The 112,314-nt window shown below is 39.0% G+C and overlaps 4 protein-coding genes and 1 long non-coding RNA gene across 5 annotated transcripts; 3 read left to right on the top strand and 2 right to left on the bottom strand.

The window, feature by feature from the left end:
* The first annotated feature begins 1,823 nt into the window (after nt 1-1,823).
* Nucleotides 1,824-22,596, top strand: slc30a2 (solute carrier family 30 member 2). The gene is made up of 8 exons (XM_040017697.1): nt 1,824-2,275; nt 10,721-10,932; nt 11,788-11,934; nt 13,420-13,573; nt 13,789-14,008; nt 14,312-14,417; nt 17,210-17,344; nt 17,581-22,596. Exons 1-8 carry the CDS (start codon nt 2,193-2,195, stop codon nt 17,724-17,726), a joined length of 1,203 nt encoding a protein of 400 aa, XP_039873631.1. The 5' UTR covers nt 1,824-2,192; the 3' UTR covers nt 17,727-22,596.
* A 2,160-nt stretch (nt 22,597-24,756) lies between these two features.
* Nucleotides 24,757-48,423, bottom strand: gtf3c2 (general transcription factor IIIC, polypeptide 2, beta). The gene is made up of 20 exons (XM_040017696.1): nt 48,126-48,423; nt 47,405-47,514; nt 46,487-47,054; nt 45,986-46,092; nt 44,605-44,801; nt 44,129-44,214; nt 43,711-43,788; nt 42,281-42,382; nt 41,777-42,004; nt 41,415-41,526; nt 41,198-41,315; nt 33,063-33,094; nt 32,800-32,929; nt 32,471-32,615; nt 29,129-29,290; nt 27,641-27,719; nt 26,579-26,707; nt 26,103-26,360; nt 25,804-25,911; nt 24,757-24,987 (listed from the first exon to the last, which is right to left on the bottom strand). Exons 2-20 carry the CDS (start codon nt 47,427-47,429, stop codon nt 24,805-24,807), a joined length of 2,847 nt encoding a protein of 948 aa, XP_039873630.1. The 5' UTR covers nt 47,430-47,514; nt 48,126-48,423; the 3' UTR covers nt 24,757-24,804.
* Nucleotides 48,424-57,083: 8,660 nt separating this feature from the next.
* LOC120725057 lies at nt 57,084-61,106 on the top strand. Its single transcript, XM_040017699.1, has 8 exons — nt 57,084-57,265; nt 57,508-57,835; nt 58,227-58,292; nt 58,497-58,643; nt 59,044-59,130; nt 59,243-59,271; nt 59,684-59,752; nt 59,860-61,106. The coding sequence occupies exons 2-8, from the start codon at nt 57,811-57,813 to the stop codon at nt 59,977-59,979; spliced, it is 543 nt and encodes a 180-aa protein (XP_039873633.1). The 5' UTR covers nt 57,084-57,265; nt 57,508-57,810; the 3' UTR covers nt 59,980-61,106.
* Nucleotides 61,107-64,284: 3,178 nt separating this feature from the next.
* LOC120725058 lies at nt 64,285-65,299 on the top strand. Its single transcript, XR_005694042.1, has 3 exons — nt 64,285-64,411; nt 64,719-64,814; nt 64,902-65,299. It is a non-coding gene; the product is annotated as an uncharacterized LOC120725058 (long non-coding RNA).
* A 1,323-nt stretch (nt 65,300-66,622) lies between these two features.
* znf512 (zinc finger protein 512) lies at nt 66,623-86,078 on the bottom strand. Its single transcript, XM_040017905.1, has 16 exons — nt 85,800-86,078; nt 80,970-81,102; nt 80,793-80,851; nt 80,539-80,597; nt 76,841-77,415; nt 76,537-76,626; nt 75,716-75,820; nt 75,194-75,318; nt 74,697-74,783; nt 74,488-74,586; nt 74,214-74,381; nt 73,822-74,019; nt 73,644-73,745; nt 72,936-72,998; nt 72,439-72,537; nt 66,623-72,119 (listed from the first exon to the last, which is right to left on the bottom strand). The coding sequence occupies exons 2-16, from the start codon at nt 81,067-81,069 to the stop codon at nt 71,352-71,354; spliced, it is 2,697 nt and encodes an 898-aa protein (XP_039873839.1). The 5' UTR covers nt 81,070-81,102; nt 85,800-86,078; the 3' UTR covers nt 66,623-71,351.
* Nucleotides 86,079-112,314: the final 26,236 nt, after the last annotated feature.

The following is a 112,314-nucleotide window of genomic DNA, read 5'->3' on the forward strand; positions in this document are numbered from 1 at the left end:
CTCCTGCTTCTTGAAGCTTTGCTGTTATAGCTGTCTCCATGTCATTTGGAGATGCATTCTATCTTTCTTCTGCTCACTTTTCATTCCTCTTCTCTCCAGACCCCTGGTCCCTGATCTCACTACAGATCACAATGTTGTCTGCAAACAGTCCACAGAGACTCCTGCCTGACCTCATCTGCCACTTATCGCACACCTCTATACTGTCTTGCTGTCTTCATAGTTTCATAAACTTTTTCCTCTGTAGTTACAACAGCTCCGCACATCATTCCTGTTCTTGATATAATTAATTTTAAAATAACTTTAGATAATTTTTTGGTTACCTTGTTCTTTTGTCTTAGTTCTAATGGTGAATTTTGTGATTAATTTAATTCGCTGGTTTGCCACTATGACAAAATAATGAATTGATTTGTGCTATTATTACAGTAAATTAAACATTAACTATTTTGTTTAGCTAACAGATTCTATCGTTAATGCTTACATAGTAAATAATCTTTTACGTGGTAAAAATACAGGTTTAGAACAAGAAATAATTGCTTATACAAAGATTTAAATCAATTGTTAAGTTCAAATAAAGTCTTGTCATTGTTTTGCCAAGGACTGTCATTGTAAACTGGCAGTTTAAGGCACGCTTGGAAGTCTTTGTTTTACGCTTGGAAAAAGATGCACACATGCCACTGACTGATTACAGGTAGTTTAAATTTACTTTAAAAGCATTTTGGGTGAATTTCTGTGTTTATATATGGAAAAGTTCTTGGGAAAACAAGGGTAAGGCTAGATATAAATATTTTAATAATTAGTGAAAGTTACAATATGAAAAAGAAAATCCCACTTGCACTGCCAAATAGTAGTAAAAATTAGTTTTTGTTCCAGGTGGTGATTACAAAAATACAGGTTTCTGCAGATCCAGCAAATTTACGTTTGTCCCATTGGAGCCTGAACGCAGCACTGGAGCGCTGCAGTGCTGAATTTGAGACGAATTACAAGAAAAGTCTCACAACTTAAAATAATTAGCGTATCATGCTGTGTAATGAATAAAACGCATTTCAAAAATAGAGGATTTTGCATGTTCATTAATTCAGATTCTTCTTTAGTTAGAGCCGCATTAACCTGCAGGTACGGAGAAGTATTATTTTAGAATTTTAGAAGCAAACAAATATTTTGCGAAAATGTTAATATGAAATCCTCCTGAGAACAGAGGGGGAAAGGATCTTTCAGTTTAACTTTTTAGGATTTGCGAGTTCACTACAGAGGACATGAATGAAAAGACTGGGGTGCCAGGATTGACACTAGGGTGTTAATTTGCGAGGGCTTTGTAAGACTAACTGAGATTTTATGTACAGGATATTAGTATATATGACTGTGTTTTTGTATTACTTTAGTCGTATGTTTTACTTATTTGTTTATCTATTTATTTATTTGTTCATCCATAGCTACATAATGATAATTTAGGTATAAGAGCTATTTTATTAATTGTTACCCATCTGTTTAGAGTTACGCCTAAAAATGTTCTGTTTCCTTTTGTCTAACAACAAACACAGAAATTGCACAGAAATGTCCTTTGGCTTTCATATGTATAAATAAAGCTGTAGTGAATGTAAAATGTGACGGTGGATCTGAAATACTTGGAATATATATATATATATATATATATATATATATATATATATATATATATATATATATATATATATATATATATATATATATTTGCGTGGGGGTTGCGTGGGGTGTTTTTTTAAGCTGACGTTTTCTGCTAATTGACTTTCTTTCACGCTCGTCCCATTAGCATTCACCAATGATGTGCACAGGGTGATCAGTCAGGCTCTGCGCTGCAGGTATCTCTGCTGTCCAGTCACAGCAGCTGCAGTGATCAGCGCGCTGTGTGCCTCGTAACTGCCGCTGCAGCTCCACGTTCGAACCTGCAACTCGGACCAAATTAAAACCTCCCTCAGAAAAAGCCGCATGTGGTTTCCTCCTCCTGCCTCTCAGCACTGCAATGAAGGAATTTCCTCGTTTGTACTGAAGTCTCTGCGCTCACAGAAATGAGGTCTCGGCCTGAGTTTTCCCCGCGCTAACTACACAACAGGAAGACCGGAGCGGTCGATTCTCACCTGCATCATCTTTACCTTAGAAAAAAAAAGTCGTACTTTTTTGCCTCTCGGACAGGACACCAACTGACTGCTGGCTGCAAAATGGATAATAATGCTGGAAATTCGGAAAAATCTCACCTCATAGACGAGAAGAATGCCAAGACATATTCACTAAAACTGCAAAGGTGGGGAAATGCTTTGCTTCAAATCACTGCAGCTGCATGAAGAATAATACCACATGTAGGACGAAGTTATGTGAACACATTTAGTCATTTTGGGGCATAAACTGTGTATAAAATGTGTGTGTGTGTGGGGGGGGGCGAGAACAATTCTTTGTTGGCTGACACTTAAAGAAAAATGCAAGTAAGCAGATTTTGTGAAGGACATCGACATTTTTAATAGAAAACTCAAAATATTATTTTTTTAAATTATAATTTTAAGATAGATGCAGGAAGAATCCACTATTGTCGCACATTATCTTATAAACGTGCGTAATGAAGGCGCACTGAGAGTGGTTGTTATAGTGCACGTTGAGCAGGCTGTGGCTCTCACGGGTTGTTTTATGTGAATGAACAAATTCATTTCCATGCTTGGCTTGTTTCTGGACAGCCTGTGACAAATGGCCCCGGGGCCAGTTCACTGAGCAATGCTAAAAACTCATCATCTGTCATTAGCAGAGGCTCCAGCCTGCAATCACAGAGGGTACACACACACACACACACACACACACACACACACACACACACACACACACACACACACACACACACACACACACACACACACAATCCATAGGTGCTTAAACCTGCTGATACAAAAAATACACAGCAGAGAATATTACTAAAAAGCATACACAAAGCTGGTTCGAATTTTTAATTCTAGGATAGGATAATAAAAATATGAAAACATAGTTGGAATGCGCCCCTTTTCTGGCGTATTTAACAAATAGCTCCCACGTTATAGAAATAAGTTGTATAGGATTTTCAAGAGGCCCACGTGTAAAAACACCACTTTTAATAATTTAATTAAAAAAACCACCGAGTTTAAAATATAGATGGCGGAGCAAATGAAAGAAAAAAAAAGACGATTTTATGCGCACAGTCAAAGCTGATGCAAACATGTGCATCAGCTTTGTTTTCTCAACATCCAGCCGGCTGCTGCAGAAACACACCTGGTGATTTTTCAACGCGCTGCAGAAAAAAACAGGTGGAGACGCTCTCTCGCTTTAATATGAAATACGTGAGGAAAATCAAATGCAATCGCCCACTCAGCCATTAATCATAATCCTGCAGAATTATCTGTTATTTTCAGCCTTCAGAGGCCCTCATGATGCACGTTTCCACCTCTTTGATCAACTGTTTTTAAGTCAGTGAAGCTGGTAGTTGGAAGTGAATCGATGCCTTTGATTTCACGCTTTAAAACTGGCTGTTTTATTTATTTATTTTTTAAAAGATAATTTCCAGATACAACACGATTAAAAAGAGATAAGGTGGCAGAAATTTTACGCGTTATAAAGCAGGAGAAGAAAAAGGGAAGCTCCACCGGGTGGGAAACACGTGTTTTACAGGGTTACTTACTTCCAAATATTAGTGCGAACTTGCAGGGCCTTTGTATTGTATTTATTTATGTATTTTGAATCAATCAAATAAAAAAGCATATTGATCTAACATGATTTTGTAGAAATAAGTGAAATAGGCCTACTGATCATTTGGGATTCAAAGAAGTGTTCAGAAACACAGACAGATGTGCATATGGCGCTACATTTGGGATTTCATGCACCATTTGCGCCGTTCTTGTGCAAGTGCACGCATGTGTTTACAGTGTCACCTTTAGCATTTTCCTCCCCAGCTGGCAGTAAAGTGACCTTTATTGTTCACAAATGTTTCTACAGTATTTTTTGATGTATTTTAGAATCAGCAGAACTCGTAATCAAAAACACAGGAACAGATGTAAACATTAGCATTAATGTTAATAAAATAAATACGAGCATCCAAGGATTCCAAAGTCAGACTTACTCATTCTATCACTTAGAATTCATTTAATTTCCACCGCCAAATATCACCGGAGGGCTCAACCCGAAGTTCTGTTTTGTCAGCTTGAATCTGCTGTTTTGTTTTTCAATTAGTAAAAACGAAAATGATAAGAAAAAGAGCTTGCATAAGTTTGGAACAATGATTGCTAATCCATTTATAAAATGTCAGAAAATAGAGTAAAAGATCATTACAAATCAATTTAACATGGATGAGTAACAAATACAAAAGTGATTGGATGATTAATTAGTAAGTTGAGATAAAAAAAAAAAATCTCAAAGTATTTGTTTGTAAGTGCCTGACTGTTTGAGGAGGAAAGAAGGGATGCGCCAACTGATCCTTACCCAGGTACCTCTAATGAGGTTAATCCATCCATGTAATTCACTTTTAAAGTGTTTGTAACATCTAACTGATGGCTATGCTGATGATGTTTAAACTTTGCTTTGTGGACCACTTACAAGCTTTAGCCATGAGTCTGAGGTTACCAGGGTTAAAAAGAAATAAAAAAAAATCTTTCACTACGTTTAGTGATCAGTTACTACTCTGATGACCAATTGATGGTGCTGTGGATTCAGTAAGGCTGTTTCCATCTTCCTGAAGATTTGTTAAATGTTTGTCATTAATCAGAGTAAATGTGCAAAATAAATTCTGACCATTAAAATACATTTTTAGTCAAAGCCAAAATCAGGAGATTAAAACCTTTGATATTAAAGGCACAACAGTTCTTACATTTTTCAGTCAAATGTCAGTAAGTCATTCAGCACCAAGCAGGAGTAGTTATGTATAGCTAAAAGGCATCTACAGTACTGCTTTAAATGTGCTGTATTCATTGGAGGCAGGCCTGTGATTCTTTGGTTTCCACTTACGAAACATAAGCAATAGGTGTATGTGTATTCTTTTTTAAATTAGGCATCTCTGGATACACCGAGTTCAGCTATTATGTCAAAATATGAGGTTGATTATCTCAAAGTTTGAACTAATTCAAATTTCTGAGAAAATCACTCAAAACTTAAAATTAAGTAAGTATTTATTTATTTATTTATGTGGCAGGAACAAGCTGTCATACATATCTCAACAATTTTTCAATCTCCCAGAACTCAAAAGTCGCATTTTTGAAGAGTGAACCATTGACCACTAGAGGGAAATGCATTGAAACTGGGGTATTTAAGTATTTAATGCACACTAGTGGTTACTTAATGTTTTCTGGCATGCCCAGAAAACAAAAAAGAAGGCAAAAGGTCCACACCCCAGAAAACTTGAATTTGAAAAAAATAAATAATAGTCAGCACATTTAATATCAGAAAAACCAGATCTATTTAACTTTAGTCCACTGCATATTTTCCTTGATTGGTCACACTCCACCTGTATCAGCTCCCACAGTTTAAAAACCACTGATGTAAGCAAATAATTCCTATTCCTGGTATTTCAGTGGGAGGTCCCAAGGCTGAGGCACATCAAGTGGTTGTCATTTTAATGGATGCGACCATATTGGATTTTATTGAGAGTTTGAAAACAAATTCTGTTAATATACATTTTAATATACAACATAATAGGCGTGTCACTAGGGATTTAATCTAATCCATGAGAATAAATATTACAGATTGAAGACCAGTGATGAAAAGGAAATGTGACTTCGGTCTGCAATGTGATGTGAAATCATCGTAAACTGTAAACATGACTTATGGTGCACTGATGTGGACCTTTCTTCTCTCTGGGGAAAAACAAAGGCAAATCTCATGGGTCATTCACAAACATTTAAAAATAAATGTTTTTGTTTACATAAAAAAGCCGGATCATCTGGATAAAACCAGGGGCCTTTTATTAAGGTTAAAAACATGGACTGTTGACCAAGATCTCACCAAGTGTAAAGCTTTCAAAACCTCTAATTAAAATATTAGAAACAAATGTAGCATCTGTATAAAACACAAATTTACAACACTGTAATGTGTGTGTGTGTGTGTGTGTACACACACACACACACACACACACACACACACACACACACACACACACACACACACACACACACACACACACACACACACAAACATATATATAGACACTGCCTATTTACTAAAGCCTGCACATTACAAGTGATAAAACAAAAAGATGAGGATATAATAAGATGATAATCACTTTCATTCTGTACTCCACTGATTTGTCTGCTGAAACATTAATATGCATATCTGTAAAAATAAAACACTGCTCAGTAGTTTCTCACTGCAGAGATTCTTCTGTCTGTTAACAAAAGTGCTGCGGGATGTTCTGATACAGCAGATTGCAGTTGTAATTAAATGCTTATGATTTTGTTTTTTTCCCCCGCTGGACTTCCAAGATCTCATTTCATTTCACAGATCACTGACTTTTCCCCGAGGAGTCTCTCTCTCTGTTTGTGCTGCCGATGCTGGGCAACAATAAACGCTGCTTACCTGCCCTGTGGGGTATTGACAAAGACATGAAATCTACTTTGAAAAGAAAATCTAATGTTAATAATCTTAAGGAGACTCATTGGGTCTGCCATATCGTCAATTTGTAAGGGTGGCAGTGAAAAAAGTACTTGAGGATGACTGCCAGAGGAATATGAGCCATGTATCATTAATAATTACTAGTTGTTTTTTTTTATTATATTTGGAGTGCAGAAGCAGGTTTTTTGGCAGTTTATAGTACCATCTCATTCTTGTGCTTATGTTAGTTGTATTTAAATGAAAAATAATCATTGATGCCAGACACCAAAAGTGAGGCGGGGTCAGCAGAGGGCTGTAAATCCCTAAATACAGACCACTGAGTGAATTATCCCACTCAGGGAACGTCTCAGTGACGACACTTTTGATTGTTCCATTGAATATTTTGGTCATTGTGTTATTTTCCCCCCCTGCAGAGTCAACACGAGGAGCAATCTCTCCTACTAAAAACGCTCAGACACAGTTATGTTTGACCTGCGATCGTCTGACTTAAACCAAAGGACTTAAAAACATTAAGACTATTAGCACTAAACGCTGAAAGCAAAAACTAAAATGCACCAATATATTTTTTTGTTGTTTGTACAACTTTTGTTCTTTTTAAGGTCTGTAGTGTTACACATAAAATGCATGATCAGGAAAATACACATTACAAACAAACATAAAAGCTTTTTCTTAAAATTTGTTTTTATTTCTTAAAAGAATTGAAGCCCAGTCACCACCAGGGTCAAAACATCGTCACCACTTTGAAATAAATAGACTGCAAAAAACACATAATTGTAAAAACTTTGCAATATATTGGATTTTAAATAACTTAAACTTGTATTTGCATTTCAAATATCATTTTAAACACACTTTTTTCAATTCTCTGGGGGTGTTTTTTGCAGGTAATATTACAGTCACAATATGTCCACCTAATTAATGGATTTGACTATTTGACTTGACAAATTAGTGCTGAATGCTACTGAGCCAGTTTAAGGCACAGCTGCGGTATTACTGCGGTTGGCTGGGAGTGTTTTCAGTGTTTAAAGCCAAAGAGCCACTTGATTAAGGAGTGCTGACCAACAACCATAGTTTCCTAAAGAAAAGTGCAATTTACTACCGAGATCAAATAAAACAAGCAGTAACTTCATGAGGTATTCATTTGCACCAGGATTTTTGGATGAGAAAGTAAGAAAGTGCAAACAAAAACATTTCACCCTTAATAAATGTAAAACCACCATTAAGTCCACCTTTAGTCAAATCAGCTTTATTTGTATAGCATGTTTAAAAGACATCAGGTGTTGAACAAGTGCTGAACATAAGGATAATGTAGGCAAAATAAACAGAACAGATTAAAATAAATGGAGTAATAAGATGACAAGAAATCCATATATATGCGCACACACCTATATATAAATGCATATACTAGCATATATGTACACATGTATACACCAACATTCACTGTTGTTCAGTTTACCTTCAGAAAGAGATTTAAAAAAATCTTGTTATGTTTGAATTTGGCAGAAGGGTTACAGATGTTAATGGCACAGATGTTTGCTTAACAGGCGGCCCTCCCCCCCTGACAATGTTGCGCTGCAGGCCACACAGTGTGTTTAATGTCTGAGGATATTTTGCATGAATCTTTTGAACAGGATTTTTTTTTTCTGCACACTCTGGAATTTATCATCACCCCAAGGTTTCATTGTGTGCGTGTGTGTGTGTGTGTGTGTGTGTGTGTTTGTGGTTTTCTCTCGTGTCCCGGTGGTATAATTGAACAGAATCTGTTTTCCGCCTGGCTGCTTCTTTTGAGGTTGGACATCTTCGAAGACGAGAGTGTGTGTGTGATAATCGTACAGCGCTCGCAATCTCCTGTGTGAAGAGTGTGACATTAAAGTGTGTGTCTGGTTATCTCAAGTGAGGCCAAATTAGCTTTTTTCCACCTCATTAGTCACATCATCGAATCCTCCCCCACGCATGATAAGAACAGCAACCTGTGTGTGTGTTTGTGTGTGTGTGTAAGAGAGAGAGACAAAGATAGAAAATAAATGGAAAGGTCAGCATTTTCTTTTATTCTCAGCAGTAATCCAGTCGGGTCTGCATCTTGCCAGGGTTCAAGTATACATAGATGTGTAATGTCCAGGTTGAACACTGAAAATTTTCACTTTCAAATGAAAAGCATCTTATTGTAGATAGGCAAGATGGTGTTAAATGAAAAGATTCTGTATTTATGTGCAAAATGAACAGAATGGCAACTATTAACTGACTACAGTATTATTTATTTTACCACTGCTACTGTTTTAATTTACTAAATTACCAAATAAACAGGCCAGATTATTAGGTATTAGGTCAACTCAGCAACCTTTAGACCCAGAACCTTGTTCCATCTGTGCTATAAGAATTAAGGCAGTTCTGAAGACAAAAGATTGTCCAACCCAGTACTAGTGAGGTGTAACTAATAAAATGGCTACTGAGTGTACACATATTTTTGTATTCTAATCAACTTCCTTCAGATTCCTTTGGAATTACCTGGTACTGGGTTTGAATGGTTGTCTGTTGTCTCTGTGAATCTCTGTGGTTGATGGGTGACCAGTACTGGGTACATCCTTCTTCTTGCCAAACAACAGGTATAGTCTCCAAACCTTGGCAGTCCTAATAGGATTAATGGTAAATAAAATGGATGGATGGAGTATTAAAAAAACATTTATCTATTTGTTGTTATATGTTTGATGTTTGGGCAGTGTCTGGCTTCAAGTTTACAGTCTGATTTATTATACACAAGAAGGACTAATTTTATAATTTGCTTGTCAAAGGATTGTTACACTTTCTTAAGGTTTTTTTTTTTTTTTTTGTTGTTTGCTGTTTGTTTATTCGTTGTTGTTGTTGTTTGCTTGTTTTACAACATTTTGGATAGATATGACTTTCATTCACAAATTTGTTCTCAAATAAAACACTGCTGTAACCTGGATGAATAGAAAACAACACAACGCACAAGACCTAAGATGGGGCGCTTATGAGTTATTAAAACTCAGGAGCAGTCGTGACGTGAAGTTCTGGACTGTAAAACAGGGCAGTCTGTTCACCCTCCTTCACTGTCAACATGAATCGATTTTAATGGGTTCTTCATCGAACGAAACAGCGCACCATTCTTTCACTTAAGTGAACACTGACTGCGATGCACTTTGTCAGGTTTCCACTTTGTAAACCATTGGGACTCTATCAAAAGATGATCTGCTGCGCTGTAACATCAGCTAAAAAAAACCCCACCTCAGCTGTGCTGCTGTTACAAGGATGGACAAAAAGCCGGCCTCCATGAGATCGGACAGGGGGTTTTACTAAGGCTGAAATTACATTGTTTTAACAGACATGTCGGTCAGAAGATACAAAAATAATTTTTTTCTTAATAAGTAGATTTATCTTTAAATGCACCCATCACACTGCAGACTAGCTCACATCTTCAAATATAATGCTTTCTGTCTGAACAGCCAAGCGTGATTTATAATATTTATACTGTATATAGTGCTTTTCTATTTTCACTGACCTCATTTAACAATGCATTAAAACTGAGCTTTGGAGCATATGTTATCTACCTCTCATTTATGATCAGTGTAGAATTACCAGTTAACCCAGCATGCTTGTCAGTTAGGGTTTGAACTGGGAACTGTCTCTTTGACAACACTCATATTTATTATTTTATATTTATTATTTATTTAATAGTCCAAGTAACTCACATCATTATGCAGAAAAAGGTGAGATGTAAACATGCCAAAATTACTAATTTCCTTCTTTCCCAGGGAAGGTCACATAGAAGCTTTACAATAAACAAATGCGTAAAAATATGTAACAAATGAAACATCAAAAACCACAGCGAACAACACTCTGTTCATTCATTGCCTGAAAAAAATCAAACATTACAGCTGATACAGGTGATGTAACCAAGTATGTTTAACTGTGGTACTGAAAGCTAGAGCAACAGCACAATACTGCAGGTGTAAGATTATAACGGCAGCCCTGTGCATCATAGGTAGGTTCTTCAGGAGGAACAGCTTGAGGGTCACATTGTTTGATCAGCAGCAGCTAAGTGATAATAGCATCCTTCATGGCAAGCTCACTCATTCAAGCTGTGAAAATATACTACTGTTTATTTTCTGCCCCCCTGCAGCTCCTTTCCAGACTCCAAAGAACATTATTCAGACTTCCCTTTAAAGAATGGAGGCATGTCGGGCGCCATCGAGCTGAAACGACCCGTCGGCACTCACTGCCACGGCCCCAAAGCGTCGGCATGCGAGGAGAGCGTGGACAAGCTGCTGGCCAAGAAGAAACTCTACATCGCTTCAGCAGTCTGCCTCGTCTTCATGATTGGCGAGGTCATAGGTGAGAAGCACCAAGAAAAGAAATGAATGAGAAAAGAAAGCAGCTTGAATGGTGACCTAATTTGTTATGTGCCTTCTCAACCATTTGGACATAAATAAACTTCCCTACTGGATATTCACACACCAGAAAGTGTGGAGATTTGTGTGGGACACAATACTTATGACAAGAAGATGGTTAAAAGCACTTATAAAGCATAGGAAGCTATTACATTTGACCAAATGATCACTTTTGACAGGAGCAAAAAAATCATGCAGACAAGTGTTCATGCAGACGTTAGTATCATTATAAGCAACATAGCAAGAAATGCTTCAGTGGTGAACTATTGAGGAACTCCTTTATTTCCCTGTAAAAGTGTAGGTTCATTTTTCTTTTTATAGTGTAACTTTTTTACTGTTAAGAGAATAAAATGGTGGCTGACATTCACTGGCTGGTTGCACGGATATTTAAAATGATCTAAAAGAATAAAATCGCTCTTTTACCTGAGGCAGCTGAGGCTTTAAATCACATGTTTAATATACCTCTGAGTGTCTAAGATGGGTGTATTTAAAAGCTATTAAAAGAGATGTTATTACCCAGCAGGTACTTTCACAGTTGGCGAGCTACGACACACTTTTTAATAAAAATCTTTTTTATTAGCTAAATGTGAATGAAAATAAACACAGCTTCACACTTTCTGTTTGCTCTGTTCTGTTTGGATATCGTATTCAACATTTATGTACATACCACAAAAAAAAAAGTGACATGAGTTGGATTATGTGTCTTTCCTTATCTTTAAGCAGACTATTATAAACGCAGTCTCGTGGCTCATATACATTATCATTTGTGCCCAGTGTCATTTTTCCTCCTGATTTACAGGAGGCTACCTGGCCCACAGCCTGGCCATCATGACTGATGCGGCCCACCTTCTGACAGACTTTGGCAGCATGATGGTGAGCCTGTTCTCCCTGTGGATCTCCTCCAGACCGCCCACCAAAACCATGAACTTTGGTTGGCACAGATCAGGTGAGAATAATAAGAATTCAGATTCAGCTTCATGTCAACTGGATGCTGGAGACAAACATTTCGTATATGCATTATATTGCTGGTCATTTGTAGGAGTTCCTGGGCCTGAGTAATTTTGTGTAGATTTTCCTTTATTTTGTCCATGTAAACTGCACATGGGCAAAATAAACTCTACATGCCCTCAACTTGCTTGAGTCACTAGATGTATTGTGGCTATCCTGATTGCACACCCTGGTGTATCCCTGTGTAAAGGTTGGGGCAGGTAATGTCAGCCTGGATTGATGGTCTCACTTTTTAAGAAAAGGAACTAGAGGCTGTTTTCTATCTTCAAGTGATCGCTCTCATCAGCCTGCCTGAAAACATCTACACCAAGATACAGGAGAGAATAATCTAAACAGTATAAACTTTGGATTCAGGAGGAATGATGTGGCCTTCCTTCAGTTTTGATGTGTTTTGTGAAGAAGGCATTTAAACATGTCCCTCTGGTTCTCCAAGAGTCCAGTGGTGCTGCAGTTTGGTAAAGGGTTGCTCTTTGTTACCAACTTTGTTCATAATTCTTATCAACAGGATTTCTAGTTGCAGTCAGTCTGCTGCTTCTCCTCCTTGAAAGGAGACAATTAAGGTGGTTTGGCTATCTGAGTAACACACCTACCACCTCCTAGCTGAAATGTTTCTGGCATAGTATGGGATGAGGACCTGGAGTAGACCCAGGATACGCTGCAGAAATTATGTCTCTCGGCTGGCTTGGGAACACTTTAGTGTCACAAGAGCTGGAAGCTGTGGTTGTAGAGAGGGAGGCCTGGTCATTTCTGTAAAGACTGCTAGTATCATGACACAGTCCTATGCAGGTGGCAGAAAATGGATAGATCGATCTTCTGCTAACCTTCTCCTGGGAGCATTTTTATACTGAGAAAAAATCCTGTCTTCATCCTTTTTTTAATTTAAATGATTTGTCCTATATATCAGGTATATGATGTTCACGTGGTGGCTTACACAAGGAGAAATTATATAGACAGATTCCAGATACAGATTATAGAGAGCGCAGTGTTTAGCCTCAACCCTTGGAAAAACAAACACCTATTAAGACAGACTTGGCATCTATGAAATCATCCATTAGTTATGAATTCCTGTTTTAAAGCCTTGATCTGAACTCTTTTTGCTATTTTGAGACCACTTGTTTTGAGCAAGTAATGACTCTGACTGAAGTACAGCGGGAGGCTCATATGGTGTAGAGTTTAAGTGTAGCCTGCTATATTGACCATCATTTACAAGATGAACATTAACTTGCACTGACTAAGACAGGGAACTGGTGATTGAGGCCATCAATGTATTAGTAAAGTCAGTTTAGTTTAAGCTCAGAAGAAGCAGTTTAATTTTAAAAGTATATGGTCAGCAGCACACAGTAGATGTGCCTCCTTATTATCTGTGATGAACCGCATGACTACAATAAAGTAATAAAGGTTCATGATTTTCTTCTCCTTCCAGAGATCCTCGGGGCATTCATCTCAGTCATGTCCATCTGGATCGTCACTGGAGCTCTGGTCTACTTGGCCATTGAGAGGATCGTACGTAACGACTATGAGATTGATGGACACGTCATGCTGGTCACCTCTGGCTGTGCTGTCATCGTCAATATTGTGTGAGTGCTTCACACCTTTAAAAGTATATTAACGCTTGTAAAAACTTTGCTCTCAATGTATGCTGCTGCTATTGATACCATTACATAATATTACCATTACTTTACTTTATTCGGTATTCCATCATATCTTAGAAGAGCACATCTGTTTCCTGAGTGCCATGAAGCAAGGCATGCGAATACAACTGATGACCCTTTGTCTCGTTTCCTTTCTCTAGCATGGCGTACATCCTCCACCATTCGACCACCTTCCACGCTCACGGCAGCGGTTACCACCAGATCGACGAGGATGGTCAGAGCCCCGTGGTTCATGGCCACTCGCACGCCCTCCTCGGCAGTCATGGTAACACGAGCGTCCGTGCTGCCTTCATCCACGTGGTGGGAGACCTGCTGCAGAGTGTCGGCGTCATGGTGGCGGCGACCATCATCTACTTCCGGGTCAGATAAACAGATATATTACATGATATAAAACAGAGTCATGTTAAAAGCACAAAGACATGCTTACAGGTACAAGCATATTTGTATTCTGAGCATTAGAGAATTATATTTGAATGTGTACAAAGAAACCATGTATGGTTTCTTATGTATTATGGATGAAAGATTCAAGCATTTCTGTTGTGTTGCAAGATGTTCCTGTTTTTGTGCCTGGAGCACTTTAGTGCCTCATGACTGTGGAAATCACCATCTGACGCCCTTTTCCTTGCTCTTTAAAGTGTCCTTAACCTCTTTTCTCTCTTTCAGCCCGAGTATAAAGTCGCAGACCCCATCTGCACGTTCCTATTTTCTGTCTTTGTTCTCTGCACCACTGTCACCATCCTCAGAGACGTCTTTAGGATACTCATGGAAGGTATTAAACAATCAACAGCTTCTTATGTTCGAAATACTTTTTCATATTTTAATAGTGGAATCATATACTGTACCTGATAGTTCCCATGAAGTATAAAGTATTTTTGTTATTATGCAAAAGGGGTACTTCACACCAGATTTACATATGTGTTTTTCCTCTTGCTTGTTGTGCCACTGATCTATCTACATACTGGGTTCTCCAGATCAGCTGTAGAAATGCCTGTCTTTGAGTGCAGGAGGGAACTGACTTTGTGGGCTCAAAATGGAAAAACATGTATTTGAAAAACTCACAAACTCTTGTCAGAAATTATAATGCAGTTACTCAAAAAAAAAAAAAAAACCCATGTAATGATAACAAACCCTGTTGTAAGTCAATAAATTTGATATTTATTTATTTATTATAATTTAATTAAACACACTGAAGTTCAAAAAATTTGATTCAAAGTATAAAATGTACAATTGCAACATAATATCTCCAGAAGTTCTTAAAATGGAATTATAACAAATTCAATCCAATAAGTCCAGTATGAAGTCAGGCCAGTTTTTGTGTCCTAAGGTTGGTGTCCTGAAAAAAAAACCTGCATCACACTGAAACTTCTTAAAAAGATCGTCCAGAAAAATACATTTTTCAATACTGTGATAAATGTTTAATGTGAAGATGCTTTAGATACAACGGGTTCATCTGTAGCTGGATTTGACATGAATGATTATTATTTCTTTTTCTTCTTTTATTGTGTTAAATCTGAGGTTTAAAATCTAGTTCACATTTTTCCTTACATGATTGTGGCATCAAGGGCAGATGTTATATAAGCTGTAGCTTCTGTCACACCCTTTCAGTTTGAAATCTAAATAAAGATAAAATAAGATGAAATAAAATATAACTGTTATAGCGTCTCCTCCTCTAGGCTTGGCTTAGAGTGACTTAAATTTCTTCTTCATATGATGAAGTTGAGGGTCTGTGCAGATGTTTGCATGCCTGCTTCATTTTTCTGCGAGTGAAGACTCAGCTGCAGAGACTTTGCATTACAATGCACCAAACATGGATGCAACCCAGGTGGTAGACTTTAAAGACGTATAGCAGAAATGACTGCTCAGCCGTGGTTTCTCCAGCTGTTTGTGTTTGCAGCAGAGTATAATCGAGGCCTTACTGTGCAGAAGAAACTGTGCAACTGCCCGTAACAAGAAGCTCAGGCTAACAGCAGAATGTAATGATTAATGGCAGCTCCCTTGCTGTAATTTCAATTACATGCTTCTTTTGGTTAGCAATAGTTTAGTATGAAAAAAAAAACACAGTTCCCGGTGAAACTGCTTAAAACTAAATTGGTGGATTTGATTTAATTTATACATTTTTTTTTTGGTAAATCTATCACAGTTGGTGGAAAAATACATTGTGCAGTTTTTCTAATTATATTTTTGTTGCCTTAAACACCACAAACTACCTTTGCTATATTCATGGGTACCCAGGTGCCCGATATCGCGAAAAGTAGATAAACAGGAATACGAGCCAAAGAAAAAAACACAAAAAAATCCAACAAACATAAATCTGATTTTTATTTCCTGACTCTTCAAGCTATAAATTCAGTGTCTCAGCTTGATATGAGATTGGAAAAGGGAGAAACCGCCAGCCTACCAATACCTATAAAGTTCAGTAACACTGTTGTTAAAGCCAGCAGCTTGTTTTAGGTCAACGCTCAGAAACAAGCATGCAGCTACCTGCATCAGTTTATGCTGTTTATTAGAAAAAAGTCTTTTGAGAAAGGTTGAATATTGCTTTAAATTAAGCTTATGTGATATTTCTGACCATGATGCCTGCAGCTAGGATCCAGCTGTCAGGCTTTGACCTGGTATGAAAAAGGTTAACATCACATGTTGCAAAGGACAGTTATGTCACATAGAAGTGCAAAAAACAACATATTTGGAGCCTAACTGAAGTATTCATGGCTTCAGATATGTATGTCCCCAAGCTCCACATGGCATGTTTGTGTAAAACAGCAGAGAAACGCGTCTGTGGTTTTCCTGGCACAGAACAAAGAGGACAGATGGTCACATCCTGGGGATGCCCTGAGATGTTAGATCACCCAAGTCTCTGCACGTCACTGAACTTTCACACGATGACCCAAAGTAGCTTTTGGGCATCTTTGAAAAGAAGCTCACAGTTTGGTGTCAATGAGCAAAATGATAACGTGCATGAGAGCCATGTATCTGATGTAATACTGTATACATACATCAGAGTTTTAATACTTGTATTTATGATTAGTTTGCATTTATATATTTTTTTGGGTTGAATTTACTTTTTTGTTTCCCTTTTAGGTTTGTCTGTTTATATAGTTTGAAATGTCCAATTTTAGCCTATTTTTATTACTTTCACTGTTAGTTTTAGTGTTTTTATAATCTTAAAGTAGAAATATTTCCCAGATTTAAGATCTTCAGAATAGATATTGTAGTACACAAAACAAATTTTGAAGGCAGTCATGCAACTACCTTAGTCTCATGTTCAGGAATGCCTCCTGCACATTGTCTCTATAGTTTTAGTGACTAGTTTTAATTAACTACTGTATAACTAGTCATGATTTTAGTCAAATTTGACTTCTTTTCCACCTGTAGATCAGTAAAATAAAATATATCACTGTGTGCTTATCAAGGGATAATATTGCTCTGTATACCAGGCCAAAATCAGCTCTACAAAGTCTCTGTGTAAACCATCTGAAGCAGACTGTTTGCATGTGAGCCACACATTCACAGACGTACTGTTAACTTGGTGTGTCTTAATTTTGATGGCCCGTTGTTTTTCAGGGTCCCCTAAAGGAATCGAGTTTAACTCGGTGAAGGAGGTGCTGCTGTCTGTGAAAGCTGTGAAGTCCATGCACTGCCTGCACCTCTGGGCTCTGACTCTGGGCCAGGCGCTGGTTTCTGTTCACCTGGCCGTAGGTAAAGTAACACACTGATGTACAGTGCATAGTACAGTGAGAGGCACAGGGAATTAAGGCTACTTTAACCAGACATTAAAAGCTCCACATGGCTGATGAGCATTAGCCGGCATATTCCGATATGGGAAGAGAAAACTGTGATACGAAATGTGGATTTCTGAGTTACACCCCTAACAGACCACAGTAGAGTAAACCACACTCACTCTGTTCATTTTTACCTTCTTGTTTCACCACCAGAGGAGGGCACTGACCAGCAGTCTGTGCTGCAGGAGGCCACTGACCTACTCCACACCAAGTTTGGTTTCTACAGCATCACCATCCAGGTAGAGCTCTACTCTGAAGACATGAGCTACTGCTCCCACTGCCAGGACCCCAGTGACTGATAAACAACCAGAGTGGACTGGACCCAGCAGGACATGGATGACTAAGACAGATTGTCATTCTCTCCTGGTGGTCTGGAGTCATGAGGGATGTATTCACAGAGCAGCTTCCCTTCAAGGAAAGAATTTTTGGGTTGTTTTTGCCATTAAGTTTTAAAAGATTTGACAGTGAAATCATCCTTGTGCTGATAGTAGAGTCCTGATACCAAAGCTCCATGCTAACATGGAATATGCCAGTTAATTCAAAGTCCTTCAAAAAGGGGTGGCATGCTTTATTTCCATCACAAACTGAGACAATTTCACAAGAATCACCAGGGTGAAGCTGTCCTTGGGGTTGCTGGTGCTAGCTTGTAAGGAAGTTTTCAAGAATAAAGGAAAGTAGGGCCCTGAAAAAAAAAAAACACATTTTACCAAAAATCTGACCTCTTCTAATTAATTTCCTCAACAAAACAAAGATCACATCACAATACTATTTATTTAAGGACCACTAATATCTTATTTCCAGTAATATGGTGCCAGTTCTGCTCTGTTCTACCTTGGTGCCTTTTAAGAATCAGCCCACTGGTTATCTGTAAAGTTACTGGCAGAAACTCGAGTACTTATCATGGAAATAACTTTATGTGGTAGCTCCTTCATAATGACAGATGTCCATCTTTGGGGTGAGACATTTCGTGGTGTAGAGATGGTGCCCACTTTTGGTCACAAGTACCACTTTTTTGGTGGAAATGCCTGTGCACAAGCTCATTAGGTTGAAAATAGATATAAGTGATCCATAGAAATGATCAATAATAGTAATTGTACTCCATCAGACACCCTATTTTAAATTAAGAACAGTCATACCAGCTAAAATTCAGAAGTTATGAGTTATACTTTACCATACATTCTGTATTAAAACACCTTAAAGACACAGTGACATTATTTATTGATGTCACTGTGTATTAAGTTTTTATTTGTTTCTTTTTAAAAAAAATAACAGTTCTGTTTTACTTGCGCCTCAGCATGTTTCATTTCAGGCTTAATGTAAGTAAACAGAAAACACTGCCAAATAAATGAGCACATACAGTGATTAGGCTTATAGCTATTCCTACGGTAAGGTAAATCCTTCCTTTGTGAATCTAATAATTAGCACAGTTTACAAAGTTAATATTATGTTGCATTACATAAGAAGTGTTACTCGATAATGAGACAATAGACGTTCAAAGAAAGTGTTTATTGAGGTCCTGAATTAAGAGAGGTGACGCTTCTTTGTTCCACTGAGTTCTGTACAACCAGAAGCCTCATTGAAACTCAAGGAGTCGCCCTCTGCTGGTCAGAAGGAAGGATGCCCATGTCAGACATTTGAACAACAAAGAAATAAATAAATCTGAGGAATTTTCTGAAAATATTTTTTTTCAGCCACTTCTTGATTAATGCAACTTTCTTACTCATTTTAAATGATAAGATGACTTTAAAAAATTAAGCCATTGTGAAGGGTGATGAATTGCACGTTTTTAATTTTGCAAGTATTTTTTTTTTATAGTTGTCTTCTACAATTGAAAGGCAGTAATTGTAGTAAAATCCCTTCTTCTTTCAAAAAGATGCTGAATCACTCAAACACTTTAATTCAATCAACTGTGAAATTAGTGTAAGTTAAGTTCCACAAAACAGGAACAGTCTCCTCAAAGTCTTCTTCAAATTGCTAAAAAAATAATTAAAAACACTTTTAAAGCACCACAGGAGATTTTGCTGACGTGATTAAAGGCATCTGTGCAGATGTTTGTCCAAAGTAATTTTCAGTTTATCTTCTGGGCTATTTGTGAACATCAGCTTTACTCTGTAACAAGAACATAAGGTAATAAATAAGAGGCATAAGCTGTATCATCTGCTGCAGATGTTAATATGGAGCACCTGATGAAACTCTACTACAGACACATTTGTTGTATCAGCTCTACCAGACCCACTATAGTGTAGTCATCTCTATGCAAGGCTTGCAAGCATAACATATTTTTAGTGCTAAAGTGTTAAAAAGCTCACTGATGATTGATTTCTGACATTTCTTTGTGCACGTTTCAAGTACTTGTAACATGCTGTCTTATGAGTAAGAATAAGTATGACTCTTTAAAAATCTTTTAATTTTGTCTGTATTCTTGGTCACCAAAGACCACATTGTGCTGTTACTAAAGACCACAGGGACGTCATGAGACACAAACAGGAAAGGACATGACAATTAAATTGTTAAAGAACAATGTTCATCCTTAAAAGGAAAGGTTGGAGGCATGTGGCACTAAATGTGTCACATGCAAAATGTGTGCAACTCTTCAGTAATAAACTCACATATAAGTTCACATTTTTGTTTTCACTTTAGAAAATACATAAAGACGTATTCATGTTTCCACCAAACAAAGGGAAACGTGTTCCTTCTCATGATTGATAAGCACTTTGACAACAAAGAGTTTCAGAATCACGATTAGCTTTCCAAAGCGACCTTTAAAAACAGACACGATCAAATCTGTGTTGCATGTGTAGCTCAGAGCTGTTTATATAATGGTGGGCAGAGTATCGATATGGATTGAGCAGAAGGAAAATGAACGGGAAGTGTCAGACTGAAAAAGCATTCACCTACCTCCACTGTCAGATCTGAGTGGACATTTGGGTCTGAGGGCAAAAATGATTTAGTTCTGGAGCCGGACGATTAGTTTCAGCTGCTGTCATCTATCTCATCTCTCTCTCATTCTTCCTGCAGACATCCATCTACTGTATGTTTCTCCATTTCCTGGGCTTTCATCAATCCATCTGCTCTCCATCCATTCATGTTTTGCAAGTCATGAAGCATCAGCTTCCTCTTACCTTTTTATTGACTGGGCTATGACTTTATGCATATCTGACACAAATCTGTTATATTTTTGTTTTGCTTTGTTTTTGACCACAGAAGAAGGCAATGCTTATTTTTTGTACTGGGATCCAACCAATCCCGAAGAGCTAGGAGAAATTCAAAAGGCATTCCAAATAAGAGACTGGGCCTAGAGACCTAAACATTTTGTTAACTTTCACCAGAATTGTGGACAGATTACTGAACATAGACCAAGAAGCCCAAGAGATTAGTCCAGGGTCCAGTTTGTTTAAAGTGACTGTCAGTCAGTCTACTACAGAGAAACACAGAAATATGAAGACAAGAAAAACTATATGAACAAAAGTAATGGGACACCTACACACCACACCTACAGGAGCTGCGCCACTTGCAGCTGATCATATAATTTCTAGGAGGGAGAAATTTCATGAAATACCTTGTTGCTGTGGATCCTATCACTGTACTGTGTTCAGATTCATTGGGCTCTTTAAAGTGACCCATTCTTTTACAAATGTTTACAAAGGCAGACCGCATGGTTTAGATGCTTGATGTGATAAGCTTGTGGCAATAGGACTGAAAACACCTCTATTTAAAGATTAAGAGGTGTGGTCCAGTACATTTGCTCATATAGTGTAGTGTTCATATACTGTACTTTAACTAAAAACAATCACAGAATGAATGCAGAGGACCCCCCCTCCACCCCACCCCCACTAAATTTACATCAATCTGGCCAACAGTTTGTTTTGTTTGTGTTCAAAATCATGATGTAGCTGTTGGGGTGCTTAGAGGACAAGAACAAGCTAGCAAGCAGAAAGTTTGGGCTGATGATAGTTTTAAGAATGGGCTGTAATCACATTGTCCACTGGGAACCATGAATATCCACAGGAAGTTTCACACCAATCTTTTCAAAAGTTATAATTTGGCCTAAAGGGTCACAAAAAGACAAACTGGATAATTTATAAAGAAAAATGTAAAGATACCTCCTCTGGTGAGCAGGAATGGGGACATTTTCATAGCAAGCTCTCCATTAAATTGGTTTGTACTAGTTCATTTTGCACAATGCAGAAAATCTGAGCTGGTGATGGCACTGGGAGAAGGGGTAATGCAATCATCACAATCAAAGTTTAACTGAGACATCCTCTGGGGACCATGAATATCCACAGCACGCTTCACAGCGAGGTCATTAGTTACACTGAAGATGGCACTTAGAACCGAGCACTTAGACTTACAATTACATATATTTACATAAAAAATACACAGCATTTTAATGGAAAATGTCCACTATTTTAATGTATCCATTGCTTTTGGTGTGATTTACATGTAAATTCACCATAATTTTTCTTTTTTTCCATTAGATCTAATCCTCTGGGGACAATGAATATGTAAATTACGTCTTAGAGCAACATTATTATGGTGATTATCAATTAAGTGCCTCCCTCCTTTGGCATGAGAGGTTAAGCTATTTTATGACCAAACCGGAAATTTTAGAGGGCATCACCTTGGGACTTGCTCTCTGGTTGTTTCATTCTAAAACATTTTGAGGTGATGGTGGAGCTGGGTATCTTCAACATTATAAAAATTCTCTGTCTTAGATCCGCAAACACCCACAGCATGTTTTATGGAGATTTCAGATTTAGTTTGTATTTTCTTTCAGGTTGAGAAAATATAATAATAATAATAAAAAAGCTATTTTACACCCATAAAAAAGCCAATGAGTCCGCCAACATGCCTGTAATGCTTCCCAGCTGCTATCAAGTGTTGATGTTGACTGTTGCTTTAAATGAAAGGACAATTATGCATTGAAATTGCCGAATTCACGTCCATTCTGATCCAAGAGCTTGCATGGTTGTTAGCTGTTATTCAATATCATGTACAGTAAGAAGTTTCTTGTTCAACTGCCAGTCAGACTATGTAGACGCACCATGTGGAGGTTCAATCAAAGAATAAAATCTTCTTTAAAATTCTATATTTTCACCAATTTTTAGAGATCCTATATATTTTTTTCCTTTTAGAAATTATAAAATGAGAATATATAAAGGACCCAACACCTACAGATTTTAGGTTAAAACAAAGTAAATATAATAAAGACCAATGCATTTTACTGCACTGGTTTTGATATACATGCAGTTCTCCTATACGGGCTCTACTGTTACAATTGAAGCTTTATAAAGTTTATTTCATTCCAAGAAAAAATAAAATAAAGGAAAAACATTTCCTGTTTGTTCACTCTGAACATCTAATGTCTGAGAATGCTCTGTTATTGTGCCGTTGCCATTTGTGACAATTAGAATTTGTGTAACTGTTGTAAATATGTCAAATAATGTGATTTTGTGTGTACATGTGTAAATACATCTATCTTCCTTGTACAAAAAGTGGTTCCCAAAAAGTCCCATTTGTCTGTGTTGTGATGTCACATACGATCCACTTGTCACATGTGTGATGTTTGATATTTCATTTTTATGTGTGGCAACAGTTTTTGTAAAGTGAAATAAAAGACTGCTGATGATGGAAAGAAGCTGGATTATTTTAGTTTAAAAGTTTAACAGGAAATAAAGACTGGAGCCACGGTCTTGCTTTATTATAAAATTTATTATATGTAACATTTCAAAAATAGCAAAAGCGAGCAGGGAGAAGAACATTTCGATGCTTTTATGAATAAGTTAAAGATAATTTTGTCAGTAATGAAATATGGCCACGGCTGACAACACTATAATGAAATATTATTGTGAAACTGTCACTAAAATTTATAATTAATCAAAAAATGAAGCACACTTTAAAACCCCTAATTTAACTCAGAGGGAAATGTGTCTTTAAAAAAAAGTGATGCCAGTAATTAATTACACCTCACTATTATTTTCTTGTAGACAGTTAAAAATAAATAAAGTTGGAGAAAAACAACAACGGGAAAATGTACACCAGGTAAGAAAAAGGTTTAACATTTCTAAGTGTTATATCCTGTAGATACAAAAAATTCAAGTATTTTCCCTAATTAGAGCCTGAGTTGTTTGAACAAACAAACGCAGCCAAAATTAGCTCCCAGCCTGCTACCGATAACATGAGAGGCTGATAACAAAATGAGGGAATGCACAAATAAAAAAACCCTCTCTAAAAACAAAGTCACAAATTAAACAACGCGTGAGAAAGTCTGGAAATATTACAAACACCAGTGGGTTTAACTAATGAAATTACTTATGAAGTTCCAGAACACTCTTGCTAGTAAGCTTAAGAAATATTGGCATGACGCACCAATTCTTTGGAAAACAACGCCATCCTCACTTTAACAAAAATAACGTTTTAAACGTCTTTCAGCTCTCCGTCGCACTGAGAACATGTGCCTTCAAAGAAAAGGTTGCGCTTTCCTGCTGTAACTAACAGGTTGTAAAAAGTCCAACTTTTACTTTGAAGGTGAGCATTCTCCACGTGTCGCGCTTTTCAGTTTCAATGTTGCTTGGAGAACATTTTGCAAGTGTTTGCAGACAATCTGGCGTCTTCCATGTAAACTATGGGCAACTGTTGTAATGTAATCAAAACGACCAAATCAATCACCAGAAGGTTTTTGTTGCAGCACCGTGTTCCTCTTTGCAACCAAATTCATGTGCAAACAACCACTCTCCAACCAGGTGGTGGACACATTTCATCACTGAAATGGTCTCTAGGCCTGTGTGAGTGAGGGTTACGAAAGGCACTTAACTGTCAACTGCTGCAGTTTTTCTGATGTAGAGAATAGAACTGTCATTATTAGGACTTTTATTATAATTTGATAAGAAGAAAATGGAAAACATGGAAACATTTAATTGCCAGGAAAAATTAAATGGCTTTGAATTCAACAGATTCTGGTTGGGTTTGGTTTACAGAGAGAAAGTCTTGCTTCAGTTTATCAGGGTGAACGATGAACAGAGATCAAAAGAAAAGCCCCTAAACTGGTCATGAGAGAGTTTTACTTTTTTTAGCTTGCATACTGTAATTATGTCAATTTAAAGTTGAACTTCATTATATACGGAGTGACATTCAGACAATTTGGATATATCTAGCCATGTCTAGATGCTTCAAAACCTGGACCAATTAAACCTGTAGTACCTTCATGGCTTGATGTCATTAGTTTTCGTTGACTGATTTTCAACATATACAAATGTATAAGAATAAAAACGTAATATTCATACATATTTTCATTATTCACAGCTGCGTGTTTCAGAGGTCACTTTTTTGACTGTCTCTTGAGGGAGTACAACCCACCGTAGCAAAGTTAAACTCCTGCTATAGCTGCTCTGTCACCGCTTGGCCCGGCGAGTACAGAGCGTTGAACTGGGCCTGACTCTCACCAATCATCTTCTTCAGATGAGAGTTCATCAGAGCCCTTACACAGTTAAATCTAACCAGTCCAGTCTGACCCCCGGATGCAACCCAGTCGTGGCAGCTCATGTTTGGGTTGAAACGAACCTGAAGAAATGAGAAAAGACAGCTGAGAATATTTCTCGTCTGTGCTCTTAAACCAGCAACTGAACATCAGAGGTCAATTTACAGAAGAGCAGATACTGGCATTATTTACAGGCAGAAAAGCAGAGGACCAAGTGTGGATCCCTGAGGGACTCCACATTTAATACAAACAGCTTTCTTTGTGTTCTACTAAGGCGACAGTGGTTTTTATTTATAGGCTAATTTCTTATTTTCTCTGTCCACAGTGAATGACGCAGCTGTAGCTCTGAGTCAATATCATCACTTCCCCCTGATTTCTTTACAGACGCTTATCCACCCCACTCATCACTATAAATCCTCCTGGTGCACGCCTCCCTATATTTTTTCACTTCTCCTTCCCAAGTTGCCATCCTCCTCTTTCTAATCCATTTATCCCTCTCAGACAAAGAGCCAGTCAAAAACCTTTCCTGCTGTTTTGTTTTGGAGCCTGTCCCAAGAAGTCTCCGTCCATCATTTCATCCCAGAGGGCACAGCGACACCCTCCACTCTGCCTCTCTTAAAATTAAACACATCAAATCCTCAAATGGCTGCTTTCCATCTCCCCCTCCCTCCTTCCACTGAGGGTGACATTTTTCTCATTTAACACATCATTACATTCAGCCCCTTTATAGCTGCCCATCAGAGGAGGAGGCAGAAGAGGGAGGAGGAAGAGGCTATTCTTACAGATCTCACCTCCATTTCCTCTCATTGTACTGTTTATCTTTTCCTGCTTTTTCTCTTTGTGTTACACTACAGCCGGAGTCTGATGATACCCGCCCTGTGTGTGTGTGTTTCAGATACCTTATATAGAGCAGACAAAGGCATGTCATCCAGGATGATCTTTGCCTTCACTTCTGTGTCTTTCATGCGTTTCCACACAGCTCGCCTCTCGCTTCCTGCAGTGGTCCGCTGAAAGTCAGAGTGAATGATTATTACAGTGTCAGTGTGGTCTTCCTCTTATTTCGTTCTCTATTCTACTATAGCCTTTTTCTCCAGTTTGTCTTTGGCCTACATATATTACTTGAACATTCCTTACTTTTTTAATAAATATCTGTTTAATAAAAAACAATGAAAGCAAATGAAGATAAAAATTAACCCACAAAATCAAAATCTGTATAGTGGAGGCAGTATTTCTTTGTAGCCTCTTTGTAGGTCTGGAATTTCAGCGGAGGACATTTTCGTCCAACTCTTCCTCCTTCACTGTCGTTCTCATTTCCTGCTTCCTGTGTAGCATCTGGTTCTTCTGTCTCTTCTCCCTGCTGCTCTTCAACTGCGTTTCCTTCCTCTTCCTCTCCTCCCATTTCTTGTTTTTCTCTCTCCGTTGCATCATAAGGCACCATAGATGTGAAGTAGATGGGCTGAAGGGAACAGGTTAATAAAATGGATCGTTAGCTTGTCTCTAAATCTGAGCAATTCTTTCACTGCAACTGGCCACATGTTCAATTCATGTTCTTTGTCTTATTTTCTATGAACACTACCAATTTTATATGACATCTGATATAATGTAAAATGATATTTTTGAAGTAAACATAGGGAAAAATAAAAAGCGATAAAAGTAAAGGAAAAGTAAACTTACAAATCGTCTCTCTATTGTGCGTTTGATGTAAGGAGCAACGTAGCTGATCTGAGGTAACAGAGAGAAAATCACCTCTCCGAAGCTGTCTGCGGTCACCAGACTGTTAATCCACTCGGTGTATGACAGAGACTGCAGGGACGCATAGAAAATGAAATATTAAATCACACAGCACTGCTGAGGAAAAAAAGTTTCTCTCAGTAACTTAGAGCAAATTTCAGACACTCAGGGATAGTTTGAGTAATGAGACTAATTACAGAAGCACAACTAGCCTCAAATGTATCAGTTCCAGTAGTTTTTTTCCCACTCCCACACAATTAAACCCAAAACACTGCAGCAAAAGGAGGTTTTCAATGATTAGAAAGGGTAAAAGAAGGTAGCAGTCTTTATTTTCCTCATCATCAACAAAATGATAAAATACTGTTTTGAATCCATAACTGACACATCCTATACCTATCCTATTGCTCAATGCCACCTCGCTCTACGCCTGGCCTAAACTATTTAACACCACACTGTTGTGATGGGGGACGTGTTCATTAATCACAATAAAACACGGACTGTAGTTTATTTTAAATCAATTTAATACTAGAGGGCAACTCTTCTCCCATAAATACTCACTTAAGAAAAAAACGTGGACTAATCCACTGTTGGAGACGGTTCCAAACAAAGGCAAAATGTCCTGACGCTTGGAAAAAACAACAACTCTGAAACCTACCAGAAAAACTTCTAAAGATTCACATCCTCAGGAGGAAAAAACTGGCTGCAGTGTAATAAAGACGAGTGAAATGCAAGACTTGGATTTGACCTTTGAGAGGAATTTCTGACAGTAACAAAACTATGGAATACCTTTATACTCCTGAAGTCTGTGTTGGCCTTAACTACCTTTTATCCATATATATCGAATAATATTAACATCCTCAAACTTTCTTCATCGTCTCGAAAATGACCGTCGTGCCCCTGATTTAAAGGTTTCCTGAAGTTCAAAGCTATTTTATTTTGTGCTCTGTGACTGAATTATGGGCTGCTGATGACTGAAGAATGGAAGATTACAACAGCTACACTCACCCACACAGTGCCGGACCGGGGAAGTGCAAAGAGCGAGCGCATGTGATGGTCGATGTAATGGACTCCTTGTGAACCTTTCCTAAATTAAAAAAAGAGAGAAAGAACGAGTCACAATGACTTTTTTTTATTCTTACTTCAAGACTGCATATGTTGACAGATCGCAGAGGAGAAGTGGGGATGTGGAGTTTGTTAGCCATTTGGCAGGGAGGAAGGTCACACTATGGCTAGTGTAAGCTCCACTACCTTTGGAGTTTGAATCACTCTGAAAAGTAAGGATGAACTACGATATTACCTTTGATGCTGAATTTTTGTTTTCAATGCTAAATGCAGCCACTCTGTTCATCTTCCAGACTGTTTCTACTACAGAATTTACAAAGCTGTAACCTGAAGTTCATAATCTTTGGAAGGTGCTGGCCGTTTTCCACACTTTAACTTTTTGGGAAACAAAAATCACAAGTGAGTATGCCCAATGAAACTCAGTTAGGACACTGATACAGTGGAAAGACTTCTGTAAATAGGAGTTTCATGTGGTGACTTTTAGGTTAGGGCTGACACAGTTAGTCCCATGAGCTAAAAGAGCGTACATGAACCCAGCACCAAACCAGCTCCCACACTCTCGCCTCTGTCAGTGCACCACAGGGCAGCTGTGGCTACAATGTAGCTTGCCATCACTGGTGTGTGAATGTGTGTGTGAATGTGTGTGTGAATGGGTGGATGACTGAATGTAGTGTAAAGCGCTTTGGGGTCCTTAGGGACTAAGTAAAGCGCTATACAAATACAGGCCATTTACCATTTGCTGACCAGGTGAAACTCTCAGGAGAGGCTGAGTACCTGAGGGATGTGCCAGCAGCTGTGGATCCTACTCTTCAGATTCCTTCTGAATTTGAAGAAGCGATTGTGAAGAAGCTCAAGGGAAAAAATGAACTCTGATATTTTCATTCAAGAGAAAGAATTGCTATTAATTTAATTATCAGTGATTGTTTTGGTTCTTATTGTGACAATTTTTGTTTCCATTAGCTGTCAAAGAATTCCTTTCCCAGTACTTTTGTAGTCTTTTTATTTTAAAGTGCACCTTAGGAATCTAGAACCCAAGTGAACAGTGATTGAGACAAATTTTGATTTGATTTCTCAAATCCTTTCCCAAAGAGCTCTGGGGTCTGATCGTGGATGTTCTCTAGTGTAAATGCTAATGTGTCCCTAACAAAGACAGAGGTCAGGGATTTGGCTTTGGTTCACCCTGGAGTCCACTGCTTCAACATACTGTCTCTTTTCTGAGCATGATTAAATACATATAGCACTGTATTGATAGACTTGTGGCTAGACTGCCTCCATGCTTTAATGTTGGACTCACTAACTCTCTAGTATTTGTTCATTTTGGTTTACAACTGTCCAACATATCTTTCAAACCTTAGAGGCAAATACCAGAGATATAATGTAAGTGAGTCAGATGCAAAGTTGTAACAAAGAAACAGAGACAAGCTTTCTTACACCACGGTGCCGTTGTCCTGGGCCATCAAAACCCCCGGTGCATTCAGTGGCCAGTTGATTTCATTGGCCAGACAGCGTTTCTGAACCGTGATGGGATCGTAGAGCCTCCTCAGATCCCATGTCTTCACGAAGCGGTCGTCACCTGTCGTCACCAACAGGTATCTAGAAGACAAAAAACAAATGAAAAGTTAAAGACATGTTGACGATGGGAAAACAGACCAGGATGTTCTGTTGGTGGAAAATATAAATAGGCTGAACACAGGGATTTAAATGTGATGCAGTGCTTGAAGTGAAAGTCATTATTCTCTTTACATTGATCAAATCTGACAGCGGCGTCTGCCATAAAACAAATGAAGGCAGAACAATCGATACAGTCGGATTTCTTTTGTAAGACAAAAAATGCTTTATGAATGCGATGACAAAGGAGAAAAAAGACTTTGCAGTGAGAGAAAAAGAAAATACAAAGGTGTTAAAAAACAGAGCAAAGACAAAGAGAGGGGAGATTTGATCTTTTTCAGCATGACTGTGTAATTAAAAAGCAGTGATCCAGACAAGATACGCGTCCTCAGAGTCTCTCTGCTGCCAGCCAGGAGCTTTTTCTCTCTCTGTGGGATTAATCTTGATCATTTATCCACCTTTAATCCAACTTTAGTTTTCTCTATAGAGAAAACTAAAGTCTGTGGTTCAGAAATGAAGAAAATAGTTTAAAAAGTGGAGGAAAACTGGCTGCTATCAAATTAGGTTCACATCTGCTCAAATGAAGGCTGCAGTTGTAGTTTTAATGGAAATACTAATTACCTCAATCATTACATCTGACTACTTGTATTTGCCAGCTGTTTTAAAGCAGTGTTGACTAAAATGGGTCATTAGTTTGTTTTAAGAGGTCACAGCCCCACAAAATGGGCTTTAGCAGGACCGTGTGTTTGAAACCATTGTTACCATTATCTTAAATTCTGATCTGAGGTTAAATACACATTTACAAAATGTTCTTCAGCAGTTCTTCAAAAAAGCAAAATTCATGACAAGGCAGAAAATCCTCTGTGAAAGCTTTTACATCACGCCACAATATAAGCCATATTAATCATGCTTTAGGTGAGTCGGCAGGGCTGGATGGGTTTAGAAGGAGATGACGCTGATGACCTCACACTGACCTGTTAGTGGGGAAAAAATGACATTCTGGACAGTTTTTAATGAAAAACCAATTCTGCTTCATCCCCGATACCGACTTGCAGTGTATATCTGTGAATACTCGTATTAGACACAGGTGATTTCAATAACCTCTCCAGCTCACTCCTATCTGCACATACATCAGCTGACTAACAGAGCACAGAAAAAGGATTTCAGGAGACACAGTCCGTAATGGGGTTAAAGTCAAATCCTTAGCTATGACATTTTATTATTTTTTAAATTGGCCATCCCGTTTTCACTTCTGTATCGAGCATTTAAAGTTTACTCACATCAAGAAAGTTGTGAGCAGTTCATCTGAATTATTTCCACCTGTGCTTTAGTTAATTTGGTTAAGTGATTATGTTGGTATACATACTGTAAGAAGATCCAGCTTACACAGTGCAGTCCCTCAGATATCACGGGTCTGAGTTAACATGTTAAAGATAAATAAAAGTCAGAAACTAAGAAATCAAACAAAACTAATTCTTAAAATCCACATGAACGATTCTCACATAAGCCCATTATCATCTAGAACCTGTAAACATTCAAGCGTCAGGTTTATGTAACTTTACATACCTTTCAGAGAGCCAGTTGCATACCTGCAGCTTGCCTATTTCTGGGTGTTTATTTGTAATAAGATATGAAGAATAAATATTGGTGACATGAAAAAACAGCACAAAATGTCCTCCATAAACACTTGAAGTTTTTGAGTCAGTTAACTATTCCAAGCAGGGAGAGTGAACTTTAGATATGAATGGAAAATCACACCAGGCAGTGAGACCTCAGCAAGGCTGCAGCCTGAAGGTCAGCGCATGTTGACTTGCATAGAGCTAAGTCAGGTTGCCTTGTCTGAGTGGTGATAAGGACGTGGCTGCTTGCCCGGCCTTGTACCCTACATTCTGAATTAGTGCCTGAATACAATAGAGGGAGGGCTCTACTGCAACTCTGTGCGTTCAAAATTTATCGTCTCGCCTTTAGCTCCGAGTACCAGAGGCGCCAACAAATCGCCTTTTTAATTGGCTGCGAATAACAACTACCAGAGTAAAGTAGATGAAGGAAAAACTGATGAAATAAAGACACAAAGATGGGATCACTGGGTGACTGCAGTATTTTCTTTAAGTTTTACTGAGCTTTGAAATTCTATTGTACTGTTACACAAGCAGTGACCTTTAAAGCTGAAAATAAGGCCAATGTAAAGGTGCTAAAACACTGCAGTCCCTTGCCATGTGACACTGCCTCAAAAAGTGAGTCAGTTCCCACAGACTCCCGTTAACAGCATTCAAATTTACAGCCCAGTCTGAAATAATGCATTTATTTCCTTCAGAGATAATTTCTCCTTTTACAGTAAAAGTACAGCTTTTCTGAATAACTTGTCTAACTGGATACAGGCAAGACTTAAAGTTAGACGTGTGTTTACTTCGACTGACAGCTGTAGCTGGCATCTTGACATCTACTGGATTTGTCTACCATGTTTGTGCTGCTGGAGCCTTTGCATTATGCAATATGTATATTTGGTGTGGAAGCTGGTCACCTCATAGCATGAAGGTCCTAGGTTCAAATCCAGTGGCCAGCTGGACCCTTTCTGTGTGGAGTCTGCATGTGTGCACACCTGTGTGGATCAGCACACTAGTATTCAAAAGGTTTCTCCATGTAACGATCTGCTAGGGAGTGTGGAGAGTCATAGCTCCGCCCCCCAGGGCATGAAGCAGGTATGGCGGAGATCCAGGCCCCAGACATCCAGAGGCCCCAGAGTACGAGGACCCAAGGAGGACCACTACAGGGGCAACCGTGCCACCCTCATGGGAAGAGCTGAGGAGAGCCCCAAACAAGAGGTCACCCAGCAGCCATGGAGCAGAGGCCAGAGGGGGTTGCAGTGATGTGCCCGCGGGTCTGCCGGCAGCCAGCTGTGCCAGAGAGGACCGGGCCTGAGGCCCAGAGGCCTGAGGGCACCACACCCCCCGGAAGGGGCCCAGCTGTGCGCCTGGCCCCGCCAATCAGCCACCAGGAGTGAGTCGGTACATACATGGTGATTGTAAATTTACTGTAGGTGTGAACTGTTCAGCTATCAAAATTCAATAAAATGCATACGGCACAGAGGCATGACAGATTAAAATCTTGATTTTGAAGTCACAGGGTTTTATTTTGATCCAGAGAGAGTTTTGATATTATGCTCACCTGGAGGCAGGACAGAAGGCCAGGGACCGGACTCCATTGTTGTGAGCAAGGATGCATCTGTAGGGCAGCAGACTCAGCGACCTGTCTGACTCTCGCACACGCAACAGCGCAGACTTCGCTGTCAGATCCCAAAGACCTACTACACCTGGAGAGAGAGTTGAGGAGAGAACAAGAACAAGCGGAAAAGTGAAACTACTGGCATAAAACAGTTCTTTAATCCATAATCTTGACTCATAGTTGAATCAGATCAGCTCAGGACTGCTCCTTTGTTTATTCTCTCAAACAGACAACTAGTTAATCAAGAACATCTGCAAGAAATCAATTCATACCATCATAGAATCCAATAGCCATTATATTGTGTGGTTTGTCAGGAAGCCAATCCATAGACAGGACGAGCCCGCTCATTTCATGGTGAGGGGCTTTGAAGGCACCCAGCTTCAATGTCACCACTCCTTTAACCTGCAGAAAACAAAGGTCATTTTCATTTATGTCCTGTCTCAACCTAATGGTAGATACACAACATCGACAGGGCTGTGACATTATGAGCATCAATGAAAAAAGACAGTGTAAATGTATTTTAACAGGTTCCTACCTTGTATACTTGAGGTGTTTCAATGCCTTTACCTGTGAAAACACATAAAAATCCATTTCTTTAATACCCAGAGATTTTTTTTGGTAACTGTTTTTAAAAAGTTTCATTACGTTATGTGAAATCATTTTTTTTAAACAAATGATTCACTTTGATGCACAGGTAGCATGTACCTTTACTGTACATGGACCCATCATATTTCTGTCATGTAACCCAACTCAAAGTTCCACTCTGCTATCTGAAATGAACCCTGACAGCTACAGTAATGGTTTACTGATGACAATAACATGAAAACTACAGAAATTCACACAGTGAGCATGAATGCAGGCAACAAAAATCCTGAATGTAGTGCTGGATGTCCCTTGAAGATTTTTCTGTAAGCAGTGAGAATAACAGGCTCAGCTAAACATCGACGGCCCTGACTCGGCTGTCTTCAATCTGAGACGCGTTCACTTAGTGTCAGATGTAATTAAAGCTCAGCTGCAGAGCTGTGATGTTACATGTCAAGAAGCCCATTTCTAACGTGTTAATATTCTGACATTTTGGGACAGATTTTCTAACAAGCTATGCCAGAATAAAACCCTCTTTAGGTATTAAAAACGTCTCTGTCAGGATTTACCAAAGAGTCGTAGTATTAACTGTGCGACTGAAAGGTGTAGGCGTGGTTACTGCCGTTTGGCTCTCATTATTGCACTGTGCATTTGCAGGACTTTCCCTTTCAGAGGGTTAAAAATATTTAAATTAATTGTAAGCTTTTTCTTTCCTTTTTTTTTATTTTGTGCACAATGCTGCTGTTACAGTTGCTGCTAGGAGCTTTAATTTATTTGGACTGACTGAGAGAGATGTTAACAGACTGAGTGCATTACTAGTGGAAGCCCACTCTTGGCAGATTGTGTTGGCCATTATTGAAATGATGCGTTTCAGTTTATAAATTAGCACATTGACGGTACATCACCTGCAGAACTTTCCCATCACTGCATGTTGCAATTTTTTCCCACATAGTAAATATGGCCCTTTGAATGCAAATCTCACCATTATCATAGAGCAATGCCAAATGATATTTTACATGCATAAAAGGCTACAGGCTATATACAGTATGAGCAAAAGGAATTGACTCTGTTATAAAGAGTTCACTGAGAGGTGTAGCAGGAGTACAAAAGCAGCAAATTTTTACCCTCACCATGTTTTTGCTATACTACGTGCCAGCATATTTAGTGTTGGTAATGTACCTTTAGCTTGTTAGCTAGCTTTTCATACAGATTAACAGGAATCCTGACATAACTAGAAGTACAGACAGAAGGTCTTGTATTCAATTCAAGGATGTAAGAGGGCTGATGAAGCCTTTCACTGCTATCATAGGGCGAGAGGCAAGGTAGGCTCAGTCACAGGACTAATACAGAAAGATGCTACGGCCATCACCTATTAACACCACATAGGTGTTTTTTTTAACTATGGTAGAACATACAAACTTCAGCCACAGACTCAACTCGAACCCAGGACCTACTAGACTATACTGCTAACCATCACACCACCCTTAAATAACCTTAAAGGTGGAAAAAATATATTTTAGAGTCAAGAGGATTTGCACATTTATAAGACCCAAACAGATAACGGATAAACTTTACGAAATGACTGGATATTTAGTTTGGCAGAAACTCTCCTATCTGTGTTTAGGCAGTCGCTGTGTTTAAAAGCGAAAAACAGAAACACACTGTCAGACTTTTCCAGATCATTAATTTTCTCTCCTCCTCCAGTTTAGATTACTGAGAGTTTAGATTAATAGTGTCTTCTTCGCTGTTCCACTCCCTCCATCACCTCACCTCTGCCTCAGAAAAATACACAATAATATTTTATATAAACCTTGTTGTAAATCAACTCTTGTTCTTTTGGCCCTCCAGATCATCAGTGAGTGGTTATTCAATATGATGTCATATGTCTGACTAGGGTGTAGCAGAAGTTTGAGAAGGCTGGTCTGAAAACGTGAGGGTGATAAGTTTTAACCTTCTGGGACATAATTTGCTCTCTATAATTGTGAAAATCACATCAGTCACATTAAAACAACCTCACATTGTGCAGCCTTCTACCAGCTCGGCATGCAGCAGTGTTTACTCACTTTTCTTGTGAACAGTTTTAATGTTGTGAATAATTCATTCCTTCATTTTCTGCAGTTTAAAGTCTGGATCGCAGGAGTAGCTGTACCACCAGAAATGTCCTGACCTCCCTCTAACTAACTAACTATAGATTTTCCTTCTATAATTCCAAGGCTACCGTGACCTGGGGGTACCTCCGGGGTGTCCTTTTTGTTAAACATGCCCAAAACACCAAAGCAGGTATCCTAGTCAGCTGCTCAGACTGACCAGCAGCCCCTTACTTTATCTCTAAGGCTCAGATCTTTTGAATCCCAGTCAGTTCTACACAGTTAAATAGCTGCCGTCATTTGTTTTAACACAAACTTCAGAGTTACTAATGTTGCAAAAAGAGAAAGTATTATAATGAGCTGTGACGACAGATATTCCCATATGGTGGATGATTAGACTGTATCAGTTTTTTCCCTTTTCTTAATCAACATTTTCACATACTTAGCTTTATAATTATCACATAATTTCCTCCTCAAGATCCACTGCACAAAGCACTTAAGAGTTTGACTAACTCTGGTTTTGACTATGGTGCAATTAATAATGATTATCTTAAAAATTTTTCACCTGATAAACAAAGAGATAAAGGCTGACTGAGTGACTGTGTCTAACCGGTCAGCTGTGTTAGCTGAGCAGAAACAGGAGCAGCCACAGACAGAGCTTAAAGACAGTAAAATATGCCGCTGAGGATAAATGGTGGTTAGTCTGTTGTAAGGAGATAAACAGTGTCGATGCTGACGAGAGTCAACTGAAAGGGGAAAAAGAAATGTGTGGTGGTGTCCATGTTTTCTGACATTGCCAACTCAGTGAATCTTATTTATATGAAATGTTCCAACTTGCTTTATATTAATTAAAGAACAATATTAAGACTGGACTCTTTAAACATTTCTAACCTAGTTTTAGAAGCATTCATCTTTAATTTAAAAAATTACAGTATTTTGCAATTTTGCACACTTTAACTTGGCCTCTGTGTGACCTCCTCCATCTTCTTCCCTGTCCAGTCTCAAGTAAGTCCTTGATGACTGACAGAGTAAGGATACAAGAAGTGTCATCTAGTAGGCCTAAAATTCATAGCTTCCAACACTAACAACTGGCTCGGTGATGCATCTTCTTTGTCATTTCAATTATAGATCCTTGTCTGATGGAGAATGGTGCTGTAAATTATGTGCGTACACTCCTTCAAAACCTCCAGCCACCCCCCGCCCTCCAATTCTGGAGCTTTAACGGCCTCCTCCTCTCATTCACGCGCTCATTCATTCTGATGACTGGATACACAAAAGCCATTTATAATTATCTGTTGCAAACAGCACTAAGGGGTCAGGATGAACACACACACACACACGCACACAGTTTTAACCCTGTCCAAGGCAATTTCACCTTCAACCCTTGCAGCCGATATAGAAAGATTATATTATATTATATCCACTTTTGGTCACGTAAGCTAGGATAACTAATCTGCATTCAGTCGGTGCTCGACATGTCAGCCTCAAAGAAGCTATTAAGAAATTCTCTGGTATTTTTTCACTTGGTTAAATGTACCTCTCCATGTCGTCCCCGCCTCACTGCAGGCAGAGCAGCATAAAAGTGACACTTTGCCTTTGAAAAACAGTCGCGCTGATGTTAGCCATTTTTCTACTTAAAATAAATTTAATGTCAGGGAAAAAAACGACCACATGTGACAGCAAAATTATTAGTGAAAAACCTGCAAGAAATGTTAGACTGCTGCTTACAATCACACGATTAAATGAATAATTGTCAATGCTTCAGGACTGTGGTGCTGCAGTTGCTGTTAGCAAAGGTGATGGTCACTGAGAAAAAACTGAACAGAGATAATATGACCAAATTATGCTTTTTATCTTTATGAAGGAAGTGCAGTATCAGAGAAAAACAGTATGTGCTTTTACGGCTTGAACAGGAGTTTACTTGTGAGACATATGGTGTGTGGTTTTAATATTGACTCATCTTAGTCTGTTTAGCATTTAAGTTGGGGCAGATTTTGCAGCTTACAAAATAGCGCTATTATAACCTTGTGAGTGCTGTTAAGAAAAGAAAAATGAAGGTACTGTCCCACTTGAATGTCTATTCTTTGTATTCTCAAGACCGAGGTAACATCACTTTCATCTAAACATTCAGTTTGTTCTTTTGAAAATGTTGGCGCCAAATGACAGGAACAAACAGTCTTTAAGCTGTCATATTCTACATGCACATCTCTGAACCTCACTTATGTCCAGTTCCACAAATCTATGACACTATGAGCATAGTGCATGTAACAGTCCAGAGTATTCACAGCATGCCACCCAATGGCATGGTAAGGCCCAACTTTCCACAGAAATTAGTTCCAATTCCCTCTTCTGCATTTATGCTTCTTCCAGATAAGAGAACACACTGAGGTTGTGTTATATCGCTCAAATAAGATATGCAGCCAGGTTGTGCTAGAGGCCTCCACAGATGCCACACAAAGTTCAATATTACATTGGCTTTACTAAACCAAATAGGTCACATGTCTACAGTTATCAGCTCTGTGAACTCAGATTTTTCCAATCTAACTAGAAGTATGCTAAAATAAAAAGGTTGATCTTGGCACTAGGTAGCCAATTGCAAACAAGTACAGATTACGTGTAGCATATTCCTCCTCAGGTCATCAAGCTTCAGCAAAGCTATACAGGATTATAAAGATTCTGTTCATCTCCTAGTCTTCCTTAATAGGGTTTGTGGCAACATTAAGACATTCATTACATTAAGAAATATTGAAGGAAAACAAATGTTACGATTGCTGTATTTATGAAAATTTCTCAGTGTAAGCTAAACAAGCTTTTGCAGTAGTAGTTTGTGTGTGCAGCCATCTTCAAATGTGGGTACTCAGTAACCTTTCAATCCAATAACTATAACCTCTGGTTGCAAGCAGGGGGGTGATGGAGTAGCCCTCTGGAAACTGAGCCCAATGATCCATGGCTACAAAACAGAATGGAAACTCGAGTCCACGAGGGAATGAGAAAAAATTAAGACCAGAAATGTCGGGTCTCATTTATCTTTTTATGTCCAAACTGAGGCATTTGAAATACTTCTTAATTTCAAAACCAAACCATGTGTAATACAGTGCACATAATGTTATAATGATCAGAGTACAGGCAGTTGTACGGTCACCTATGCAAGCCATTACCTAGTGAGATGGAAAACTGAATCATAAAAAGGCCCAATTTCAGGAACCCTTTTGAAGAATTCTCAAACTGTGGCCATGATGTAGGCTTCATACTTTTACCCAGTCATGGCTTCCAAGTCCAAAAATATGATGCAAAATTATTTTATTTAGTCCTTTTAATTAATGTTAATGTAGAAGAATTTAATGTGCATGTCTTTCAGTGGAGAGATCAGGTGATTTAAAGGGGACCTAATGTGCTTTATTTCATATATGGTGTTAATGTGGTGGATATTCATATCAAACATGGCAACATTTTCAGATAACAAAGTGAAAGTATCAAAGTAGCTGTCCCTATGAGCCCAAAGCTTCTGTTACACTGTGGAACTGGGAAGCCATGCCCTACAAGATAAGCTTTAATGGGATCTAAAAAGGTTGCGTCCACTGAGATATAACACAAAAATGTGAATATTTATTTGTAAGGTGTATGCTATACTCATGATCTCACAATGGTGTTTTGTTCAATCAGATTAGCCTGAACCGCTTTGAGGATACTGACTGATAAACACACTCACATGCAGACATAACTGGGTTTCTCTCTATGATGGATGTGGCAGATAAGTTCGTCATTAATCTCGTTTGTATTGTCTTCTATCAGCAGAGCCCCAGAGGCGACTGACAGCGCAGTGATCTGAATAGACTGGACCACAGGCTCCTCCATCCATAATGTCATCATGTACTTACACTGTTGGACAGTGTTCTGTGTGTGTTCTGTGGCCATTGTGAAAGCTGCATGAGGCTGGTTTCTTGTGGATACTGTTGCTTTGTCAAACACAAGCTCTACCACGTTTAATGAGGGTCACGTCTGATATGATGGATAAGGTGCTATTTGATTGATTACATACTCGTGCTTGAGTTCATCAGGCTGTGTTTAAATGTGTGTAACGGACTACAGCTGCAAGTTCTCATTAGCTATTTGTTCAATAGAAAATTAATTGGCACCTACTTTGATCCTTTTTTGGCAAGCTGTCAAATATTCAGTGGCTTGTGGTTCCTTGTTGTGAGGTTTGCATTATTTTTACTGACAAATCTGAGCTTGACAAAGATGGCAATGCCATTTTTTTTCTTTTCTTTTTACACACAGGGCAGGACACCTTTGTCTTGTAAATAGAAAACCTGTATGGGGCTCATGTAGACTAGCCCATGTGGGACCCACAGCAGTTTTGCCTTTTTGAGTCTCTATGAGGATTTTCTGTTGGCAACCCAACCATAGTGGGGTGAGTGAAAACTCATATTGGGGCTCCAAAGAGCAAGACTGCTGTGGGCCCTGTGTCTTTGCCCTGCCCTGCATGTTTACTGGCACATTGCTTATAGTAGGGAAACAACATACAGGGAAATTTGACTGTTGTGGAGATGATGAACCCACAGAACACGTGTTATTACACTGTCAGAAATATGAGACTGATTTAGTCAATATTCTGGATCTTAGTGATACACTGCAAAAGAACTCAAGAAGTGACGATAAAGATAATTAATTACTAAGACAAATAATATATTTTCACAAATTCTTTGACTTTGCTTGGTGAGAAAATGTTTACTTTCTTTTACCACAATGCTGCTACAACAGATCTGTAATACAAAGCAAGTTCAAAATAACCAGCATAGAATTTTATTACCTGGCATCACTAAGCCTAGCAGCTGCAATCATGTAGGTCACGTGACATTTTCCTGTGAGCATATTATTGAATGAAAGAGCTGAGATTGGTACTAGGTCATAAACACAAACCGGGCATGACGGGAATATTACCCAACACAAACAACATACTATGACTGTACATTTGATTAAACTCATCCAAAGCCAGGAGGGTGGAGGAAAAAAAAAACTTTCAGTAATTAAGGATCAGGTTGATGGGATTAATGTGTTACTCCGAAGCCTTTTTTATATTTTTAAGGTCTAACATTTTAAGCGACAACACTGGTGGCATTTAACGGTCTAAGGAGCAAGTACAGGAAAAAGTGTAAACACAAAACTTAAACCTGTAGGGTTACTTGGAAATCTTATATTAGATCTAGAATGAGCTACAAGAATTTGGTTCTTTAATGACTGTTTTTATATGACTATTTGAGTTTATAAAGACAAACAGAAAAATTAGATGCTTTGAAACTGCTTTCAGCCAAAAGGAACAAGTTTCTCAGGAAAAGGGTCCAGACTCACTCGAAAATCCTGTGATATCATGAAACAATTGTGCCAATATTATCCAAATAAACTAGCCAGCAGGTGGTGGGTTTATATGTTCACCTGTTATCAGGAGCAGGTCAGGTCTACAGGACAAGATAACACGGGGAGTCACCTTTATCAAACTGAAAACTCACAGAGGAAGCTTCAACTTCAGGTTTAATCCTGAGCCCCGAATTCTGTTTCACAGTACAGGCCTTAGAGCTTTACTGTGATCACAAACAATCCAAGGGCTGCATGGTGCATCCAAAGACAGCGTTTACATGCCAAACCTTCTGATTTGGCGTGCGAAGACAGAAAATGAGCTAAGCTAATTCATAAATAAACAGGTATAAAGACATCCAGTGTTTTTATAGTGATGCGCTGATCTATAAACCACCAGTAACGCACTGCTTCAGTGCATCCCTATGTCCTCATAGGATACAGGAGAAAATAGACACCCAACATGCTGACTTCAGACTTTAGAAAGCCAACAGTGCCCTCTGCTGAACACAGGACACGCTTCATTTTTACAAGTAAAATACTTGTAAAAATGTATTACAAGTATTATGACAGTTATACTTATGACAGTTATAAATGCTGCAAAAAAAAATGTGTAGGGGAAATCACAGCCAGTTATGATCAGTCTTACCAGAGTTTGGCTGAGTGGTGTTGGAGTGCAGAGCATCAGGGTGGGGTATGCTGTAAATGGTAACCACCCCGGTGGAGGTGGCCACTGCCAGAAGACCCAGTCTGGGTAAGAATGGAGCCTTCAGTGTGAGGGATTGATACCACGTTAGGATGTTATAAGATTTCATCATTTCAATATCAGCTAAAAGCTAAGACACTTCATAGGAAAAACATCTTACCTTTCTGGCACAGGTGGGAAGCTCCCAGCCGCCAGCAGGACACCACTTCAGATGCCAGACGAAGCCCTTATCCTGGGCCAAACTATAGACCACAACTGGCTTGGAGTCTGGTCTGTTTGGACAGAGGTGAAAGAAAAGAGAACATAATATAAAAAGGCTGAAGTTTCAAAGACAAATTTCTTATAAGTTCTGGAAACATCTCACTACCATCTATGATGTAGACAGTTTGTTTACAGAGGACTATCGGACTTTTTCTGGAAGTAGTTCAAACTAGTCAATCAGTCAAGAGACTGACAGACAATATGCTTTTATAATATAATATTTTTATCAGTGATTTCCCACTCTGCACATTTCATTTGTACCTGTTGCCATACTTCAGTTTGCCCACATCCCACAGCTGAATGAGTCCAGTTCCTGTGGATGTTTTGTTGACGTAGTGAAAATCATCCATGCGTTGATGACAGGACAGAGCGATGTACTGGGTAGCAGGAGCACCATCAGGTGTTGGACACCACTCCAGAGCCCACACTGGTCCACCTGCATACAGCATCATGTCCCAGCGTTCTGGGTGAGGGGGAATAGATTCGAACCTGCCAGTTAACAGAAAAAAATGAAAACAAAAAAGACACCAAATGCTTTATTCCCCCTCGCCTACAAAAGCCACCAAAAAATCTGCACCATGTAGAAAAAACTGCAAATGATCACAATTACATATTTTTATAGGTATGAGTTTTACTAACAAACAAATACAAAAAAGAGGTTTTCTTTGGAAATGTATTAGCAGCAGTTATGTCTCAATCGAACTGTTCTTGACATATCTGAGGGAAATCATCAACCGGGGGTAACTACACCGTGATCACTGTCACCTTTTGAGTCTTTGGAGAGGTGCTTCCTCCTTGTTGAGTCCTTCTCTGGACACTTTGAAAGCAGCTGAGCGAGGCGTCTGAGGCAGATATTTCTCCAAATCACTAAATGAAAGCAGAACACACAGACTTTTAATAACTTATGTGCATATCAGCCAGAATAACACGTCCCTTGTCCAGCTCCCTTTATGAAGCCACCAGACCAGCGCAGGTACATAGTCCTGCGATGGCTCTTCTTTATTCACTAGACTGGCTTCTTCTTGGAGCCACACTTTTCAGACATCATCTCAGCAACCCCTCCTGGCAGTTCCTTTGTTTTTTTTATTGTTTAACCCTTTATTTATCAAGTGCTTTTTAAATGACCAGAATTCTCTTAGCGATATTGTTTGAGACAAAATTCAAATTGTTTCAGAAAGAAACGATGACAAGCGTTTGGGGGGAAATCAGTGTATAAAAAAAATCAGCTCCGCCTAAATGTTACCACTTTTACTCACATGACCTTACTTTTCACTCATTATAGGCTAGTGAGAAAATTAAAATTGTTCCTGAAAGATGAGAATTATTTTGTCATTTTACAGCCAAAATGACAAAATAAGTCCATTAGGCCTGTTTGAATCCCAGTCGATTAAGGGTTAATTAGGATAAAGTATCAGATTTGGATGACTCCTTACTATTGTTCCTATGTAGTTTAAAAGTCTTATTTGAACTAATGAATGGATATAATGCAACTATGAGGGCAGGATGGTGGTGTGGTAGTTAGCACTGTTGCCTCACAGCTGGAAGGTCCTGGGTTCAAATCCACAGTTTGGGGCCTTTTTTGTTCACACCAGTCACTGCCCACAATTCAAAGATATGTGAAATTTTAAATGTGACTTTGAGTCTCTCTGTGTTGTTCCTGCCAAGAGTATAAAATAGTCTGAACCTCATTGGGTTACTTGAAAGCATATACAGCATATCTCATTGCATGACCATGTGACAACTGATTGATTCAGTAATGTGACTAAAGACAGGTGACACTCTGGTTAACAGGTCATCTTAAATTGATCCTAGGTGTGCATGGCTGTCTGTGTCTGTCTGGCCCTGTGATTGAGTGGTGACCTGTCCAGGGTGCAGCCTGTCTCTGCCACTGTCAGCTGGCAGAGGCTCCTGCCCACCTTCAGTCAAAAAAAGTGGACAGATGTCCCAACACAAACTAAATAACTAAGCATGAAACAGTCAGATAAACACAATTGCAGCTAAGACTTTCTGGTATGACTTTTGTGTTAGAATTTCAGTGAATAAAATAAAAAAACATTCAAAGTTACTTGGTAAAGAGTGTTGGGTACGGTCGTTGTAACACAGAAAATAAAAAGTTAAGTCCAAATAAAACTTAATGAGTTATTCAATTAAAACTGGATTCGACTGTATTAAACGAACAAAGCAACAGAAACTACCTTTGTGGGACAGGAACCCAATCCCTGGTGGAGGGCACCCACTCTGGAAACACCCAGCTGCTGTAGTGCTCTTCCCGACTGCAAGCACAAACATCAACAAACACATGGTTAAATAAACAAACAAACAAGCAGTTAGTCAGTCTGAGACTTACTTATTCAAAATGCTGAAAAAACCTCAACAAAATCAACCAAAAAAGGTGAAGTTTTGTAAGCTGAAATTTTGAGATAACCCCAAATTTGACTTTAAGAAGCTTTCAAAATAAAGGGTTTGAATGTTCAAATATTCCAGTGTCGTTTGCACTTCAAGACTCATTGTGTATGTCATCACAAAAACTGATGTATGAACTAACAGCAAAAGGACAATGTTCACTGGTACTTCACGAAAACAAATCATTACTGTTAACTGACTGCGACTTACAATTTCTTGGTGGTCTTTGCACTCTCCAAAGCAGTTTTCATGATAGGGGTGTTAAGTCCATTTTGGGCTTTGACGAACGAGCATGTCTGCAGGACAGAAGGAGACAGGATGAACTCATTATGCACATGTTCTTCCTTCTTTTCTATGCAGCTGCATTAAACTTAGAAATTAAAATGTTCTGGTCATTTTAATCAATAATAGTTTGCACTTTGGTTTAGTCTCAGAAAAACGCAGAAATCAGAATCTGATGATTTATGTTTGATATAAAGTGCTCATTATAATGACTCCTATTTATAAGCCCAGGTTGGTATTGACAAATCACAACAGTTTAACTTTTAATTACCATCATCAAGCAGATTCATCTTTCTGTATTAGACTGATATGGAGATACCGTACTGAAGTAATGTACTCTAGTGCACTGCATGAGGTCATAACCAGTAACTGTGCCATCAAGTTAAAATGAGAAAACCACTGACGTTGTTATTGTTGACGTAATAAACTGGAGGATTTTTTCCACGTTTGCCACAATTGGAGTCGAGGTCTGAGTCATATGCTGCTTCTTCGTCATCATCCTCCATCTCCTCTGCATCCTCCTCTTCACCATTATCTGGCACAAAGTCTTCGTCTTCTGCTGCATCACTGTCAGGATGCTTCCTCTTTTTGCCTTTACCCACTGCAGGAATAGAACGAGGGATTTAAGTTACGGTGCACAGAGATCTTTAATGATATTGGCAGAAGGAGGAATTTTTCTGCACTGCTATATGAAATTTTACACTGCATGTAACTTGTGAGATTGCAAAACACAACTAACAACTGACATGAAATGCAATGTTGACACAACAGTCTAAACAAGTTCAGACAAGTTCATTAATATAGCTACATCTATGCCAGTTAGTCAACTCCTGTCGCTTGAAGTGCGGCCCATTTTCAGACAGGAGACACGTCTACAGGTCTTAGGTCTTAGACTACGTTCACACTGCAGGTCTTAATGCTCAATTCCGATTTTTTGATCAAATCTGATTTTTTTGTCTGCTTGTTCACACTACAAATAAAATGTGATAGCAAACGCTCCCTAGTGTGAACCCACAAAGCGGCGCAAAAGAAGATGTCACACACAACATGCTCTGTTTAGACCCAGACCAAACAGTACTGCTTGACTGATGGCCCTTAATATAAAGACTTGTTTCGGACTTTACGTTCCCCAATTTTGCTTTAAGTTATTTTGTTATTTACATATGGCCTAATAGTTATCCTTATTGCTGTTTCAGAGAGGAGCGGTGCTTCAAAGGATAGTTGCAGATTTCTGTGAGAATCTGCAGATTATTCAGTATAAATAAAATGTTTACGTTGTCTTCCCAACAGTTTCACTGACATCTACACTGGACGGCCAGGAAGCGTTCACGATGTCTTCTCCGGCGCAGATAATTGGCGTCTGTCTTGTGTCAGTGACGTAAGAGACGGATTTAATGCGACATGACCGTTCAGAGAGCAGTTGCTTTCTAAAACATCAGATATGTATCGGATTCAGTACCACATACAAAAGTGACCCAGGTCGGATTTGAAAGTATCGGATTTGTGTCGTTCACACTGTCATACCATGATCGGATATGGGTCACATAGGGTCAAAAAAGTCGGATTTGATGCGCTTTCGCCTGCAGTGTGAACGTAGAATTAGAGTGGTAGCAACCTCACTTAACTCTGTAAGAAATAGGTAAAAAGATGAATAGAATAGAACTCAACTTTATTGTCATTGCACATGTCACAAGTACAAGGCAACGAAATGCAGAAACTGTCTGAGGTAATGCTTCGCTGTGATTGGTGCACTGGGGAAGAGAGACGGCGAGACTTTCACTGTACCTTTGCTTGCTTTGGGAGTTTTCTGTTCTGATCCAGTATCTTCGCTTCCTGGCTCATCAGTTTGCCCAAATAAGTCTTTTGCCAAATTATGGAGGTACTTCAACGCCCTGGAAGATTGAGGTTACATTATTTTTGAATGCCTATATTACCATTTATATGAAAAAAATGGCTTTAAAAATGTTTTAAAGACAGAAAATTTATTATTTTACAATTAGCAATGTATGCTTTTATATAGCTACATAGATGCATGTAATTAATGTGGGGATAAGTGTACATGTAACCAAAAAATGAAAGTCTGATTGTTAGGGTGTAATTATCACAAAACTAATAGTGAAAGTAACTATCACCAAAGCCTGGAGTCACAGTTCAGACTTCCTGTGTTTCAACTGATGATGTCTGATGTAAAAATGATTTAACAAAAAAAAAAAGAAAAAAAAAAAGGTGACGGTGTTTAACGTCATTTAACCTATGTGACAGCTCAGTACTGTAGGTGTATCTTACGCTTTGGCAGCTCCTCTCCGCCGCCGGCCACCTTGTCCAGTCTCCTCCTCAGGTTCCTCTGCATCCTTTTCTTTAATAACTGGCTTCACTTGTTGTACATACTGCTTCTTTACATACTTCCTCTTTGGCTTTGGCGCCCCATTCTCCTGCTGCACCGTATCTTTAACAACACCCTCTCCATCTATAAGGTCTACATTGGCATTGCTACATTTTTTTGCAGGGGTTTTCTTAGCAGGAGTCCTTTTTGACTGAGTTTTCTTGCCTCTCAGTGGTTCATCAGCCACTTCTGCTGTAGTTTGTCCATCACACTCTGTAGGTGTTTTATCTTTTTTTTCATTTTCTCCATCTGGAATGTCCTGTGCGGCAGCCTTGGATTTTCTACTCTTTGTCGGAGTCTTCTGAGAAGCTGCTCTTCTCCTTCCTGAGCTCTTTCTAGGTGTTTTGGGTGAAAGGTGTTCATTCGTTTTGTCATCAGTTTCATAATCCAGATATTTGGGATTTTTCTTCCGTTGTCGTCCTTTTGAGCTGAATATTAAATCTGCACCCTCCTCCAATGGCTTCTCTTGCCCTGCAAGAAATGTGACGTTATCATTCCACTGAATGATGTAAAATTGGGTTAATGTGACTGGAAAGTCATTGCCTGGTCAACATTTCTGGTTTGGTAGTGCTGGATTCCATCTGTTAGCTGAACATGCATAATATGAAATCAAGTTCCAGCAGTGCTGCTGTGCTAGACAGAAATGAAAACTAATAATAGAAGAACAAGGTGTGAATAGCTCTTAAAAATAAAGTTTGAAAACATCCTGAAATATTATTTTCTCATCCTCTGTAATCTTAAAATAGATGACACCCCTGGATTAGACCATTTAGAACATGTTCCTAATTTGAAGTACCTCTTAAATCTCAAGTTTGACAAACCTTGTGCAGATTCAGTGGGCTCCATATGCTCTGGGTTTCTGATTCTGTGGTTCTTCTTTTAGGTGCCTCCTCATGTGTAGAGCCAGTTCCTTCTCAGTGTAGCTTTGCAGCTGCACAGACAGAAGAAGAAATAATGTATTACTTAAGGTATAAAATAACTGTCCACTACAGCAATATTTAATCAAAATAGCTGTTTCTTCCTGCAGTTTGGAGTTGTACAATGGACGAATGAAAGTCAAAACAGATATGGCTTTTCAGTGTTTTAAACAACCTTATAGACTTCTAACGACACTAAAATAATTACAGTGCAAAAATGGAGTCAGGGAGCCAGTGTTTTCTACCGATATCAAGTCGATAAGCCGCTGTCTACAACCTACACACCAAACCTCATTCAATAATGTGACAGTTTGACTCTCTCTCTTCCCTACTCACAGTGAAGACGTAAAATATACACACCGATACTTAAGGCATTTAATAGTTAAGGCCACACGTCAATTCGGCATATGTTTTCAATGTAAAAATATAAAACATCAAGTTATTTAAGAGATACACATATGTCACTAGTTTTTAAAACGAGTCACATTGTCTTAGTTAGCCATGCTATTGAGCTAACACATTGCTAATGCTAACTGGATATAGTAGCAGTCAAGTGTATCATAATATATTATAATATACTTAAAAATCGGCCTCTAACCGGATAGTAGCACGTTTAAAAACTCACCATGTGTAGTGTTACGGTTTCCTCCTCGGTGGCGGAGGCTGAAACACCTCGTTCAGAACACGGGAAGCTAGAGTCCAGCCACCCGGGATCGAATCCCAACCTCAACCACCAGAAACCACGACATGTAAAGTCACCGGAGCTTACCGGGACACAGCCGTCATAAAAATCATGCCGTTAATTTTTTCAAGGAGGGCAAACTACAAACATTTTCACAGTTGTTTACACAGAGTCAGGGAGCTTTCCGCTTTCCTTACGTCAGACCGCCATGTCACTGTGCAAGCACGGAGGGTCACACCGCCCCCTATCAGCAGAGAGGGAAATTACACTGATTTGATTGTACAGCGGCGGAGTTCCACGCTGCCTCCAATATTAGGAGGAGGAGGAGGTCATTGAAGCCCAGAGGCGTATGGCGAGGAAGTCGGGACATCGCCCTGGTGCTCAGAAGGTCCCATTACACTGGATGTTTATCTTGATGGTCTTTCAATGAAACGGACATGTTATACAACATCCATCATATATTTAACTCATGGTTCGATCTTGTGAATCAAAACGTTTTATCCAGTATTCATCTTCCTTATGAAGTTAATTTTAGTTCTCCCAGTGTGATTAAAATAGGTAGAGGGGTATGCTAGGGAATATATTACTTTTACTTTGCTTACTGTCATTTGTGCCAAACAGACCAACCCCTCAAACAGTAACAGACACTTAACCATTAATTCAATATTCAAAGTGTTTATTGTCATGTGTCACAAGAGAAAAAGGCATTTCTCTGTGCAATGAAATTCTTTCTTTGCTGTCCACCCACAGATGCTGATTAATGTATACAATAGAAATAGAACATAAATACAAATAGTACAAATAAATAAACAAAGACAGAAAGGGAGACAAAATATGGAGATTTGAAACAGAAATGTGTGCAAAAGAGATACAGCTTTATATGCTGGCTTAATATGTAGGATGACCTGATGTGCAAAAATATTTTTATCATCATTGTTCTGAAGGCAGTGGGGAAGAAGGAGTTGTTGAGTCTGGATGTTCTGGATTTCACACTTCTGAACCTCCGCTCCGAGGGCAGAAGTGTGAACAGTCCGTGTTGGGGGTGTGTGGGGTCTTAGAGGATGGAGGCAACTCTCCTCTGTACTCTGCGATGGTAGATGCTCTGCAGAGAGGGCAATGGAGTCATGATGATCTTCTCCACAGTTGTTATCACTCTCTGCAGGCGTTTGCGGTCCATAGCAGTAGTGCTGCCGTACCATGCAGTGATGCAGCTGGTCACTGTGCTCTTCAAGAGCCTGCTGTCGACCAAGAACCTGCTGAGGATCTTGGCCAACATACCGAATTTCCTCAGCCTCCTCAGGAAATACAGCCGCTGCTGAGCCTTCTTGACCAGCTGTGTGGTCTTCAGTGACCAGGTGAAACCAAAGGCGGTTCAGTCTCAGACTCATTGATGTGTTAACCATTTATCTGTCAGAGGCTCATCTGGTCATCATTAAACGTCCAGAGCTCTGCTGCATTCTCACTTCCCCTTCACTTCTAAGAAGAAACAACGAGTCACATTGTATCAGGGCACTAATGCATTTCACCTTTGTTCTAGCTGCTAATGGTAATGATCACTGTAGCAGTAACACCATGTTTTATTGTTGACAGCAACAGAGTTTCTGTTGCAGAAAGTGTTTTTGGAATTTTGACCTCTTTCCATGTGTGTCTACAAACATCATCATGAACACTGTTTTCTAATAATAATCCATATGCACAGAAGAGCTAAAGTACTGCAAACACTTATCTCTACTAACAGTCTTCACACCTTTAACTTGCTTTCTCCTGTTTTTGATCAAGATGTCTTCAACTTCTGTACAGTCCTTAAAAACTACAAGTGAGAAGAGAACAAGTGAGTCTGCAATTCACATGAAATCTAGAAGTAAAAATAATATAAGAGAGAGAGGGAGGTTATCGAGCAGAATTAAATAAATTAATTCCTCTGGACACAGAGGAGACAAGTGTTACTTCTTTATTCTTCCTTTAACTCAGACAGTCATGATTAACTTTTTGACTTTAGCTGACTCTTGGAAACTAAAGTTGAATTTTAAACTTGTGTTGTATTTAAAATAAACTTCACATTATAAACATAACACTCATATTCATAACATATTTGATGTTTCACATTTCTCTCTCTCTCTTTTTCTCAACAGGAACAACTGAGCAACATCAAACTGTTCAAACTGTCACAGCTGGACGTGGACATGATGTTACTCTGCCTTGTAAAAATGTGATACAAGGTCAGCATAACTGTAACAGTACTGTCTGGATCTTCAGTAACTCAACTAAAACACCAGCAGTATCACTCTTTGAACTTGGGCAGATTAAAGAAGCCAAACCTGAATCAGACAGACTGAGTCTTTCTGCAAACTGTTCTCTGGTTATAAAGAAGGTCACAGATCAGGATGTTGGTCGTTACACCTGCAGACAGTTCAAAACAGCAACAGGATCACAAGAAGGTCCAGACTTTAACATTGATCTGTCTGTTATTAACAGTGAGTATTTACATCTTAATGTTTTCAGCTCAAACTGTCCTGTTAGAACTCTCATATAATAGGGCTTGGCTTCCTGATCAATGGTCCACTACCAAAAGGAAGCCAAGCCCTGTCACCCTTTACAACAAAACAAAATGTTGAAATGTTCTCACTCACTTTTTTTATTATTTGTAAATATGTGTACAAATGGTTGGTTTTTTGTACTGTTTTTTATCAATAAATCTCAGCAACAAAGGACATACACCCCATGTTGTTGATTTCTCCTAAGATGGCAAACTGAAACACTCCAAGTTGGTGACTTTTGGAGATTATTTCCCTGGATGATTGAGAATGCATCAAGATGAAACACAAAAGGAAGTGCACAGCTTTTAGCAGCTCCCCCACCGCCTCAATCACACACCCCCACTCCCCTCCCTCCAGAATTCCCAGGTAACACCTAATATAATATGATGACTAGCCAATTTAGCTTCCACTTGGCTGGCTAAAGCTTAGCTAAAGCCTACCAGCCATTTGGCTGCTCTCCGGGTTTTATAGGTAGAAAAGCCAATGGCTGGTCTCTGGGAGTTTAAGTTTAAAACACTTAAACTCCCAGAGAGCAGCCATTGGCTTTTCAAACAAAGTTCAAAAAGAGAGGCGGGTGAGGAGGACACTTCACGCAGCAGCCCTGTAGCGTGAAGGCTCTTCAGCCTTTTATAACCGCCAGATGGACACAATCAGCCACTCATTGGCTCTTGGAGTATCATGGCATCCACAGGTAGCCAATCACCTGCGTGGGCTGTCACACTTCAGTCTGCATAGAAGAGGGCGGCACAGGTCTCCAAGTAACCAATCATCCACAAGTCCTGGCACGTTTGGATTTGCTTGAATAAAAAAAGGCAGTCTCGCTCCCTTCGAGGCTCAGGGCCATACATGGCCTATATTATAACTTTAATGTGTATGTAACTATTTTTCTTTGATTTGGGGGTATGAAAATAAATCAAAAAAGTCAAAAGTATTTGAGATTTTACTGTCTTTTGTAGCTCTTTCTCTCTTTGGCATCTCACACACATCTGATCCATGACCTCAGACCACAGTACAAAAAACTTTTTGTCTCCAGTCTGACTTTCTGTTCTTTATCTTCAGTATTAAATCTTTACCTGCTAGTTTAAACAGCTCTGTTTGAACTGAACTCTAAACAGTCTTTTCTAAATAACATATAAATATATCTCCTGTAATATATTTATATTAATGCAAATTACACCCATATTGCATTAAAAATCGGATTAAAGGTGAGTTATGTGGTAAAAAAAGGTGTGAAACTTAGACAGTTCAGTCACACGCTTGTAATGTGTCAGAAGTTCATCAGGTCATCGGTGAAACTTTTCGAGCACTGTTGCTGTTGACCCACATTCTCACTGAAACACTTCCTCTTACTACTGGAAAAATTAGAAATAACAGGTATCTGACCACTAACACCTCTCATCGTGTTCCTTGTGACTGGTGCAGTCACCACTGTTAGAGTTGCTAATGTGGTGACTGCACCAGTCTTTCATGTTTAACTGTAAACATTAAAGTAAAATCTGGGTGTGTAAAGAAGTTGAACCTTACCTGATTCATGTATGCAGAGACACACTCACCATGGAACTGTTTTCTAAATAAACCAAATGTACAGAGAGCTGCATTAATGCCACACTTACCTCATCTAACAGTCTTCAACACTTTAACTTCCTCTCTTCTGTTATTGATTATTTCTACTGATGTAGAGCCCCAGAAAAGGTGGCACGAGAGTCTGCAAATTATACTGAATTAAAAGTTAATAATGAGATATTAATTAGTGAAAAACTTTAGAGAGGGGGTAGGTAATTAAACACAAAAGCTCATAAACTGAAATAATCTAGAAACAGAGGAAAAGAAAAGATTGATGTCACTATGGGAGTGAGCAGGAAGTTGATCTGTGTTCATCTCTTAGAGCAAGACGGACTGAGAGAGACAGAGAAGCACGATGGCTGCATTCACATGGATTCAAATGTCTTCATTACTGATTCTGATGCTTCAGTTAAAGTAAGTGTGCCTAGAAACACATTCCTGCACAATATCGTTTAATATTTAGTATCTACTGATATCTACTGCTAGCTAGTTTATTGTGATGGTGCTGTTTTTTTTATTATGTTGCTCTTTGTTGTTTGCTTTCTCTTCTGTTTTTTTTCTCCATACAGGTGACCCAGGTGTTTTGTTTTTTTGTTTGTTTGTTTTTCTTTCTTTCTTCCCCCCTTTCTCACCGTCTCTTCTCCCCTTTGGTTTTCTTTCTCTCCCTCTCTTTCTTTCATTCTTCCTCCCTGTCCTATCCCCCAGTCATGTCTGTCCTGTTTGTAGCAACTGAAAATAAAATAAATTCATAATTATAATAAAGGTCAATCAAATGGACCAATATGGCAAGGCCATGATGATCCACTTGGTAAAATAAATCCGCTTGGCATCTTTCTTGGCATTAAGACTACAATTCTGATGGCTAAAGATCCAAACGGGACACAAAAAAAACAAAAAACAAAACAAAAAAAAAAAAACCTAAGGCTGATGATGTTTAGTGTACAACAAAAGGTAAAAGACTAAGATCAGAAAAACATGTTCTTCACTGCTCTTTACATTTCTTCTTTTGTAGTTGATTGCTAGTCTTTATTCCTCATTTTTATCTCTGGTCTTTCTTGTTGAGCTGCAGTAACTGATGTTATGGTTGTTAGCACCCCCTCTGCTAGGGGACAGGAGGGGAGTAACATACACGAACCCTCACACGAAAACTGAGTAAAATAAAAGGTTTTATTGCAAACTTCAAACAAATGACCGACAGAGCTGTTCAAAAGACCACTGGGCAACCAATTAACACGTAAAGCATTAACACAGGAAAAAAAAGTAAAAGTTAAGGGTTAACTAAGGCAAGCTAGCATCACAAAACTCACATCAAACTAAGTTCAACCATATACAGGGTTTAACACCTGCAAAGCCAGGCTTCTACCTTTCTACCTAAAACCCGGAGAGCAGCCAAATGGCTGGTAGGCTTTTAGCTAAGCTTTAGCTTCAGCCAAGTGGAAGCTAAATTGGCTAGTCATTCATATGTATATTAGGTTGTTACCTGGGAATTCTGGAGGGAGGGGAGTGGGGGTGTGTGATTGAGGCGGTGGGGGAGCTGCTAAAAGCTGTGCACTTCCTTTTGTGTTTCATCTTGATGCATTCTCAATCATCCAGGGAAATAAATCTCCAAAAGTCACCAACTTGGAGTGTTTCAGTTTGCCATCTTAGGGAGAAATCAACACACATGGGTGTATGTCCTTTGTTGCTGAGATTTATTGATAAAAACAGTACAAAAAACCAACCATTTGTACACATATTTACAAATAATAATAAAAAGTGAGTGAGTACATTTCAACATTTTCAGCAATCACTCACAATCCTGGCACTGCCATGGTATCTGTAGTCTGCATTTACCACATGTGTATCTGTTGCAGTGAACACATCGCACAGTGGCATGATTGTTCTTGCATTTGTGTGTTTGTGTCCCAAACTTGTCAGGTTTACTTGCAATATACTGCAGGAAACAGCACCGAGTCTTTGATGGGAAAAGCTGTTCATCAACGGTGATATGTAGACCAGGGTTGTAGCACGTGATGCAGTTGGTGACAAATGATCCCCACACACTGGAAATTGCAGCGAACTTTGCTCGATCACTGCGGGTGGACTTGTCATCAAAGCGTAGGTGTTGCATGATGTCTTGGAAGCGGTTTCGTGCCATAGTTCCAATTATCTGTGGGTTTCCCAGGTTTGCTGACCAGCAGTCATTTAGAGATGGAACCCTGGTAACCCCCCGCAAGATGACAATTGCAATAAATGCCATTAGTTCAGGGAGGTCCATGAACCAATGAACATGCTCCGTTTGCTGTGCATGTTGAATAGTCCATTCTTGAATGCTATGAAGCATGTCAAGAGTGATGAAACACAGGAAGCTCTGAAGGCGACTCGAGATACTTCTCCTGGCCTTAGCCGTTGGCTCTCCATCTGCAGCGTACGCTTCTATTGGGGTGAAAGGGAGACAGGTCCCCACCTGTTCTTCACGCCACACTGTGCCATCTTTCGCTGTCTCAGTCCCCAAACAAGCTCTCTTTTTAGGTGCAGAAGCAGTCTCCTCATCTGCAGTGTGAACAAATTCAAATTGTGAGCAATGGGAAGGTCAAACAAAATCACAAATGCATGCATAGATACTAATTATAATTCCAGTATCTCCTCCTCTGTATCAGAATAATGTCTGAAATATCTTACTTACTAACTACATCCACTTACTTGTTTGAAATGAAATAGGAAATAACATGAAATGAAACTAACCGGAAGACTGATCAGACAGCTCTGAGTCCGAATCCGGCTGAACTTCTAGGTCTTCTCCATCCGAGTCACAAGGGTCGACTTCCCTCAGGATCATTTCCAAGGCCTGCTGAGTGGTGAGTCTTCTCTGCATTTTCTTTCCTTGGAGAGGAGGTCCGTACACCACAGAATTCTTCAGGGCAATGAAGGATTAGGCTAAGTGCAGTGAGATTGTATCATATATATAGGGCTTGGCTTCCTGATCAATGGTCCACTACCAAAAGGAAGCCAAGCCCTGTCACCCTTTACAACAAAACAAAATGTTGAAATGTACTCACTCACTTTTTATTATTATTTGTAAATATGTGTACAAATGGTTGGTTTTTTGTACTGTTTTTATCAATAAATCTCAGCAACAAAGGACATACACCCATGTGTGTTGATTTCTCCCTAAGATGGCAAACTGAAACACTCCAAGTTGGTGACTTTTGGAGATTTATTTCCCTGGATGATTGAGAATGCATCAAGATGAAACACAAAAGGAAGTGCACAGCTTTTAGCAGCTCCCCCACCGCCTCAATCACACACCCCCACTCCCCTCCCTCCAGAATTCCCAGGTAACAACCTAATATACATATGAATGACTAGCCAATTTAGCTTCCACTTGGCTGAAGCTAAAGCTTAGCTAAAAGCCTACCAGCCATTTGGCTGCTCTCCGGGTTTTATAGGTAGAAAAGCCAAATGGCTGGTCTCTGGGAGTTTAAGTTTAAAACACTTAAACTCCCAGAGAGCAGCCATTTGGCTTTTCAAACAAAGTTCAAAAAGAGAGGCGGGTGAGGAGGACACTGCACAGCAGCAGCCCTGTAGCGTGAAGGCTCTTCAGCCTTTTATAACTGCAGATGGACACAATCAGCCACTTATTGGCTCTTGGAGTATTATGGCATCCCCAGGTAGCCAATCACCTGCGTGGACTGTCACACTTCAGTCTGCATAGAAGAGGGCCGGCACAGGTCTCCAAGTAACCAATCATCCACGAGTCCTAGCATGTTTGGATTTGCTTGAATAAAAAAAAGGCAGTCTCGCTCCCTTCGAGGCTCAGGGCCATAACATGGCCTATATTATAACTTTAATGTTATCTGTAACTATTTTTCTTTGATTTGGGGGTATGAAAATAAATCAAAAAAGTCAAAAGTATTTGAGATTTTATTGTATCTTTTGCGGCGCTTTCTCTCTTTGGCATCTCACACACATCTGATCCATGAACCTCAGACCACAGTACAAAAAACTATTATTGTCTCCAGTCTGACTTCCTGTTCTTTAATCTTCAGTATTAAATCTTTACCCTGCTAGTTTAAACAGCTCTGTTTGACCTGAACTCTAAACAGTCTTTTCTAAATAACATATAAATATATCTCCTGTGATATATTTATATATAATTGCAAATTATACCCATATTGCATTAAAAAATCGGATTAAAGGATGAGCGATGTAGGGAAAAAAAGGTGTGAAACTTAAAGACAGTTCAGTCACACACTTGTAGATGTGTCAGAAGTTCATCCGGTCATCATGAAACTTTTCGAGCACTGTTGCTGTTGAACCCACATTCTCACTGAAACACTTCCTCTTAACTACTGAGAAAAATTAGAAATAACAGGTATCTGACCACTAACACCTCTCATCTGTGTCCTTGTGACTGGTGCAGTCACCACTGTTAGAGCTGCTAACAGTGGTGACTGCACCAGTATCTTCATGTTTAACTGTAAACATTAAAGGTAAAATCATGGTGTGTAAAGAAGTTGAACCTTCACATGATTCATGTGTGCAGAAAGACATCACCATGGACACTGTTTTCTAATAATGAACCAAATGCACAGAAGAGCTGCATTAAAGTCAACACTTACCTCATCTAACGGTCTTCACACATTTAAGTTCCTCTATTCTGTTATTGATTATTTTCTACTGATGTAGAGCCCCCAGAAAAGGTGACACGAGAGTCTGCAAATTATACTGAATATAAAAGTTAAAATAATGTAGATATTAAATTAGTGAAAAACTTTAAGAGAAAGGGGGTAGGTAAGGAAACACCAAAGTTAAAAACTGAAATAATTCAGACACAGAGGAAAAGAAAAGGAGTGATGTCACTATGAGGAAGTGAGCAGGAAGTTGATGCTGTATTCATCTCTGAGAGCAAGAACAGAGACTGAGAGAGACAGAGAAGCACGATGGCTGCATTCACATGGATTCAAATGTCTTCATTACTGATACTGATGCTTCAGTTTAAAGGTAAGTGTACATAGAAACACATTCTATTAATAAACTGCATTATTATCACAGGTGTTGCTTCTTTTTCTTCCTTTAACTGAAACAGTCATGATTAACTTTTTGACTTTAGCTGACTCTTTAAAACAAAAGTTAAATCTTAAACTTGTGTTGTATTTAAAATAAACTTCACATTATAAACATAACACTCATATTCATAACATATTTGATGTTTCACATTTCTCTCTCTCTCTTTTTCTCAACAGGAACAACTGAGCAAAATCAAACTGTCACAGCTGGACGTGGACATGATGTTACTCTGCCTTGTAAAAATTTGATACAAGGTCAGCATAACTGTAACAGTACTACCTGGATCTTCAGTGATTCAAACACCAGCAGTAACACTCTTTGAGTTTGGGCAGAATAAAGAAGCCAAACCTGAATCAGACAGACTGAGTCTTTCTACAAACTGTTCTCTGGTTATAAAGAAGGCCACAGATCAGGATGTTGGTCATTACACCTGCAGACAGTTCAAAACAGCAACAGGACCACAAGAAGGTCCAGACTTTATGATTGATCTGTCTGTTATTAACAGTGAGTATTTACATCTTAATGTTTTCAGCTCAAACTGTCCTGTTAGAACAACAAACTGAAACACCACAATAATTATGATCACAGTGATGAAGTTCATTTTTCTATTGTTGCTTTTCTCTTACAACATCTCCATCTTCACCAGTGTGTGTACATGAGAACAATGATAAAGCATCTTGAACAGCTCTGTGTTGACATATGAACACTGTAGACTCACAGTTGAGTGTCTGTATGAAGATAAAGAGAACATATCCTCAGACATGAGGCATCATCAAAAATGAGACTTGTTAGACTGTTAAACATCTCACCACTGTTTCCTCTCTGTTGTTGTTCGCTTACTTTCAAGTCTTTTCTTACTGTCGGTGTTTTTAATGTTGTTATTGTTTTTCTTTAGGTGAAGAGTCGGCAACAACAAAATCAACAACATCACTGACAACAGCATCAAATAATCAATCAGCAGGTCGAGACTGAATCTCTTTTTTTTTATTAAAGTCAAATATTTATATATTTATAATTATTTATGTATTGTATTTCAGACTGACTCTTAACTGTGTGTGGAGAGATTCAGTGTTTTGTTTTACATGTTTTAAATCTTTCCAGTTCAGTTGTGGTTTACTGACATCTAAAGTCAAATCATTAACCGTACGCTCTGTGTTTCTTTTAGATTCAGGTAAAGACTCGGAAATAGCAACATCAACAACAGTAAAGTTCACCACAAGAAAATCAACAACAGAACCAACAAACATATGGACAACAAAAGAAGAAGTAAAGACATCAGAGGGGACACTGACACCAAATAATCAACCACATGGTAGAGACTTAATCTGTCTTCTTTGGAAATTTTAATGTCAGACTGAGTCTTGTCTGTGTGTGGACAGACCGTTCTCACTCCCCAGGCATAATATACTTACGATTTGTCATGTCTCAACCCTAACCATAACCTTATCCCTAACCTTAAACAGCACTTTAATGATGTTAGATGGTGTTTTCCAAAGTGATTTAAGTAAAATGAACGTACATGTGTAGATTCATTTCAAACGGTTCTCAAGTTTCCTCATTTTTCCAATCTCGTAATATAGGGACATGTTGGGTGCCCGGAAGTGTAATATACTGACGATTTGTCACCTAGCGTAAAATGTTAGGCTTTGGGAGCGAGAACATGTTGGTGTGGAAGAAATTCATTGTTTAACACATTTTAATAATCTCTCCAGTTCAGTCAGGGTTTATCATCGTTCCTGTGGGTTTAGTAACACTGTTAATCATTGTTGTGGTGATCACCAGATGGAAGAAAATTAAAGGTGAAAACACTGACAGATGAACCTTTAACATCATAAGCAGAATGAAGGAAATAAAATGTTGAATTCTTTGATTTCTAATGTGGAAGTTCAACTATTTTTTTTCTCCTGTCAGTAAACAAAGCACAACAGAGCGACAACATGGTGAGTTTAAATCTCCAGATAACAAGTTCTCTTTCACCAATGTTCTTTTCATCATCATCTTTAGACTCTATAGTTCCACACCAGACAGAGACTCTAAATAACTTATAACTTAAAGTCAGCTGGAAAATACTTTGAATCAGTTCCTCCTTGAAACAGTTTTGTTAATTCAGTATTATTTTGGTCACAAACTGTATTTTTGCAATGACTGAGCTTAAACCCTGCAGATACTCAGTCTGGTCCAGGAACCAGTCAGGACACGGTGAGATCACACACTACTCCCAGTACAAAGTTACACTCAGTGCTATGTTTAGTTCAACAGAGAAGCTGAAAATGAATTTACTTAAATAAATGTGAAACAGTCCCATCATGAATTCACATACTGAACAGTCTTTATATTGTGTTCACTGTGCAGGCTGATGCTGATGATGGTGTTTCCTACGTCTCCATCAGCTTCACAAAGAAATCCAAGAATAAATCCAAGGTAAGATTTTAATATTTACAGACATGATGTTAGCAGTAAGTTTGTGGTTTTTAAAGCTCCTGTCAGTTTATTTATTAAATAACATCTTATAATATTTTTTCATATAGGCTTGTGGGGATGATGGTGACACTGTGACCTACAGCACTATGAAAGTTCCCTCCTCACCTGCTGGACTTTCCACTGATCCCAGCGACCTCTATTCCACCATCAACAAACCAAAGAAATAGGGTGTTACTCATGAAATGTTTCTAGTTGTTTTTTCTGGATGCTGCATGAATGCTTGGATCATAGAGTAACTTTCTGTTTGTTCTTTTTATAGTAACATATATGGTATAATACTGGGTGTATTTGTGCTGGGGTAACAATGGTTATGCTACAGAATTGCTCAATTTAAGATCTCCATTGTTAATGTAGTCTAGTGATAGTTACCTTTATATCAAATTAGATATCCACACAGAATATTGTTATTAAACTTTTATTCATTTGCTGTGTGCCATTTTTAACAATACAAAAAGGGCCATAAAACTAGGCTTGAGAGGTGTATCTCACTGTATCCATGACGATATTAAACTTCCTGTTTGTGACATCTTAAAAACATGACAGCAAAAACACTTAATATTCAACTTAATTTCACTTTTCAGACCCTTTCAAAACAAAAGAAAAAAGAGTGTTGATAACATGTCTGACTGTGCACTCTTAGTTTTAAAGATTAGTGTGAACCAAAATCCTAAAGTCGAGCATATTGTTTGTCGGCTTTGATGCTAACAGGCTAACTTTCTTATTGTGCCGAGCTGACTGGCTTTCCAGCTTCTTGGTAAGTACAGTTTGAACTTTTCTAATTTGTGCTAAACTTTCTGTTATGAATATAATTCCATGTCCATTGCAAATATGATCTGTGTTGTTGGATGATATAGGTTAAAGTAGCTTAAAATCCATCTTTTAAGCTGCTTTCAGTGATTATTCTAAAAATAAATAATGAGTATTTTGGAGTCATTGTTATAATTTAGTCTTAGTTTTAGAGTTTCATTTGCTCCATCAGTGTTTCCTGTATTTTCCTCTTGTATCAACTCCCCATGTTAAGTTCATTCATGTGTTTACATTTCCCCATTTCGTTTTGATTGTCTCCTGTTTGTTTGTTTTTTAAATATATATTTTCTTGTCTGGTTATCCAGCTGTATCCATGTCCAATAATTACCCTCATCTACATTTAGCATTATCTTTCCTTCAGACTTTGTCTTAGTGCTTGTTATTCTCCCTGTCAGTTCCCAGTTGATTTTAGACTCCTTTTTTATTCTCTCATGGGACTTTTCATCAGTTGAAGTAAAGGATTGCTTTTCATTAAGTCAACCTTTGTTTGTTTTCCTTAGAAGTATGCAGAAAGATGAAGCAGTGCATTATATGTGTGTGGTCAACAATAGAGGGTTAAACCTCAAGAGCTGCTGTATTTTTACCGAAACACTTCCTCTTAACTTCTCAGAAAGAATGACTTCAGAGGTGGAATTGGAAACCAAAAGGTCTCAGACCACTAACACATTTCATCTGTGTTCTCACCTCACAGCTAACAGTGGTCACTGCTGCAGTGTCATCATGTTTCATTACAAACTTCAAGAATAAAAATTTTGATGTGTAATAAGTTTAAATCTTGACCTCTTTTCATGTGTGCAGACAAACATCACCATGAACATTGTTAATCCAAACACTTAACTCATCTAACAGTCTTCACACACTTAACCTTCTCTAAACTGTTGGTAGTCAAGACAACATCAAGACAATCATGTCAATAGATGACAAAGGGAGCCTGCAAAATGCATTGGATATAAAAGTTAAAATATTAGAAGTTTTTCACTCAGCTAATATCTACAATAGACAAAAGGAGGCTCAGAGGCTTAAAAGCCATGAAATATAAGCTTTGGATATAAAATCAGAAGTAAAGACATCAGAAATGACACTGAAAACAGCAACAAACAATCTACCAGGAGGCAGCGACGCTCACTCTTCTTTTGACGACAAAAAGGTGAATATCACACTGACACTTGATCGTGTTTGTGTGGAGAATTTCAGTATGTTTAAAAAATTCCACTTCAGCTGTGGTTTACTGGAGTCTGAGTCAGAAGAAGGTCAGAAGAGCTCTTAGATTCACATATAGACACTCACTACAATAAGAACTCCTCTCATGGAAAATGTTGTTAATGCATCTGTCCGTCAGTTTCACATGTTTCCATAATCTTTGCAGACCAGTTGTTGTTTGCTAAAATCCCTGAGCTACAGTAACTAAGATGTTTGATGGTTTGAGATGTTCAGGTTTTTTTTCAGTATTATTACCTCCTTTTAAATCCCATTTATCAGTGTTTAATTAGAAAGGTCACTCTGGGGCAAACACGACGTCCAGCTGCTCTGCACTGAGTAAAGAAGGTGCACTTCTTTGTTTCATGCAGATTATTGCAATGATGTTATGATATATTGAGCAGGCAGCTGCCCAAGTTAACTGTGACTATCACCAGTTAATGTGGGCGTGTTTCCTAAATCAGCGGCAGGGGTTAGTGAACAGGATGTATGCAGGCAAACTCCAGAATCCAGCGAGCTGAATGGTAGTTTGTGAGAAACACAGAGTTACGAACTGAAGTGGAAGACAATTTGTTTTTTATATTACAATTATTTTATTGTAGTAAAAAAACGTAGTAATTAATTTTAGTTGACACATATCGATTTGTTTCTCCTAAATTGTTAATAAGTGTTGATATTGTTACAATATGTTAAATTATATTGTGTACAAAACCGTTTTGATACAGTAGTTAAAACACACAGACTGCCTGCAGCCGTTATGGGCTATAGAGGGATAAATGCATTTCTTTACCCAGTGTGATTCCAAATTATAATCAGACAGCAAGTACCTGCTATGTGGTAACAAATGGTGGGAAACCTAAAGACAGTTCAGTCACACACTCAAGGATGTGGTAACCATTTATCTATCAGTGGCTCATCTGGTCATCATGAAACCTCCAGCGCTCTGTAGCTCTTGTACCCACATCACCAAAGCATTTCCCTTTCACTTCTGAGAGAAAAAATGACTTCATAGGTGCAATAAGACACCAACAGGTCTCAGACCACTAACACATTTCATCTGTGCTTTATTAAGCTGCTAACAGTGGTCACTATGAGGAAGTGAGCAGGAAGTTGATGCTGTATTCATCTCTGAGAGCAAGAACAGAGACTGAGAGAGACAGAGAAGCACGATGGCTGCATTCACATGGATTCAAATGTCTTCATTACTGATACTGATGCTTCAGTTTAAAGGTAAGTGTGCATAGAAACACATTCAATTAATAAACTGCATTATTATCACAAGTGTTACTTCTTTATTCTTCCTTTAACTGAGACAGCCATGATTAACTTTTTGACTTTAGCTGACTCTTGGAAACTAAAGTTGAATTTTAAACTTGTGTTGTATTTAAAATAAACTTCACATTATAAACATAACACTCATATTCATAACATATTTGATGTTTCACATTTCTCTCTGTCTTTCTCACAACAGGAACAACTGAGCAACATCAAACTGTCACAGCTGGACGTGGCCATGATGTTACTCTGCCTTGTAACAACTTGATACAAGGTCAGCATAACTGTAACAGTACTACCTGGATCTTTAGTGAATCAAACAGCTCAGTATCAACCTTTCAACTTGGACAGACTAAAGAAGCCAAACCTAAATCAGACAGACTGAGTCTTTCTGCAGGCTGTTCTCTGGTTATAAAGAAGGTCACAGGTCAGGATGTTGGTCGTTACATCTGCAGACAGTTCAAAACAGCAACAGGATCACAAGAAGGTTCAGACTTTGTGATTGATCTGTCTGTTATTAACAGTGAGTATTTACATCTTAATGTTTTCAGCTCAAACTGTCCTGTTAGAACAACAAACTGAAACACCACAATAATTATGATCACAGTGATGAAGTTCATTTTTCTATTGTTGCTTTTCTCTTACAATATCTCCATCTTCACCAGTGTGTGTACATGAGAACAATGATAAAGCATCTTGAACAGCTCTGTGTTGACATATGAACACTGTAGACTCACAGTTGAGTGTCTGTATGAAGATAAAGAGAACATATCCTCAGACATGAGACATCATCAAAAATGAGACTTGTTAGACTGTTAAACATCTCACCACTGTTTCCTCTCTGTTGGTGTTCACTTACTTTCAAGTCTTTTTTTCTCACTGTCAGTGTCTTTAATGTTGTTATTGTTTTTCTTTAGATGAAGATGTAACAACAACCAAATCAACAACAGTAAAGTCCAGCACAAAAAAAAAAAACCCATCAACAAGAAAATCCACAAATCTCTCTGCATTTTAAAGTTTAATGTTTATATTTCAGACTGGCTCTTAACTGTGTGTGGAGAGATTCAGTGTTTTGTTTTACATGTTTTAAATCTTTCCAGTTCAGTTGTGGTTTACTGACATCTAAAGTCAAATCATTAACCGTACGCTCTGTGTTTCTTTTAGATTCAGGTAAAGACTCCGAAATAGCAACATCAACAACAGTGAAGTTCATCACAAGAAAATCAACAACAGAACCAACAAACATATGGACAACAAAAGAAGAAGTAAAGACATCAGAGGGGACACTGACAACAGCATCAAATAATCATGAACATGACGGTAGTAGCTGAATCTCTCTCTTTGTGTGCAATCTTGACAGACATCTGTTTTGTTTCCATGACAGACAAAAAATAAATATTATTAATAATATATTTTTAAACACATTTACTTGACTTTTATCATTTCCATTGTTGGTGTTTATTTATAATTTAGAATAAATACTGTAGCTAGAAACTCCACAGTGCAAAAGCACACTCAAACCTCATCACTACATGTTAGAAAACTGACTGTTTTTAACACATTTGAAATATTTTGAGTTTTGCACTGAACAAAAAGTTGAAGCCAAAATATTTTTACTCATTTTTAGATTGTCTGTATTTGCTGAGATGCATCATCGTGTCTGTGGGTTTAGCAGCACTCTTAATATCTGCTGTTACAGTCAACATGTGGACAAAAACTAAAAGTGAGAACATTCACAGATGAAAGTTTATACATAAAAAGCTTTGATTTTTACTGTTTGGTGTATGCATTTTTTTTTTTGTCATTTCAGGAAACAAAACACAGACTGAAGAAAACACTGTGAGTCTGAACACTCAATAGTATGAGGTGCCGTAAGGGACATTATTACTGAAACGCACTTACACACTCCACTGAAAACCAAGGCATTTCAGTTGAACAGGAAGTTGTTTCCTGACAAGGAAACTGAAGGGAAAAGTGGTAGATTTCAAACAAACCACTACACAGATGTCTACTCAGCAACTTGCTAGTAGCCTAAGTGAAGCAGCTGCATTACTTAACAATATATTAGCTTTAGCATAAGTCAAAATTTAGAATAGCAGGAGACGGGCAATATCCTGGTTAATTCAAAGGAGCTTGCAAAGAAAAGCGTCTGGACTTCTTTAAGTTACTTGAAGACGTTTCACCTCTCATCCGAGAAGCTTCTTCAGTTCTAAGGTCAAATGGTGGAGAGTCCCAGATATAAACCTAGTGGGAGTAACCCCCCACAGAGGGACAAAAGGACCCCTGATGATCCTCTAATCGCCTGAGCCAAGGTGTGAAACTGGGTGTGGGTCCCAATCAGCCAGAGTTTCGGGTGAGTTCATTGTGAAACCTGGCCGCCCAGGATGTGAGTGGGCGTTAAGGCGTCTGGGAAGGGATCTCAAAACTGGATTATAGATGGCAGAGAGTTGGTGTCGTAAACCCCCGCCTCTGTTCAAAGATGGTCGCTCACAGTGGACATAGATGGCTTCTTTCACTCCTCTTTCAAACCATCTGTCCTCTCTGTCCAAAATGTGAACATTGGCATCCTCGAAAGAGTGTCCTTTATCCTTAAGATGCAGATGGACAGCTGAGTCTTGTCCTGTGGAGGTGGCTCTTCTGTGTTGTGCCATGCGCTTGTGAAGTGGCTGTTTGGTCTCTCCAATGTAGAGGTCTGGGCATTCCTCGCTGCACTGTACAGCATACACCACATTGTTAAGTCTGTGTTTTGGCGTTTTGTCTTTTGGGTGAACCAGTTTTTGTCTGAGCGTGTTACTGGGTCTGAAATGCACCGGGATGTCATGCTTGGAGAAAACTATCAGAAAAACTCAGGAGAGTTTTCTCCAAGCATGACAGACAAGTGATTAAGTGATTTCTTCATCTCCATGATACAGTTAGAAATATTAGTGTCTTCTCTGCTAATTAGGTTTTTAGATATCACTTTAGATTCAACTCTAACCGAAGCTATTGAGGAGTCAGAGCTTGCATGAATCGGGAATAGTTCACATTTTTTGATATTAAGAGAGTTAGTTTTCTCTACCATTAATTTATCTTTCAAAAAAAAAAATAGATGCATCATCTGCAAATTGACTTATTTTGAAGTCTTTATTAAAAATTGATATTCCTTGTATGTCGTTAGAATTCTTGATTAATAGTTTTAACAGTTGAGTTGCCAATATAAAAAGCTTAGGGAAACAGGACATCCTTGCCGGTGGCGCCAGTGTCCAGCAGCCTGGGACTGGGACTCCTCAAACCTGCCTGATGCACAGCCACAGTTCAAATAAGATGTCAAGGAAGAGCCAACCCCAAATTTGTCGGGTTAAAGTTTCAACGATGGAGCAATAATCTGAGATGATTTGAGATGTGAATACCACTGCTGCAGTCAAGAAAGAAGAGCCATGGTTTAAAAGATATGAATTAAGACAGGCATTTCTACTGGGGGATGCAGTGGGGTTAATCCTTTACCTATCACTCTTTATGCCAGCCTCCACTCAGTATTATTAAGACACAGAATGAGCATGAATAAATCTTTATTATCTGTTGTTATAACACTGCCAGTACTATGCAACAGCAGCACATAACGTCTAATAAAAAAACAATGTGGTGTTAATTGTTGAATAAATGTTGTCACTTGAATAAAAATCATGTCTCATAAAATTAAAAAAATCAGTCACTTGGTCTGTTTACAGATGTTACATGGCTACTAACGGACTGAACCTTTATTTAAATCTGGCCTGGACAATACAGGATATCGAACTGTTGTTTTTTTTTTTTGAAGAGGGTTAAAAGTTGAGTCACAAGATATCAGTTTTCATCATTATCATTTGTCAGTTCATTAAAAACACTTCAACAACAATAAACTACTTCTGCTCCCAGCATTACTTCTAGTATGACCATTGAACTGAAACCTCTTAGAAATCAATCACCTAACAGGAGGTTGAGATCAAATCATGTTTACATTACTAATATCAAATGGAAATCTTGAGCGCCTCTCACTACTTGTTTCCAGTTGAATGGAACAGAAAAAATTAGAATAAAAACTCACACTAGATGTCAGAGTTGTGCTCCAGCATTAACAGATGCTGGTCTACAATATAAGGACAGGAAGACAGCAGGAAAAAGCAAAGTTTGAACCACAGTGACCTCAATAGTTTTGTTATGGTGAAAACATATTTCGGTGTTATCCCATAAAATGCAGAGCTTCAGTTATTAAATAGGTCAAATGTTTAGTCAAATAGAAAAGGCTGATGCAAGTCTGCTTTCATTTGTGCTGTGAAACATGCCAAAGTGCATGCAGGGTGAGAACAAAGTTTATTATAAATATGACTGCCATAAAAAAGGGGGGAGAAATAATAAAACATAAATTGTCTAATTTTTTACACAGTCCTTCTAATCTTTGCTTAATATTTTGTAAGCCACACTTTTTTTGTAAGCAGCACCTGTAGCAGAGTAGCATTACAGTACAGTACGTCATGGTGACTCAGAAGTGTCTTAGGAGTAATAAGCTTTTGTAAGGCGTTACTGGAAAGTTTTGAATGGAATCCCCCCAAATGACCCTTTTCAGCATCATAAACGAGCTGTACGTATACACGTTTTGCTACATTTAGGAAGTCACTTTTATTTTATTTTGAGTTACTGAATGTGATCTATTTAACTGAATTCTTTTCAGCTTTCTACTGTATTGTTACTCTTTTATTGTATTTAGGGGATTGACAGAACTAGAAATGAGTACATCAAAGGTTAAGAGGTTTGGAGACAAAGTTAGAAAGGTAATGCTGAGAGGGTTTGGACGTGTAGAGCAGGGACCGTGGAGAAAGGACGATGATGATGGAGCTGAAAGGTAAGTGGAAAAAGAAAAACCCAGAGAAGTTTTATGGATGGAGAGGGAGATTGTTGGTGTGACCCTAGAGCAGAGGTAGGGAACTCCAGGCCTCAAGAGCCGGTGTCCTGCAGGTTTTAAATGTGTCCTTGATCCAACACTGCTGATTAAATGGCTAAATGAGCTCCTCAACATGTCTTGAAGTTCTCCAGAGGCCTGGTAATGAACTAATCATTTTCAGATTCAGGTGTGGTGACCCAGAGTGAGATCTAAAACCTGCAGGACACCGGCTCTCTCCCTACCCCTGCCCTAGAGGCTAAGAATGTGGAGGATGATGTGCTGTGGTAACCCCCGAAAGTGAACACCCAAAGAAGGAGAAATATTAATAATTTTACCTGTTGAGCTTAATTGAGCTCATTTGTTTTCTCTTTAATTGGGCTATTTTGTTGAGCTATTTTAATTCATTCAAGCTATTTTGTCACAGGTGTTTTACTGTTTTGGCTCCAGCACCTATCAGTATCAGTTATCTTGTAAATTATTTCGGCTCTAAAAAAATCTACTTTTATGTGTAGATTATGTTGAAGAATATCAGAAATGTGCTATTGTGTTTATTATAGAGCTCATCATGACAAAAATGTTTTCGTCCATCATATTACAATACAAAAGAATTCATATATTAAGCAAACCCTCAATATTTTAGACAGAAAGTAGGCTTTACATTCGGAGAGTTGAACTGAATCGAATTAAGATTGGACAGGTGTACCTAATAAAGTGACCACAAAGAAAACGCAATCTCTCATGAAGGTAGATGCTGGCTTCACTTCATGAGATCACAACCCACAAAGATTAGAAACTACCGACTTAAGTCTTATAATTATTTCCTTCATACGTACAAACACCATCAAAAGAAATCTGCAGTGGTTAGTGACAAAGACAGATATAAAACTAAAGTAAAATTAATGTTTTAAAGACTTTTCAGTCTTAACAGTCTAAAAATGAAAAAAAGAGACTTGCAAGTAAGTATGCAGAGGTCCTGACACAACTCAGAACCAAATGTTCACCAACACTTAAAATTAACAGAGAATAACAATAAAAATAAAAAATAATGCGTTTTCTAATTTGAGACTTAAACAACACCAACTATTCATCCTAAAGGCATCTGATGGAGGGTAATGAGAGTTAAAGCACTTTAAAGAAAATCAAACACAGTAAATACAGTCATGGGTGTTTTTCATTTTACATAATTTCACTGATTAAGAGACAATTTGTGTTAAATGGTTCATTTATCCAGCTCTATGGGAGTGCAGAAGAAATGGGAGAAACAAGAACTAAACACATTTATACATTCAAAATAAATTTGTAAAGAAATATGCACATTTATAGGAAAACATCACAGAACTGACTGACATGACAATTTCCCACTGTAGGAGATACAAAACACAGAGTACGTAAACATTAGGCTACATGCTGTCGGTTAAATAAGAGTGAATATCCTTCATGTTACATGACAGTTAGCTTCCATTCATCACACCCCAGTCAGCTGCATTTATGTCAGTGGAGGAGAGCTGGGAGGATGCATGCACTCTGACTGAAGGTCTGCACAACATAATCAAATGTGACATAAAAATGTGAAATAAAGAAGAGACAAAATATTAGTTTTTAACATTTACTGATGTTTTTCTTTTTTTTTTTGGTATAGGTGACCATACACTGTGTTGCTGGGAGCAGCCAGCCCAGGTTTGAATCCAACCTCTTTCTCTCCCTCCACTTTCCTGTCACTCTTCACTGCACTTATCTAATAAAGCCAATAAAGCAACACACGCATAACTTGAGTTAAGATTATTTTTAACTGCTGACGTTGAACCAGGTTTTGGCAAATAAAGGATTTCTACACTTCAACAAAAATAAAAGAACAAAAAATCACGCCATGTCACTCACGGGTTAATTTCTACGCAAACAAATTAAACTATGTTTGTTTCTGTTTCTTGGTACATAACAAATTTTCTAAGGTTTCCGACTTCACAGGTTACATCAAATAATCCTACACGAACAGAGCTTTAATTAACCGGGGGTACATCCTGTAGCTACCTCCACTAAGGAGGCTGTGTGCTTGGTTAATTTGTCAGTTTGTTCACAGGATTAAGGAAAATGTTACTGATTTTATGCGCATGAAATCTTTACCAGAGGTTTAGAAGTGATTATAGCGAAAAACTGGACATTTTGTGCCATATATTCACTAATATCAAAAGCAAAATAAGAAAATAAATGTGTAATATGGCCTTCAAGTTCTCAAGAGATTATCAGAACATTATCAGGATCAAGAGATTCAGTTTAGGAGGGAATTTCCAGCTGTGTTGGTGATACGTGGTTTCAGACTGCTCATTATATTCTGTAACTGATGGATATGAGTTGCAGTCATACAATGGACACGATTACTTGCTTAAGCTGTTTTGCACTTAATAAGAACAGTACTGATGTTTCCAGTACACTTTAGGAAATAAAGTGTTAGTTGATACAATGTTATTTTCATTTCTTTCCTTTTACATTAGATTTGCTTCATTGCTACTTATATGTCACATGTACATGCCAAAAAGTCTGTAAACTGTCAGCAGGTTTCACTTAAGAATGGCAACTAAATACAAAATTATATTAAAAAAATCTGAAATGAAAACAATACCAGACAGACAGAAGAATCCAAGCCAGTGAACAGTGATCCTGTCATTTCCAACATTACTTCACCAAGGATGGTGATCAGTCATAATTAAAAGTGATGAGTAGTATGAAGTTATACTAATCATACTCGAGAGGCACAAAATGTCTTCAGAGAGCGTGACTAGACAAGTACAAGTAAACACTCCACCTGGCAGTCTCTGTTCAGGTTAACCTCTGTCAGTGCACCCCAGGGCAGCTGTGGCTACAATGTAGCCATCACCAGTGTGTGAATGTGTGTGTGAATGGGTGGATGACTGAATGTAGTGTAAAGCGCTTTGGGGTCCATAGGGACTGAGTAAAGCGCGATACAAATACAGGCCATTTACCATTTAAATCAAAACATGAAAGACAAGAAGAGTTTTATGAAACCTTTTAAAACAATAAGACGTTTAAAGTTGGTGAAAACAATCTGTTACAGATAAACACGATAAACTACATTTCTCAAGGTTATACAACGACAACCATTTCAAGACAGAAACAGCCTCTGGAAACGAGCAGTCTGAGCTTTCCACGCTCACAGCTTGAGAGCATGTCTTCAAGGCATCCACCGTCACTTCCGAAAGGTTAGTGGATTTAATTGTCTCAGCTGCCGTCTCACAGGTTTGTCTTGTGGAAAACTTATGCAGACGTTTTTCTCGCTTCACCGTTTTTTCTCTACTTCCATTCAAATCAGCTGCAGACATTTGAAATGTGAAGGAAAGTGTGTTTTTTTTAGGTCTTTTTAAATGTTTCTCTGTCGCTTTCCAGCCTCAGTGAGAGGCCCATGATGCCCGGTCGTTTCAGGCTCCACTGGTCAATCTGTCTCTGCCGCTCCTGCTGCTCGACCTCCGATTCGCTCGATGAGCTGCCGGTATTGCTGCTGCTACTGCTACTGCTGCTGCTGCGCCCACAACCTCCGCCTCTGCTGCTACCGCCGAAAGTGAAGCAATCCTTCTGCTTCCTATCAGCCTTCCCCCTCTCCCCTACATCTACTCCTCTTTCCTCCTTCCCTCTCCTTGTATCCTTCACCATCCCACCACTGTCCTCCTCAGGTTTGTCAGCCATTTCCATTTCGATCGGGGCCTGCTCCGGCCCCAGCACGGCTCCTCTGTGGTCCATATCGACCCACACTGGCCCCGGAGGAGGCTCCAAACTGGTGTACTGGAGCATCGGCTGTTGGGGCTGGGGGTCCACTTGTGGAGGAAGGTTCTGCCTCTCTGGATGGAGGTACTGAGTTTGGTGTTGGAGGTGATGCAGCGGCTGAAGTGGGTGCTGCAGAGGCTGGTGCTGGAGCTGGTGGTGCTGCTGCTGCTGATGATGGTGGTGATGTGAGTGTTGTTGATGGTGCTGCTGCTGATGATGATGAGGATGATGCTGCAGGTGATGATGATGGTACTGATCAACAGTCTGCTTATCCACATTACGGACGACCTCTTTGGGCTGGTTTTTAAGGAACTTCTCAAACTTCTTGGAGGCTTTTTTGTTCGTCACAAACCAATCCTGTTGAGATACACGCAGCACGAAGAGGTGCTATTATATAACATACACTAAACTTGCATTATTTATTATTTATTGCATTATAGGCCAGAAGGGGGCAGCTCGTCTGTTTGCAAAAAGAAGTCTGATTCTGCTGTTGTAAGTCTGAGACATCACTTTATTCATGTCTTTAGTAAAAACTTTCCTGATGAGTTTAAACAACTACACTATGGAGCTGCTCATATCCAACCCCTGATATAGAGTATATGCATTCATGGCAATGTCATCTACATACAGTTACACAAAGAAGGCTCAAGCCAGAAACTTGTGAACTTTTCATTACCTGTGAATGGACAGAGTTGATGTGGTATTTCACTCCACTTTCAGAGTTAAACTCTTTATTGCAGATCAGACATCTGTATTTACCGGCCTCAAAGTCGCCCTGGAATCAGATCAGGAAAAAGCAGCCTTGAAAAGATTATAAGAATTTAATGCAAATAATGTATTAACTGCGCATAGTGCACTGACTTTTATATTTCACTTAATGGTCTGAGTAACTGACTGAATAATTTTACAAATACACACATTTTTAAAATTCTGTTCAAAGCAGCTTTTACAAACTTAATACTTCATTCTTTAATTTACAAGAATCATCCCAAAAAATTGAGGAGCTGACTAAAAGAACATGTAAATGCCGGTCCAGATGAAGCATTAGAAGGGTTTCATGCTAATACATTGATGAGTTTCAACTTAATTATACCTGGTGTCATTTAATGTATTGCTAATCCTAGAAAGTTTGTAAGTTTGTTATTTCCTAAACAAAGAAAAAAAGAGACAAACCCTCGTGCAGAGTCCCAGATGAGCTTTGAGTCCAGACACACTCGTGTAGGTGCAACCGCAACCCTGACAACGACACACATTATGTTATATTATGGGCTGTGAATGCTGTGTTAACCATGTTATGGACATCTGCTCCCCTTGACATCATACACATCCACAGGGATTACTTGTATATACACTGACCTCTCTATTTGAAACTTCGGCCATGTTTACTATGAATGTTCACCAATGCAACAGTGTATATATGACATAAAATAAAATATAAAATATCTCCATATATCTCTTTAAAAACATACATTTACAAAGAGAAACATTTCAGGTTATTGAAAAAATAATAATAATAATGGATTGCATTTATATAGCACTTTTCTAGGCATCCAAAGCGCTTTACAATTCCACTATTCATTCACTCTCACATTCACACACTGGAGGAGGCAGCTACAGTTGTAGCCACAGCTGCCCTGGGGCAGACTGACAGAAGCGAGGCTGCCATATCGCGCCATCGGCCAACAAACACCAGTAGGCAGTAGGGTGAAGTGTCTTGCCCAAGGAAACAACGACCAGGCCAGACAGAGCTGGGGATCGAACCGGCAAAGTTATGCTAATTACACTTGTTCTTGACATCTTGATCCAATTACTCAGATAAGAAAATAAATAAGTCTGCTGATTTCAATTAAACAGGTAAAAATAAGACTTGTTGTTTTCTACCTGGTTGGGGCACTGGACTTTCCTCTGCAGCTTCACCTCATTCTTCCACTTCCTCAGCACCTCCTGGCTGAAGGCAGGGAGGCCGGGTCGGGCATATTTCAACTGAAAAGAGCGTCAGGAGAAAGAAGAAACGCATTTATGTTCAGTACATACTCAATTTTAGTGAATCTTCTCTTACCTTCTTGTCATCTGGTACCAGGTCGGACTGAAACTTCCTCTTGGGCCAGTCTTTGGGCAGTTCATTGTTGGCAATCTCAGCCAGGTGGAAGTTGGCCACCTGGGCCGAGGCTCTCTGCACCCTGCCGCTGGGCGTCCTCTCTGGATTAGCCTCCCTCTGAGCCTTCAGTGCCTCATCTTCCTCAGTCTTCTGTGGGGTCTGGATGAACCAAGAGAATAAACTTAATGGAGATGAGGCACAAAGAGTTTCACAGACACTTGAATTAAAAGGACAGGTGACAAAACAAGGCTGGCATCTTGTCTAATTGTCTATTAATTTAAATTTGAATGAAGAGTATTAACGAATTACAATTTTTATAGTATTTAGTGGCTTCGATGACATATATGACTCACAGGAGCATGCTCTGATTTCAGGTGATACTCCAGACCAGCCTTGGATTTATACGTCTTCCCACAGTGAGAGCAGTTCAGCAGCATTTTCTCCAGCTCGGACTCCTCCTTTCCACACTTCTTCATGTGATACACGTAGCCCATGATGCTGGTAAATGCAGCATTACAACCCTATAAAGAAAAATAAAACACATTTTTTCACACCACCAGTTTAATCTTTTATCTTACTTTCATCAAATCTCCTTTCTTAAAACAGCACAATACGTGCAAATTTTACCTCTTTGGAACATTTTAATTTGCCCAGTCTCTTCAGGATTTTACGTAGCTTGTCTTTTATAGCACGATCATCCAGGTCCTTGGCATCATCAGCTGAAGGCTACAAAAGCAGGAAAAGGTAGCAACAAACTCAGTAATACCATAATAAACTAAACTAAACTAAACTAAACTAAACTAAGACTGAAAATGTTTATTTCTGAGTAGTCTTACCAAGTGGCTGTGGTCAGCCATGATGTGATACTTCATCCCTGTTGAAGACTTGAGCTGTTTCCCACAGTGTTGGCAGGTAAAAGGTTGCTACAGATAACAGAGTGACACAGTGACTTTTTCATTTGGTAAACATTTACACCAGCAAAGAACACGAGCAGATTTTATGTTATGGAAATATTAGTCAGACTAGGTTTTCCCAGTGCAAATGTAAAGCACAAACCACACTACAGACCCATTCATTTTTTAAAAACTTGATGCTTAATATGAAGAGTTTGTGAACTGGTTTCAGCGCAGAATGTGTTTCATAGAAAATTGACATCCTGGAAAAAATTATAAAAAAACCACACAAAACATAATTTATTTACTCCAATTATTCCAAATAATGTCATTACTAGTAATAACTAATTATTAGAGTCTTCCAGGAGAAACAGTAAAGCAGAAGGCTCCTGCTAGATGGTCCAAAACTCTAATATCACTATTATGCATGAAGGGCTCACCAGTCGGCAGTTCTCCATGTGTTTCTTCAGCCCCTCCACAGTCTTCCTGCTCACACTTTTACACTTTGGACAGGTGACTCTTCCTTTGGCAACAATCTGGAGCTGCCAACGTTCCTCTTGGCTTCCTAGTTGATGTCAACAAATAGGCAACTTTTCCTTTTTTTTTAACTTTACACGACGCACAGAGCATCACAAAAAGAAGCAGCTTACTCCTTACCTATTTTAATATACAATAATATTTTGATTAAATTACAGATTATCTTCAGCACCCACTTTTAATCATTCAAATTTAATAAAAGTTTTAGCAACATCTTTTTCAATTTCTTACAATCAGTTTAAATCAAGATAAAATACCCCCCCCCCCAATCCCCTTTAAAACTCATACTTGTGTGAAGCAAGAAAAATGCAGTAAGATAAAGCCTATTGACAGTTTCAATCAAAGAAGTGCACATAAAACATAGTGTAATAAGATTACTTTCTATTAAATCACATAAATCTGTGGTAAACAGCTGCTGCCCTGACCTGGAGGATAAGTAGGAGGTTCCTTCTTAGCCGGCAGGATTGAAGGTTTCTGGTCTTCGTTCAGCTGAGCTGTTGAGGCCTGACCAGCACTGGCAGCATCTGAACCTGCAAGATTCACACTGAATGACTGGATGCAATCAAGCTTATTTTTCTTTTTATACTATTTTATCATAATTATTATTTAATAAGGTCAAATTTCCTTATTGATTAGATGCAGAGACTGCTGCCAAAGTTTGTCATCTCTACATTAGCAGCATGTAGAATTTTATATTAAATTACTTTAGAAATAAAAGATAAAAGATACACAGATATATACAAGTATATACAATGTTTTCTTTTCAATGCATGAATGCTTGTTGGTTGTTGAATTATGATTACAGCATTCCTGCTACAGAAAGCCTGGCTCTTAGAGAAACCTCACGATAAGTTACAATGAGGGGAAAATGCTTCTCTGTAATGATTCTCTGATCAAACAGTGAAACAGTCATTGGCTATGGGTGTGCCAGACGCTCTGCCAAAACAAATTAGTGGCTGATAGTACTGCTGCCAAGACTGAAAGGAAGGTGGTGCACTTGAGAAAACGGCCTCATATTGTTTTCCCATAATGGTTAGGGACAAACTGTGAAACAACTTTTCAAATTCCTGATTTATGTCTAACTATAGTTCTGATTTATAAAGTTACTTCAGTCCTAAGTATTATTAACATGGAAATAATATTCAGTTTAAGACAAAAAAAGCAGCATGAAACAGATATGTGAGATAGAAATGTAACATATAGAGTTTTCAGTTTTGCATTAAATGCAGACTCCTTGAAAACTTACAGGATTCTCTGCCCTCTGGTGGCTGTGTGAAGTTATTGGGTGCGGGGCTTGGCTCCATCTCTGGCCTCTGGACCTTTTTCATGTTCAAGTCTTAAAAATTAGACAAAATCAAAAATCATAACCTAAATGATGACATCTACTCTGCACATATATCGCCTGCACTTCTCTTATAAGCTGTCACTCGCACATGTGTTATAGGTTCTGGTTTTCGCTTGTAGCTTGCAGATATCATGAAAGAAGCTCATATTATTTTACGACATTTCACAGTGTTCAAAACAAAATCAGTCCATATGGTCATTTTTACCAGGTCTCCACACGTTCCCTCTATCCCTGTTTGTGTTGTTCCAGGCTTGATCTGGGCCTCGGCCAGTACCCCACCCTTGCTCCGGCCCTGACGAGTCCCGGTCCCTTCCTGGATCTCTGCCTCCATTCCAGGCCTGATCCTGTCCTTGATCTCTGCTAGCTGCCCAGCCCTGATCAGGACCCCGCTCCCGGCCTGTCATCCAGGACTGATCCGGCCCACACTGAGTTCTGTCCCTGCCTGGAATCCATATCTGGTCCTGACTGGAGTGTCCCCCTCTGTCTCTGCCAGAGTTCCACACCTGGTCCTGGGGTCGGTCTCTGCCTGGAGCCCAGGCGTCAGGTCCTCGCTCCCTGCTGGAGTTCCAGCTCTGATCATGAGGCTGGGACTGCTCCCCGCTAGCTTCTGGGCCTTGAGGCCAAACATCCTTCGCGACCAGTCTTGGAGGGAGCCTTGCAGTGGGCGGACCGATGGACCCTGGGTCTGACCCATTGGCCAGGCCATCTGATGACATCACAGAACAGCTGGTTGTCGAGTAATCTACTGTTCCCAGGGAAACACTCTGGAGGTCCTCATACCTAATAAAAGAAAAAAAAAAACTTAAATTAAAAGTTTCTAAAATGCTGATGCAGACAGGAACCTCATTTGGTCCTGAACAGATTATTTAACTGTAGTGTGGGTCAGAGGGTGTAAATAAAATATATATAACAATATAGTGGATTTTCTGTAACCACTACATCAAAAGTACTAATGGTCATTAGAAACTACCCAGTCTGTAAACATCGAGTGTCCAGTCTCATAAAGTGCACCGTTAAACTCATACAGACATGCATGGTTCAACTCGTCCACATATCTGTTGTTGCAGTGTTGTATGCTACGTTCTGGATTTCCTGCAATACTTTGGACTCATGATAAATGAGGCAAATACACTTGTTTTCGGCTGAGAGTTGCATACCTGGAGTCAAGTGTTTTGACCAACACATGAAACCATAACTTTACTATATATTAATAGATATTGTGAGTCTTTATTATATAGCGTGCCATGTGGAAAAACCTGTTGTAACATTTGAGAGTGAGGTCTATTTTGAGCACCTGACAGCTTGTTTTTTTCTTCTCATTTGTAAAATCTTTCGACCAGTTTGCTTCATAACCGGCACATTACAGTTTTCTACACCGTGTCAGGCTTTTCATAACCGAATCATGTCCATGACACAGAGGTAGCCCCTTATTTAAGAAAACAAATAAGAATAACTTAGATATCATTCATGTGTCTGACACAGCTCATTTGCAATGATTTTCTTGTTATGATGAAATAAGTTCTTCGATTAGTTTTGGCTGGTCCTTCTGTGGTGCCTCAGTGACTACTACAAACTGTCAATGAAGCAATGAAAAATTGCAGTAAACAGTGTGTTTTTGTAGGGAAATCGTAAGTACAGTGAATTGTCATTGGCGATATGACCCAAAAAAATCATATCTCGATATTTTTTAGCTGGATGGCGATATGCGATATATATCTCGATATTTCTTTTTAAAGCCATAAAGTAAGAACAAAAAGAGAGTTCTTAGTCAAAGCTGTGTCCCAGATGTCACACAGGCACTTTTATTAACATACAGCGTAGATGTACATGAAGAAATTACTCAAAAATAAATTATCAGCATTTATTAAATAATAATGCTCCATAAATTAAAGAAAACAATGTTGTTTTTGTGCATAACAAAAAGCTCACAATTGTGCAGTCAAAATGTAAACTAAAAGACAATGAGCATAATAACAAAGACAGACAGATTTCACAGCTGCTCTGTTCCCAACTTCTACGGCGTGACTGACAGCCTTGAGTTTGAAATCCTCTTTGTAACCATGTCTCTTAACAGGTGCCATTTATGGCCCTTATACACACAATACGGTAATATTATGTTGAAGCACAGTACGTATCACTCCGCGAGGCTCCTCGGTAGCCGTAATGCTCCGACAATCCATCAAACGCTGCAGCTTCGTAGCTTACCAAAGTCGTACTAAAACATTTTTTGACAGATTGCTGAGCGCCGTGTAGCACATAAAATCGGTTCGCGGTCAATAAGCACAACCAGAATTCATACATAAGGCGCACTGTCGATTTTTGAGAAAATGAAAGGATTTTAGGTCATGCAGCCCCTGTGGGCTGCATGTCGGTAGCGCGGTTAGCTCGTTAGTGCAGTTAGCTCGTTAGCGCGGTTAGCTCGCTAACACATTGACGCCGTCCAGCCCCACGCACAGGGGCGATCTGCGGTAAATCGTTAACGGAGATTTGCCGTGTTCATCTTGTCATTGCCTGCAGGTGAAGCTATGGGGGAGGGAGTTGTGTTCAGTGAAAGAGAGGCGAGGCCGAGTAATGTTGCGTAGAGACAAAAGTGGACGAAAGAGAGGCAAACTTGCGGCTCCACACGTATAATTATAACGTAACATAGACTATATCGATATAAACAATATTGTCACATCTTATATCTCGTATGAAAATATATCGATATTTTTAAAAAACTCGATATATCGCCTAGCCCTATGTTTTTGCAACAACACAAAATAAATGAAGAGTACAACATGAAACAACATACGTGTTAATGTCACGATTTTGTCATATCGCACAGCCCTAGTGGCTACATCCAATCTGATCCCCCTTCAGGCCATTATATAGAATACAGGTGCAAGCAACTCCACCTTTTGCGTCAATATTTAGGTTCATCTTTTATATACAGTTGCTATACTGCACAATATGAACAGAATGCAGGTAAATAAATGATGAACTATTTGTTTATTAATATAATACAAACATATATGCTTTTGAGCAGCACTTAAAAAAGCACTTTGCACATAAATTCTGTAGCAAATTGAATTTAATTAATTAATTAAACAAAGTTTAAACAGCCAAAACCAAGAAGGAGCACAACAGTGGAGCCGGGTTTTATGATTCTTTTAGATCTAATCTTATTTTATTTTCATTAATCACTCATTAATGATGGGTGTTCCCATTTGTTTAGTTTTTCAGTGCAAAGAAAAATTAAAGACCCAGGTCATTTTTTGTCTTTCTTTTTTCTCTCTTTTATCATTTCCCATTTTATACTCACATATCCTCTCACACCCTTCGCTTCCTGAGCTTGTGTATTTCCTCCTGCCAGAGTGATTACCTGCTCTTTAATCTGCCACCTTTATCTTGCGTCCTTCCTTCACTGTGTCTGCCACTCTCTATGTACCAGACTCTGTCCTTTCACTTCTTGCTGTAAGATGTTTTTCACTCTGTTTATTCTGTGTAACAAATTTTTTTTGCAAAGCAAAGCCTTCCTTTTTTGTTCTTGAACTTCCTTGCCCTGTGCTTTGCTTTTGAAGCCTTAAATTAACACCATATTCAAAACTGAATGATCCATAGCTCATTCTACCTGAACCTATACCAGCCATTTGGTTAATATCTGCATGTATACATGTGGATAAGCAGCAAGTGCAAACGCTGAATTTCCTCATCTCATTAGGAAGTTTATCCTAACTGTACCTTTTATCATGTAGGAAATCTAAACAAAAGAATTCTGTATGCAGATTTTTAAAAGGCATTGCACTTATCAACAATGATGTATTTTACTGAAACCTGTGTACTTGTTTAGATATGATATCTGTTTACTGTGAATGACTTATATAAGAGTACAATGTATAATCACCAGGTTAACCAGCCTCTTACCTTTTCCTACTGTAAGTTCTCTTCATCTTTACTCCGTCTTCAGTTTGGGACTCATCCTCCTAAAACAGTCGATGAGAAAACTGTGAAGCAGAGATCCAGCTGTGCGCATGAAGTTAACTGATTTTTTATTACCACACTTGAAAATGGAAACACAGTCACAGCGTTCATGCTAGCAGGACTGCCTGCTCCTTACATATACTATCTCAGAAACAATAAAAGACGTAGGTTTTTACATTATAGATGTATATTCTTACCTCTGAGTACCCAACTGTATTTACTTCACAGGCTCTTTCTGGCATTCGCTGGACAGCAGCTTTAAAAGTGAAATTGTATTAAAAAAGACACAATTAAAAAGATGAAATTACCAAGTTTTACCAGTGTAAATGGCCACAATGATGGATGCACGCTGCTGTGTGATGTGTTTTTTTTACCTGGACATTGCACTCCACTTTTTGAAAGTGAGTGAACAGGCTTCCTCTTTCTTGGCATATACAAAGGTGACATATCCCCTCCGATGTGGCCGGGGTCCATACTAGGAGGGCCAACCCTGCTCAGAAATCACCACTGACAGCATAGAAAAAAACAGAACATCTAATAAAACAGAAAACAGATACCTCTACCAAAATAGCACACGTTATTGAAATACCTTAATTTGGATATATTGTATTTGTTTCAGGATGGGATTACATGCTGGCTTTCTAATTACATCAAAAGTAATTACACAGCCTTAAACTGATTGGAGAACTGTAATGGATCACTGACCTTATTAATTACACGATCAAATATTTACAGAGCCCTATTTATTAAATGACCTCAGCTTGTTAGATATAAAGTAGGTTGGGTTGGTCAACCAAGTACATCTGTTGGCTCATTTAACCATTTCACCATTAACCAGCTACACCCCACCCTTTCCATTTTGTGATCCCCTACAGTTATGGGCAGCTTTCTGTTGTGATGTCTTCAGTATCATTTAGCTGTAGACTCTCTACTGGCTACCACAGCTGACAACAGTAGTTTTTGCTCTGTTTTGGAGATCTGCTGTGAGTTGGATGATCTATCTAAGGAGATGAAAAACTGCCCCGTGTGCCGTCGCAACATGCAGACTGTGGAATCCGAGTCCATCTGTGAGATCACAAACTCATCAGACAGGCAGCTAATTAAATTATTTTGCTAGGGTTATTAGACCATTTGCAGAAAAGCACCAAATAAAATGTGTAATTCAACAACTACAGTGGGGCAAAAAAGTATTTAGTCAGCCACCGATTGTGCAAGTTCCCCCACCTAAAATGATGACAGAGGTCAGTAATTTGCACCAGAGGTACACTTCAACTGTGAGAGACAGAATGTGAAGAAAAAAAATCCATGAATCCACATGGTAGGATTTGTAAAGAATTTATTCGTAAATCAGGGTGGAAAATAAGTATTTGGTCAATAACAAAAATACAACTCAATACTTTGTAACATAACCTTTGTTGGCAATAACAGAGGTCAAACGTTTACTATAGGTCTTTACCAGGTTTGCACACACAGTAGCTGGTATTTTGGCCCATTCCTCCATGCAGATCTTCTCAAGAGCAGTGATGTCTTGGGGCTGTCGCCGAGCAACACGGACTTTCAACTCCCGCCACAGATTTTCTATGGGGTTGAGGTCTGGAGACTGGCTAGGCCACTCCAGGACTTTCAAATGCTTCTTACGGAGCCACTCCTTTGTTGCCCGGGCGGTGTGTTTTGGATCATTGTCATGTTGGAAGACCCAGCCTCGTTTCATCTTCAAAGTTCTCACTGATGGAAGGAGGCTTTTGGCTCAAAATCTCACGATACATGGCCCCATTCATTCTGTCCTTAACACGGATCAGTCGTCCTGTCCCCTTGGCAGAAAACCAGCCCCATAGCATGATGTTTCCACCCCCATGCTTCACAGTAGGTATGGTGTTCTTGGGATGCAACTCAGTATTCTTCTTCCTCCAAACACGACGAGTTGAGTTTATACCAAAAAGTTCTACTTTGGTTTCATCTGACCACATGACATTCTCCCAATCCTCTGCTGTATCATCCATGTGCTCTCTGGCAAACTTCAGACGGGCCTGGACATGCACTGGCTTCAGCAGCGGAACACGTCTGGCACTGCGGGATTTGATTCCCTGCCGTTGTAGTGTGTTACTGATGGTGACCTTTGTTACTTTGGTCCCAGCTCTCTGCAGGTCATTCACCAGGTCCCCCCGTGTGGTTCTGGGATCTTTGCTCACCGTTCTCATGATCATTTTGACCCCACGGGATGAGATCTTGTGTGGAGCCCCAGATCGAGGGAGATTATCAGTGGTCTTGTATGTCTTCCATTTTCTGATGATTGCTCCCACAGTTGATTTTTTTCACACCAAGCTGCTTGCCTATTGTAGAGTCACTCTTCCCAGTCTGGTGCAGGTCTACAATACTTTTCCTGGTGTCCTTCGAAAGCTCTTTGGTCTTGGCCATGGCGGAGTTTGGAGTCTGACTGTTTGAGGCTGTGGACAGGTGTCTTTTACACAGATGATGAGTTCAAACAGGTGCCATTCATACAGGTAACGAGTGGGGGACAGAAAAGCTTCTTACAGAAGACGTTACAGGTCTGTGAGAGCCAGAGATTTTCCTTGTTTGAGGTGACCAAATACTTATTTTCCACCCTAATTTACGAATAAATTCTTTACAAATCCTACCATGTGAATTCATGGATTTTTTTTTCACATTCTGTCTCTCACAGTTGAAGTGTACCTCTGGTGCAAATTACTGACCTCTGTCATCATTTTAAGTGGGGGAACTTGCACAATCGGTGGCTGACTAAATACTTTTTTGCCCCACTGTAATTTAAGAATATATATTTAAAAGATATGCAGTTAGTGGGAATGCATTAAGTGGAAACTCTAAATTGCTCATAGGTGTGAATGTGAGTTCAAATGGTTGTCTGTGGCTATGTGTTAGCCCTGTGAAAGACTGGTGACCTGTCCAGGGTGTACCCTGCCCCTCGCCCTAGGCCCTCCAACCCCCCTTTTAGAAATTCTCAGAAACTCAGATGTTTTCAATTTGGCCAGAGTTGCTCAAATATAAACAAATTTGATGATGTGCTTGAATTTGTAGTTTTGTATTTACAAACATCCATCCATCCATCTTCATCTGCTGCGGATGAATTATTTACAAACATCTGGAATTATATTAACACATCCTCCAATACCAATAACATCTGTGAGCTATTGCAGACATATTGTGGATCAATAACTTATAAAAACATTACTATGCTGGCACAAGGTCATCCTGGGTTTATTACCAAGCTGTGATAAATGACACTGCTCAAAGAATTAAGGGAACGCTGGATCATCACAGTTTAATACAAACACATTTTAACTTCAGGGATATTAATGTGTCCAGTTAAGAAGCATAAATCATTTCACCTGGTTTAGTGCAAATGAAAGTGTCAGCAGGTGCAGCGGAGAGGCAACGAGACAATTCCCCAAAAAGGCAAGACCAATGCTCTCTTTTTATCCCTGCTGACTGATTTTTCTCTAGTTCTGCTTTTGTTAGAGTGTAAAAGGATTCACACTGGTCTAACTGGACACACTGATATCCTGAAGCTTCAGTGACTCTATTATATTGTTATGATTGAGTATTTCCTTAACTATCCTCAGCAGTGTAATCTAGAATTTAACAAAAATGAAAACAAACGGGCACGGGGTTAGAATCATTTAATTTTTCTTTCCATCCAGCTTCTGCTATTTAACCAATTCAAGGTAGCGGAGGCAGGAGCTTATCACTTATTCAGCTGCAAGAGGCAGGATACACCCTGGATAGGTTGCCAGTGTTTCATGGCTAACACAAAAAAACAGACAATCACTCACACCTGAGGCCAGTTCAGAATCACCAGTTAACCTAACATGCATTATAAGTGTGATAGAAAGGCAGAGCACCCAGAGAGGCAAACTCCACACAGAAATGCCCGACAGTGGATTCAAACCTTTCTGTTGTGAGGCAACAGAACTAACCACTGAACCACTGTGCTGCCTTATTTTTATTTAATTTTCTCGTTTAAGTAAGTTTTCTTTAGTTTCCAAAGGGGGTTTGCTTAGATTAGTGTTAAAAATGTTTCGTTTTAATTTAATTTGTTACTTTCAGTGCTCCATTTAATGTTTTTGCAATTCGGTTTTTAGGAAGTGAAGATCAAATATCACAACAAAAGTACCTTCTGCATGTAGCTCACTCAGATTCAGCATGTCCTGCACATTTTTTACTTTACTTTAGCTTTATGTTCTTTTTTCCTCCCAATAATCTTTTTTTAGATTAACTAAAACATTTGTGCGCCTAGTTTATAATAATTTTTTAAACAAATACCTGCATTTGTTTAAATTTTTTAAACAAATGCAGGTTGACTTGATACAAGTGTTGTTGTGATTTGGCCCAATATAAATAAAATTGAATTAAATTAAAAAAGCTGATTACAGTTATTATAATTAACTGAATCAAAGAGATCATACGTTGTGTTTAAGACATTCATTCAAAACTAAGTCTCCTTTTTCTTAAAAATTTGTCTAGTAAACAAAACAAATATTTGCTGACATGAACTTAATGAGTCTTGCATAAGCAGCCATGCATATCAGCCTATTTACTCCCATTAGGGTTCGTTTAGCCAAATATTTACTCTCCTAGCCCCTTTCAATCATGCACTCTTTATATTTTTAACACTAAAATTCACACTTAGTATTGAATTATTATTTTAAATGCACACTGAAGTGATTACATTAATCATAATTATGCAGAGGAGACTTTTTTTAAAGAACCTGATGAATCTGGCTTCAGCACCCGTTGTGTTTACAGTGCGTGTGTTCATCCTGAATGTTATTTGTATAGTGCTTAAATATTTATGTGTCACGTTTGAGGACACTGGATGCCAGAAACTGTGATATGAAATAAAGCCAGAAAACTGTTAAAACGTCAAGTGTGTGATGTTTTTCTCGGTCCAGTAAACCTCTGAGACCAGCCATTCCCGGACTGAGCCAAAAAGACTTGCAGCCACCACCATCATTGTCTGTGTGGATAAGGAAAAAACTCAAAAATTGGCTTTTTCACGACGACGGGCAGAAAAAAACATCCGAAAGCTGAAACTGAAGGAGAACTGGTGGTAGAAAGGTTTCAAGCTCCCCTCCCTCTAAGCAGAGGTACTATAACCTGTCCTGTCTGCCTTTCATTGTTTCTTAGCGGAGGAAGAAATGCAAGAGAGAGAGAGAGAGAGCGCCTACCGTCCTACAGCTCACTCCCTCTGCAAGGACGGCTAGCCTCCATGTCTTCGGGCCTGGCCTCCTCTGTCGCCTTTCCCCCGGCAGTGTTACCACCAGGAAGGCTAACATCAAGGAAGGCCCGGGGTTCAAAAACACAGACCCTGGGATAACAGCTAAGCTGTGGCAGCATCTAAATATGAATCAGTGCGCACGTACGCCGGCATAATTCACCACAGTGTGTTCGTATGTTCTTCAGCGGAACGCCCTCCTGCTGGAGAGAACAAATAAGACCCGCATCTGCCGCTGCCTTCAGGGGCCGTGGGAAACACCGCAATTTCAGCGCTTCAGCTGTGGAATCTGAATCAATAGTACGCCTCGGAATAATACAAAGCCGTTACCACATCGTCTCTAATTATGAACCTGTTATCAAGTGGAAAAGCACTTAGTAAATGGTTTTTAAAATGTTGCATGAAGAATTGGGAGTAATGTTCCAAACTGAAAAATGGAGAGAAGGAGACCACTGATACTTTTTTCTATTCCTAATTCGTAAAACTCCCCTCCTCCGCATGATTACTTTTTACTTGTATAATATGGCACTTTTGAAAGATCGAATTGGCTACAAATACACGGCAAATTTAAATGTTCAAATTGATTCTACTAAATTGAACACTTTGAAATTCTGTGACATGTTCCTCTTATTTGAGTTTATTAAATTGAATATTTTTGATTAATTTTAACTAAGCACCTAACATTAGGTAAGCAACTCTTGAAAGTGTAACCCCATTAGCTTTTTGTGACTCACAAGATGATTCGATTTCAATTAAAATAACAATAATAATAATAGGTTTAATGCAGGTAGCTTACTTAAAAACTTTACATTTTTACTTGTTATTTTCTGGCAACGTAATAGCCATTTCGTTCATATCCAAGGTTTTGATTATTGTTTCTAAAAATTGTTGGACTAGGAAACTGTAATTGAAATTAAATTGTCACTATTTGCTTAGCCCTACTAGTAACTTCAGTCAAGTTTTTTTTCTGTCATTGTTACATAGTTTTTTTTTTGGTTTTTTTTTTTTTCATTTTACCTCTTCAGACCCTGTGTCTTCATGTAGGCACATTACATTTTAGCTTTTCTTCAACTTATACTTCATTCTGCTCATTAGTATTTTATACTTAATTTATTGTTTTATGTTGCAAAATAAACCAATAATTCCTATATGAGGAATTAAAAAGTAATGACTCTCCTAAAATGAAGCTTATATATTGCACACATTGCCAGAGTGATAAAATCTCTGTTTAGCTTATTTTTTCCACACTTGCACACACTTACAAATAAAGTTATTTACCACTGAACCATTAATAAATAAATACATTTATTAATCAGCTTATAATCCAGTTAAGAAATGTAAGGTAAGTATGAGGAGAACCAACATTTTATCACTGCCACATTAGAGTTAGACTGTGGACAGCATTATAATATGAAATAAATGTGTCACTGTTAAACATGCAGACTTTAGTAGTCAGGGGGTTAATAATAGCCACATTAATTGATATAGACTGAAGCAAGGGACAAGTTTTAATTGATGATGATCTAAAGCTATATGAAATAAACCAAATGACATGTTATCATTCTGATTTATTGCATACACAATCAGAAAAACTTTCAGTAAGTACACAACAATCATTTAACAGAGGCCCATTTCTACAGTAACTGAAATCACCTCATTGCCAATACAGCCTTACTCTTAAACCACAATTTGATCCAGTTTTAAAGAGTAAACCCCATCATCTGTTATTGATGCAGAATTTCAGTGTCACGCTACAGACTAAATATTCTCATTTTGGCATTACAACTATTAGTCGTGCACTGCACAAAGTTGGCCTTTATGGAAGAGTGGCAAGAAGAAAGCCATTGTTGACAGAAAACCATAAGAAGTCCCGTTTGCAGTTTGCCACAAGCCATGTGGGGGACACAGCAAACATGTGGAAGAAGGTGCTCTGGTCAGATGAGACCAAAATGTAACTTTTTGGCCAAAATGCAAAATGCTATGTGTGGAGGAAAACTAACACTGCACATCACTCTGAACACACCATCCCCACTGTCAAATATGGTGGTGGCAGCCTCATGCTCTGGGGGTGCTTCTCTTCAGCAGGGACAGGGAAGCTGGTCAGAGTTGATGGGAAGATGGATGGAGCCAAATACAGGGCAATCTTGGAAGAAAACCTGTTGGAGTCTGCAAAAGACTTGAGACTGGGGCGGAGGTTCACCTTCCAGCAGGACAACGACCCTAAACATAAAGCCAGGGCAACAATGGATGGTTTAAAACAAAACATATCCATGTGTTAGAATGGCCCAGGAAAAGTCCAGATCTAAATCCAATCGAGAATCTGTGGCAAGATCTGAAAACTGCTGTTCACAAACGCTGTCCATCTAATCTGACTGAGCTGGAGCTGTTTTGCAAAGAAGAATGGGCAAGGATTTCAGTCTCTAGATGTGCAAAGCTGGTAGAGACATACCCTAAAAGACTGGCAGCTGGAATTGCAGCAAAAGGTGGTTCTACAAAGCAGAGGTGGGACCAAGTCATTGTTTTGCAAGTCTCAAGTAAGTCTCGAGTCTTTATCCTCAAGTCTCAAGTCAAGTCTCAAGTAATGTCAGGCAAGTCAGAGTCGAGTCTCAAGTCACTGGTGTAAAAGTCCGAGTCAAGTCACAAGTCTGAAACTTTGAATTTCAAGTCCTTTCGAGTCTTTAAAAAAAAAACAACGAAAAAAAGCATGTTGCAGTTATATGCTAAATGTAAATATTAGACCATGTAATTTTTAAATCTGTGTTTTTCTCAACACATGACAAAATAGTGAACTTAGAAAATATACACAAATTGTGAAATTGCACCTCTTTAAAATGCAGCTCAATTAAACCTAGCTCCAAGAATAATTTTCACCGACAGTTCTGAGATAAGCTGCATGTTATTCTTGGATGCGGTTGTAGGACCGGTGTCGTGCCAAAGTAGGTATCCCCGACAGAATTTGTTTCCCCTGTGCTGGGAGCACGCAGGAAGTACTGATGTTTTCATTTTGTGAAAAATTAGTATCATTACATTACCATTCAGTTTGAGGGTTACAACAGAAAATTATATATTTATTGCTCACGGGGTATCAGATGGGATTATTTTAATAAACCATAAACTTTTTGGCTAATAACTATTTTTATTCTCCTGTAACTTTATTATATAAAGAGCTAAATCCTCCAAAGTTTCAGGAGAAATGCGTCATAATAAGAAGTGTTTGTGAACGAAAAATCAGCAATGTGGGATACTGTTTGTCCGTGATTTACACAGGGGGAACAAATTGTGGCAGGACCAGCCTGATATTATTTGTATCCCACTATAACTTCGTTGTATAAAGAGCTAAGATCTCAAAAATGTCAGGAGTAGTTAGTCATTATAAGAAGTGTTTGTAAACTAAAAATCAACAATGCGGGATACTGTTTGTCCGTGATTTGGACAGTCCAGCGTGTGCTCCCGACGCAGGGGAAACAAATTCTGTCGGGGATACCTAGTTTGGCACGATAGTAACTTCCGGTCACTGCAACAAGCCCAGGTACAGTTTACTGACGGATGGGTACAGGACCTTGAAATGCACTGTGTAGAACGAAAGACCATCGTACATATCATAAGTTTACCAGTCTCACAAATCGTCGTCATAAATACACATTCGTTAGCCGTTTATTAATAGGACCTTTGAGCTCAACGGTAATTAATTAGCAGTGGAAATAATTTCTGGTACGCGTTACAGAAATGTAGCAGTGACAATAATACTGTATGCTGTAATCGCACTGGACAATTAGTGATACAAAACAACTGTTTTATCCTGTGAATAAAAGTATATGTTTTTGTCAATGTACCATAATAACAGAAGCAAAATGCAATATTGTGTCAGGACAATTTACTATTTATGCACAATAAACAAAGGAGCATAGCGCGACCATTTCTGTTCAGCGCCAGACTTGCTTGTAACCTATATCACCAGTTATGTTATGAAAATGACGCATTAACTACAACAGCAGACTTGCCTTTGTGGGAATGCTTGGAGCAGACTAACCTGTGAGCTGGAGTGTTCTGGGACGTTATATTTGGTCTTTGAATGGCTGCAATCCAGGCCATCCGTCGCCTCTTTGTTACTTCGGAAACATGGCTCGAACAATTTCTCTTCAACGACGTAATCCGATAACAACCGATCTCTTTACCCGTCGGCTTCCCGTGGCTGTCATGCGACCGGCTATTGCAGTTAATAATACAACAGCTTCTTGACATTTTTGTGTTTCTTTTTATCGCTGTATAACTGAGTTCAATTGAAAGCCTGCGTGCGCTAGTACCGCTTGCCACGAGTTCCCAGAATCCTTTGCAGTTTTACCCCTGAATGACGTCACATTTTCAGTCTCTATATAATATGCATGTTAAATTTTATATTTGGGGTGAAATATCAAGTCTTTTCAAGTAAACCGGTTCAAGTCCAATTCAAGTCCCAAGTCATTGGTGTAAAAGTCCAAGTCAAGTCACAAGTCTTAGAACATTTTTTCAAGTCAAGTCTAAAGTCATAAAATTAATGACTCGAGTCTGACTCGAGTCCAAGTCATGTGACTCGAGTCCACACCTCTGCTACAAAGTATTGACTCAGGGGGCTGAATAATTACGCACACCCCACTTTTCAGTTATTTATTTGTAAAAAATGTTTGGAATCATGTATGATTTTCGTTCCACTTCTCAGGTGTGCACCACTTCGTATTGGTCTTTCACGTGGAATTCCAATAAAATTGACTCATGTTTGTGGCTGTAATGTGACAAAATGTGGAGAAGTTCAAGGGGGCTGAATACTTTTGCAAGCCACTGTATTCAGTCTAGATAAGCAGAGAAGAATTTAGCTCATACAAATGACACCATGTAAAAATATAGTAATTACAGAATGCTAAGCATCAGTTTTCTCTGTCAGTGTTTCTCAGTTGTCAATCATGATGAACAACATTTAATTCCAACCGAGCACAGCATGAGCTCACTGAACAATAACGCTCAACTACAGAGGAGGGAAAAGAGAAAAATAGAAATCAGCTGGCGGGGTGTTTGTTTGGAGCGGCAAGTCAGCTACTGATCATTTCTGAAACCTACACCACTGATGCCTTCTGAGCTTCTATGAAGTTGTCTTTAAGGACACAGAAAGTGGAACTTGTGACACAGATCTGTCCATTTTCTTAACAACACATCCAGCAGTGGGTTACAGGTAAATCACAAGTGCAACATTTCATTGCTTATTTTTTTTATTTTATTTTTTTTTATCAGAGAAGCTACATTCGTACAGATTCATTATTCTTTGTGAATGTATCATTCGCATATGTTTCAGTGTTTACAAATGACAAAGTTTTCAAGCAGACCATGAAGGCATCAGCAGTGAAAAAGCCTGGGACTTGGGGGCGGGTCCCTCTCACAGCACTCTTATTTGTAAGGATATGTTGAGTAGGAGATGTCTATAGGAAGCTTTTATACACTCACTGACCACGTTATAGGGTACAGCTATGTCTACTCCCATTTACCTCTGCTTCAAAGTCTTTTTTAATAAAAAAAAATTTCTTGTTATTGTTGGCAAGAAATGTTTGTAAAATAAAATGTTATGAAATGTACAAATCATTGCATTATTTATTTACATTTTACACAGTGTATCAAATGTTTTGGAAATGGGGTTGTAGATGCACATATGCAATTAAAGTTAACTGCAGGTGCAGCAACAAAGTGGTTTACATGTTAATGAATCTATAATTGTGATCCGGGAACACAATGATATGATTCTGCATAATAGTTTTACTTAAGCTGCGTTAACTATATTTTGAAGGATGAAGATGCATGGAGCAGAGGTAGTATTAGTTTAAATATCCAGGGTTAACCACTCAAAGCACAAGAGAGGTGAAGAAGAAAATGGAGGCCGGGTGGAGGTGAGTGGCAGGAATGGACAACAAGGAATAGCAATTTCAAAAAAAAAAATGTTAATAACATGATATATGGTTTGGACAGTATCACTGACAAAAAGGCAGGAAGCCAATCTGGAGCTGGCAGAAATAAGATTTTCCGTGAGTGTGGCCAGTTTGGACAGGATTGGAAATGAGTATATCTGAGGGACAGCTGAGGTTTAGCAGTTGGAGACAAAGAAGCAGATTATGTACTGGGCTGACACCTGAAGGGGCAGCTGAAAGAAGACAGCAAGGAAGGAGAAGGGAGCAACTAGTTGCAAAAAGATCTAGAAGGGCAAGGAAGAAAAATAAAACAAAGAATTTTCCTGATGTATATGTAACACACACTTAAAGATTCTAGGTCTGACCAACCGTCTCAGCCGTGGGCAAAAAGATGACAGTCCATAAAAGGTAATTTATTAACACAATAATCAAAAAGGTAAAAGATTAAATAGTCCAGTGTCCCATTTGCGGATCAAGTAAAATCACACAGTCCAAGGCCAGAGCCAGTTATGCCCCAAAGCCAGTTGCACTCCACACATTGACTTCAACAGGGTTATCGGTTGTCCTCTGAGACCCACCGCCCTGTAAGTAGATAGCCAGTGGTCACTCCAGCCTCTGCAACTCAGCTGCCTTTAGGCTGAGGTATACAATGCAACAGTTACACCTGCCTCTAATTAGTCCAACCCCATTACAGCCAATGGCTCAGCAGAAACGTGACACACATACAACCACTCCAAACCGTCACATAATAATATGGAGATGAATTAATACAGGCACATTAGTCTACGATGTTACAACACTGCCTAAGGGAAGCATGTGTAATGTAAACAGAATTGGTCCTATAGCACTGAACCCTGTTGAACTGTGTGAAGAGGACTCTGCTTTTACATGAGCAAATTTGAGTCTATTAGATAAATGTGATATAAACCACTGCAAGGCAGTACCTGTAATGCTTTAATCACTTTAATAGAATATTATGGTCAACAGTATTGAAAGCTGCACTGAGGTCTAGCAAGCACAGAGATGAGTCCACTGTCAGAGGCCATAAGAAGGTCGTTTGTAACCTTCACTAAAGCTGTTTCTGTGCTGTGATGAGCTCTGAAACCTGACTGAAACTCTTCAAATAAGCCATTCCTCTGCAGATGATCTGTTAGCTGTTTGACAACTACTCTTTCAAGAATTTTTTATATATAAGGAAGGTTAGAGATTGGCCTATAATTAGCTAATGTCACGGCTGGCGGAGTGAGCCGTGTGGAGTGGAGGAAAAGGAGGACCCAAAATGCAGCAAACTGATGATACGAGTGAAGTTTATTTACACGGTGGCAGTGGCAAAAACAGGCAATGAAGCATGAGTAATGACAAACCTAAACTGGGAGAAACTAAAGAGCAAACCTAAAGTCTACAAAACGGAGAGCGGAGCAGAGAGACGCAGACTAAGGAACAGGGTAACGGACTGACACGGCGTTATACAGACGAACCAGCAACAGGCAGGAGAACACACAGGGCTTAAATACACACACCAGTAATCAGGGGATGAGAAACAGGAGGGCAACACAGCTGGGAGGAATCTGAGCTGACGGAACAGGGGAAACGTAAACTGAGCACACTCACATATGACACAGACCTTCACAATAAAACAGGAAACTCAGAACACCACACCAAGACGCAGACCTGACACTGAGAGACAGACAGAATGACACATGGAACCTGAACTAAACTAAACGTGAGATACAACCGAGAACAATTCCTTAAACATGAAACTCAAATAATCATCATCATCATCATCATCATCATCATCACCACAACAAGAGAACAAGAACACAATCCCTGATGCAAACTTAAATCAAAACACAACAAACTCAAAATACTGGGTCCAACGGACCCAGAACCGTGACAGCTAAGACCGTTGGGTCTACAGATGGCTTTTTAAGCAATGGTTTAACTACTGCCAGCTTGAAGGCCTGTGGTACATAGCCGATTATTAGAGATAGTTTGATCATATTTAAGATTGAAGCAATAATTAATGGCAGGACTTCTTTGAGTAGTCTTGTATGAATGGGGTCTAAAAGACACGTTGATGGTTTGGAGGAAGTAATTACTGAAGTTAACTCAGAAAGATCGATTGGAGAAGAAGACTAAATGAATATCAATGGTACTCAAAGTAGCTGTAGATAATGTTACATCTGTGGTCACTGGGATCAGTGGAAACTTCAGAGCTAGAGGAGGAAGCTTTCACGGTGATGTAAGTCACAGTGTCGCCACCATCATCATCACCAAATGACTATAAGAAAACATTATTTGTCATTAAAACCTTCCTTTCATGTTCGGGTGAAATCTGACGATTTACAACTTAAAACACTCATAAATATTGTGTTTTACATCTTATTGCCTCAAGGCCTTATGACATCCTCCGCACTATGCACTTGAACATATAAAAGTGATGATCACCTCTTTCATTGAATTATGAGAGTTTTAATCATCCGTGTTACATCTGTGGTGTTCCCAGTCAACCATAGGAAATGAATTGGAATCCACTCATTCACATTCAGCTTTATTGATGGATTTGCAATAGTTAAAATAGGTGAAATACATTTGTTTTGCAAAACTCCAAAGTAGCTGATCACAATAAAAGAAACACAATTTATATATGTGCAAAACACCAAAATGAACACGTCTGTCGATATAATGATAAATAATCAGGTCACAGTTTAATCATCAGCCTAATAGCAGTTGGAAAATGGCTCTGTATCCTCCTCATGTGACAGAGGCTTTAACATCCAGCAGGCTGACAATGATACCCCATCAGCATTTTGCTATTGAGGGGTAAAAAATTTTTCTTTCACCATGCATCATAAGCATCCTGCTGCACTCTCTCCTTTCTCATCTGTCCAACGTTTCTGTAGCCTCTGCACCAGTAGGTGGCAGTGTTGCGCTGAAAAACAAAGGTTCATGAATTTATTTGTTAGGACATGACAGAGAGGCCATGACAGTAGCTCAGTGTGTTACCTGTAGTTGTACATTAAAAAAAAATTCATTTCTATGAAATTTCCATCTGCTCACCTTTAGTTTTTGTCTATGCATAAAGAAAGGTGACACCTGATTTTGTACTGAAAAAAACAAAAACAAAAACCGAAACTGGCGTAAGGAACCAGTGGCTGAATAAAAAGTATTTTTTTTATTGGTTTCTGTTAAAATCAGTTTACAATTGCATTTTTTCTCTCTCTGCTTTTCACCTTCAATCAGCTTTTATTTGCTTTTTCTTGTTATCACTCTCACTGACTGGTTCAAAGAAGTTCACTCTTAACCAAATTATTAGCTGTTCAAGCTCATTCTGCAGGATGCAGATTACATGAAAATTACAACCAGGACTCAGCCTTGAAATTCCGCCTCCCAGCACACACCAGAACAGTGACTATGGGTTGAAACTGAAAAGCAGAGCTCACGTAACATCTGCTTCTATTTTTTGAAATTCAACAAAAAGAGAGCAAAGAGATCAGTACAAACAGAGCTGCTAAAACTAGTTTAAGGTTTAAGACGAAAGAACAGGAAGTCAAACTGGAGAGAATAATAGAGACTAGTTTGTAGTCTATTATGGTTCAGGTGTGTGAGGAGTCAGAGAGAAACAGAGCAAAAAAACAAACAATAAAATCAATCTTTAAAGAAAAACAGTCTTATACAGCCAAAATAAAGACAAATAGGTACAGATAACACAAGTTATAAAATTGAAAACAACATTGGTTACTGTGTCACAAACAAACAAAGAGTAAAACAATCAAATACATTAAAAAATAAATGTAAACACCAAAAAAGAAGCTGTTATTCTGATTATACTGGCCTCCCCTTTTCATGGCTGAAGCAGTTTCCTTTGTCATAACTCGACTTCTCAGTCAACCTTCTGAATGCAACATTCTCAGTCTGAGAGTCTTTTCTTTATGTAACTGGACAAACTGTTTCACAGAGTTTACGTTATTTTTAATTATCTAACTGCACATGAAAAAGATTTTGGATTCTTAATATGTGATAAAACCAAAAATATTTTAAATATTTTAAAATATTTTAAATATCAGTGGATTCATTCCTGTGGTCAGTTGATGTTGAAGATGTTGATCAGTGGAGTCTGACAGAAGCAGAAGAGTCTCCAATGTTTTCATAGTTCACTTCGTCTCCATCGTTACACACCTGTGGAAAACAACAACATAATTAAGATCATCTCTGATGTTAGTACATTGTGATGCTCTGATGTTTTCCATTTATTATTAATATATTTGTTACATTTTGAGATCTCTAAAGATAATGTAGTAGGTTAAAAAAATTGGTACATGTTTACATTTGGGAAAAGAGAGATTACCCTATTTTATTTTTATTATTTAAAGTATTATTATTATTGTGGCCTGTTCTACATGTCATTATGTCAGTAGATGGTACTCTTCAAGTGTATCATCTCAGAAATAAATGTGAATATAGGTTAAATTATCTGAATTCATTTACATTTATTTTGGCTTTGAAAGAATGATTTATATAACTTTTTTTTAATGAAATGTATTTTATTTGCAGAGTAATTGGGATTAATTTGATTTGTACTGTGTACATGAGAGAATGAGTGAACTGTAGCTCAGAAATAAATGAGCTCTGGCCCGAGCAACATGCTAGCCTTGGTGTCCTCTCTAGTAATCCACACTCAAAGCTCAAAACTCAAAGCTTTTATGTGTAAAAGTTTCATCTGTAAATGTTCTCACTGTTACATTTTATCCACATGTTGACTGTAACAGCAGATATTAAGAGTGCTCCTAAACCCACAGACACAATGATGCATCTCAGCAAATACAAAAAATGTAAAAATAATAAAAATAATTTGGCTTCAATTTTTTATTCAGTGCAAAAATCAAAAGATTTTAAATGTGATAAAAACAGTCAGTTTTCTAACATGCAGTAATGAGGTTTGAGTGTATTTTTTTTTAAGGTGGAGTTTCTAGCTACAGTATTTATTCTTTATTCTAAATAAAAATATTCCAACACCAATAATGAAAAGTATAAAAATCAAGTAAATGTGCTTAAGAATATATTATTCATAACAATTCCTTTTTCTCTTTAATGCAAACAATAAAACTGTAAATATGAATCTCAATTCAGGGTTATGTAACCATCACTAATCTTTGTTATTTGTTATTATCAATATAAGCTTCAAATGTTGTACAATGTTATTGTTAAAGGTTTGTAATACTTAAAAACCGTGAACATTTCAAATCATTAAATATTTTAAGTTGTTTAATGAAAGTGAACAAAAGAAACTCTCCAGTGTCCCAGAATCAGTCTTCAGACATCAGACTTCAGTGAACAATTCGTCTCTACCTCCTGACTGATTATTTGATGTTGCTGTCAGTGTCCCCTCTGATGTCTTTAGTGCCTCTGTCATTGTCCACATGTTTGTTATTTTTAATGTTGGTTTAATTGTTGATTTTGTTGATTTGATTGTTGTTACATTTCCACCTAAAGAAAAACAATAACATCATTAAAGACACTGACAGTAAGAAAAGACTTGAAAGTAAGTGAACAACAACAGAGAGGAAACAGTGGTGAGATGTTTAACAGTCTAACAAGTCTCATTTTGATGATGTCTCATGTCTGAGGATATGTTCTCTTTATCTTCATACAGACACTCAACTGTGAGTCTACAGTGTTCATATGTCAACACAGAGCTGTTCAAGATGCTTTATCATTGTTCTCATGTACACACACTGGTGAAGATGGAGATATTGTAAGAGAAAAGCAACAATAGAAAAATGAACTTCATCACTGTGATCATAATTATTGTGGTGTTTCAGTTTGTTGTTCTAACAGGACAGTTTGAGCTGAAAACATTAAGATGTAAATACTCACTGTTAATAACAGACAGATCAATCATAAAGTCTGGACCTTCTTGTGATCCTGTTGCTGTTTTGAACTGTCTGCAGGTGTAACGACCAACATCCTGATCTGTGACCTTCTTTATAACCAGAGAACAGTCTGCAGAAAGACTCAGTCTGTCTGATTCAGGTTTGGCTTCTTTATTCTGCCCAAACTCAAAGAGTTCTACTGTGGTGCTTGAATCACTGAAGATCCAGGTAGTACTGCTACAGTTATGCTGACCTTGTAACGAGGTTTTACAAGGCAGAGTAACATCATGTCCATGTTCAGATGTGACAGTTTGACCAGTTTGATGTTGCTCAGTTGTTCCTGTTGAGAAAAAGAGAGAGAGACATGTGAAACATCAAATATGTTATGAATGTGAGTGTTATGTTTATAATGTGAAGTTTATTTTAAATACAACACAAGTTTAAGTTTCCAAGTTTCCAAGAGTCAGCTAAAGTCAAAAAGTTAAAAGTAGATCATGACATCCTCAGTTAAGCCTTTAAGACCTACCATAGAACCAAGTCCGCCAGAGCTTATATTATATTTTTACATGCTGTGGAGCCATTTTTGGGAGCATTTCAAGTTGCTATACATCAATACAACAATTATAGCCCAGATTTTAATAATATGTATTCATTAAGTTCATAGTAATTACATAAATTGCAAAAAAGTGCAATAAACTACAAAAAAATTGAAAATTGTTTTTGCTTTTTTAACATATATTTCTAGTTAGAGAATTTTAAGAGGTTTATCCCTCAAAACTGTAAATACAAAAAAGTTGCACAAAATAGTTTCCTACCACAGGAAATTTATTTTGAGTGTCTTCATAGTTTTATTTTTGAAATACACCAATTTTTATATACTGCAGGACAAACGAAAATTAATATTATACTGCAAATTTGCAAAAAAGCAGCATATGCATCAAAATAAACTATTTCCAGCAGTGCAATATGAGTCCTAAGCATCCCAGAAACGACACAGAAAGTCATAAAGTCAAAGATAACTTTTAAAAACACCAGTATAGGCCCTGAGGCCCTGATGGTAAAAAAAAACTACATTTCCGCGAAAATGACGTCACTTCCGGTTTCAGCAGGTAATGGCGGACATGCAAAAGTTCGCGCTGACGTCTATTCCAACGTAGGAAGTGTTATGAACAGCTGATCGGATCGGCAAAGCGTGTTTCTGGAATATTATGTTTTTGTTGCTGCAAGTGCTTTTTATGCAGTTTTTGCAAAGCTATATGTGGAAGGAAACTGTGACCTAGGACAAGCTGATGGCATAAGATGTAAGTACAACTCCTCTGTTTTCATATGCAAAAAAATTATTGCGCTAGCTTACGTGGTTGCAGAGCTACCGGGATTTAAAAATAGTTACGCAAAACAGAGCGTGCCCGCTCCGACCGGCTCTAAAGGGTTAAAGAGAAAATAAATAACACTATTCAAAAAAGCTTTCAGATCACCTCTCTGCTAACAACTCCAGAAAGGTATAGGAAGGCTTCGAGAAAACTGCAGTTACCCTACCCAATGCCCTGCCCACAGCCTCCTCTGAGCATAGCCCCCCACACATTTAGCCTCCAACAACATCAGGTCTGCAATATGTTCAGAGCAGTAAATCAGAGGAAAGCTGCTGGCCCTGATGGAAAACCTGGTAGAGTGCTCAAAGCCTGTGCCGACCAGCTGGCTCCTGTGTTCACCAGACTATTCAACCTCTCCCCGACACATGCCACTGTCCCTCACTGCCTGAAATCTGCAACAATAGCCCCAGTCCCCAAGTCCACCACCATCAGTAGCCTCAGCAACTACAGACCCATCGCACTGACTCCAGTGGTTGCAAAGTGCTTCGAGAAGCTGTCCTAAAGCACATAAAGGACTGCCTCCCACCCAGCCTCGACCCCCAACAATTTGCCTGTAAGGAAAACAGGTCCAAAGAGGATACATTTTCCACCGCCCTCCACTCCGTTCTGCATCACCTGGAGAATCCTGGGACATCAATCAAGTCAAGTCAAGTCAAGTTTATTTATAAAGCACATTTAAAAACAACCGAGGCTGACCAAAGTGCTGTACAATAAAATACAAATATAAAATACAATAAAACACAAGTACATAAAACACCTCACTGATAAAGCAATAAATTAAAACAATAAGTTAAACCTTGCTAAAAGCCAATGAGAAGAGGTGAGTTTTAAGAGCAGTTTTAAAAGTTCCTAGGCTTGTGGAGAATCTGATGTGAGGAGGTAAACTGTTCCACAGTCTGGGTGCAGCCAAAGCAAAAGCCCTCTCTCCCCTAGTCTTTAGTCTGTACCTGGGAACATAAAAGCATCAGGTCTGCTGACCCCAACGATCTCCTGGGGCGGTAAATGCTAAGAAGCTTTGCCAGGTAAGGAGGTGCAGTACCGTTAAGAACCTTAAAAAACAGCAGTAAAATTTTAAAATCAATCCTAAAAGCAACTGGGAGCCAGTGGAGAGAGCAGAGGACCGCAGTGATGTGGTCTCTCTTTTTGGAACCGGTCAGCATGCGAGCAGCACCGTTCTGCACCAGTTGGAGGCGATGCAGACAGGAACAATCTAAACCAGCATAAAGGGAGTTACAGTAGTCCAGCCGTGAAGTAATAAAAGCATGGACCACCCTTTCTAGATCGTTCCTGCACAGGTAGGACTTGACTTTAGCTAAAATCCGTAGATGATAAAAAGATCCCTTGACTACGGAGCTGATTTGTTTATCAAATTTAAAAACACTGTCAAAAGTAACACCGAGGCTCTTAATGGAGGAAGTACATTCGGAAGTACTTCCTCCATTAAGGATGCTCTTCATTGATTTCATCTCGGCCTTCAATACTATCATCCCAGACATTCTTATAGACAAGACGGTAAACTTGGACTCCCCCCCTCCACATGTACATGAATCAAAAACTTTCTCACAGACCGTTCACAATCAGTCAAGGTTGGTAACCAGAGATCATCCACCCTGTCACTAAGCACTGGCTCACCACAGGGATGGTTGCTGAGTCCACTCCTATACCCCATCTACACCAGTGACTGCACCCCTACACACCCCTGCAACATCATCATCAAATGTGCAGACGACACCACTCTGATGGGGCTCATCACCAACGATGATGACACCGCCTACAGGGATGAGGTCCAGCGACTGTCAGAATGGTGTAACTACAATAATCTCACGCTAAACACCAAGAAAACAAAGGAAGTGGTCATGGACTTCCGCAAAACAAGAACTGACCCTCCTCCCCTCTCCATAAAAGGTGACTATGTGGAGAGGGTGTCCTCCTTTAAGTTCCTCGGCACCCACATATCCGAGGACCTATCCTGGTCCACAAACACATCAGCCCTAGTGAAGAAAGCCCAGCAGCGCCTCCATTTCTTGAGGGTTCTGAGATGGAACAGGCTGCAGACTGACCTCCTAGTGTCCTTCTACCGTGCCACTATCGAGAATGTGCTGGTGCACGCCATCACTGTGTGGTACGCTGGTTGCACAACAGCTGACAAGAAGAGACTACAGAGGGTCATCAGAACTGCAGAGAAGGTGATCGGCTGTCCACTCCCCTCCCTGGACTTAATTGCCAGCTCAAGATGTCTCTCCAGAGCCAGAGAAATTTTAAAGGACCACCTCCATCCTAACCACCACCTCTTCACCATCCGGCCATCTGGAAAAAGGTTCAGATCCATCAAGTGCAAAACCAACAGACTAAAGAACAACTTCTTCCCGTGGGCTGTCAGAACTCTTAATGCAACAGACTTCTCCAACACATCTCCCGTGACACTACTATTGATCAACTATGTGCAATATCTCAGTCTTTTCATGTTCTGTGCAATATCTTTGGTATGTGCAATATTTTGTTCTCAGTAGAATTACCATCCCCACCCTAAATGACCATACCCCCTCCATCCTTATTTATTTATTAATTATATTATATAACTGTCCTTGTATACAGCCCCACAATGTTTCTGTTTCAATGTTTCTTACACATACACCATGCATATAGTAAACTCAAATATATGTATACATATATATTGCTCCTCCCCCCCTTTGTATATTGTTTTCTCTTGTTTACTTTTGCACTTTTGTGGTCCAACTACCCAACTTCGCTGTGCAAGAAACTGCACAATGACAATAAAAAGCTCCAAGTCTTTGATAATAATGCAGTTTATTAATTGAATGTGTTTCTATGTACACTTACCTTTAAACTGAAGCATCAGTATCAGTAATGAAGACATTTGAATCCATGTGAATGCAGCCATCGTGCTTCTCTGTCTCTCTCAGTCTCTGTTCTTGCTCTCACGTTCATAAATGAGACAGTCTCAGAGATGAATACAGCATCAACTTCCTGCTCACTTCCTCATGGTGACATCACTCCTTTTCCCTCCTCTTGCTGAATAATCCAGTTCATAGTGTTTAAGCATCTGTATCTGTATCTCCCCTTCTCTTAACCCTTTAAGACCTACCATAGAACCAAGTCCGCCAGAGCTTACTTTATATTTTTACATGCTGTAGTGCCATTTCTGGGAGCATTTCAAGTTGCCTATACATCAATACAACTGTTATAGCCCATATTCTAATAATATGTATGTATTAAGTCCATAGTAACTACATTAATTGCAAAACAGTGCAATAAACTACAAAAAAAATGAAAATCGTTTTTGGTGTTTTTTTTGCATATATTTCTACTTGGAGAAATTTAAGAGGTTTATCCCTCAAAACTTAAAATACAAAAAAGTTGCAAAAAATAGTTTACAACAACAGGAAATTTATTTTAAGTGTCTTCATAGTTTATTTTTGAGATACACCAATTTTTATATACTGCAGGAAAAAACAAAAAACAATCCTATGATGCAAATTTGCAAAGAAAACAGCATGTGCATCAAAATAAACTATTTCCAGCAGTGCAATTCGAGTTCTAAGCATCCCAGAAACTATTCAGAAAAGCATAAAGTCAAACATGACTTAAAAAAAACACCAGTATAGGCTTTTAAGGCCTACAAATAAAAAACTACTTTTGTGAAAATTACGTTACATCCGGTTTTCGGGCAGGAAATGGCGGACATGCAATCGTTCGCGCTGACGTCTGTTTCAATGTGAGAAGTGTTATGAACAGCTGATCGGATCGGCAAAGCGTGTTTCTGGAATATTATGTTTTTGTTTGGTGGAGGGGGTTATGGTGTGGGGTTGTTTGATAGAATCTTTGGGCAATTTTATGCTCTGAAATTTGTGGAAACAGTTTAGTGATGGCTTCAATCTCTTCCAACATAACTCTGCACCAGTGCACATAACAGGGACCATAAAGGCATGGATGAGCAAATTTGGTGTGGAAGAAATTGACTGACCTACACAGTCTTGACCTCAACCTAATAGAACACCTGTAGAGTGCAGACTGGGAGTCAGGCCTTCTCATCAAACAGCAGTGTTTGACCTCACAAATGTACTTCTGGATTAAAGGTCAAAAATTCCCATAAACACACTCCTAAACCTTGTACAATGTCCATTTAAATCTATTGAAGCTATGAAGCAATTATATTTGCAAAGGTTGGGTCAATATCATATTTAATGGATTAAGAATGGAATGGGACTCAAGCTCATATGTGGGTCTTTGGCCAGTGTTTTGAATTTATGAGGTTACGGTTCCTTGTGTTTTGAGGACCTCTGGTTTTTAGGTCTGTCTTCTTTGTAATTTTAGCTGGTTGCTATTTTCCTTTGTTATCTATTGCATCCTCTGTTCATTTGTTTCTGTTTATATTCTACTTCATATTCCTAGATCAGGGGTGTCGAACTCCAGGCCTTGAAGGCCGGTGTCCTGCAGGTTTTAGATATCACCCTGGGTCACACCTTAATCAAATGATTAGTTCATTACCAGGTTTCTGGAGAACTTCAAGACATGTTGAGGAGGTAATATAACCATTTAAATCAGCTGTGTTGGATCAAAGACACATCTAAAAGCTGCAGGACATCGGCCCTCAAGGCCTGGAGTTCGACACCTGTGTCCTATATGATCAAGTTTAATCTATGTGCTTTGGTAATGCAATATTTATCATGTTTTATGGTCCCTTTCTGTCTCCACAGTCATGTCTGGTCTGTTCAGTTGTGTTCCATGATGTCTGTTCCAACTCGTGAAACAACAGGACAAAAACCTAGAAGGTAGTCACAATCTTCAGGAGAGTCCACCTCAGTGTGGCCGATGTCTTTGAGTTTTTGAACAATTTGAGAATGAGCTCCATTTGTTCTTCCCGCCTTCCAGACATAGAATTTTTTCCACAAAACTAAAGATGAAAGAAAAAGAAATGTAAGTACATTATTCACCTGTAACATCATTTTGTACTACTTGAGCCAGATGAAGGTGAAAGAAATAACAAAATGATATCATCTATCAGTGGCTTTTTACATGGACTATTAAGGGTGCTGATTAGGATCTCCCCAAATGTGCTGAAACTACTGGAGTAATCAAGCTCCACAATTTACATAAGCTATCTGTTACGGCCAGGTGGCCAGTACAAAGTTTGGACCCAAATGCAAAACACAATGTGGAGCAAAAATACGTTTTCAGTGGTTTATTTCAGGAACACAGAATTTCAATGGCGAAACGTGAGTGAACACAGGGATTGGCCGTGAAAAGGGGGAGTACGAGTCTCAGGAGGGGAAGGTACTGAAACTGAGGGAGAAGTCAGTTAATGGTCTGAGTAGGCTAGGAAAGGAAAGGAATAATACTTTAGTGCTGTAGCTTACTTGTGAGTGGAGGCAAGAAACTCAAGAGGAGCAGGTTCTCCTGCAACCTGAGTTCCAGTGTTGTGGATGAGCCGGCAGGCAGGAGGACAGGCAGGCGACCACGGTGAGTGTTAGTGAGTCCAGAGAAAATGTGATCCCAAAATCTGAGGAGATCTTCATAAGGTGACCAGCATCTGAAAGAGGTAAGTAGCAGAAGGTAGCGTGGAATCATATTGTGGCTGTGTGGAATGAGAAGATAACAAGGTAAGTACAAATAATGAACACAAGAAACAAGGAATTTCTAAGAGGCCTGATACCACCATAGTGTAGCTGATGAACTGGGAAATAATTGGGGGAGACGCTGATCTTAAATATCCCTCCTGCTGATTGCTAGCGATAAACAGGTGAGGGAGGCAGGTGTGGACCGAGCTCGACTCTGAAGGGGCGGACACCGTGGAGTCAAAACAGCGTGGAAAAAACACCACACACTCACTCAGTTCGAAACATTATCATATCATTTAATGACTAGAGATAATAAAAATGTACCAAAATAGAACTGCATGAGAAAATTGTATCCATATTATATGTTGTGTCCATACAAGTTAGTAAAATGCATAGAGGGTCTGAAAGATTAGTTACTTTTCACTTTTCCTAATGACCAGCAGAGAGGGGACAGCCTCTGGCTGCAAAAGGTCTTTGAAATATGAAGCTAAAAAGCTGCTGTTAAGTGTGGATTAAAACTTAGTTTTAATTGAAAATCAGCTTTTTTAAACTATATATGAGCATTTAGAATTTACACACTTGTAGTTTCCATCATCTATTTCTAATGGTCTTTACTTATTATGATCTCCCGCTTACAGCACTGTGTGGGAATTTCTGGTTCGGCACTTTTGTGGTTAAAATCCTATCTCTTAAATAGGACCTTTTGTGTTAAGTTGGGGTCGGCTTCATCCTCTGTGGCCCCTCTGCTTTGGGGCGTGCCACAGGGATCTATTCTTGGGCCGTTATTGTTTTCCTTGTACCTTTTTCCTCTTGGCGCGATTTTCCGGAAACATAAAGTGCCATTCCATCTATATGCAGATGATTGCCAGCTCTACTTACCTTTTAGTCATTCTGATAGTCTCCCAACTGGACCTCTGCTTGACGGCCTTACTGATGTCAAAGCATGGATGGCAAAAAAACTTTTTAAATTTTAATGATTGGAAGACAGAAGCAATTTTATTTAGCCCAAATCGTTCTTCTCATACTCCGGATGTTGATCTTGCAGCTTTGACTTCCCAACTAAAGAGTTCGATCACAAATCTCGGAGTTAAAATTGATTCTGCACTCACCTTTGATGACCATGTAAACGGGGTGGTAAAATCAGCATTTTATCACCTCAGACGTTTATCAAAGGTTAAGCCCTTTCTTTCCAAGCGTGACTTGGAAAGTGTTATTCATGCCTTTATTACCTCACGTTTAGATTATTGCAATTCTCTTTTAATAGGGGTTGGGCAGGGCACTTTGTCACGCTTAGAGGAGACCGAGCGTTCTCTGTTGCAGCGCCGATGCTTTGGAATAACCTTCCTCTCCATATTAGACAGGCTACATCAGTGACAGTTTTTAAGTCTTTATTAAAAACCTATTTTTATTCCCTGGCTTTTAACTCTGTGGGTAACTGATTTTTTTTTAATTATTTTTTTTATTGCTATGTCTGGTTTTATTACTATGTGTATATTAGTATTGTACAGCACTTTGGTCTACCAGGTGCTATATAAATAAATAAATGATGATGATGATGATGATGATTATCTCTTTCCCATCATTTTCTCCTCCTTTTCTTCATCTACTCCACCACTGATGCTCTCTTTCCCCTTTTTCTTCTCACCTCGAACTTAATCTCCTGAACTGAAGTTAGGGCTCGAACACACCAAAGCATGCTCCAAGATGCTTATTTATTCCCGTTATTGTTACAATTAAAAGTCTCCAGAGAGCTGACAAGGGTGATTTGTGCGACTAAACAACAGGTGGTGATAAACTAATAATATGCCAGCTAATCTTAGGTTCAGGTGTCCTAAAAGTTACACTTTCCCTCTGATAAACAGTTTGACTGAATTCTAAAGTGCCTGAGTCATTAATAACGTTATCCTCAACAAGTCCCTTCAATATGGCCGTCGTCGTACAGAAATGAGCTTCAGTGACTTGTTTTGGACTCCTTCCCCACAGCCAGAGTACATAGACGTGGATGCTCCACACCTTCATCATGAGGTAAACAGTAAATGACACATAGCGTGTGAGGTGACTCAATTTAAATATTTGCAAAAATATTTATTTGTTGAGTTGTATATTTTTGATTTACTAATCAGTGTTGATGTTATTAAAATATTTTAAAATGCCTGTGTGTACAAAAACATTTGCCTACACAATCACAAAGAGGAAGAGCATATTTGGGTTAGTCCGATGGTGAGGATCTCTGTGAACAGCCTGTTAAATTTTTGTGGCTCTCAGTGGAGACCCAAAACTTTTATGTTGGCCTAACAAACTTTAGGCCGACTTTAAATGAGTAAAATAGCACTTGTTTATGGTGTCAGCTGAGCTTAATCATTGCCTTAGAGACACAAAGCAAAGCATGCTTTACGACTGGCCTATTGTATGATTAACAACTCGATATCATATGAGCATGCGTTTCTCATTCAGAGCCAGCTCTTGTCCATCAACTCTCACTTCCAAACAGTGAGACATGATGGACGTTGTTTGATGGTGGTTGTTTGAAACTGCACACATTTAGACTTTAACATAACACATCGTTAACCAGTCAGTTACATCATGGCAGCTCATCTTTAACTGAGCAGCTAATTTTGGAAATACATTTTATGCCACTAGCCTCTCTTCAGTATAAATATAGTTGAGTTGTTGGGTGGGGAATCTTGCATTTTTTCCCACTTCAACGCTTAGTGTCATGTGAAGCCTGTGCTTTGGACTGACTTCATTTTTTTAAACAACACTGCCTCCCAGTGGTCATAATCTGTATTGCAGAGTCTAATGAGAACAACAAACAACTGTTTTTGTTTTTTGTTTTTTTGTTTTTTTTCCATCAAGGTTCATGTACAAATGTGAGTCTAAGTGAGGAGACATGAGCGTGAATATGTCACGGTTTGCCAGGGCAAGCCGTGGGGATGTGGGGGAAAATAGGACCCAAAACGCACTGCAAACGGTGCGTTTATTTACAGTGCGATAAATGATAATAAATCTCCGTGCTTTCCCTTTACTCCCGTGTCGTGTCTTCCCCGAAAAGTCTTTGTCTTTGTGCTCTCCGCTCCGGTGTCTCAGCATTCCCCATCCTGGCTGCTGTCTGGTGTTCCACACTTCTCCTGGGGAAACAGAAGCAGCCGTTAAGACACAATACAGCTGCGTGCATAAACATACTAACTTTACTGCGCTTTAAGACTAACGTGGCGTCTCACACAACTATCCCGCGCTGAGGAGCGCTCAGCCACACTCTCAAGTAGCTCCCCTGACAAGGCTTCATTAGCTGCAGGTGCGTGTACTCATCCACTTCAGGTGTGGCCAGCTTCCAGACGGGACACACCCACCAGGCCTGCCTGATCCCCAGTGCTCATCCACACCCATACACACACCCACTTGCCTATATATACACACAAGCACGGAAAAGACAAAAACAGCAGCAGAGTGCAGCAAACATGCATAATATAAAACGAGTCCACAACCGCTCATGGACACTGACAGAATAGGACTCGTGAAATTTTAAACAGAAACAAAATTCCATGTAAATAATACTGCTTTGTGCTGATTGTGTTACATATGATTGTGATTACATATATTGTGAAGGATAAATATAAATCCTTCAGATTTGTGTATCCGATCTGTATTTATTTCTAACAATTGTTCTAATCGTATAAGTATAAGTAAACTTTAACTTACAGACCAGAGTCACAGATACATTTATGATATTCACTCTATAAAGGTTTTTCTATCTTACGTTGGTTAGATACAGTGGGGCAAAAAAGTATTTAGTCAGCCACCGATTGTGCAAGTTCCCCCACCTAAAATGATGACAGAGGTCAGTAATTTGCACCAGAGGTACACTTCAACTGTGAGAGACAGAATGTGAAAAAAAAAATCCATGAATCCACATGGTAGGATTTGTAAAGAATTTATTCGTAAATCAGGGTGGAAAATAAGTATTTGGTCAATAACAAAAATACAACTCAATACTTTGTAACATAACCTTTGTTGGCAATAACAGAGGTCAAACGTTTACTATAGGTCTTTACCAGGTTTACACACACAGTAGCTGGTATTTTGGCCCATTCCTCCATGCAGATCTTCTCGAGAGCAGTGATGTTTTGGGGGCTGTCGCCGAGCAACACGGACTTTCAACTCCCGCCACAGATTTTCTATGGGGTCGAGGTCTGGAGACTGGCTAGGCCACTCCAGGACTTTCAAATGCTTCTTACGGAGCCACTCCTTTGTTTGTTGCCCGGGCGGTGTGTTTTGGATCATTGTCATGTTGAAGACCCAGCCTCGTTTAAATCTTCAAAGTTCTCACTGATGGAAGGAGGTTTTGGCTCAAAATCTCTCACGATACATGGCCCCATTCATTCTGTCCTTAACACGGATCAGTCGTCCTGTCCCCTTGGCAGAAAAAACAGCCCAATAGCATGATGTTTCCACCCCCATGCTTCACAGTAGGTATGGTGTTCTTGGGATGCAACTCAGTATTCTTCTTCCTCCCAACACGACGAGTTGAGTTTTCTATACCAAAAACGTTCTACTTTGGTTTGATCTCTGACCACATGACATTTCTCCCATCCTCTGCTGTATCATCATGTGCTCTCTTGGCAAAATTCAGATCGGGCATGGCACATGCACTGGCTTCAGCAGCGGAAAACACGTCGTTGCACTGCTGGATTTGATTCCCTGCCGTTGTAGTGTGTTAATGATGCGTGACCTTGTGTTACTTTGGTACAATGCTCTCTGCAGGTCATTCACCCAGGTCCACCCGTGTGGGTTTCCTGGGATCTTTGACGTCACCGTTTCTCATGATCATTTTTGACCCCCAAGGGGTTGAGTATCTGCGTGGAGCCCCAAATCGAGGGAGATTATCAGTGGTCTTGTATGTCTTCCCATTTTTTGATTTGATTGCTACCACACAGTTTGATTTTTTCCACACCCAAGCTGCTTGCCTATTGTAGATATCACTCTTCCCAGTCTGGTGCAGGTCTACAATACTTTTTCCTGGTGTCCTTTGAAAGCTCTTTGGTCTTGGCCATGGCGGCGTTTGGAGTTGACTGTTTGAGGCTGTGGACAGGTGTCTTTTATACAGATGATGAGTTCAAACAGGTGCCATTCATACAGGAACGAGTGGGGGACAGAAAAGCTTCTTACAGAAGACGTTACAGGTCTGTGAGGAGCCAGAGATTTTCCTTGTTTGAGGTGACCAAATACTTATTTTCCACCCTAATTTACGAATAAATTCTTTACACATCCTACCATGTGGATTCATGGATTTTTTTTCACATTCTGTCTCTCACAGTTGAAGTGTACCTCTGGTGCAAATTACTGACCTCTGTCATTCATTATAAGTGGGGGAACTTGCACAATCGGTGGCTGACCTAAATACTTTTTTGCCCCACTGTAGATTGACACCCAGTATGAGTTTTTCCATTATGGTCAGATCAATACAGTCTCTCTATATGGTTTTAGTGTTTTAATAACCAAATCAGATACTTTTATCACTCTATTATTTGAGAATAAATGACAAATAGAATTTCAGTCTGTTATTTATTTTTAACTGTTGATTAAAGCTTGGTACCTTATAGAGTAAATAATGAATCATTCATAAGTTTGTATAACTGGAGCTTGTGTCTCATCAGTATGTGATGATGTAGAAATATGAGAGACACTGTAAATTCTACTGTTAAAAGTGGGGATTAAATATATGCAGAGAACGAAGGGGAAAAGACACTCTGTTTTTGCCTCAATTTCATTTTCTTTAATAAGTGAAACTTAACATATAAAGTGAAAGTTACTTCAGCAGAGTCAGTCTGTTAGATCTGCACTCGCTGGCCTCGGTGACTCAGAGACTTATCCCCGTGAAACAAAGCAAGACACTCAGAGCTCAGTCCATTTTAACTTGCAAATGAAGCCGGTCTGGTCAGGATCTTGGAGCTACAAACTCCCCACCTGATCTCAGCCAACTTAAAAAATACAGTGTCCCCTCGCAGCCTTTTATTCAGAGATATCAGTTACAGAAACACCCATTGTAAAACCCATATGGTTTCTACTAGAGTTAAGGCACTGTGTGTGTGACTGTATGCACGTATGAGCATGTGAGTGCATGTGTGTGTACGTGACTCTGTATACATGACTTCCTGCTAGTCATAGTGGTTACAGCCGTTTAACAACATCTATAGTCATAAAAGGGTCACCTTCCCTACCCCCCATATATCGCTTAAACCCCTTTAATGGTCCACCATATACAAGCACAGGTGAGCCCATAATGGCAGGAAGTAAACATTCCTTCTAAATAAAGAAACCAGAACCTTTACATGCAATGTGCCTGCAGTTAAACACTATAGCTATTACCATCCCCCCACCATCATAGATTCGGGGAGAGATAGAAAAATATCTGACATGCAGATTAGGACAGGTTTACAGTTTTAAGCACAAACAATGACAACTTTTATCAAATCACTCCATCACAGTCCTTCGTCATTATTTCTGTGATTTTAGCTATATTTTGGGTCCTCAGTATCCAACACACTTGTAGCTCACTTACAAAAGGCACTAATATCAACTGAAATCATCTGACTCAAGTACGTGATATGATGCAATATTATGCTCCAATTGGCCTTTTTTTAAATGAAGCTTTTTCATCTTTAGTGTCTGAAAATATTTCTGTTTGGGAGATTCCCAGTGCTCAGCATCTAAAAGCAGGAAAAAACAGATAAGTGGATGGATGATGGGTGGCTGTCTGCATATGTGAAGTGAAAGTTTGCAGGGGACCATGACTTTCATTTACACTGCATTTCATTCTTACTGCAAGCCTGAGGAAAGATATGCCAGAGATTGAAAGAAATATCAAGCCCTTTTGTAAGAACCCTTTTACTTTTTTTTTTCACTCCATGATGCTGGAACTACTATTACATTGCACTGCCATGCAATGTAATTCAATGCAGATTACAGATAAATTACACCAGATTACTTTATTGAGAAATTATGCAGTCACAGTTGATTTAGTATTAAATATTAAATTACATCTATATGGTTGACATTGACGTGCCCCTGTTATCATACTGGACTTTGTTGTTTTCTCTGTGTCTGCTGTGCAGATAGTAAGGCTGTGGAACTTTTGCAGTGCACACTTGTGCTTTAGAAGGAGGAGTTGGGTTTCCTGCGTCATTCAGTGGCGCATTTAGGTTTTCTCATCTTCTCACTGAACTGAACTGAATAATAATACAGATTAGTATCTCTTGGGTTTTTTTTTCAGACATCTATACCAGTGATAGCTTTTGTAGGGCAGCTGCTACTAAAGAGAGCTTGTGATGCACATTCACCTTGTCTGTGGATAATTATGCTGAAAAATGTTCCTTTCTGTTTCTTGATCCTTCTTAGAGACATGGAACAGGAACAAGGTGAGAAAACAAGTAGATTTTTCAAGACTGTATTTGTTAAATTCATTAAACTGCATTTGGTGATTATAAAACATCATTTATTGATACTTCTACCATGATAATTATGAAGAGCTTTAATAACCAAACAAAGATCAAAATAAATATAAAGAAGAAGAAGACACACCTTGTTTTAATTCACTTTCATTTTCTGTTATAACTGAAACCAGCTGTGGCGGGGCGTGGCCTGCGGTGCCGTGCAGGTAAGGTGGACGCACCTGCACGGCATCCCACCGACTAAGCATAGCACTGGGTCCTGTGGTGGTGT

This window comes from Simochromis diagramma, unplaced genomic scaffold (genome assembly GCF_900408965.1).
Source record: "Simochromis diagramma unplaced genomic scaffold, fSimDia1.1 OVJJ01000802.1, whole genome shotgun sequence".
In the NCBI taxonomy this organism is placed as follows: Eukaryota; Metazoa; Chordata; class Actinopteri; order Cichliformes; family Cichlidae; genus Simochromis; species Simochromis diagramma.

Excerpts from the sequence above, each read along its gene's own strand:
- slc30a2 (XM_040017697.1), top strand. The coding sequence starts at position 2,193 with ATGGATAATAATGCTGGAAATTCGGAAAAATCTCACCTCATAGACGAG. Across the intron at positions 2,276-10,720 it reads TATTCACTAAAACTGCAAAG|CTCCTTTCCAGACTCCAAAG; the intron begins GTGGGGAAATGC and ends GCCCCCCTGCAG. Across the intron at positions 11,935-13,419 it reads CTTTGGTTGGCACAGATCAG|AGATCCTCGGGGCATTCATC; the intron begins GTGAGAATAATA and ends TTCTCCTTCCAG.
- gtf3c2 (XM_040017696.1), bottom strand. The coding sequence starts at position 47,429 with ATGGAGCCCACTGAATCTGCACAAG. Across the intron at positions 42,005-42,280 it reads CCTCTCCAAAGACTCAAAAG|GTTCGAATCTATTCCCCCTC; the intron begins GTGACAGTGATC and ends GTTAACTGGCAG. Across the intron at positions 27,720-29,128 it reads CAGGACAACGGCACCGTGGT|GAAAGGTTCACAAGGAGTCC; the intron begins GTAAGAAAGCTT and ends TTTTTAATTTAG.
- LOC120725057 (XM_040017699.1), top strand. The coding sequence starts at position 57,811 with ATGATTGATCTGTCTGTTATTAACA. Across the intron at positions 59,131-59,242 it reads CAGATGGAAGAAAATTAAAG|TAAACAAAGCACAACAGAGC; the intron begins GTGAAAACACTG and ends TTCTCCTGTCAG. Across the intron at positions 59,272-59,683 it reads CACAACAGAGCGACAACATG|GCTGATGCTGATGATGGTGT; the intron begins GTGAGTTTAAAT and ends TTCACTGTGCAG.
- znf512 (XM_040017905.1), bottom strand. The coding sequence starts at position 81,069 with ATGGACCCCGGCCACATCGGAGGGGATATGTCACCTTTGTATATGCCA. Across the intron at positions 74,587-74,696 it reads TGGCTGACCACAGCCACTTG|CCTTCAGCTGATGATGCCAA; the intron begins GTAAGACTACTC and ends CTGCTTTTGTAG. Across the intron at positions 72,120-72,438 it reads TCAACTCTGTCCATTCACAG|GATTGGTTTGTGACGAACAA; the intron begins GTAATGAAAAGT and ends GTATCTCAACAG.